This window comes from Necator americanus, chromosome IV, assembly GCF_031761385.1.
Source record: "Necator americanus strain Aroian chromosome IV, whole genome shotgun sequence".
Lineage (NCBI taxonomy): Eukaryota > Metazoa > Nematoda > Chromadorea > Rhabditida > Ancylostomatidae > Necator > Necator americanus.
Window position 1 is genome coordinate 11,472,070 of NC_087374.1, and position 114,570 is coordinate 11,586,639.

At 39.6% G+C, this 114,570-nt stretch overlaps 12 protein-coding genes across 16 annotated transcripts; 4 read left to right on the forward strand and 8 right to left on the reverse strand.

The window, feature by feature from the left end:
* Positions 1–76: 76 nt before the first annotated feature.
* RB195_000959 (uncharacterized protein) lies at positions 77–292 on the forward strand (the record flags this gene model as incomplete). Its single annotated transcript, XM_064197525.1, has 1 exon — positions 77–292. One exon carries the CDS (start codon positions 77–79, stop codon positions 290–292), a length of 216 nt encoding a protein of 71 aa, XP_064053406.1.
* A 5,112-nt stretch (positions 293–5,404) lies between these two features.
* Positions 5,405–5,795, forward strand: RB195_000960 (uncharacterized protein; the record flags this gene model as incomplete). The annotated part of the gene is made up of 2 exons (XM_013443548.2): positions 5,405–5,500; positions 5,607–5,795. 2 exons carry the CDS (start codon positions 5,405–5,407, stop codon positions 5,793–5,795), a joined length of 285 nt encoding a protein of 94 aa, XP_013299002.2.
* Positions 5,796–24,893: 19,098 nt separating this feature from the next.
* Positions 24,894–25,526, reverse strand: RB195_000961 (uncharacterized protein; the record flags this gene model as incomplete). Its single annotated transcript, XM_013443549.2, has 3 exons — positions 24,894–24,985; positions 25,186–25,371; positions 25,460–25,526. The coding sequence occupies 3 exons, from the start codon at positions 25,524–25,526 to the stop codon at positions 24,894–24,896; spliced, it is 345 nt and encodes a 114-aa protein (XP_013299003.2).
* Positions 25,527–26,965: 1,439 nt separating this feature from the next.
* RB195_000962 (uncharacterized protein) lies at positions 26,966–27,325 on the reverse strand (the record flags this gene model as incomplete). Its single annotated transcript, XM_064197526.1, has 2 exons — positions 26,966–27,117; positions 27,172–27,325. 2 exons carry the CDS (start codon positions 27,323–27,325, stop codon positions 26,966–26,968), a joined length of 306 nt encoding a protein of 101 aa, XP_064053407.1.
* Positions 27,326–38,684: 11,359 nt separating this feature from the next.
* RB195_000963 (uncharacterized protein) lies at positions 38,685–45,294 on the reverse strand (the record flags this gene model as incomplete). Of its 2 annotated transcripts, none has more annotated exons than XM_064197527.1 (14): positions 38,685–38,799; positions 38,901–38,972; positions 39,894–40,003; positions 40,071–40,205; positions 40,256–40,352; positions 40,406–40,492; positions 42,009–42,187; positions 42,482–42,606; positions 43,140–43,301; positions 43,413–43,553; positions 43,609–43,744; positions 43,816–43,883; positions 44,058–44,181; positions 45,274–45,294. In XM_064197527.1, the coding sequence occupies 14 exons, from the start codon at positions 45,292–45,294 to the stop codon at positions 38,685–38,687; spliced, it is 1,572 nt and encodes a 523-aa protein (XP_064053408.1). The 2 variants fall into 2 exon arrangements, with proteins under 2 accessions (XP_064053408.1, XP_064053409.1); XM_064197528.1 differs by having other exon boundaries at positions 42,425–42,606.
* A 9-nt stretch (positions 45,295–45,303) lies between these two features.
* On the reverse strand, positions 45,304–50,580 carry RB195_000964 (uncharacterized protein; the record flags this gene model as incomplete). Of its 2 annotated transcripts, XM_064197529.1 has the most annotated exons (16): positions 45,304–45,327; positions 47,538–47,579; positions 47,803–47,954; positions 48,016–48,131; positions 48,272–48,379; positions 48,441–48,529; positions 48,676–48,801; positions 48,926–49,071; positions 49,195–49,267; positions 49,397–49,502; positions 49,554–49,601; positions 49,674–49,797; positions 49,878–49,943; positions 50,000–50,147; positions 50,205–50,318; positions 50,524–50,580. In XM_064197529.1, the coding sequence occupies 16 exons, from the start codon at positions 50,578–50,580 to the stop codon at positions 45,304–45,306; spliced, it is 1,539 nt and encodes a 512-aa protein (XP_064053410.1). The 2 variants fall into 2 exon arrangements, with proteins under 2 accessions (XP_064053410.1, XP_013299005.2); XM_013443551.2 differs by lacking the exon at positions 45,304–45,327 and having other exon boundaries at positions 47,478–47,579.
* Positions 50,581–53,316: 2,736 nt separating this feature from the next.
* Positions 53,317–55,354, reverse strand: RB195_000965 (uncharacterized protein; the record flags this gene model as incomplete). Its single annotated transcript, XM_064197530.1, has 4 exons — positions 53,317–53,343; positions 54,203–54,271; positions 54,329–54,443; positions 55,227–55,354. The coding sequence occupies 4 exons, from the start codon at positions 55,352–55,354 to the stop codon at positions 53,317–53,319; spliced, it is 339 nt and encodes a 112-aa protein (XP_064053411.1).
* A 499-nt stretch (positions 55,355–55,853) lies between these two features.
* On the forward strand, positions 55,854–58,739 carry RB195_000966 (uncharacterized protein; the record flags this gene model as incomplete). Of its 2 annotated transcripts, XM_064197532.1 has the most annotated exons (9): positions 55,854–55,929; positions 56,097–56,118; positions 56,196–56,309; positions 56,980–57,118; positions 57,512–57,626; positions 57,741–57,828; positions 57,950–58,037; positions 58,166–58,283; positions 58,627–58,739. In XM_064197532.1, the coding sequence occupies 9 exons, from the start codon at positions 55,854–55,856 to the stop codon at positions 58,737–58,739; spliced, it is 873 nt and encodes a 290-aa protein (XP_064053412.1). The 2 variants fall into 2 exon arrangements, with proteins under 2 accessions (XP_064053412.1, XP_064053413.1); XM_064197531.1 differs by lacking the exon at positions 55,854–55,929 and having other exon boundaries at positions 55,997–56,118.
* A 106-nt stretch (positions 58,740–58,845) lies between these two features.
* Positions 58,846–71,297, reverse strand: RB195_000967 (uncharacterized protein; the record flags this gene model as incomplete). 2 transcript variants are annotated; one of them, XM_064197533.1, is made up of 12 exons in its annotated part: positions 58,846–58,861; positions 58,944–59,142; positions 59,285–59,408; positions 61,086–61,223; positions 61,457–61,582; positions 62,203–62,268; positions 63,144–63,249; positions 63,304–63,447; positions 63,506–63,604; positions 63,891–64,069; positions 67,015–67,212; positions 67,944–68,069. In XM_064197533.1, the coding sequence occupies 12 exons, from the start codon at positions 68,067–68,069 to the stop codon at positions 58,846–58,848; spliced, it is 1,521 nt and encodes a 506-aa protein (XP_064053415.1). The 2 variants fall into 2 exon arrangements, with proteins under 2 accessions (XP_064053415.1, XP_064053414.1); XM_064197534.1 differs by lacking the exons at positions 67,015–67,212; positions 67,944–68,069 and adding an exon at positions 71,283–71,297.
* Positions 71,298–72,937: 1,640 nt separating this feature from the next.
* RB195_000968 (uncharacterized protein) lies at positions 72,938–85,759 on the reverse strand (the record flags this gene model as incomplete). Its single annotated transcript, XM_064197535.1, has 36 exons — positions 72,938–73,022; positions 73,082–73,184; positions 73,353–73,446; positions 73,514–73,702; positions 73,762–73,908; positions 73,981–74,076; positions 74,151–74,228; positions 75,333–75,419; positions 75,502–75,645; positions 75,943–76,110; positions 77,016–77,144; positions 77,212–77,314; positions 77,497–77,652; positions 78,111–78,243; positions 78,307–78,514; positions 79,098–79,292; positions 79,354–79,490; positions 79,569–79,722; positions 79,785–79,922; positions 79,973–80,081; positions 80,195–80,314; positions 80,373–80,542; positions 80,692–80,812; positions 80,873–80,985; positions 81,044–81,182; positions 81,243–81,442; positions 81,600–81,701; positions 83,363–83,437; positions 83,510–83,629; positions 83,692–83,783; positions 83,884–83,983; positions 84,067–84,207; positions 84,307–84,489; positions 85,181–85,288; positions 85,345–85,495; positions 85,578–85,759. 36 exons carry the CDS (start codon positions 85,757–85,759, stop codon positions 72,938–72,940), a joined length of 4,770 nt encoding a protein of 1,589 aa, XP_064053416.1.
* A 1,039-nt stretch (positions 85,760–86,798) lies between these two features.
* RB195_000969 (uncharacterized protein) lies at positions 86,799–87,106 on the forward strand (the record flags this gene model as incomplete). Its single annotated transcript, XM_013443559.2, has 2 exons — positions 86,799–86,905; positions 86,962–87,106. The coding sequence occupies 2 exons, from the start codon at positions 86,799–86,801 to the stop codon at positions 87,104–87,106; spliced, it is 252 nt and encodes an 83-aa protein (XP_013299013.1).
* Positions 87,107–87,499: 393 nt separating this feature from the next.
* Positions 87,500–87,739, reverse strand: RB195_000970 (uncharacterized protein; the record flags this gene model as incomplete). The annotated part of the gene is made up of 1 exon (XM_064197536.1): positions 87,500–87,739. The coding sequence occupies one exon, from the start codon at positions 87,737–87,739 to the stop codon at positions 87,500–87,502; it is 240 nt and encodes a 79-aa protein (XP_064053417.1).
* Between the last annotated feature and the right edge of the window lie 26,831 nt (positions 87,740–114,570).

The window sequence follows — 114,570 nt, forward strand, 5'->3', positions numbered from 1 at the left end:
CGTTGAGCAGCAGGTGCGCTGGGCCCCTTTGACTGCCGATACGAGCCACGATGCATATGGCATGAAGTGGTGCTGCATGCCGACACTTCAGCACACAGATGGTCTACAAACCATCCGGCACTCATACAGAGCACGTCAAAAACTTGTGCTCCCTACAATTAAAGCTCATCTTGTTCAAATATGGCCCGCCGTAGCGCGGGACGCGGAAGACGATCCACCACCACCGCCCGCCATCGCCACCGCCACCACTTCTGTTCCACCACCACCACCATCTGGACATTTCCATGATTAAGCTTCTTCTCGAACTACGCATCGCATGATGTCTCGAGTTGAGTTATGTCGTAGAGCGGACATCTGCCACTAAGTCTTCCCGCAGGGGAACGGCTGAAGGAATTAGGAGAACACTAAAATGCGTACGAGAAAGACACACAATGATATATGAAAAATTTCACATTATCGATGATAGTCTCGGTTAAATCTTGACCTCTTTTGGGATGGACGCTAAAAAAACATTTAAAAAAAGAAATTCTTATTTCTCCTCATGTTCTTCCTTTCTGTTCTTACGTTCCTTATGTTAAATTAAAATTCTTCATATAATTCTTCTACGTTCTTCCTCTTTCGTCGTTCAACAGAGAATATCGATGGAGATTTCATTTTCTTAAAAAAAAGGAAATTTTGGAAAGGAAGCAAATGATAGATTCATATGTTTTTAGCAGGTTGAACAGCCCAAACTTCACTCGAAATTGCTCACGGATGGAATCCTTACTGGAAATCTAATACTTGCAACAACAACAACAACAACGTTTTGATTGCAATTTTTATTTGTGTTCTGTATTTAGATAATAGCATTGTAACATACAAATACTATAAGATACTAGTACTGTATTAGTTAATGTTAATGTTAGTTAATGTATTAGGTAATGTTTTGTAGAGAATTGTCCAATTGAACTATAGTACTGGTATTGAATACGGCTAAACACTGAAAATATCCAAAAATTATACGAAGTTAAATAGCAGAAAATAGTTAACAAACGTGAAAAACTCATCGACTAGATTAGGTACAGTATGATATGATTACATATGATTTGTTTTTTGTTCTCTTTGCCGTGCTACGCTCACTTTTCTCTACGAAGCTCCATGATTTCATATAATTCAAAAAAAAAAACAACCTCGAGTTCTTTTCCTAGTGTGGAGTTGGAGCCAACTATGCTTAGGAGATTTTTAGATGGAATTCTTCTTTTTATTATTTTTCCTATTTCTGTTATCTTTCTTATTTTTATTTCTATTTATTCTATTATTTTTCATCTATGTATGCTATATTTTTTTTGCGGTCTGGCGTTTCGACCCTTGAAAGTGTTGTTCCATCTGAACCACTGAATATCTTATCCTTTTCTAGTTCGTTTTCTGGCAAAAGACCAAGTTGAATAATATAAAATTTCTTTTCATTTCCTTTGTAATTTTAATATATTATTAATTATTAAAGTAATTCCTCTAATGGTAAATGTAAATTCCATTGTTGTTTTCCTTGTGAAGATTATCCGCACGGTTGTTGACAGTGACAACTTTTTCCTTCCTTCTTTTCCACGTTTTCGTGGATTTTAGCGAGATGAAGGCAGAGCTGAGTTTTATATCGTTGCCAGTGATACGGCTACGTAGATTTCCTCATCGGCTCCGAGTGTTAACCGAGCTCGGATTCGCGTGTTCCCGAACGAGGCACGCCACTTTGCTGGCCGATAACCAGCTGGCATGGTTATGCATTCGTGAAGCACGAAAGCTGAACCCGAAGTGCACGGATCTGGTGAGGACAGCCATTTATGGAAATAAACAGGAGTTCAGTGGTATACTTACGTACTACAAATAGTCCTTTAATAGTACGCTGTTTGATAGTGTAAATATTGCTCGAAAGTAAATATGCACGTGCTGATAAAAAGAAAACAACAGAAACGGCCGTTATTACAAATATGCACCCATAGAAATTTAGAAGTAACTTTTGTATGCACCAATTTCATCCTGAAAAAAACCTCGTGATTCATCGTAGATCAAAAATAGGAGGAAAATGCTATATGTGATCCAATAAACACAATTTTAGCATTTCCAAGAAGAGCAATTTCTTCTGACCATAAAGGCATTTTCCAGGATCAAGCACTCGGTCAGACAGCTCAATTTGACAGAGAAAATCAATTTTCTCCCTAAAACATAAAGAACATCAAATGAAGCCGAACTCAACTATTCCTCCTCATCCAAGCTAGTTTTTTTTTCAATTTTTGGGAGATAAATTTTTGCGTTTAGTGGTGGCTTTGTGAACAGTTTTCAATTTGTTTTCCTCGATGCCAGCAATAACGAGGCTTTCCTTAAAAAGACAAGGTTCTTTCCCTAAAAAAGAGAAAGCTTGAAGATAGAGAGAACTTCAATGTTTGCCAAGACTTTATAGAAGAAACTTTTTTCAAAACGTTTATAAGTGAAATTATCAGGATGGATTCAAATTTTTCCTTTTCGTTTCGCTTATTTTTTTTTAAATGAATATTAGTGTTCTTTTCTATTTAATATTATTGAACACGTAGTTTTAACTTATATATAGTCATTTATTCGCAACTGTATTCCTATTTTTTGTTTTTAATTTAATTTTATCTATTTTACTGGTCGCATCTTGACATTGAGACACCTTATAATCCTTTACAGCTGGTGCAAGCCGAAATCCTCTGAATGCAGCCGATTCCGACTCGCTACCTCCCTCCCACAACCCTTCTACATCCGTACAAATGATTTTAAAGTAATCAGGTAGCTAAGAGGGCATGATTCCGGAATCTGTAACGTGTGCATTTGCCCTGAGGGCTTGCCGACAGCGCAATTAGTGGCTCAGTGCCAGCTGTCCCCACTTTTCCTCTCTCGTTTCTATTCCTCTCCATTTACCCGCATATGGCACCTCATATAGGAATCCGATTCCAGAAGGCAAAAGGATCCGCCGACCATCCGTTTGCATGGCCCTTCTGAAATTAAAATGCGTCCGTCATCTGCTTATGCTGCTGTTTTACACGACGATATAGCATATATCCGACTATGTTCCAGGGAGATTCTGGAAGATTCCGAGATTTCGTTGCAAAGATGCAGGAGAGCACTATTCAAACTACATATGCACATATGTAGACATGTTGTTTAATAGAATCGCTACACACATACGGTGCTTCAAAGAGAGTGCCATATATTGGACACCTGGGCAGCGCACCTGCGTACTCAAATCGAAAATGATCACCAACCACCAGCACCAGCACCGACAGCAGCAGCAGCAGCTCTCCATCACCCAATAACAAAGACCCTAACACATACGGAGATTAGGCGGAAAAGGTGCACATGTCCAATTTCATCCATCCGTGCACGTGCACATCTAATCCTCGCCGTAACTGACAGTAATCGCCAGGAAATCGTTGTTGTTCGGGGGATCTTGTTGCGACAAAGTCATTTCCGTTGCTATTCGCTTTCGAATCGCTCTCCTCAACACCTGTCCTCGGCGCGTAGGAATTCCAGTTATGCGCACTGCAAACTGTCACTTTCCTTCAGGTAATCACAGTTCAAAAACATTTTCCCGCACTCGACATAGGGCTGCTCTGGACGATGGGGGCAAAATTTAGGATTTTTATTGGGCGGAAAGAAAGTCGAGAATTTTCTACTGAATGAAGTTAAATTTGTCTAATTTATAGAAAGTTATCATGAACCGTTTATGTATAATAATTTTAGGAAAACAGTAAAGCGTTCAAGCAAATAAAGCTACAATAGGATAAAGTTTGGTTTTTAAAAAGGTTATGGTAAGAAAGTACCTGTCTAAAATGCATCGTTACTAAAATTTTTAGTAACGATGAATTTTTTAGTAACATTGAAATAAACTGCGTAATTTTTCAGCAAGAACTGAAAAAAATGAATTTAAAAATCGAAAATTTGAAATGAACTGCGTAGTTTTTCAGCAAGAATTGCTGGTCCATCCTCTTTTTTTCCTGAACAAAGTCATAAAAGACCACTAACAAGAAGCTGCGGTAGTGGTTCTTTTGTTACTTATGAGAATATCTTTTCAGTGATGAACTTCATTGCTTCCTTACTAAGGCAGCTGTAAGGCTCATATTGCATTTTACCCTTCCAGGTCATTGTTACTATATCCTGCAAAGGAATACCTACAGTATACATATTTGCGTCTTTTTTACTCAGGGGTACAAAGTAGTTTTTCAAAGCCAATATCTCTTTTTTTTGCTGCGGCGACTATGCGAAGTTTTTTTTCACTTCTCCATTTTATTTTCAGTCGTTGCTTCAAATAAAAATAAGAACTATGCAGCATTTACTGTTAAAACAGAGAACCAGAAGTATTTAATTGGGACGAAAATGCATCTCCATCACTTGCAATAGACGAATGAATATAAATAAATGTAAATGATAAAATTATGAAAAGAACGATAAAAAGAAAAACACAGTTCTTTAAAGAAATGGAAAATAAAATAATAATTACTGGAGATAAAATACTCTGCCTTTTTTCGAAAGGATAATTTTTCGAAAGGCACAAAACTCTATTGCTGCTCATTCTTTAACTTTAGGAAATGTTTTTTTTAGTTTTTTACCTACTCTAAGGCACATTGCATCGCATTTGTATTGAAATAATTGCTCACGGACCCCACAATTACGGGATGCAGTCGCTAAAAGAACACAACTAGTCGAAAGTGAGTGAATAACTGCGTAATAGTGGGACCTCAAATTGTTAATTTAATAGATTTTCCTGATTTCGGATAGCTTTATTCGACTATATCTGAATCAGAAGAATGTTTAAGTCGAAATATTCAGAAAAAATTTATTGGTTCACCTATATTGGTTGAGAATTGTGTACTTCGATCAATCGATTCTACAAAAGGGCATGAGAATAGCATTATTTTTTAGAAACAGGAGAAAAATTTGGTGGGAAACAGTGCCATGTAAAACAGTTAAAATTAGGAAATAAATTTTTTTGGAATTTTTACTATATATGCTGACTTATTGTTACATTATTAATTGTTAATATTGTTATTAGCAATTTCTGGATTTCAAGACACTTCAGTTGACCGCACTCGAAGATGCACATATCGCCGTATATTTGCAATGATTTTCTGTAGTAGCTGAAAGATTTCTGTTCGCTAAGTGCACAAAGCCAATAGATCGTCTGACAGATGACCAGCCGTCGTCTTTTGTCTATTGTCCTGGGTTTCGTTGTCCATCCCGCGTTCACATAGGGTCTGCGCACCTGTGAGTGGGCGGGATCGTTGGAAGGGCGTGACCGACGTCGCCTCACCCTGTGTGTGCGAGTGTGCCATTCGGAATTCCAGCGGTCCTTTGGAACGCTACTATCCATCTACTTGTCACTTTTTTGACATATACTACAATTTCTACTGTCAACATGAAAGCTATGCACAGAGAAGCTCGTCCTTCTGCACCTGTCACGTCTACAGGACGAATTCGCAAATCTTCTGCTGAGAGGAAGGAGAAGTTAAAGGTTGGTTTTGCAAATTCAGACTTTCATCTTCGGTTTTTCCGATCCTTGTTATTCTTTTTTCTTCGAACTCCTTATTTTCCAAGCCTTTATCGGTTATTTTATTCAGGTCGAGTCCACTCTTCGTCGCCTTGTCGGCTCCGAAGAAGGCACGTCACAACTCGAACTCGTACTCTCCGCCATACGATATATCCGGGAACTGCAGTCCCAACTGGAGAACGACAAGGAGAACAACGTTCCCGATGGACTGCAGGATTTCTTAACTCAGTGTGCAGTGAGCAAAGCAGCCACCGCTTGAATCCCCCGTGAATTCTCCTCATCTTACTAGAATTGCGTGTGTGTGTGATATGAGCCTCCTCAGTTGGCGGCCGACCTCTCTGCGATATTCGGGTATTCGCTTGACTCTGTGCAGTTTCTTTTGTCATCATTGTCAGCGTTATGCGTGGTTTACTGCGCGATTGTAAATACGTGTGTGAGACTTTAACAAGAGAGCAATAAAACTATAAACGAATCAGTTTATTGTTACACAGACAATTGTCAACATCTATTGGGCTTTTTCCTTGGAAACGGTAGCATTAGGTGTCTAATAAATATTAGGTGAACATTTGGCAATGGAATATTTCTGGCTGACAGCTGTGTGCAGTCGAAGCAGATGCCGCCTTAGGCACGAACAGTTGGCAAGCAGCTGAGGCCGAATCCAGGCAAATGGCATCGCGCATCTGAAGCCAGCAGACAGACGCGCAGGACAGCTGAAACAGGAATGGATTAAGGACATACAGGGATTCTTAGTGGGATTAGTTCATTATTTTATTCAGTGCTTCGACAGCATCTTCACCTGGCAATCCCTTAGTGGTAATGTTTTACCGCAAAATAAGCTGGAAAACCTTAATAGTGGCCAGACCAAGAGTTCAAAATAATTCCTCTTCAAAATTTCACCGACAACAAGAACATTCAATTTTCGGATTCATAGCATGTTGGCTAAAAGATGAAGCAGCGACAACATCGTTGAATCGTTAGCTTATCCACGGATATAAGCTGCGGCTCATCCTGCTAATTTGACGAATGGAAATCCAAATTAAAGGGAATAAACTCTGGGAAAGTATATAAAATACAGAGATTATGAAGTGGAATGAATTAGCATTCAGAAATTTCTTGAATCGATATTTTTATTGCTTCTAACGCTAATAAGAAATACAAAAATAAATCAATTCACGAATAAACAATTGAGGGTTTTGGATAAGTTCTGAAAATTTTTCCGCTGATTTAGAGGACTATGATGCTAGTTTATTTATTTTTGCAGAAATTAATGTAAAGATGTAATGATATTTCATATTTATGTGAGTTTTATTTACACATATGTCGATGTTGATAGTTGATATTATCGATAATGTTATCCTCGCTACGAAGAAGTTAACCATTCTGTGACGAAGTCGAGGTTAGGGTTGTTTTCCGTTGTATTCTGAAGAGAAGTCAAGGTCCGTGTCAAAGTAGGGGTGGCATCCAGAAACTACGAGTTATAAAAATTTTAGATTTAGTGAGGAATTATGACATATGCATCTAGAAATAAGTATTTTTTTTGTGAGTGTCAACAAGGTAAAGAATTCTTCCTGGCAGTTATCTGTGGATGCAGTACATATTTAAGACTGCACAATAATTCCTGCAGATTCCCAAAATTCATTCAAACTATCAAAACGACCGACCTCGATAGTGCTTTGAGGGCCTGTTCACTCTCTTTTTTTCTGACGGACCTCAACATCTTTTGGAAGTTGTCGAAAGATGCAACCTAAGTGAAAATCCCAGGGGAAATTACGCTTTCCTATGAAAATCCGTAAGAGACAACCGGTGGAAAAATATCCGCTATCGCTGGCGGTTCATATTTTCAACTTCTTAGAAAATTCTCACACGTGCTTGTAATGGTCAACAGATTGGAGAGCAGCTGTGAACTGAATGTGTGGCAAGGTGCAATTGCAGATGGCATAGGATATTTCCGTGAAAAAAAATGGCATTCACTTCACATGTGCTTCACATATTCCCTCTAACTTCATCGTTTCCCATCTGATTTTCGCTTAATCTTTGACGTATGCTGAGCGCCATTTCGATATTAGCCGTAGTATTTTTCGCGTGGTCCGGCAATTTCTCCTCTTCAGCGTTTCCAGTTTTGCATTTGATACGCACTCTTGCCATGTGTATTCAGAGTGGCTTGCAGGTGTATCGTTCACCTGCATTCGTTGCGCTGTCAGTTCATCTGTCAGTCTTCAGCTGTCCGTTTCATGATCGACAGAACATTAGTGGAGTTTGGTGGAACATATTTCCACCTTTAGACTTTTATTGACAAGGAATTTTTGTAACGGACATAAATTTCAAGGACTGTCTCACTCGAAAAACAGATCCGACCCAACTTTTTTTAGTTGAGAAAGACCAGACGTGGAATAAAATACGGTAGGAATACGCAGTCCGATATAAATATGTATTTACTCGTAGATGCCCATCAAGGCATATCTCTTTTATATAAGAGAATTTGATTTGCAGAAAAACTCATCTGACCGTATATAAAATTCTGAAAAAAAAAGCAGGAATTCCAGATGAAAAAGGTGAAAATCTATAGAAGCGAGTGTGATTCTGAAGAAACGGAAAGAGATGGGTTACCGTAAAATTTCGACTTAGCTGCTGAGGGTTCAGTTTCGTACGCTTTCAATTTTATGCTTGTATGTGTCAAATTTTCTCCTATCATGTTATTTTCTTCCTTTAATTTCATGTAGTGAGGAAATTAGTTTTCCCGCTATGCTTTCATGGCCAGAAATAGAAAATTGGACAGTGGTCGAAATAATTTAAGGAGCAGTTGAAAAGTCGATGGCCCCTTCAAACCAGTGTGAGTCTTATGTATGACTGCCCATATCGACTTGAATAATTCATCACATTTTTAACTCAAAAGCAATGGAGTGACTGCTCAGAGCAACAAAAAAAAGAGTTAGAGAGATGTATGCTTTGATGGAAATGAGAAAAAGTAGATTTTTACTGGGTAGAAAAATAGGCAAAGGATCTTATGTAGGATCTCTAGGCGAGAATTTTTTTTTCTTAAATTGGGATCAATTATTGGTACAAGTCTGGCGAATCGATATTTATAACCTAACTAAGTTAAATTTATTTTATCTTTTACGTTCAACTTTACTTTTACTTTTACCAAACTTTAACGACCTAGATCAAAGTTCCTTTTTTTGGAAACAATCCGGCATTTAACCCATTTTCGGCACTTTATCACAAACCTTTTATGTTGTGTATGCTTGCGATGATCCTTTATTTTAAGGAATTAGAAGTGGATGATTGTAGCGACATAAGGGAAACGAGGATGGAGCAAATCAAATTGGACTTCTGTCCACATATTGCGGTGACAGATTGCGTGCACAGAGGGCTAACAGCACTGATTTGGACTTCGTTAGGATTTTCCGGAAGAAGCAATAGAAATCCATTTGGTTGCTTGGGATCCCACATCGAAAAATCACAGTAGCGTCCTCTATTTTCCATATGTTCATTCCCGAGCTCCTCCAGAGGGGAGTCGAACACATCCGAACAGTGTCAATAAGGCCGCGCCTTAGTAGCATCTGTGTCACAGACGGTTCTCGTTCGAAATTGCGCAAGATGGTGCTGGAGCAGATGAAAAGCAGAAGGTAGAAGCAAGCCATTAACATACACACCCATCCACACCCACGAGCACAACATGTGCCTATGCCATCCACATATGTGACACTGATCCGGAGATATCGTTCCGAAGAGGAAACATCAAATACTCGGAATTAGATGGAAGGACTGAAGACGGGTTCTGGGGTTTGACCCAACCCACGACATCCAGTGGATTTCGCTAACACTTTCCACCTTCCACTTGCAAATTCTCCAAGAAATCCTCGAAAGTTGCGAAAATCTTATTTTCTCATCAAGAAATGAAAGAAAACTTTTTCTGACTTCAAAGAAAAACTTTGTATACTGTGGTCGATTGCTGTCCTGTATCTTCGAGATACTGTAGCTCTTTCATCCGAGAAGGTTAGCAGATTTTTATTTTTCCCCTTAATTTTAACTTTTCAACCATTCTAATTCTTTGTTTCCGGCTATGTTTTATGCATTTAAAATGTGTTTTCAATCTTTCGGGCTGTTATTTTGTTTCCCCTGCGCTAAAAGGCATTTTTAAATAATAGAAAATGTAAATGTTAAAATTCCTACTCAGAACAAAAACGCTGGAATTTACGAGAAGTCTGGACAGGCATCCAACTTAGTGGTTAAGGAATAAACGAATATATTAAACACAACACATTAGTGATCAACATTCCAGATATAGTATCTTTCTTCCGCTAAAATATCTCCCATCCGTACAAATATGTGTACGTAACTTTTTTTGAAGCAAATCGTCTGAATCAACCAGTTGTTTCAATGGAGGAGGAATATACGAATATACTGCAGCTGACGTATCTTTTACTAAGGGAATATTTTCCTTTATCATTAACGCTGAAAAATTCCTTAATTTTAAACCTACATTTTAACTAAGGAGTGATCCAAAAAGTTCAAGTTTGAAAATAAACGAGCTGAAATAATGACCGAGCTGAAATAGTATTTTTTTTAGTATTTTTATTATTATTTTTTTCAGTATTTTTATCCTCCCAGAAAAATGCGGTACCAATTTATCGTTCCCTCAAAGATGAAAGGCTTCATTGGCGCAAGGGCGGATTCGAACTATCGACCGCGCAGTCGCAGCAGAACCTCTCACCGACTGCGCTACAACCGCCCACACTTACTCTCAATATTTTAAAAAGTACAGTGCTTAGTACTCACAATACTTTTCTTTATTTAGTCATCCAACACTTACGTTATTAAAATTAAACAAATGTTTTTTTTTTTGTAATTGTTATTTGATGACATCGTATGCTCAGAAAAGTGGTACAGCTTGAAGGTTTTTTCTGTTCTTATCCCCAATAATCGCGGTATTTCTATACGCACTCCTGAATTGTTCATTTTTTAGAATGAAAATGAATATAATATAATATAAATAAAATATAATATAGAATATAGAATATAAATTAATATTTTCGCATGGGAAGTGAAAAAATTGGATCTCTCCAAATTTCGTTCCGCTCCATTAAAAGAATGTGCTACATAGGGACAGAATACACCAATAATATTGACCGCTCAGCTAATTCCCGAATGCTAGAGGATTCTTTTTATAATAAGCAATGTACCAAAATACCAAGTCCTGAGAAACTCATTTTGAACACATTTCTGGCAAATGAGGCTTCTCTCCGGACTATTAATGACCTCCAACATGGAATGTATGCATATCTGATTTATATTTTCCATAGTGAGATAAACGACTTAGCTTCAAACGGTTTATTCGATACTTTGGAACTTTTTAACGGAAATTTAGTTCTATGAATTGTTCATCAGCGGTAATTTAAAATGGTTTTACTCGAAAGACTCGATATTTTTGGGGAAAAAACATCGTCTTTTTTTAAAGGTTTTCCTCATTATCGGAGGGAATAAATTGAACAGTCGATATTATTGGACTTGATAGGAGCGAAGCGGTTTTAAGGTGGTAAGGGACGAACACTTTAAATATTGATAATTTTTAACCTATTCGGTATGCGTATTTCAAATTTATTGCTCTCGTTCACTATGGATAAAACGTCTATTTCTGAGAAGAATGGAATCAAATTTAAAGGCATCACTCCACGAATTTGAGGTGGTACGAATTTCAGGTGAAGTATTCGAATACCGGATCGTAGATTATGGAGAAAAGGGTGATCCCGTCCATTTCTTCCTAAAAAAAAAACGAAAATACGGCTTCGGGCGTTCCGACGCGCTATTTTCTATAAAGAGTTCGATTGGAGCGCGCCAGCCTTGTGCACGCGCCGCATATTCCGAGCCGTTTTTTACGGCATTTAGGAAGAAATGGACGGAATCACCCACCTCTCCATAATCTACGATCCCGTATACGAATACATCACCTGAAATCCGCATAACTTCAGATTCATGGGGTGATGCCTTTAAACGACAGCTGCGCAAATTTGACTAATATCACGACAAAAAAAAACTGAATAAAATACCCAGCTGATGCGATATTTATCTATATAGTGGGAGAATGGATCAGTTTTTTGAAATTTTAAATCCGCAGATTTTAGAACTCTTTTGATGGTTTGATTTCTAGTGTTTTCTAGTGATTTCTAGTGTAGAAGTGCTCCTATGCAGAAGTAGTTTTTATTTTGTGGTTCAGAAATTTATCGAAAAAAAAATAAAAAAGAATAAATACTTGTTCGATTCTTAACTCGACGCTGTTGCTAGCTGGTTTTCTCTGCATCAAGTCTCCGAATCATAAAGTTTGATTCAATGTTCGGACAACCATTCGGAAGCATTGTTTATTATTCTTTTTTTATTGTTTGCTGCTAATCCCTTTCTCTATGCATCGACAATGAAATCTGTAGAATTTTTTCTACTATATTCTCTTTTTTTGTCAGAAAAACGGTGCTGCTATGCGAGTCGGCTTGCCCTCAACAATTAACAAGACGTAGATGCCGGAGATAACGTCGTTTGGCTCAGACAAAAAGACCGTCCGAGGTCATGTTTTATGCAGAGAAATAACCTTCGTTTCATTTCGTTTTTGTCGTACTTTCTGAGGTTCTGAGGGTGTTTGATAAGATTCCGCCTCCATTGGGATTGCTCTGGAGCACCATCTGAACGTAGGAAGAGTTTCTACAGCTGCACCACGTGGTGCGATTATCGCAAGTAGCATTTTTCGGCTGAGGACCAGCAGAATTTGCATAGAGATTCTTCTCGATGAGGTTGAATGGCCGCGGATAATCCACTGAAAAGCGTATATGCAAATATTGCTGAGACAGTGCTCCTACCGTAGATTGAGAGCAACTGAAGAGGTCAGGTATCCGATTTGTGCGCTAGCAAACAGGTCTTCCACTCTGTTTCTGCACGTCTCAGAGACCTTCGAGTAGGAGAATAGCCGAGAAATCCTTCAAAAATGTAAACCGTTGTAAATTCTAGAGGGAATCGCGAAAATTCCCTACAGTCATAGCGCGGGAGAGAAGGAAGCAAGAATGGGATGGTGTCTAGATAAATTTTAAAATTAACCTATATTTGAAAAAGGAATTTTTTCAATGGCGTTACTTTGTATCAGCCTTTTTTCTCAAAAAAAAATTCTCACCAATAATTAGCTTTACAAACTGCAAAGTTTCCAACTTTAACGATTGTCGATATCTCCTTTTTATCTTCCACAAAATTTCAAATATACTGTTGAAAAAGGAATTACATGTATGTGTTAAAGTCTCAGAGCTATGTACGTATCTAAGACGAATTGGACTTTACTTTTGTAAAGGTTTCACGTTCTTTGTACTTCTTCTCTTCATGCTTCGTCGTACAAGTTCTTGTTTAAAGGAAGTTTTTTTTTTGAAATCCAAGATCTCTTATCTCTAGGTTTTTATCCGCTCTTTTTGTCTACTTCTTTATTTTCTTTCTTTCTTTCTCTCTTTTCTCTCATAGCTTTTGAGGTGAAGTAAACTTTTACTAAAATCGAAAACTTTTCCCCATTCTGAAGTTCTTGTGAGCTCTTCTAGGACTATTTTGATTTCGCCGATTATTTTACTCTCACTACTGTAATTATCTCCAACGAATATCTTACGGTTGTATAAATCAACAAGTTAGCCATAAATTTATACGAGAGTCACATGAGTTAATTTCTGATAACGATCTGACCGTTAGCTGTGTGTGGATCGTTGTTGGTGACCTTCTCACGCGATCCTATATTTGTGACTCAGCACCGCAATCCTCTCCTCACTCTCATTATCATGCTAATATTCAGTGCTCTCGAAGAATTTACGACCACCAGTGAGCTGAGCTGAGTAGGAGCATGTGGAGCGATTTTGCTCGAATATGCTCGAATATTGTAGATTCTCTTCCAGAAAGAAGATATAGAAAATTTCAATTCAGTTTTCTGAAAGCTATTTTTTTAAGGGAAGAAACTTGAGTAAGACGGGGATTTTTAGGGGTAGAAATAAGCAGAAAAACAACTAGATCAACGCAAAACAATTGTCGAATCCCCTTTTATCTTCCATACCGCAATCACTGTGACGACATGATGCGTTCGAAGTGATTGCTTTTCTACCTGACCTCACCTCACATTCAACAAATTCCTTCATCCCAGCCGGCAATGGCCGTCATTTCAAATCGCAATTCGTCGAACCTTTCGACACACCTGTCTGTCTTCAGACCATCGCGCGAAACCCCCGTCGTTCTTTAATGGCTTTTGAGTGGGCTCATTTCCGGATGAGACGACTGCATTGTTGCGATCGTCTACCATACGTTAAGCTGTGATGGTATGTCGCGTTTCTCTCCCATGAAAGGGGTTGGGCAAAGAATTTTCGCCTACGACTTCTGTTTCGTGCATGGACGTTTTCTTAGAATTTGTCTGAGAATTTAAGGAAAATGGAAAGGAAGGAAGAATTCAAGGTGATTGCATCTCTCTCGAAACCTCATCAAATGTCACTAGTTTTCCGTGTTTTGGTTTATTTAACTAAATAATATAAGGCGAAATAGATGCAGTTTTGAAATAAAACACAAATATGCTTCTTTGGAGCTTTTAAAGTGTGGGAGTTCAGTTTCACTTTTCCGAAAAATGTAGCACGTATATCACCTCTTTTCCATACGAAAACCGAACGGAAACGAAACGAAACCTCTATCCTTAAGGCAAAGTTTCAAGGATTTCCGCAAAATGCATTGCCAAAAATCCCAGTTTTCTTTTAAAGATCTGTTGCAGAAGAATCCAACATTTGGTGGATTCTTCTGCAAGAAGAAGTCAACAGTACTCTTTGTTTACTTTTCTAGTGTTTGCGAGAAATGAAATTTGAGAAAGTGGGAAAAAGAAGGAAAAGATGAAAAATCGCCAAGAAAAGTGTTTCGATAAGGCGAATTTTATATGTTATTTGTGATCCTGAGAAAAATAGTGTTAGAGAAAGTTGTAGCTACCATGGCGGAAAATAAGAAGGTTCTGCGGTAGGAAAGTTCTGGGAAAAGAAAACATTGAATAAAATAGTTACCACGGTGGTCGATAATATATTTATAGCTTTTTACTACATTGATTGGTATTTCTGCCCAGTAGTGATTATTCCCGAGGATCGTAGTGAGATTTTGATAAGTGCGATCCAATTTGGAATAAAACGAAGAGGATAAAAGAGGGGAAGAAGAAAAAGAAAGAAGAATAGAACGGTACTCACAAGCATTACTTCTTGAACAAATAGAAAAAAAAGAGAAAAAAAATTCTAGAATTGCCTTATAAAGCTTAAAGGACAAGTACGTCATTTTTTTTAAGCAAAAATTTTATGAAGAGAAGGAGTAAAAATAGTACTTTTGTTTGTTTAATTCTTACTTCCATCTCTGTTCTCTTCATCTCTAACGCAAAATTCCGTAGAAGAACACTTTTACGTCCATAGCACTAGCTACTTGATAGATAATTAAGTATCAGAGAATAGCAGTACTTCAGTACGGTGCGAGTCAACCACTCCACACCTTCAAATTAAGTGCGAAAAATGACCTCGATCATAGCCTGAGCACGTATTTCATGATCCTCAACCGACGATGGTCACCTTCGAACGATGTTTACGTTACTTAACCACGCTCAAGTACCTACGGGGGGAGCAGTGTGTCCTTGTGGATTGCATCACTGCACGTGTAATGGAAACATTGCGTGCACAATGTTTGCACAGATGCGGAGAAATGGATCTACACCTGTGGCGACTAGTGGAATGTGACGGCTGTATTCGAAAAATTCTCCGCCTGCCAGGGGTTTCCCTGGTAATTTTTGCCATTCGAAGGATTTCCTTCACGGATGTCGGATCGGGTTCATCACTTGGGGCTCCGAATTCGCTGCAACGACGGGCGAGTTCGGATAGACTGACCTTCCACGCTATAATAGCGGAATTCGATCCATCCTTTCTAACCTCATATGATCCAGCTGTCTCATGTTTCGACTACACTAATCTACAGGCACAGTAATCCTTGTTGCGCAGTCTGCAGTCTGGCGCAACTAAGCAGCTGATCGTTTAAGGCTGAGATGCTGAGAGAGAGTGCATGAGCACTTTAGCAGCTGCGAAAAGGAATCGTGTCCAGAGATTGAGCAAAACGTTGTTGTACAGGTCGTAATTGCACAAACAGTTCTTAGATACGTGGTACGCGTTGGTCTGAGGGGACTAAAATCATCGATTCGATTTTCGAGGAATCCTTAGCGCATTTGCCCCTTTTGGCTGCAACATGCCGTAAAAATACTCCCACTTCTTTCAAAAAAAAGTTGGGTAAGGAGAAACAAGAAAAACTCCCCAAATTTAAAAATAAAAATAATTAAAACAAAATTCGTAGAAATTCTCCTTGTTTGAAACAACCAGACTGATGACAGGACCACAAAATAAAATTTCGAGTTAAATTACAGGAATAAAAGTGTAGAAACAAGAAGCAAGATGACACTGTAATGGAGACTGGACTCTCGGAAATTTTCTAAACTTTATCCATATCAACGGAACGCAATATATATTATTATGTCCAGCACAGTGTGAACTCTAAAAACATTAGCTTTAGCTTTAGAACATTTTTCCTCGTTTTTGAGAAAAATCCAGAGGAATATCAAAGCAGTATTCGTGAATCAGGTAAATATAGCATCTAGTGTAATCAAGGAAAGAGCCTCAGTAGCATCAAGCTTTTTGAAAAAGAAAAAGAAATCGTTCCAACAACAAGTTCCACTGTGGATTTCTTGCAATTAAACTAACTTTCACAGAAAAAAATCTGCAAATCTTGATATTTATAAAAAAAAGGAAACTTAGTCTCAGAAGTATGAATGACTGTGTCTATAGGAAGGCTATATATAGGCTTCATTCACGAACCGCGTTCTGTGGTTAGAACTTAGTCTGAAGTTTATGTGGATTTTTCCTGAAAATATTCTGTTAATGGGATTTAAATTTCCCTAAAGAACTACAACAGCATCGAAAGCAACCGAAAAAAAATTTAAAAATTTAGAACGGGATCGATGGGGAATTAATGCTGTGCCAAATACATAGTGCACAGTAAATATACAGGACGACATGTACCGTAAGATGCAGCAACGTACAGGTAACAGTTAGGAGGCGATATCCTCATTAGAGCCAGCGCATAAATTTTCAAAGCTCTTCTAAAAGCATAAAATGTGATTTCTAGCAGATGATTTCATCCAGAAAATAACATTTTTGGTGAAACCAAAACGATTTAAATCAAACGGCCTTAAAAACTTACCAGGCAACACCGAATTTTAATTATTTACATTTCTTGTTTTACTCAGAGCAACGGTCTTCATTTATTTGCGGTAAAATAAATTAAAATTTGAAATAATGTAGCCAAGAATTAGTGGTATAGTCCGTGTACATATGTTTGTAATAATGGTTGTTACTTAAATTACTATATATAATGTCTGCAAATTTTTCCATTTTTAATTTTTGCAACTTCATAGTCCCTCAAATTCGACCAGTGGCTTACTTAAAATCAAAATCCCCGAGCCTTTCAATCCTCATTCAGGCTCTCAATGCTCGATCGCTTCGTTGCTGATCCCCTCGCCCTTTTCATGAGGCATTCCAATCACGGACAATTTACAGTACAACCCCGCTAATCCGACCAGCCGACTGTGTCCGGATGAGCGCTTCGTCGTTTGTCGGAATCTCATCAATTTTCGGCAGCCGTCAGTCGTCCTAGATTCGCTGGCACCCACATGAACGCCGACAAAGACGTTTTTCATTTTCGGCGTCAAGTGCATCGTCATAAATGGTTGGGTTGAGGTGGACTTGAAGAACATACTCGGATGACCGCTGAAACCAGATATGTGATGTTGTTGGCTTTTCCCAAACGTCCACTTGATCGCCCGCCAACAAAGACGTTAAAAAGGCGGACAATGGGTCAACAGCAGAGCACAGAACAAACACGCCCAGAGGTTAAGACCGCGGCTTCCGACGCATGTTTGTCCGATCGTCTTTCCGTTTCCGCGGTCCACAGACACGACAAACAGGAAGCGACGTGCTCACAACCTCTACGTTTCTTATCTCTCAGAAGACTCAGGATTAGTCGCTAATGGGTTTCTGTTTTCCGAGATTTCCTTCCCAGGATCATTTGTTGAATTTTTAAATATGTATATGATCCACTTTTGGATGACTTGTATTGAAATGGATTTTCTGCAAATATCCCTTCAAATCACTAAGAATAGGTGGAACGATTTTCCAGCTGATTGTCAGGATGTCCCCGTAATCAATCGATCTTTTCCGAACATAGTTAACTTAAAACATATTAATACGGATGAATACTTCCCAACGTAGATATTGAATATAGATAAATTAGGTAAAGATATTAAGTGACATATTAACAAATACCTCCTCGAAAAAACGTAGGAACTTTTTTACTTGGAAGCTCCTAACAATTCCACTTCCTAACTCACTAATTCCGAGCAAGGTTCCGTGCAATTGCAGATCCACTAAATACTAAAATACTAGGAAATGTGCAGCTACAGCTACAGTAATGAAATCCTTATGTGTTATGCGCGAAATACGAACGTACGGACGTGTTTGGAAAAAAATGGATGTACCCATGCGTTATGCTTTCATATGTTTTCTCTAGAAACCAGCGGATTACGAATTCTTTGAACCGTTCCAGAGAAGTGCCAGATATAAGCATAAGCCCGAGTCTTTCCTGTTTTTTGTTGGTTGTTCTACTTTCATGTGTTCCATAAGTCTCACATAGCGGGGGAGATCCCGAGAAAAAAAGTTGAAGAATAAAAAAGAGAGAATTTTGGAGTGAAGTGTACTAGGAAAGGCAGTTATCAACACCTTTGCAGAGTTGATGAAAATAATTGATTCAATTGATTCCATCAAAATTTCTTTAAAGTCGGTCCTATAACTACCACCACTTGCCCTTAAAATCAACACCTCTAGTAAATTTACGGTTTTAGGAGTTTCAGTCGGAATTAGGGATCATAAAAGTTAGTTTTTAGGCGCAAATGAGAAAAAAACCTAGATTCTCCTTCACTAACTTGTTTTCTTTTTTGCTTTAAAACTAAAACATCCAGAAATTCCCATCCACAGACACTTTCACTACGGATGATTCCCAAATTCTCAAATGTCCTTCTTCCTATCCGGGTGAATCACTCGTATCCCGCAGAGTACTGACCTTTATGGCGGCTAATCCCTTCACCTAGTGGTTTGCCAACAATTCCCGGCCATGGAGAGGGATTACGTATTCCGTACCATTCAACTAGTGTTACTATCAAAGAGTACGTGCCGCTCGGTAATTAAATGGCTTCAGGTGCTCTAATCCTGGCCTTTGTTGGCACTATGTGGATATCATGCCGGGTCGGCAGCTCTTTCACACACCTCCGCAGCCAGAGTAACCCAGTACAAAACCACAATCTCCCTGGATTTGATTCGCGGGAGGACGGGAACACGAACTATAGGCAATTTTCGCGTTATAATGCCTTCCAATCTACATCGTTCCTCATTTAACAATCCATATTGTCTTCTTGTCGAGTCAAGGACACAAAACGAGGCTGAGTGCTGGTCGATAGGTCTACGAACGATCATCTTCTAACTCGCAACATGTAATTACAGTCAGAAATGGTCGTGCATTTGTTGGGAATCGCGTGGATTTACGGTCGACACTTGAGATCGTCCATAATTGGTAGGCAACGACGAAGAAGTTGCGCATACAAAGACCTTGGAAATGGGAGAACTTCTTCGCACCAAGGCGTCGTAGCGTCACCACAGGGGTGCTTCAGAACCGTATTTACTTTAGCGCAACAGATTTTATAGAGACCACATAGCGTTCCGGTGTGAATCTCATCGCTTGGCGACCATATTCAGGATTCGCTCGATAAAGTCGGCTGGGAAGGCAGGTGCACATGGGAAACCGCGCACTGACTCGCTTATCAACGAGGCGAATCAAGGGTATACGACTACGTCGATTAGATATACAGCCTTCTCGAGGCAAGTTTCTCACGAAAGGACGTTTTCAGAACCGTTACCGCCATGGGAAAGTTCGTTATCAAGGTCGTCTCTGGTGTTTTTACCCTGAAAAGAAAGGAGGACACACTCGGTACGAAGAAACTGAAAAAAAAGAACAGCGGAGATTTATTTTCATTCGATTAGAGAAAAGAATATGGAAAATTCCAAAAAAAATTCATGAGTGGAAATGAATAAACACGCACGTCCTATGTTGAGTAAATAAGATAATAATTGACTATGTAAACAAGTAACATTTCCGCGATCTGTATTTCTGACGCGAGGAAATACTTCAATTTCTTTTCCAGGACAAAATCCACAATCTATCCAACTGAATGTAAAGAAAAGAGTAAGATCTTCAGGCATTTCATATATCTAACTTCATATTTCTAAGGAATGAATCAAATTAATGGAAATCTAAAAGAAAGGAAATTTTGGGACAGAATTACGAGTACTACAAATTTTTTGGTAATTTTTTGAGTTTTCTTAGCTTATTTTATTATTTGGACTTCATAAAAACGTAATGCATCCACACGTCCACATGTTTCTGGAGTTTGCTGTCCAGTTCGTCTCCCATTACCGCAGTCATTTGTCTCTGTTTAGTAGCTGAACAGTTGCCCAGTGATGGAAGTTGAATGTGAGGTCACGTCACGATGGTTTATGTATGGTGCAACTGTTGTTGGTAACTGATATCCGGGTTGGTATTCGTTGGAATAAATCGTGGTCCGTCGTCGAAATGGGAAACGATCACCTTCGGAGCTGTCAATCAAGTCCGCATTCATCGCTCGTCGCCTACTGCTGCTCGCATACAGTAGTCCAGAGAGTAGCTGTGGAATTTTCTGGATTTACGTAATGGTAATATCCATCTGAAAATCGTTCCTCCGCTCAAGAATCAACGCTTCAACGATAACGCAGCGGTCCGTTCACGCTGGTGTGTATGTGTGTCCCATAAACGTAACAGCAAAACGCGTGACGCTCACGCTTGCGCTCCTTTCAGGCCGACGGACGACACCTGGCGGCTGCCAGCTGTTGCGTAATGTTTTCGCATGTACCCGCTACGCAATATTTTATGCAGCTCGTACGCTCTGTCCTTGCCGCTTCGCTGACATCGGCAAAACGTCGCCGGCACATACATACACAACGTTTGCATGAATTAATTGCCAATTAGACGCATTGCGTATCACTTCAACGTTATCGGATCACCTCGCACCGATCACATAAACGCCGCAAGCACCGTAAACGGCGCAACAAACCGCTTGCGCCAGCGCAGCGATGCACATTTGCATAGATAACGATATAAGTAAAGGAGAGGTGAGAAAGAAAGGAGATCAAGTTCTCGATCCAGAGACAAAAAAGAAAAATTAGGTTTTTTTACACAGAAAACTCTACTAAAGCTGTAATCCGCCACTTTTTCCAAAACAATTGTTCTATCCTAAACTTTGTGGAGGTCCCACTGTTGTCAACTCCTTACAGTACTACGAAATACAGAACAATTTGTTAGATTTTTATTCCTATTCCTATCCATACAATCAATAAGTTGTAAAGATTCCGCAAAAATAAGGAAAAAAATTCATGTGAATGTTTATATGCACGTTATTTGTCAAATATACTAATAACAGGCCTTTCTGCATAGCGTTTGCAAATAATTTTCAATTTTATTTTTGTGCAATATTATACCAATCTTTGCATAGCATACCAAAATATTTTGTAACATGTTTCCAAGAAAATTTTCGGCCCATCAACAGTAAAAGTCATAGAGAAATTCATCAAATCCACTAATCTTTCAGGTGTTCTAGCGAATTCCCGAAATTAGCATATATTTGGTATATTATAGTATATTGTAGCATATTTTGTACATATTGAGGCCTCAACGAGATAGAATGAGGGATTTTCTTATGTTATTCTGATTTGATGAGAACACCGTTTAATTTGGACATGCTTGACTTTTAGAGGCTTAAGACTTTTAGAGGTATGGTCTTAGAGGATCTATATCGGAGAACGAAGTGATTTCAGCAGCGAAAGTTGCTTTTAAAGTAAATTTTACTGGATTTTCTAAGAAAATGCTTCGAATGTTCTCGAGAAGAACACATTGACAGCAAAAAATTTGCAAATTTTCTGGAAAAAAGTTTCTCTGTAACGCGAAAATCGTCATTTTCACCTTTCAAGGAATGACTTTGATCGATAAACCTTAAATAAAATGAAAGTTTTTGAGGTGTTTAACCGAAAACGAGACCTCCAGAGAATGTTTCTCCTGTTCAAGCAAGACACAACTGAAAGTAACGTTTTTCGTTCAACCCTGGAATGTTTTTCTTCTGCGTTTTCCATAACTGAAGGTCTCTGCTCCCATCGGCGATCTTTTCCTCCTCAATTATAACACCTCATCTTCTATGTGATCCACACCGCACCGCGTCTATTCTCCATGAGATAATAGTCAGTCGGAAAATAACCGCCTCTAAACGAATACCGCCATCATCTTCGCCCCCGAAACTGAACTGAACTGTCACGCTGCAATTATGGTATTGTATAGGTTACGGTAAGGTGGAATGACCAAAGAGTATGTGGATACACTACCGCCACAGCTGAACATGCGGTATTTTTCGATAGAAATCGACATTTGGGAGTGATGAAGGCTGGTGCGCCATCTGTGAAGCAGATTGAGTATAGCGAAATAACACATGTCTGGACGGTCTGCTGTTGCTGCTTAGCTGGCTGACGCAAAGAAAACTTGTCGTTCGTTTTCGCCAAGTGTTGGGGAGGTCTCGCCGTTCTTCGGGGAGAATCCGCTCAAGACGTAATTCGATGTGAAGACCGTTCGTCAGGTCGTGTTTTTCTAATCGGACAAACTAGTTGGCGAGTTACGACTTAAGGAGTGAAAAAGTGAGAAATCGACGACAACGACAGGGAAGGTCACACATCGAGGCACACACCTCAGTGATTACGGTGATGGAAAATTTGTTCGAATCACCTTGAATCCGTCGCGACGGCGAATCCGGCAAAATCTTCCTGAGCCCTTCCAAATATTCCTTAGCGAGGGCACGTCTAAGCTGGACCTTCCAAGACCCGTCAACGCACCTTTGTATGTACCGAAGTGCTTATCGTCAAAGGATGAGTGCGCCAGCTGCACATATATAATCTAGCATTTACCGCGCCAAACATGCCCGCACACTCGACAAGCCTCATTGATGGATCGTATTCGATGTTCTTCCTTTGAAGAGAAAGTGTTTGGGGAGGACTACGTGTTCCTGACGGGATCCTTCTTCACGACATTTTTGAGGAATACACTTAGAACCATCACATCTGCAATTTCTGAACTCTTGCAAAGGGGAATTTCGAATCTTAAGCTATGTGCTTTGTAACAGTTTCTGGAATATTCCATCTATATCAAAATTTCTACATCATTATTATTTTTTTTATTCATGAAAAGTCCTATATTTACATGAAAACCATGTATAACCGAGTTCAGCAGCGGTAAAGTTAAAAACAATCATGTTTTCTCACGGTAAATATTCTCCGATCACTAAATCGATTCAATTTTTTGACTAGCGGAAACAAATTGAAATTCATCAAAAGGCATCCTAGAAAAACCAATGAAACTCAGGGAAGCTACATAGAAACAGCGTTTTTTTTTTGCTATATACCCTCGAAATAAAACTAGGATAATAAAATAAAACCAACCTTTTCGAAAAAAATTTGCTACTCTTAAACTTTATAGATTTAATTAATAGTACTACTTCAGCACAAATTCCAAAAATAAGACTCCTTAGTTTTTAAAAATGCTCAAAAAAAAAAACAAATGAGAGGAATAGGAAAGGTTGATAAAAGAGCAGCAGTTTGTCAAAAATGCACGATTTCTATCGAAATCTCCTCTATTTACCTTAGAAAATTGTAAATGTCTTTATCAAGTAAAGACTTTTTTCTTCAAAAAAACTGCTCCCTTTTTTTGTTCTTACAAAGTAGCTTGCGTCTTCACCTTGAGCAGATTTACTCGATTTTACTTATCCTTAAAAAATACTCTTAAAAACTAAAACTATTCTCTCACCTCAATGAAACAGGTGCTCCAAACCGCAGTCTATCGACAATAAATAAGGATTTAGTAACTCTAACCGCTTTGAGTGAATACGCATACAGGTGCGAGCGGTTACGCAACTGTGGCGCTAACGTTTTCTCATATTTCTGGGCTACGCTGCATAATCAAGGTTAATCTGGAACTCAGAAACTCTTCTGGGGTTAGATGACTTGTTATTAGCTCATAATAGGATCCATGAAGGAGACCAGCATGAGAGCACATGGTGAACATGGATATATCGTACCTCTGTATAACTTTTTTCAGGCAATTCTCAGGTGAACTGGATAGAATTTTCACCGGGAAGAGTTCACATTGTCTTTCAAGAACTTCTTTGAAGTCTCCTGCCTCCCTTGTTAGCCACAAATTAGTCTCTACTCGGCTAGTTTTCGCGAGTCCACGAATCCTAGAAATGCGCCCCGGATCCGCAAAGCATGAACAGGCCTGAGCAGTAGGTGCTGCACGGCAACTGACGACTAGAAACAGTTGCGGTAGCATTTGCCGGAAGAAGAAGGTGGAACACCTGGTCACCCTCGATCATAAGTTTAGAATGTACAGACCAACAAAACTACGCAATAGTTCAATAGATCTTAGTTTCTGTGTGTCTCTAAATATTAGAGGTTTTCTGGATGAGGGGCGTGTAGGGGTCGGTGGTAAAAAAATATTTAAAAAAAAAGTACTTTTCAGTTACTATATCGATCATCCGACGGTTTATTAGCGCAGAGTGGGATCTCACAATTCCCTCGGACCATAAGTATACTCCATAAACCTGATGAGATAAAGGACAAATGGAAATTTCTCTCAATTACTGGAGAACAGAAAGGTTTCAAAGCCCAGGATTATTGATTTACATGGGCTACAAGTGGTTTAACAAAGGAAATCCCGGAGGATATCCGGAGGGACCATCCGATAATGAGAGGCTTGTGAAAAATGAGTCGTAAAAGTTGGAATTCGGCATAGTAACGAGCCCGTTCGCGTTCAAACAGAGACCCGGTTGGAGCGCCTTTACGTTCGAATACAGCAGACATTAGAATAGATATTAAAAACATTAGGAACTTCATAAAAAAAAGCCAATACAAAAGGACAAAAGTGTGTTTTATACACGTGTTCCGTCTTTTTTTTTTTCTTGTTATATCGAAAAACAACTACAATAATATGGAATACTTTATAAAGCAGATAGAAACCATTGAAAACATAAAAACCCGCTGTGACATCACAGATCACATTCAAAAAGGAGCATAAGTAGTTAAGGCAACTAGTGCGAATATAAGAAATAATGATGACATCCGACGATTTAGTGTTGTTTTTCGATTGACCGCCTTTTCTTTTTCTGTCCAGGCACTCTGGTAGGTCGTGCGGAACCAGGCGGTAGAGCCGCAAGCGCTTCTGAAACAAAGAAATTCAAATCTTGATGACATTTTCTACGCAAATCGAGGGAAGTTTTGCTGTGAACGACCTCGACACGCAATCAATTCGTGGCGAGCGCCGCGAGATAACGATATAATTGCGGGTGTCGTCGAGCTACACGTACAGTGGCGGTACGGTAGATTGGCCGAGTTACAGTAATCGATGAGATCGACACGTACCGATTGGAAGTGTTCCGTTGTGAACTCGTGCTTCTACGGTTGCGACGAGTTGTTGGATGTAGTTGGCGGCGTTCAGCACAAGTTGAGCAGGATCTTGCTCCTTCGCTGCACGAGGTGGAAGCATTGAACTGAGCCGTTTCAGTTCCGCTATCTCATCTCGGGTGAATTGAGGTTCTTTCGGTGATTCTAAAAAAACGAAAAAAATTGATTTCATATTTTGCTGCAACGTACATTAAATAAGTGGAAAATCGTTAAGAACAGTGCAATCACGAACCTCTCTTTCTGATCGACGGACCCTGAACTCCAATCTTACGTGGACCGAGTTTCAATTTAGGTTGCATGTCGAGTAATAAGTAATGGATGACGACGAGATGTCAGCGAGTATTGTGGAATGACCGCTGGAGGTGGGCGGGCGCTGTGAAGACGTCAGTGGGCGTGGCCCGGCGGGTCTGAACGAGTCGCAGGTGCGCGGCTGGTAGCAGCTGGATACTTGGAGCACGAACGTGAGCAGCACCACATGGGCTTGTGTACAAAATGAGGCTACGATGAGCTGGAAACTAACCAGAGCCAACCGATAAAAAAAACTGAACTCTCTCAAACATCCATTCGTCAAAAAGTAGTTTTTTTATTCTTTGAGAAAAAGAAGGAAATGTCTCTAGAAACCTCCGAAGAAAAACTATCCTTTTTTTTGTTTGTCAAGATATCTCTTTGAATAGATTTAGAAACACAATGTTCTTCTTTTTCTGCAAAGACACCGTTTTACCAAAAATCATTTTCGTTATTTTTTGAGACATAAAGAAAAAGTAAATACCGGTCGGATCCAAGATCGCTTTTTTCTGTCCAAACGGCATCCATTTCCTTTTCTTCTCATATTTTCGGACACCTTTTGTGGTTTTATACAGATCTACTCACTTTTTCACACAAAAAAGAATGTTATGTGTGCGCAAATATTTTGTGGATAACAAATTTCTGCATAATATTCCAATCTAATGTCAGAATTATTCAAAAATAAAAGATTAACAGCGCAGAAATGAGAGCAGTATGCTCTTTTTTCCAATACTTGCTTCAAAACCACATTTGGTCCGTCCAAGGTAACTAATGATGAAGATGTTAAAATATTCATGAACAGCTTTGAAATCGCAATAAGGGCGCCGTCAATGTCTTTGAAAATAAAAAAAAAACAAATAGTCGCTGTGTATTGTCAATGTTCATTTTTTTCTAGATATGTGCTAGAAGGACTACTAGCTTTAAAAACAAAAACTTCAAAAAAGCGGACCAGGCGTTTCCATTTTATACGTTTCCATTCCATTTTATACAAAATTACTTTTCAACTACATATACTTCGAGCTTAATGCTCTTTAATATATCAAGAGGTCCAGAACTCAAAGCAAAGAAGAGCGACCATTTTAGAGTTCTGAACTTCCTATGAGAACTTTTTTTTAATTTAAAACCAAATAATTCAGGAGCATGAATGATTGTATGAAAATAAGACTGTTTCTAGAAATCACTTCATTACTTCAAAGTTTAAAAACAAAAAAAAATGAAGGAAATTAGATAATACAGTATGAGTGTTCTATTCAGTTTTTCCAGACTTTCATAGATCAGCTTTAGCTGGAGTAAGTAGAAAACGAAAACTACTAAAAAATTACAAATAACCATGAGAGCCTTTTTAGTTGGAAGAAAGTTACAGTTATCACATTTGAAAATTTGAAAGATGCGGCCGCTCCATTCAGGAAGTCGAGAGTCGAAATAGCTATTTTTGCAAACATTCCCAGAGAGTTTAGTTCGAACGTAAGAAATCTCTTTCGTCGTGTCTCATAAAAATCACAGAAACATCTGTTGGGAGGCTGACAGCAACGAATCCGTGACTCTTTTCGAGGACAAACAGTAACAGTACGGTAATCTCAAAAATAGGTATTGCAGAACTATCACCTGGAAGGAAACATCTTCTCAGAAACTGAGAAGAAAATCACAAGCTGGAATCACCTGAGGATAAGTGAGGAAGCAGTTGTAGCCTGAGGAGAGCGACATCTGGTCGAGAGTCTAACCGCACAGTTGCTGGCCGTGAAGTTGGCGGTGGCGTCCAACTGCTGTGCGTCCCACACCTACTGCTCGTCGATGGCGCTATGGGATGTAGCATTAGGAGCGTAAGCGCAAAAAAAGGAGTTTAGGCTAGGGAGTTTAAAGCTCTTTGAATTGAATCCTTGAAAATAAGCTAGAGCTCTTCAGATTAGCCATTCTTCACCCAAGAGAGGTGCAAGTTCCGGAACAGCAGAGTAGCACCGAAGATGTGTATTACGTACATTAGAATAACACTAACAACATATGTGTTGGATTAGTGGCGTTAGTTTTTTTCTGGCCTGGCGGGACTTTTCATAGAAAATCAGCTGCTATATCATATGTCGTGCCAAATGCGGGCCAGCCGCGTTTTCGATCTCGTTCCACACTTCTGTCCTCGCAGTTGGTGACAAAAAGAAGCGAATGGCTGGTTGATTGGGGCTACGTAGCGGACTAACAAGTAGATCATAGAGAGGATACAGCAATAGGAGCTTATTGTTTTTGGATCATATCTTTGGAAGTTTTTTTTTCCGAAACAGAGGAACATTTTCATATAAAAAATAATTAGAAGGTTCCAGAAGCACAACTAAGTAGAGCTTCGTTGTCCTCTGCCCCCACCAGCTATTTTATGAACACTTCTGCTTCAGGATTGCAAAAAGAAAACTTCAATCCAACCCAATTATTAGCGAAAAAAAGGCGAAATGTTGGGAATTTTAAGAGAGATCTTAGAGAACGAAAGGGTCTCAGTCACAAATCTCATTTTTTTAAAAGACGCTTTCGACCACTTGTTCCTCATATACAGTTGTGACGAACTCTAAAGCAGACAACTGCTTGTTCGCGCAACTGTCATCGGCTTTCAAATAAACATTTGCCAGAGAAATTCCAGCATAAGTTGTTCGTTCTACTAAGCTGAGAAGATTCCGTTGGAATACATTTTAAATGTCTCTTCTGTGAGATGAACTATCACAAATATTTTATGCAAAACTTCGAATATATTTGAAAAAATATTGGTGAAGAAATCTGCAACATTCTTTGCAGCTTTTCAGATATATGCGTTAAAAAAATTTTTAAAAATTGTGTAACATCTTATTGTTTGAAAACAGTGGAGTTCTCTACACTTTCCAGTTAGGATCTATCACCACATTTTCAGTGACAAAAAAAAATAATGTATATGCTTTATGAATTGCCTTTGTGAAATGTTCCTCACGACCGAAATGTGGACATTCTGAGGAAAAAATGGAGAGGAATGATCTAAGTAAAACAAGAAAACTTGCGAAGTGTCAAGAATTTCCAAAACGATAGTTGAATATGGAAAGTTCCAAAAGTTTTAGGCAGTCGAATTAATCCTTCCTGGAACAAGCATTTCTAGACTTTTTTAAATCTAAGAATAATATAATAATATAAGGAAAAATAATAATATAAGGAAAAAACAGCTCATTTAACGAATAACGTGCTTTAAAATTCCGCAGCAAGTCTACTTTAGAACGCATGGATAAAAAGGAGCAGTGCAAACGCCAGAAGCGATCTCATGTGGATGGTCAACGTTTAAAGACAATTTTAAAAAATACTCCAAAAATTTTCTAACATCCTTATAGTCCTCCTATAATCCTAGTACATGCTAGTTGTCGCCTGGAATTCTTTTTGGTAATCTCAAGTGCTCTATCGAGAATTCTTGGTAGCTTCAAAATTATCTTCTGCCTGGACGAATTTTATTCACGAATTTGTGAATTTACAAATGAGGCTGCGTGGAAGTCTTGGGAAAAGTGTTTTTTCTAAGTTTGCATTTGCACGTGGTGTTTCCAAGTCTTCCATATAACACGCGTTTGAACGCAGTTATATATTTATTTTAAAATTTTTTTTTTAAAATTTTAAAAAATTAATGTTTTATTTTAAATTTAATTTTTTAAAATTAAATTTAAAATAAAAATTTATTTTAATTTTATTTTATTTTAAAAAATTTTTAAGCGGATTTTAAAAAAGCTGCTGCTGGGATAAAAAGCGGGATTATAAAAATAAAATAATGAAAAATATAACAGCGTAATGATAAATAAAAAATATAAGAATTAGAATCAGAAAGATACGCTCAGCATAAAAAAAATCCAGGAATCGAACTTGATTTTTTCTTCTTCTCCGGGCGAACATTTTTCGTTGTATTAATTAATTAATTTATTTGTTTATATTTGAATCCAGCTAAAGTACTTAATATTAATATTAGTAATAGTAGCTTGAACAATAATAGTCAATATATTAGGTAGCAATAGTTGTAATTAATAATTTTTATCAGAAATAGCAGTAACTGGCTATGGATCCAATGATCATCCTTTATGTTCTTTTCTACCATGAAATGCTAATAGTAAACTAATATTTTCTTCCGGTAATAATTTTCCCACGGGCAAATGCTGCGCTCGTTACTTGTAGAACATGCTTTTGGCAGTATTTATGAGCAGATGAGGCGATAATTGTTGAAATAACAATGAGGTCAAATCAAAACTGACAGTTCTCACCTCATATAATGGGGAACATTGTAAATTCCCTTGTAGCGCTTGTAAATGCTCAAAATAAAGCCGATTTACAGCTCATTCAATCTCTCTAGGATAAGATGTGTTGACATTTTCCGCACGGTGGGCTTAGGACTTGGATGGAACGGTCGCGCGGTATCATGCCGTGTAAGGTGTCGTCAAGAGGTGTCGGCTATTCTCCGGAACAAAAGGACCATTATTGGTTCAACCAACGAAAATGACAAAGTGTTTGCATTGCGGTAAGATGCTAGCTCACTTCACAACCTAGAACAAATGACGGAAACAAAGCGTTGTTCCATGTAGGTGAGAATGGATCCGGAAGAAGCATGGGAATAACCTTAGATCGACGAAAGGACAACGACAACGATCGAACCCGAACCCTGCCCCTGATGCAGACGGTAACATTCCGTTTGATATTTCACATGCTGACAAAAACTCGTCCACAGCTGTCACAGAGGGACAACAACATGCGTTCCCGCGCGTCGATCGAATAAGGCTTATGAGAACGAGACGCGTTGCGTAAAAGTACACTACGGAACCGCATGGGAACGTATCGGTTTTCAAATAGGACGGTATCTTCAGAAGTGCAGCAGCGCCTGTATTGTTACGTCAGTGAAGTATAAACTACCGCATAAACATTAGCTTATATTATATGTGTTAGTTTGTTAGGTGTAATATGATCGGAAAGAACAACGACGCCTCAAATAAACTGTCCACTCACTACCGTGTGAACACATCAAAGCATTTGCTGTTTTTTTTCTCTTGCAACAAAACAGAGATCACTTTCTATCCTAATCCTTACATATACATAGCATCGTTATTACTTAAATGACATATACAAACCAATAAAACTTCTATGTAGCTATATATGTCTATGTGTTCCCAAGATATAGTGGTTGAATTTATTTCTTTGTTTATTTGTAAGCTCGATGGTTGCCAAAAGGGATGTAGCAAGGACATACGTAAACAAATGTGTATTTTCAATAAATTGTACATAAATAGTGAAAACACAGAAAAAGAGAAAAGAATGCAGCGAATGGGGATCAGTTCCGTCTAAAATTTCTAATTAACATGGAAAGCATCACGTATTTACTATCGTGAGCTATATTTCAAAGATTGATCTTAGATGATATGGTTAGTTATCCTGACTAGTGTTCGCATAACACATTTTCGGAAAAACCTCCTCAGGAATTATGCGTATTAGGGTTTCAAAGATAATAAAAAATTAATTCTTCGATAATTCTACAACGATACACGAACCCTTCCATACCGTGGACCAAGAAAGGTTTTCACAAATATTTAAACAAGTTAATTATATTAAGAAGTACTTTTGAGAAATAAAACTGTGCAACAGAGCAAATCACCGGGAAAAATTGGAGAAATTCATCATTAAAGCTGAAATGGCTTCAACCAGTTCATGGCGAACAACAGAACAGGAATATGTTGGTTTAACGCTCACACTCAGGCAACAGAACGATAGTGACTTCAGATGGAAGAATGCCGGCGTGGTGAAAACGTCGATTATGCCACCAACTATGTATTTACATACATACATAGGGTACGGTAATTTTAATAGTTTTATCCATTCATTCTTTTTTTTTGTTTTCACGATAATTTTCCTATAGAAAACAAAAAAACTGTTTTCTTCTCCTGTTTTTTTTTTCTTTATAGCTCGCTTCATTTTAATTTTCATACAGTACAGGTAGTTCCAGGCACTCGATTTATGAAGAGGGCTTTCAAGCAAAGATATACGTTATTAAATAAATTGAAACGATTAATGCAATGTCTCTCTGCTCTTGAAACATGACTCTAATATAATTACTTGAAATTTTATAGACTTTCACACATACTCAATGAAAACTACTTGCAGAACATATCGGAGAAGTAACCACAATGGTTCAAATATTAAAAATAAGGTAGCGTTACATGAAAACAAGAGTATGGGAAGAAAGCAGCTCGAAAAAGAAAGCACTCATCCTACTTCAGAAATTTAACAGCTATGATTCTGCCTTGTTTACAAACACGGAGCTACTGAAAAATTGATATTTGTTTCGTGAAAAAAAAAACTAGTGCATTCAATTTCTATGATATTTTTTTATCATAATTACGTGATTGAGTGATTAATAAAGAAGGAAAGAAATATACAACGAAAAGCATGGTTTATGGATAACGGAAGGTTTTTTGCCCACTGTCCAGTGATCTATGCGAATTTTTAAATAGCACTAATATTAAGGGTGTCATTAAGTCAGAACTAGTAGTTGGTTATTTGGTTGCTTTTAGAGTTTCTTCCATGATTTCTTGGTTTAGAAACGACTCAATGAATCATTTCAGGCGCAAAAATGTCATCCTTCCGCTTCCGACTGGGAATACGTCATTCTTCTAGGTGATAAATCGCTAACGGGAGGATTGGCGTTTAATAAATACGGTCGAGAATCGCTGCGGGATACACTTCCTGCATGCTGATTAGCTCATTTCGCGGAATTAATTGACAGGTCACTCTCGTCCGAACGAGCAACGATGAATCTTCACCTCATCTCATTGCATAATTCGTGACGACAATATGACAGATTGTCTCAATAACGAGAAATCACTGCGAGACTGTTTGGCTGGGATCCAGAGACTAACGCAAAGCAGAGGCATACTGTGGTTAGGTTCCAACGATAGTCGATTTCCCGCAAACAAAGTAATTTACCGCACAAATTACGGTAGTAAAGTACGCGCAGTTCCTCGTCGAATACAGTATCCGCTATGTAATTTGTCTGTATAATTACACGGCGGCGTTGTATTCAGCCGTATATCCACACGCTGAAAACCTCTCATCAACGACACAATGAATGTCATTCACAGCAAATTCGCCTGATTCCTTCACCCGGAAAGGGACCGTTCCGTTACGTTCTTTTCCGGAAGTGGCGCTGCTGCTGACGGCGGCTATGATCTTATCTTATTTGTGATTCGGATAGGTAATGTCGGCATTGCTAAAGGTGCACTACGCTTACATAATCCGCAAATTGCCGTACTTTTATTGACACTTATTCTTTGCTGGGGTGTTCGCTACTTTGTACGAGGGTCACCGAGAAAGGCGTGACGCAACCTATAACATACTTGTAACGCCGAACAAGTGGCCGCTAAGAAATGATACATCACTGAGGTGATGAAAAGAACACTAGGAGATTTTTCTGATTTCCTTTTTGGATTTTTCCCGAAGAAAATGGTTCGGATGACCTTTTCCATGCTCAATGCCGCTAGTACATACAGAAAGAATGCTCTATGCATTACATATGAATTGATCCGATAGGTTTACGTAGATGTTGAATAAATATAATATAAAGTTAAAGGAAAATTTTACCCCTTGGGAAAATAATTTTTTTTTTTAAAATTTAAAAAGGTCCCCCCCAATCCCGGGAAGGGAAAAAAAGGGGGGAAATATAATATAAAAATAATAAATTGAAAGGGGAGGGTGTAGTGTAGCGGTTAGAGGTTCCGCTTCTTGCACGATCGATCGGAGGTTCGAATCCGCCCTAGTGCTCACCAAGCCTTTCATCCCTTCGGGGTCGATAAATTGGTACCAGACTTGTCTGGGAGGATGAAAACACTGACTTGACACCCCCGCCAGAGCCCCTGCAAGTCACTCTGCATAGGCCAGTTACACGTTCGTGAACCTCAAACGATTCTGAACTGAAGTGAACGTGGGGTGGCATCCCAAGCGGATTGGTTAACGTCAGACACTTTATCCTTTATCCCTTAATAAACTGAACGTTTTAAAATTGAAATTTTTAAAATTTTAATTTCAAATTGGACGTTTTGCGGATGTGGTACTATTGTACTTTTAACAGAGGGAATAACTTCACTGCTTCTAATGCAGATTAAAAATCTTTTTTCTTGTGCAGAAAAAATAGGGTAGATCATAAATGGTTTAGTAATTTTTTCATCGGTCACTCTCCTTTCTCGTTCTAGTTTCTCAGAAATAAGAAGTCATATGGTAAGAGCTTTTGTATAATAACGCAGACGTAGCCATCAATCTACAATTTCAGGAATATGGATTAATCCAAGGTTACGAAGACAATGTCTGTGCTCTTTTGAGTGGGCTCTATCCAATGAAAAATCCTATTCATGCTTTCGAGAATTCCCTTCTGTTGCTCCAATGATGCAGCGCTAATCATAGACTTAGCCGACCAATTATGCCTGTCCCTAATGAGCAACAACGCACATCCTTGTCAGTTTGATTGGCAGCTTGCGCAACCCATTCGCGGTACGCTTTCAAGTGACAATTGACCGTCCAAACATACACATCCGTAGAGGTACTGTAACTGAAGAGACGTTCCGGCAGCTTTGATCTCAATCAGCAGATGGCTCCTACTCTCCTTGCCGGACAAATTCCGATCGTATTTGTGCATCAGCGCACAAGATATTTGACCGAAATGGATTAAGGATAGGATCAAATTACGTACTCACCTGGCGGTCAAAAGGCCACGCGGGTGTCGGTATCCTTCAGAATCATGAAAACAAGGAATATGAGTCATTTGATTAGATGAGGTGGTTTCATTACCTCCTCACCCGCATTCGTTGTTACATGGGGAATTATAATTGCTATGGTTGGTAGACAAATAAATTTTCAGAAGTAATATTTACGTCGGAGGAGTTATCCAACTCTAACAAATGTAAAATAAATCCCTTCATCTCCAAACTCGGGCCAATAATTATGTAGTCCTAGAAAGAATTCAATAAATAGAGTAGCTCCAACTGAAAGATGCTCACACAACTTCTGTGGTCACCTTTTTTTCTCAGCTAACCAGCTTTTAAGTACATATGTATAACCACTGCATATAGCTCATAAGCCTAAAAAGGGCAGATATGAAAGTTTCTTTCTTTTGAACTCTGCACCTCGGTCACAGTTTCGATAAAAGGCAGCATACCACGAATCTGAGGTGGTGCGGATTTCAGGTGAAGTATTCTTATAAGGGATAGTAGATTATGGAGAGGGGGGGTGATTCCGTCCATTTCTTCCTAATTGCCGTAAAAAACGGCTCGGAAAATACGGCTTCATTCGTTCTGGCGCACTATTTTCTACAAGGAGTTCGACTGGAGCCCTGTGCGGCGCCGCATCTTCCGGACCGTTTTTTTACGGCAATTAGGAAGAAATGGACGGAATCGCACCCCTCTCCATAATCTACTATCCCGTATACGAATACACCTGAAATCCGTACCACCTCAGATTCGTGGTATGCTGCCTTTAAGGTAAAAGCGAAGGTCCCTTGATATAATTTTCTCGAATGTACGGAAGGGAAGTAACGGTAAGTTTCCTGGACAAAAATCCTGTTTGTGTGAGCTTATCCTCTTTTTCTGAAATACTTCACTCACATAATCTTTGTTCTTTAAATTGTTCCACGAGCACCACTATTCTTAGATATTTCTAGAGTTTTCTTTGAACAAATTTGCTCCGCTACACAAATTTATCATTCCCTAAGCGTTTACTAAGTTGATCTGAGCTAGCCTTGATGGAAAAAGTAGTCGAAACTGTGACATAAAATTTAGTTAGACTGACTAGAACACGTCGTTAAGTACATAAATAATACCATTAGACAGTGATCATCGACAGGCTAATGTGTATTTTTGTACGAAATTTAGAGGTTCCGCTTCCTGCACGATCGATTTCGAAGGAGGTTCGAATCCGCCCTGGTGCTCACCAAGTCTTTCATCCCTCCGGGGTCGATAAATTGGTACCAGACCTGTCTAAGAGGATAAAAACACTGACTTGACACATCGGCCAGCCACCGCAAGTCATTGTATAGGCCAGATACACGTTCGTAAACCTCAAACGACTCTGAATTGAAGGGAACGTGGGGGCGCATCCCAACCGGATTGATTAACGCCAGACACTTGGTCCTTTATCTCTATCTTTGGATATGGGAACAGTTTTGTGCAGTTTCTTCTATACTGTTAAGTATTTTAGAATTTACCAAGGTATTAAATTTATTGAGAAACACTAAAGCAAATCCTCTCTCCCTCCCTAGTCTCTAATTCACAGATCGGCACAGCGTAATCATTGGTTGCGACAGACAGTTTATGACACTAATATTGAAGCAAAAACTCCAACTCATGATCCATCCAGCGCCCCGGAAATCAAGGACGCAGAACTTTCTTATAACATATCGCCCAGTTCAAAGGAGGAAAGAAAATGTTTCACAAAAATCGAACAATGTCTTACTCAACACATGTAGGACAAGCTGGAACAAATAATTAAAATGACATTTCAAAGGCGAGTTGTGGTTATAAAGCCCTCGAATCACGTCATCTTCTCCTCCTCTGTATGTAACATTTTAAACCTCCTATGAGTTCATGAGATTACTTGGGGATCGTTCGCTCACTATTTATTTCTCTAATACAGGGGAGCCAAGATTTGTCCCGAAATATTCCGGTACCTATCTTTTCAAGACTTCATTGGTTTGTAAAGTCCTCGTTCTTTAACCCATGCTCATTTTTTGCCCAACGATTCAGCATCTCCATTAGGAACAGCGCAGAAGTTGACCGTAAATTAATGAGACACGAGCAAGCGCTAGCGATAACAATGACGAATGCCGCGATACTGATGATTGCAGTTCTGAGTGGAAGGGTCGAAGAGTCACGAACAATCGAAGCCCCGCAGCGTATCGCACGCATATTAGCAGTGCCCGATTCTGTTGCGTCACCGCTGCAGAATAATGCGTTCGACCTGGACAAATCTAGCGACCAACTCAACTACTCACTTTTCTTCAAGGGAACGATGCGAACAGTGGATACACAATTCTTTGCATTACTCTTTAAAAATTAAATGTTCCGGTTCACGTAAATAGGTAGAAGGCAATTTTCTAATTTTATTTTCCTTTCTGAAGGAATCTGAATGTATTCCCAGAAGTTTTCAAATTGATTGGGATGACTGAGTTTGGATTTTCAAACAAATTAATGATTTTTCTTAAAAAAACAGTTGTTGCTTAAAAAAGTTCCTTGCTAGAAAAAAACATTGCCATTTTAACATTGCTATTTTCTTCCAATCATTCATAACATTATTACTGTTGATCAAAACAAATTAGTCGTACATCAAATGTCTAAAAACCAAGAACCATACCACACTATCATTAATATTTATGACTGAGGATATCCAGGTTAGTAGGAATAACACTATCAAAAATAAATTGATTTTTTTTTAAAAAAAGGAAGCCTACGAGCTTCTTAGACCCACGAGAGAAATCGAGAAGGAGAAACGTAGAAAAGTACCAGCCGTGGAAGTAAGCCGTCCACTGACCTAGTTATGGATCACCGAACCATGTCGGAATGAGTAGGCAGGCCCTCCTAAAGGCAGCTGTGCTCAAACGTTGCTCAACAACTATAACCGAGTGACTAATTATCCGAGGATAATTAAGGTGATTAGCATTGTTAATCAGTGTGGAGTGCAACGATGCGAGAGCGACGAGAAATCCGTACAGATTGTCGTGTACATGACGCAACTATGAAGTAATTAGAAAATTAGTCACAGGTGCAATAAGCTGGATATTACGCGTGAATCCACTAGAGCTTGACGCAGGTGACAAGATGGGAGACAAATTCGGTCAGCTGGAAGTATACTGTAGCATCAGCTGTTCCACCACCGGATAGACAAAGCATCTTCTGAAAAGTCCGATAAAACTTGCCAAGACAAAGAGTTACAAAAGTAACCTATAAACGACGAATTTCAAAGAACTTGGCGTAAATCAATTTCCCACTAGGAAGAAATTGCCGAAGAATTCGACTTCAGTGACTAGCTGCCGAAAAATTCGACTTCAGTGCGGAATTCCAGACGTTCATGAACACATATGCTACATATGATTTTGTCTGCAGAATCCAGTAGGTATCAAGTCCATATTCTCCTAGTGGAAACTAGACAGAAGCGCCCGTCTGGACTATGCGGTGTCGAGCTATCGACCTTCTAACATTACACTACATCCATTTGGAGCAATCTACAAGTGCAAAAATTTTAGTTTTTAATTCCAAAAGCATGGAGCACAGCTGCTGAAAAAAAAAAGAAAGAAGAAAAAAAAAGAAGAGGAAGAAAATAACCGACTATTTACGAGGAAAACGTACCACATTTGTGTCGGGTCACTCCTTTCTAACTTACAAGTTCACCAGCGGGGAGGTTGACGCATCCTTAGCCCAACCTAGATCATTTCAGCGTAAGAGATAGTCAATAACGGGAAGGATAAAGTCACTCGGTTTCTTGGATTACTTCCTCAACTTCTTTTTCCTTGACTCGGCTTAAAGCTTTATAGAAAGGAAATAAGCAATTTTTCGGAAAATTGTGTTGTTTCTTAAAATAATCAAGGCAAGAAGCGTGACAAATTCATATCGTATTGGTGTGAAGAAAAATCTTCATGAGCTAAGCATCTTCATAATTTATCAGGATTCAAATGCATAGAATATAGTATACATGCAGCACAATCTCTGGAGGTCCACCCGAAGAGAATCGTCTAAGGTTACTTGAGAAATATGTGAAAATGATAAGAAGGCGTTTGTTGCAGGCTGAATGCGCTAACCTCGCTTTTGTACTAGGTGAGTGTATGGGTTGGAGAATCACACAAAAGATCTCGTATTCTATTCCTAACACTGAATGAATATGTCACCGATTATACTGTAGTTAGAAATTATTCCGTATAAAAAGTACAGTCACAAGCATCGCTGAGATTTTAGCCAACTTATATGCAGGAAAGACGAGGGAAGAGTAAAAAATACGTGTTTTACAAGTGGGACCAGTGGGAAATTATGTACTAGGGTGAAGAATTGAAGCAGGCACACAGAAGAAATTGGAATGCACTGGTGGTCACGTGGGAATCGGGAAGCTCGTTGCACATGGCGGAGGCAGACTCGTCGCCAGTTGTTTTGGTCCACAACTTCGTAGAACACGGACAAGACCTGTCATGTCGGAGATATCAAACCCATTTTAAGCATTTCGTCTTCAAGATCTCGCAGATTTCGCTCGAGCATCTCCACTTCTTCGAGGCGACCTGCCGTGGCTGCTTGAGCCAGATATCTGTAATAAGCATGAGTGAATGTGGCTTGTTGTAGGATAGATTTTTCCTTCACGCAAACTTTTTTTTGAAGACTTTTCAAAAGCTTCACATACTCACTTACCCTTTAATAATATCTCTCTGCTCGAACATCGGATGAAGCCTGTCTTCTTCTTCCATGAACGGATTATAAGCTCTGAATAAGGTTCGATTTGACGTACAAGTGGTTTTTCACATGTTACAGGAATTGCAGCCGAATTTATTTCCAATTATCCTGTCTGGCCCCTAAGTGTTCATATGGAACTCGAAGTCTTACCTTAAAGTGACCAGTGGGTATGAACTAGTTTTTTCCAACTACTGCTAATCCCAGAATATTTAGGAGATATGTCGGAAATGAATTAAATCTTAAAAACATAAGAAGTGGGGTACCATTCCAATACTTACATGTATAAAATCAGTGCACTTTTTCTCCGTTCACATTAACTAATCAATAATTGAATAGGGAAATTGCATTTAACCCCATTTTCTCGTCATTTTCTGGGATCCCTTACTTAACTGCCCGAAACGCCGCTACCAGTAATTGAAAACAGAATTAGATACTGAACGACTACTTTAAAAAAAACTAAAACAGATGACTACTGATTAATAGCCCCTTTATTAACCAAATTAAGGGAAAAACTATGCCGTCCTTTTCCCTGAGCCCGACTCAGTAGTTGGAAACACGAAATGCTAGCGTTCTATGGTCTGCAAGAGATTAAAAAAAATGAAATAGTGAATTTATTAATATGCAATATGTGCACTAAATTAAGCAGATAAGCACTACTATTTAAGTTAATGAGAGTTCTCGATTAGTAAGACAATAAAAAATTAAGAAACGTTGCAGCCGTATTCCGTATAAAATAAAAGGGTACTGCTAAAAGCAGTAAGCAGATTTTGATTTAGATATTATTCAGTCCAAGACTCAAAAAATGCAGTAAACTACAGTTCGTGGATTCTGGAATGAGAATTCCCTCCCTGGTGAGCTAGACGCCTTTTTTTCATCATAGGACTTACTGGAATAAACACTCAACCTAAACTCTAGCAGAGTATATTAATATCAATGGTGCAAAAAAATTACTTGGTTTGTTGTGGTGTCCAACCGTCGTCGGTTTGTTTTCGTGGGCGTTCATGTACTGCACTCAATAAAGGCTTATCTCTGGAAACAATGGACGGAAAAGAGGAGCATGCCTGAAAAGTAACGTAAACAAGGGTTGTTTAATTAATAAAAGGTTGCCCAAAGAAAACTGAAACGCACTCGAACGCCAACATTCTCACTTGCTATACGCATCCTGGATTCCTCTATTTGCTTAGCAACTTCCTTTTTGTGAGCTTCCACGAGTTTCTCGTACTGCTGTTCTGTCGGCAACGAAACCATTGACAAAACCATACCCTAGAAAAAGCACTTCCAATTCAACAAAACAAAAGTAGGTGGTAGGATACCTGTAGAGTTTGAAGACAAGTAAATCGAATATTTTTTCTTAGCTGTGCTTCTCTCACACCACATCGTTCATTTTCTGCTTCAGCGGCTATGGTCTGACTGTAAAAGCCACACTTATTAATGTGACAAAATTAGGCTCAACGACTGCTAACCTGAGGGAGTCAATGTCGCGTTGCTTCTGAAGAAGGCGACCACGAACCTGCTCCGCAGCCGCCAGTGTATACATAGTCTCACCGTTACTAAAATCATAGCATTGTGGATCATTACTGCTAACAAAACAAAAAGAAATAGAAGAACAACTGTGACTTCGTTTTGAACAATTTTAGGAGCACGTGCTTTGATTTGCACATCCCCCATCATGCCCACATAATAACGCGCTTAGTCCGTGTGTGTGTTTTTTTTTTTTCTTTTGTCTGTCTGCCACGAAAATACTCCATAATGATGCAAAACTCTGCACCGGTGGGGTGCCAAACCATCGTCATGCACCTGATAGGAGAACACTCTACCCTTCCATCATTGTCCAGAAATACGCTGCTATGCATGTTGGCTTTGATGGCCCTAATTAGTTTCTGTCATATGTCAGCGAGCGTAAATAAACTTTTACGCGAATGTACACTTCTAAATTTGCAAACTATCAGGCTATATATTAACGGGCCTCTTCTGTCACGTCCGTTCTTCAACGTGTATGCGTCGGTGTGTGTCTCAGCCACGAAGTTCCAAAAAGAGAGGGAGACGGGTAACATGGCGTCGGATAGGTGCGCGGATGTCCCAACGATAGAATGAGTTTCTATGACTCATTCGCATACCTGTTTCCAAGCATAGTTCCCTGATGCTGCTAACATCCTTTCCTCAAAAAGTAGAAGCACCCATGCAAACGGCTGCTTAGATACAATACTAGCCAACACACGTTCACGTGGTCTGACGTAGAGTTTTATCTTCATCACTACGATGATTCATTTCATTTCATGTTAGCACATCATTCTGTACTAATTGCTGAGAGTCGAGAAAACTCATACTTCGAATAATGTTTCCAAATTGTGGAGGTTTCAGAGAAACATAGATGTAAAATTAAGTTTGATTGCTCTCCAAATATAGTACTGACGCGTTTGAGAAGAAAATCATGAAATCTCTCATCTATACTTAGATTTTTGAGTTTAAAAAAATGGAAAAAAAGTGTTGATAGAAGAAAAAAACAATTGTAACTTCACGAAAAAAGTCACTACTGCTATTTCTTATTGATCGGTGAAGGCGAGCGAAGCGAACACTACAAAAAGTCTGGAGTCCGGCTTTAGCCAGACGTTCAGACTGGTAATAAGGATAAAGGATGAAGTAAAGTGACCGAAACAATGACTTGCGGCGGCTAGAAGATGTGTCAAGTCAGTGCTTTTATTTTCCCGGACAAGTTTGGCACCAATTTATAGACCCCGGAGGGATGAAAGACTTGGTGAGCACTAGCGCAGAATCGAACCTTCGTTCGATTGTGGAGAAAGCGAAACCTCTTACCGACTGCGCTACACCCGCCTCTCCTCACATAATCATTGCTAAAAATCTAATTAAGAAGGTCAAAACGGCTCGGTGGAAATGGCGGTTGGAATCGACGAGGGATAATCGCGAGCTGCAGTGGTAGATGGTGATAATAAGAGTCTCCCTGGATTCTAACCGCTACGCTCCATCGTGCCGCTGCGAGCGCAGCCGCTCACGCGACTACATCTTCCTTTGCGTCATTTTGACTCTACCGTACTAGGGTGAACTCACTTGATACTATCAGCCATACGTGAGTAGCTGGGTACCATGGCTGAAGCTTCTGCAATCATCCGATCGAGTGTTTCATACTGTTCAGCGAGTATTGGTGGATTTCGCTGCTCCATCATCAGTTCCCTCCTACTAAGATCTGCCATGCATGATCCGCACACTCGCAGACATTCGTTAGCATCCTTTAAAACGAGTATACGAGGTATCGACTTATTTAATAGATGGTGGAGACGACGAAGCCACAAAGTGTGTGTCAGTCCGTATTAACCAAGGATAGATTCAACACCCGGAACAACCACTAACGTTAAGGTGAAAAGGTGCAATAAGAGTACCAGCCACCAACACGTCACAACCACATCCCGTGCACGGGGTTTGAGGCGACGTTGGTCTACCTGCTGGAGTAGTGAGCCGAGACTGACTTCACTGCCATCCGTCGTCTGCATCTTTGAAACGGCGCCTTCAATGAACGAGATCACCTTTCCAGTAGTTTTCTGCGTCATTTCCAAAAGACGGCGACTATGAGATGGAGATACTTGTACAGTAGTAGATGCTTTGTCGCCGCTCAACATTTCTGCCGCCAAAGCAGGATTCGTCAGCTTTCCTAAAGAAACAGCTCCAGCATTCTTCCAATAAGTCAGTAGTTCAATGAACAGATATGTACATATCAGTAATGAGAAAGTCTGAGAATGTAGTGTATTGAAAAATTAGGTAAAAAGTGAAAGTAAATACTGCTTCTCTGATACCAAAAACAAGGCAATTCTATTAAAGTTATTGGCAATGTTATTAGGAATGGGATCAAAACTCATGCAAGACTAATTCTCTTTTTATCCTTAATCTTTACTGCTTTTCTATCTTAAGATCATAATAATGATGAATTATCAGAAACAAATTGTCGCGAAATCATATTCCAATATAAAACTCCAAAAAAAAAGCCCATTAGAACTGCTGATTACTAACAAAGTACAAAGTTTTCTCGGGTTAACCATTCTTTTTTCGTGATGTTTCAGTGCTAACCAAATGCTGGTGAGAACGAAAGAAAAAAATTTTTTTAACCACAATTACTGTGGAAAAAAACACGTAAAATGAATAATGAATAAATATCTACTGGTAGTAGTAGGATCGAAATGCACTTACTAGCAGATAAAAAAGACAAGAATTTGCTACACTGATGGCACATCACGCGACCACAAAGGCGGCAATGGTGGCGACGTCTCGCTATACTGAATTTCGTTGCGCACCGTGTGCAGTGCAACGATTCCGAATCAGCTGACCATGGTACTACTTCCCGTTCAAACTCTGAATTACCAAAATGAGGTAATCTAATACATGAAAAGGATAGGAGGGAATGAAGCCCAAGAACAACACATGTATTACACAAGGTTCCCACAGCTACGTTCAAGAACTCACCCTTTCTTTTCGCTGGATCAACAGGGCACTCATTGATGAGACGATCAAGTCGAATTATCAGCATATTGGTCCTTACAGCGCTTTCATTAACCGAAGAATCCCTAACCTTGTGAAAGTACTCTGTGTTGGACCGCGTTACTCCTGCATCAACACCACGATTTTACCACCGCAAACATTATAGGCATCACGATCATACCAATCTCTGCCCTAACAGGAGGTGGTCGAATAACCGCTGGAGGGCGTGTGACTCTAGCCTTCTCATTCACCCTTTCTTGAACTGCTGATGCCATGCTGGCTAGATCAGCAACACTGTTCGAAACACCAATATTCACCTAGAAAAGAATCAGTTCAAATGCTGATTGATTTATTTGACCTCCGAATATGATTTTGTGACTTTGACTACCTGTGACAATTCCGCGGTCATTTTTGCATCGAGGATCCTCATACCTCTTTTCGCTTTGTCGAAAAATCCTAGATGAAATTTATCGTGTTGGAAGAAGTATATGTCATAATTAAGCGCCCCTTACATAAATACAGAAACAAATTTATTGGTGTAATCAGCACCAAATGAAACAGTACACCAAACTATAGCTTTTAAGTGAAAAATTTCAGTGACCGTTCCTAGAGGTTCTAAAAAAGCCTCACCTTTCACATTATCGATGACAGTCTCGGTTAAATCTTGACCTCTTTCGGGATGGACGGTATCGACATGACTTTGCAATCGAGGAAAATCGCCAAGATCAGTCATACAAAAAGGACAGATGAACCCCTAAATAGACTTTCCATTAAGCGGATTCAGAAAGCACCTTTTTGATCTAGTTGCTCTTGTAGTTGCTGCTTCTCCCTCTTACAACAGACAAATCTTTCTAATATCTAATAATATCTAATAGTATACAATAATTTCACACTAAGACCACTTCGCATTGCACTTCTACATCAACAGAATCAGTAGCAGCTCTTTGCATCGCACATATTCTACAATACTTAAACGGAGGTCGTAACAATACGTGCGTTATTCGGAGCCGGTTCTCCCTATAGGACGTTTTCTAAACGCATTTGCTATAGAAAATCTAAAAACGTGATGGATACCATAACAACATAAAAGCATTTCAATTCAACTGAGTCTGTATAGAAGCAATAACACAGCAGAGGAATAGTAATCGGACTGCAAAGGAAAACATAGGTTCATTAAAGGCATCACTCCACGAATCTGAGATGGTACGGATTTCAGGTGGAGTATTCGTATACGGGATGGGAGACTATGGAGAGGGGGGGTGATTCCGTCCATTTCTTCCTAATTGCCGTAAAAAACGGGCCGGACGATACTTCTTCAGTTTCTTCTGGCGCACTATTTTCTACAGGGAGTTCGACTGGAGCGCGCCAGCCTTGTGCGGCTCCGCATCTTCCGGACCGTTTTTTGTGGCAATTAGGAAGAAATGGACGGAATCACCTCCCTCTCCGTAGTCTCCCATCCCGTATACGAATACTCCACCTGAAATCTGCACCACCTCAGATTCGTGGGGTGATGCCTTTTACGGGCGAGGTAAATTGTATACCACCTCTGTATAGTACGCGTAAACAAAAACGTGCGAAAAAGTACTGAAAAAGAGATTTAGTGCAAACTAACATTACCGCACTGACTTTGAATTCATGGAGCTACAAGCAAATGTACTGCTACTTAATATATGAAAAGTTGCGGATGAGTTACTTCAAGCCCGTCTTTTAAACCAAATTCCGATTTAAAAAAACTCGAAAGTCATCAGAAAACAGCAATATTCCAACAATAACTTCTCTTAAAATTGCAAATCTTGCACGTTATTTAGATTAAAAAAAAAGAAAAAAAACACGAAATCCTACGTACCTGTCTAACAGCGTCTGCCATTTTGATTCTCTACCCCATTATGTAAGCAGTAACCTAAACCACAATATTTCTCTTGATATCGTTAGGTAACTAAACCTATTACATTGAATTTGAGGGGGTGAAAGCTATAGTTGGATCAATACAATATGAAGCACGGACAATTCCGTAAGTGGCTGCGCTCGAAGCGGCGCGGTGGAGTGTAGCGGTTGGGATCGTGTAGGGATCCGCGCTACCGCTACGCATCTCTGCGGTTCGCGATGGTCCCACCTCGATTCCAACCTCGCCGCTTCGAGCGCAGCCACTTACACAACTGCTTCATATCGTTTTGACCCGACTATACATGTACCTAATTGCCATCACAAAAAAATCTATACAACGCATATGATAAAAATAACAATTTAACAGTAGTGTAATGCAGGAATGCAGTTGTAATTCCACCACATTATTTTGCTCCAGCGTCTCTTAAGGATGTTACATTTTTTTTTCGAAAAGGTTGTTTCTCATTTTATCGGTGTAAAAACAATTCCAACAACTCGATGCCCGCGTATTTCGAAGCTGCGCGGTTGTAATCAAGCTGGGACCCTCGCTCGCTTACCCCTGCAGTTCGAGTCGCTCGCAATCGTCAGCTCAACAGCGCCGAACCACTTACACAACTGCACCGGTGCTTCGGACCGTTAGATTATAGACAGTACCTCTTGGACCTATGAACACCTCATCTTCAATTACTAGCCGTTCAAGCACAACATCTTACTGCGTAACTGACAACCATTTTTTGTGACATATTGGATGGTAAACTGATGGTAAGAATTTGCTCAATGAAACTGATACGCTCTCAGCTGTGAAATCAAAGCATTCTTGCACCCATACGAAAAAGTGGCACTATAACCCACAGAGATTGCTTCGGTACTGGGAACAGATAACGAAGACGAAAAAAAAAACTAAGGAAATCGATTGGTTACTAACACAGATAATGCCAGAAAAAAGGTGAGTACTCGTCAGGAAAAGACCCGAGGAAAAAAGAGCACTGGATGTGAGTTCATATTTATCTTATATTCAACTTCTGCATAAAGTGGACATGCTCATTTGAACCAATTGGAAATAATCATGGAAATAAGAATCTACATATGCATGGAAAAACGACAATACTGCCATAAAGTGCACTCACATGAGTGACCCGATTTTGAATTAAACACATTGCAGAATCATTTACAGTATGAAATGTGAAACAGAAAAAAAAGAAAATGGATACAGGCTCTCAATAAAATGAAGAAAATGGGAACAAAAACAGAGATTCAACGACAAATAGACACGAATAAAGTTAATAAAGTAAGTATGTGAAAATTAAAACCTTTCACGTGCGGGATCATACTATAATGTACTAGAAACCATTTGAAAGCAACTCTTCAGAACTTAGAAGAAACTTGTACATTAATGATGCCCCTATTCAAAACAATTGTTTTGGGTGAAGTCAATCGACAGAAAATGGGATTTTTTTTTAGCTCTTGCAGTTCTGAACTTGCTGCACTCCAATGTTTTGGAAAAGATCCATGAAACAATACATGAGGGAAAAAGGAAACTCTCGCCCAATCCGCTCTTAAAGGAGAATGAAAACTTCCACCAATTGAAAAGCTCTATTCTCTTGGGAGAATAAAAAATTCTGCATGTGAGTATAGCTAAGGAGTGGCTTTAAGTTCTATAGTGCAAAACGATCGAAATTCGTGATCAGAACACAAACAAAAGGAAAAAGGTTGTATAAACAAAGTTCCCCGTAAGAGCCTAAAATAAAAAAAAACAGTAGGAAAATGCGAAATTTGGAAAGCAGTATTTGTGTTGTTAGATGTTAAGGGTCACCTTGGAAAAGCTACGATGTTATGTGGCCTCACAATTCACCTGACAAACTTAAGCTGGGCATTGATATAGCGGTCGAATCTCTCATAACCTTTATTTGCACCAATAGAACCTCCATTGTGTTCGGTGCTGATGTAATGAGCTGCACAATTGTGTAGGAGCTCTTCGAATAATTATTGAGGAGCAAATATTTGCCCACTTATAGCACGTACGAGTTCACACTTTGGCTTTCCGCAGCGCAAAAAATTAATCTTTTGATAGAGACTATAACAAATTATGAAGAAATAGAGGAATAATCAAGAGGAGCAGCAAATTGAAGGTATAAAAATTAGGAAAACGAGAGAAAAACAGTGAAGCTAATCATCCAAATACATAAGCTCATCTAGAATTTTGTCATAACGAAAGAGATCAAAAACCTGTATGAGACGAAAGTTCTCCTGCGCAGTCTCCACGATTGTCTGAAGAAAGAACATAACCTTTAGTGAGGGCACTTCTCGGCAAATTTTTGTGTGATACGTCCACATGCTACAACTACATCGTGATTCTCAAAAAAATAAATAAATAAAGCCATGCTTCTATAGTGAGGAGACTTGCATTGATGGGATTCCATTTGAAACGAGAAATCACGGTAGTGTTTCGGACGTCATGAATGTTACGAAGTAATAATAGAAAACTACTGACTTTGACAGCAGGAATGAGAAGCATAGTGTTGCCTACACGTTGTCCAATATCGCAAACTCCGGTTCTATCATAAAAACCAAACCAATCATTGTAGACCCTATCACGAGCCTCTCGCACAATCTGGCTACCCAGTTCGGATAGACTAGTAGCTCCTGAAAACTACTGAAAAGTTAAAAAAAAATAGGTCGAGTGGACTAACTAGAAAAGACTCACCTGGATCAAACAACAAGATAGCTGTCAAGGCACAAAATTCCACGTCAGTCATGTTGTTGTGGTACATTGGACCAGACAGCTCGAGTAGAAAGTCTTTCAGAGGTTGTATGAAGAGCCTGTAAGGGAATAACATACCCAAACAAGTAGTCAACGCAGAAAAAAAAAACAAAGGCTCAGAGAAAACGCATGCAATATCTTAGTAGTGAAGAAAGGCCATATTATAGTGACTTCAAAGAATTTCGAAAGTTCGTCTCACTTGTTCAATGTTTCACGATCCGTGCCTTTTCCTGTAACTTTATTAGCTTCCTCAGTTATAGAATCGGGATCCTCAAGATCTGTATATGTTCCATCATTATGGAATATCCTAAAGTGAAGGGAACTTTCTATAGACAACTGAGACGCATGGATGAGCTTTAAAAAACGACCTGCTCGTTTGTAGTCCTCCAGCACGCATGGTTATGTAGTATTTCTCAAGAATTGAAAAGCATATAGAAAAGTTCTTCACAAGTGCTACCTTAACAGTAAGCTAGAATCTTCTCAATCACGTATCCCTATTCTCATGTCACAACAGCTTTCCGTTTCGCGGTAGAACGCGTGCAGAGTGGTCACGATACAAAATGGATGGAACATTCAAATATGTATGAAATGCTCGAAAAATACCTTGTCGTCCACTTTTAGCATTGGAAATGGTGGAACGCTGTTCAAAAATTCGATGAGAAGTGCGATATCAAGACGCACACGATCATGTCTTACTCGCTCTCCGTAGTAGCATGCTGGCCTCATTGTCTAAATGAGCAAGTGAGCAAAACAGAACAAAAAAAAAACAAAAAGTAACAGGAGACTTCAGCATAGTTCAGCAGTTCACGTAATACGTTAACGAAAGATTCAAGATGGAGATCTAAAAACAAACAGGCATTGTTCCACCGAGGATGTCACGTATGGAGTCGGGACAGTACACAAGACGCCTCCGTTCCAACATTTGCCGATAGGAGTCCACCATACCATCGATTAGATTTTTTGAACTCATGTCACTCATTTCACTTGAAGGACATGATACTGAAAAAAAAACGCGTACGACATAACAATATTATTCAATATTTGCAAATTGAGCATTGTTGCGTGAAAACAGAACAGCAGAGGAGTTCGTGACACTGAATTAAGCACTATGAAAATACTAACCTAGATGTGTACCAATTTGAGTGGGCAGCTCTTCAGTCACTACTGATATTGAAGAGTGCTGCAACCGAGCGACCTCAAATAATAAACAGATAGATAAAAAGTTGGAAGAGACAATTCGGAGGGAAATAAAAGGGCGTTCACAAATGCAATAAGAGAGCTCTTTTCGTATGTAATGCAAGAATGTACGTAGGTTAAACCACACTTCGCCACCAGCTGATGCATCTTCGTGACTTGTCGAGTAGTCATCGAAAGACTTCTTAGATATCGGTGTTTGGGAGAAAATGAGTAACTGCTCCGCAAGATGTGCACTGCAAAAGTCAGAAGTAGAAGAAAAGACAAAACATGAAAAAGAGACTAACGTTGAATGAGGAGAAATGTGTTGTGAACTGTCTCCATTTACATTATCCCTGAAAGTGACAAGATCCTCCAACTTTCAAAAGAAGGGACCAGGATATTTAGTGCAAATCATAATCACTGACCTAAAAACTGACAGTGAGGAAGAGGAAATGTTCGGATGAATATTTTGTGATTGGTGATGAATGGAATTCTGCTCCAGTGCACGTCTAATTTTGGAGCCGTACGTATCCCGGTGCAATTGTACACCTAGAGCAAAAGTTTGGTTGGGCTAGTAGTTAAGATTACTAAACATGTGGTTTGTTATTTCTAAAATTAGAAATACCTACTTCCTGGATCCATTCCCATTAGAAGGCACTTTTGAAGACGACATGCCCGACAGTAGCATCGATGCTCTGTATTTTACGAAACAGTAGTGACAACTATCAATTCATACGGTAGACTATCTTACTATGATCAATCGGACAGTTGAAGCGGCCATCAGAGCTTCGCCGACAGGAATATTTGCGGTTTTCAGAGATCGTGCGACGGAAAAACGCCGAACAAGCAGCGCACGATACAGCTCCGAAATGAACAGTCCCTCTTGGATCGTCACAGACCTACAGCTGTCATGAACTGACAAGTCATGGGGTCTTAAATGGTGGCTGATTACTCACAACACAGGGCGAAAAAATTGGCCCATCACGGCATCGCTTCGAGGATTTTATTTCAGCCACTTCAGGTTTTTCTGTCTCATCTCCTAATTTTTGATTTGGTGCATGAAGTTCTCCCTGAAACACAAGTCTGGGTCGTAGGTAGTAGAACGCTTTTAATATGAAAATGATTGAACAAAATAATCATTTCATTGCAACACAATCTTGAAGAAGAATTAAATGTGAATAGTGAAGTTTTCGTCTTTTAGTAGAACTAATAAGAAATCTCCCCAACTCACTGTTAACCTTTAACTAATATTTCTCTTATGATGAAAACACAAACCGCGTAATTTTTCCTTAGGAATGCAAGGAGATCAACATCTCCACTGTCATCACCCATTGATTTTGACCCGCAAGCAATCAATACACAGAGTTTGTACAAGGGCAGCAAATAAAACACTGTCTTTGGTCGCTAGGTGTCGTCTCTGGTCGCTGAAGATACGGCAGCTGAGCGATAAATATTCGCCCCCTCGCATCGAGTTATCTAAAAACTCGGTGAAACACTGCGAACACAGTTAACCATCACTAGAAGTGAGAATTGGTGGGACGTTCAGCGCAACGACAGATAAGAGAACCAAGAACTCCTTCATGCAAATAAACTAACTTGTACGGTTAGTGAAGTCGAGATGTTTTGATATCGATTGGAAACGATGAAATATCACATGGATGAATCCTCCAACAAATACTCACTGTTTCAGACCAGACTCTTTCAGAGTTGATCACTCGAGAAATAATGAACCCACTGACAAAATGATAGAACTAGTTGCACAACAAATAACAGTCAGTCGTTAGATTGCATGTTGAGGCCGTGACTTCACAGTTACAAATCGAAGAAAAAACAAAAAAGTGGTTTTTGAAGAAATTCTCCTTGGCTTGATTTCTTGTTGGGATTCTGCTGGCTTGAGCGTTGACATTATATACGCATATGAAATTTGTATAATCTAGAATAAGCGGGGATTCCGATATCGATGCGTGGGAGTAGTCGACGATGCGTAAAAAGGAGTTCCAAAGCAGAGGATAGAAGCCCAGCTGAGGTTCACGGGAAACTTATTCAGTCCCTGTATTCAGTATCTTTTATTCAGGGAGATTAATGCACTCTGGAAGATAAAAATGCACGGGTTGGGCGCACATCCCTATCACATAAAAAGTTGGATAAATGCTATAAAATGCATCATGTAGTTCATGTGCTTTTTGAAATGACTAAATTGTCCCCTGCTTTACTGTTCGCGTGACTTATCCCTGCTTATTATCATTCTACTCTTCTCGTTGCTGGATTTTCTATTGTTCCTTGCTTCTTACTCTGGGCACGCCTTTGAGCGTAATAAATAAATAAATAAATATAGTGGAAATACATATCCACTCCTTCTACCATTGGAAGCGTTTGTCCAACACATAGCTAGGTCCTGCAAAGAAGTGGAATTGCATTAAATTTGTGTCAGCTAGTGAACGAGATAACATTGGACAGTACAGTGGTGAAAAGTCGCTATTGGTTTCATTTCCATGAAATCTATCCTCTTAAGAACAAACACATTGAATAGAGGCTCAGATCTTGGATGTTAGTTATCCGAATGACTACATATGTATGTATAAATAAATCATATGTGCATAGGATCAGATTGTTGAGGCGGCGGGAACTTGATACTTGTTGTGCTACAATTCCTCGGTGGAGTTTTGAATTTCGTATGGTATTGATTAGCATGTACAGGCTGTCATATGGCAGCCTTAGGTTATTTGAGTGTTCTTTGGCGTATATGCGGGTATATCATAGGTCAGTGGGGCATAGGGTGATTTCGTAATAGTGTCCTCTGGGTGTTCTCTGTTCGGGGCGGGACACTATTACGAAATAAAAGGCGTGATCAAGGATCACAGGTACCAATAGCCATTCCGGCTTATCGACGGCAAAGTGCCCCACCAACCCTCCCAATTTTTTACGAGGGAAATTATAAGAAAAAGGGTATAATACTTGCTAAGATGAAAGGTCATAGATTTTTCTTTTTCAATCTTTCTTCTTGATCACCGAAGGAGAAGAGCAGAAGATACAAGGAGTATGCCCTCACGTTTAGGCTTGGAATCAACGGCCAGAGTAATCGATTCTTGTATCGATCGATCAGTAGCGCCAGGAACGCTTCGTATTTATAGAAGGGTCAAGGAAAACTTCCTGAAGTTCGTCGGCCGATTCAAAGTCCCGCTTTCAGCGCTTCAGAAGCTCAGGAGCGTTTTCATAGCGAATCTCATCGACAAAGAAAGGACTAGATCAATAGGATATCATGTAGTTGCACTAACGCACTTCTTCGGTCCCGTTACTGGGGTGGGCATGGAGATTCAACGGGCACTACTACGCACAGCAAAAAGGACGGGACCTCCCACTCGCCACCGGACAAAGGCTACGGAAAGGGACGTCGAACAAATCATAAAATGGGCTTTACGGGATGGTTCGATGGCGGCATTAAAGGCTGCAACATTAATCTTGTTGGCGTTTTCTGCCTTTCTTCGGATTAGTGAGCTCGGTCCCTTACGTTTCTCGGATCTGGCTTATCACGGAGACTCAGTTTAGTGGCTATTCATCAAAAAAATCCAAAACCGATCAAATCGGACACGGTACAACGGTGGCATTCCGGTGGAATTACAGCTCGCAAGAACTATGGAACTCATACTGCGATGCATGCTCACCTTTCAAAGCGTCCGACTTTATTTTCAGAAACAAGAATGGAAGACCTCCGTCAAAGGACAACGTGGCCCGACAAATTCAGAAAGCGCTATCGGAAGCGGGTTTGGATCATCGGCGACTCACACCCCATTCTTTTCGCGGTGGAGCGGCCACATCTGCGGTTCGGCGTGGAATCGACTCAGGAAGAGTTATGCTAGCTGGCAGATGGAAATCCTTCACAGCCTTTCAAGCGTATGTCGATCCATCTCCTGTATAGAGTAGTCATTTCGTTAGGTGAATGAGAATGAATTAATGTAATAGTATCTCGTCCACAATCTTAGGTGGCTGTACATTTTTGACATTGTTTTTATGTTATTCACGTTGTTATCATTGTCAACTTTACCTCATCATTATCTCCTGTCCGGATTCTCAATTACTTGACCTCCATTTCCGGATCTGCAATTAAGTATGTATAATATTTACAATAGCCTCTGTTGTTCTCGAAAGAAAAATTGTATTCAATTTCCTTGGATCTGTTAACTGATTAATTGTTATCAACTGCGTGATTGTTTTCTGGAGTATATAATACTGATATGTGACTCCTACGTTGTTTAACGTCGATGAAGCCTTCCTTCTTCGCTGTGTCACTATGAAATTCAAAAAGGGTGTTTCACCGTAAAATATTGCAAGTGAAACCTCGCACTTTTACCAACCATTTTTCGACGTTTCGCACGCGGCAGCGAGATATTGTACCTCAAATGCAACTTCCACTTTCACTATCTTACGGTGAAACATCCATTTTGAATTTCATAGTGACATTGTGGAAGCGGTAAGCTCTATCGACGTTCTACAACGTAGGAGGTACATAAGTAGTATATACTCCAGAAACTAACACACCTAGTAGTGACTAATCAGTTATCACATCAAGGGGAAATTGAACACAATTTTTCTTTCGAGAAACTACGATCAGTACATGCTCAATTGCCGATACGGGAATGGAGATCGAGTAATTGAAAATCCGCATAAGAGATAATGACGAGATAAAAGGTTGGCAATTATAACAACGTGAATAAGATCGAAACATTGTCCAAGCTGTGCAGCCATCTAATGGCCATCTAGTGGACGGAATACTATTCACGTAACGAAACAGCCAAAATGACAAATATAGACAGGAGATGGGCCAAATCAAACGCTTGAAAGGCTCTGGAGGATTTCCATTTGCCAGCCACCATAACTTTTCTTGACTCGATATCACGCCGTATAACAGGAGTGGCAGATCCACCGCGAAAAGAATGAGGTTTGAGTCGACGCTGACCCAAACCCGGTTTCTTTCTGAATTTGTCATGTCGCATTGTCCCTTGATGAGGCTTTCCCACTCTTGGTTCTGAAAATAAAGTCGGACGCTTCAAAAGGTGAGCAAGCATCGCAGTATGAGTCCCACAATTCTTGTGATCTGTAATTCCATCAAAATGCAACGTTGTTCCGTGTCCGATTTGATCGCTTTTGGACTTTTTAATGAACAGCCACCAAACCGAGTCTCCGTGATAAAACAGGTCCTAGAAACATAAGGAAACGAGTTCGGTAATCTTTAGAAAGTCTGGAAATGCCAACAGAATTAATGTTGTAGCCTTCAAAGACGCCATCGAGCCATCTCGTAGAGCTCATTTTATAATTTGTTCGACGTCTCATTCTGTAGACTTTTCCTGTGGCGAGTGGTAGGTCCCATCCTGTTCGCTGTTCTCTGAGTGCTCCAGTGAATCTCCATGTCCACTCCTGAAGCGGGACCGAAGTGCGCTAGTGCCATAGGTGCGATAAGGAGGAACAGGCCCCCTCCCAGGTGAAGGGGGTCATGAGATATATACCTATGTCAACTTTAAAGAAATTGTCGACCGGGGGGGGGGGGGTGTAGTGACACGATTCGAATATACGTTAATATATAAGTTAATTTGTTAATTTCCCTGTTTTCACTGTCCTCTACACTTGCTACGCACGAAATTACGACAACGAAAATAAAATTCTCTTGTTTTAATTTTTTCCAAATTCCTTTTTCTTTGCTTCTGCTTTGCCTTATTTCTTTAGCTTACTTCGGTACGCACCTTTCATTTTGAGTTTTTCTCTGTTTCCTGTTTTTTGGATTTTCCGCCTTTCTTCCTTACTGACGAGTTCCGGGGAAGGCGCTTCTTATTTTCTATAATTATGTTATGCTGCAGGTGGGATAGACATCCATTCTGCTGCTATCGAGTCTTAGTTGGTTGTATTGCTGGTGCCATTGATTAGTCTTCAATTTTCGATAGAAATGAACTATATATGCTAAGTAAGTATACGATTAAATTACAAACCTATGTGAAGTCATCGACGAACATATTATTTCACATCGAAGTACGTTCTCCGTTGACGTGGTATCTCGTTTGGCACCATAATTAACAAGGAGCCGGCAGGTCTCTCGAAGCCCTTTTCCCTTGTACATTGTGAGGTACCAATTTAATTCCTTCTAGCTCCTTCAATGCAACATGCAACAGAATTGACAATGTTGGGATCTTTCCAGAAAAAAAAGCGTTGTTGTCACGAGTATGGTCACTCTCAATTCCGCCTAATCATCCTGAAAAACGACGTAAGAGACGGCGGTTATTGGTCTTTTTTTCCTACGAAGCACTTTAGAACACCACCCCTGTATACACGCTGGGTCTGCGAGCGAGTCACGGCATTGAATGAGATTTCCTTAGCAGTCTATTCCAGTAAAAGTAATGGATAGCTTTCAACAGGGAAAAAAGGAAGGGGAAAAAACAAAAATAATGCGGCTGCCGCTTCCTAATGACATCGAGGTTCTTCAGATGACATGTCATTTACTTGGCGAAAATGTGAATCGATGTGGTCAGACGTTTTCACTGCCTTCGACTCAATCCAGCACTATGGTTTTAATGATGGTTAGGCGTTCAATTTGTGCATAGTTTTCTGGCAAATTGTTCATGAAGCAATGCGGCTGCTCTCCAACGTTCCTTCCATCTTTTGGTCACCTCGCTCTTATGTTTACAGTGCACAAGTGTAAGTCACCCCTATCTTATCAATATATTTCTGATTGCGACTGAAAATGTCGTCTTGACGTGACGTGATGTTCTTTCTATGCACGCTGCTATTAGTTTCTCTGAAATCAATCATCTGTTTACGTTTTTGTGATTCTTCACCTAATTCTTCACTTTTTCGGGTTATAGGTGGTACTGTAACTGGCACAAGGTAAGCTTATACAGTAAAATACTTAAATCCTTTCTTCTTATTATAAACTCGTCATCACTGAGGTTGTATTTTCGCAGTGAATATCCATGGCAGGGCGCTCTCGTCTCCTACGACTCTGAAGGAAGCGGACTAATATGTGGTGCAACTATCTTGGACGAGTACTGGATTCTCACGGCGGGCCATTGCATAGTGTGAGCGTGTACACTGGAGTCAAAACGACATGAAGCACGGTGCAGTTGCGCAAGCGATTACGCTCGAAGCGGTGCGGTTAAAGGCATCACCCCACGAATCTGAGGTGGTACGGATTTCAGGTGGAGCATTCGTATACGAGATCGTAGATTATTGAGAAAAGGGTGATTCTGTCCATTTCTTCCTAATTGCCGTAAAAAACGGCCCGGAAGATACGGCTTCTAGCGTTCCGGCGCACTATTTTCTACAAGGAGTTTGATTGGAGCCTTCTGTACGCGCTGCATCTTCCGGACCGTTTTTTGGACATCCTCAGATTCGTGGGGCGATGCCTTTAAGATCGAGAAGGGACCCTTTCTACAACCGCTCCAACCTCGATTCCAGCTATTTCCACTGCACCGCTTCGAGCGCAGCCGCTTACGTGACTGCACCGTGCTTCATGTCGTTTTGACCATGACCTTACTATAAAAGGATAAAGTCACCGGCGTATCAATCCACTCTGGATGCGCCAACGCGTTTTACTGGAATTCGTAATCGTTGAGGTTTTGGAACCCCTGTTGGCCTATACAATTACTAAACAGTGCTTGCAAAGACCCTACTATACTTCCAGATATATTTACCAAAACATTGCTGCATTGTTATCGCAATTTCGGTGATCACTAAGAGTTTATTCAGAGCTTCGCCTAAAAAGACATATATACTCACTGGAGTCAATTCGCTCAGTAATCCGAATCACATTCATACTGTTGAACGTGCTTTTGTACATCCAGACTACGATGCTGATCGAATGTTCAACGACATCGCCGTCGTTAAGGTTACAAAAGATTTGGAAGACATCACTTTTCGATTATTTTTTCACTAATTATTATTACTTCCTTTGTCCTATTTATCTGTTCAATTATTATTTTATCATTTGATTTACTTATATTTCGCTGGCCTCCGACGACAGCACGTAGAGGGTAAATATGGATTTTTCGTGGTATCCGATTATGACGACGGTTCTTTCACTTTGAATTTTTATTCGAGAATAAAAGAAGGAGAATGTTCCTACAATTGCTCATCGGAGTCCAACGTCGCACTGCTTTATGGATATTAAAGTCGTTTGAATTACTTCTTTTTTACAATCATGACTCAAGATCAAGATAAACACCTAAAGAAAAGCTGGGCTTCAAGAAATATAAGGAGCATCAAGCAGCAAACATTACAGAGCAAACATTCGTTATTCGATGATGGCATATCGAGCGTTTGCCTCCTCAAAAACGATTCAGAAGTTCTCTCATCAACTAATAAGGGAATCGTCACAGGTTTCGGGCTTCATATAGGTCCGTGAAGTCTTTTCTTCAGAACTGAAAACCTAGTGTACTGCATGAGCTTACAGTTTGCGGTTATATAACTTCAGTATAGCCATACTCCTGCTCAAATACTGTATTATTCAGTTAGTGAATCGATATTCGGGGTGACTCTGAGTGTTAGCGATGTCATGCTTCAAACATCTTTGCCAATTATTCCACTTCGCAAATGTCAGTAAGTTTTCTGCTATTTTTTCCAACATGTTTAACTTCTTTGTTATCTTTAAATTAAATGTTCCGAAAAGTTTGCATAGTCATCTAACATACTGTGACAAGACGTTCTCTGACCACTTCAGAAAAGAATGGCAATTCGTGTCCCGAGGAGCTATAACTATAACTCAGAAACAATTGTGTGCTGGATCGAAAATGCGTGGAACTGGACCGGTACTAATTCAAAAATCTATTATTAATTGATTGCTCTTAATCTATATGGTTAGGTTCATATTTCCACACCTTTGGAAATCGATATGGATTGATATGGAGATAGTCAGGAATATTTTTTTCTATTTCAGGGCGACAGCGGTGGACCGCTGCTCGCAAAAGACAGGCATGGAAGACTGGTACAGCTTGGAATCACCTCGTTTGGAGCAGCAGGGCTCCAAGGGCTTGTGGATCAATCTACATATCCCGGTGAACTTTCTCTCGTTGTAACGGCTACAAATTTAGGCAACGTGCCTTAACGTTCACCTTTTTCCAAGTGAAACCATAAGGTTGCGACAAAAAATTTCAACTCATTTGTTCGTGTGCCCTGTTTTAATCAAGGACTACCTCCGGCAAAAATTACTATGAAAATATTTCGAAATCATTTCCCAGCATAAAAAAATCACTTTAAAACCATAGCTGCTGCCAGATGTGTTCATCCGGGTGTGCGCGACGCGTTGCCGCAACTCACGCATCTTTTATACGTCTGACGTTCTTCCTCTTTGACTTTATTCGGCTGCACGCTATGTAATGATTATATAAACCTTTCCAGGTGTCTACACTCGTGTCTCTTCGTACGTTCCATGGATCGAGTCAGTAATCAATGCTGGCGCAACATCCGTTGCTTCCTTGTTTTTGTTTACACTAATACTTGAGATCATCTGACATGAACTGAGTACGAGAATAGTGAAAGCATCGCATATTCATACTTTATTTATGGATGTCTACTTATACCCGAATGGTTCTGGTCATCTCGCATTGGTTGGAAGTTTCACCACGCAATGTACCTAGATATCCATTATGAAAACCCAATGTCGAACATAAGCATAAATAACTAGAACTCAAAATGTGTTGATAAAAGCATCCCACCGTTGGCGATCTTTATCTGGAAACTCGTCCGGATTTATCGCTTTCTCGTCTCTTCGCACTTGCACGTATGTGTGCAGCTTTGGCGGATGTTTATGTGCAGTACGCGATAAATCAATGCGACCAAATTTCAATGTTGTAGGATTTTTGTAGGAACCGAGATCCTCCAGATGTTGCCAGTATGCATCAGGCTCGAATTCTGCTAAAATGTCTCTGATTACAACTATATCGCATGCAAAACAAAAGCAGCAGTTATAAGCTGAAGCAAGATTTTTGTTTAAGGCGGGAAATCAAATTAAAAGAAAAAAGACTGAGGAGAGAACTCGAGCCAAATGGTAACGAACGCGGTTGATCCGATTGCAGGCAGTTAACGATTGCGAACGAAATCACCAGGTTCCGATCAAGTATGTAGCTCAGTTCGATGTCGTCGTCATCCAGACCAAACGGTCGCATGAGATCTTGACCCACCTGTAAACAACCGCAGTGCTGATCTCATTCGTCAACAAATGGGGATCACACTCTTCAATATGGCAGATAGAAGGAGTTTCAAGTTTCTTTTTGAGATATCGATGAGTTTCATGTTCCAAGCGAATTAGTGATGCTATGCAAAGAGGAAGGTTGTGCTAATTGTTTATTGTTTGTTAGGTTGCAAGTCATGATACATTTCTCGATTAGTCGCCGATCGTTCAGTATCATTAATTAAGATCTAGAGTCACTTGGATCAATATTATTCAATTTTGTTTGGCTTCCATGAGTTAAAGCTCCATTCTTCAAACGAAGTTAATTTTTTGAGTTATTCATTTATTTTCCAGGATTTTTCACGGAATTTTGGAAATTTGAAGATGTAAGGTCCGACACATTTAACCCTTTTGCATTATAATCTAGTCAGGCACGTGGTACACCAGCAGCTGCAGAAACGAACTAATTTTATTTTTCATCCGGAAATGCTGAATTAAGCTAAACAAGCGTGTCGCTATTATGGAGACACTGGATTTAAAGCACCTTCAATGTCGCACGTACGGCGACAACGTAGTGCAGAGGGTTAATTTTTTGCTCCTTCAGTTCCGTAGGGTAAGACTTGCGTCAAGTCATGTTAAAATTTGCGGAAAGTTTACCGGAAAAAATGCCACCCAAGATGTGAAGACAAATTTCCAAGAAGTCTTAGCTGCACGACCGAAGAACGGTGTTGCCAAATATAGTCAAATATAGTTCACAAAAGTCCACTTTGGTCCATTTTTTGTTTCAAAGGTGTCACGTGTTCATGTATATCAAGGAATGGAACAAACAATTCGGATGTGGAATTTCGGCGGTTGAACAGCCAGAGCTAATCATTAAGAACTTCCGTTCTATCACAATATAGCGCAACTACACACTGATTTGGTCAGCTGACGAAAATTATCGATTCAAAAAAAAAAGATTATTCCTTGGATGGGATGTAGTGTCATACTCGGCGCAATCCCCTCCAACTTGGGGCCTCAAATATTCACTTTTCCCGCATTCTTCAAAACTCCTTGCGAGGTGTATTGCCTAGTTCAAAAGAGGCTGTAAATCAGCATCGTGTTCAGTCTTTCGACGATTAAGACAAATCCTTTCATGGACGAGGATTAAAGAAACCTACTGGACCATGTCAAAAAATATTGAAGAAAAAACAGGCAAAACAGATGGCAAATCATTGATTGGCTTCTCTTGTTTCTCTTCTCTTTCCTCAAATTAGTAAAATTTGAGACACATAGAAGATGCGTTCATAACTTCCCCGACATCCAAGCCTGGTGTAGATCAGACCTTTTAAAAAGTTTTGCTTTATGATGCAATATTTCTTTGTTAGCTTAAGCGGTTGCGTACTGTAGTCCTCAACAGCACCTATTTGAATACGAGTGTATCATCATTGCACGATCGGTGGCTTCCTAAGAAAGGGCATTACCGACCTGACCTTTACTTTGGATTCGTCGGAAGCACAACGGAACGCAGTTTGAAAATCGAAGATTTTTTTAAGCTGTTTTCTCTTTCAAGAGGTTATTAGTTTGAACGAAATCGTAGCAGGAATCATTGTGCTTCCATTTCTACATTTTACATCTCTTTCTTTCCATTTATTCTTCCCATATTTTCACTTCTTTTTTTACGTTTTTACAGGGATTAAAAACGTACCTTAAACCAACCAACGTAGAACAGGAACTGCACAACTGTAAACACAGGAAATACAATGTCGAACTCCTCATCAGAATCAAATTCCTGTCGGCCGAGAAGACAAAAAACGAAGAATGCGTAGGTTGCCAGTGATGCGACCTGCAAAAGAAATAATTTCGGAGCGAAATTACGTAATCCAAATCTGGGACTGAAATCTGAGCTCCGAGAAAATCTGATGTGTAATGATGGTGCTATGGTCGGCGTCGGATATGTTCAACCGGTTGAGCGCGACGCGTTCGCTGCAACTCAGCCTTTATCCGCCTGACACCCACGCCTTGCGATGAATGAAGCAAAAGCGCTAAGTTGAATGAACATAGTGCTAATTCACAAACCTGTGTGTACACCAGTGGTACGCAAACCCAATCGTGACAGAACAACTTGCGAAAAGACGTCCGATACTGCTTCAATTCGTTTGTGAACACGGAGAGATAATGAGTTGGGACACGTCCAGCTTCTATCTATACGGAAATTGTTAGCATAAAATAGTGCTTTTTCCAGCGGTCTTGCATAATTATGTGTGGCAATTAAAAATAATTGAGGACAACAGGAGCTATGCGAGGTTTTTTTTTGTTAGAAAATGAACCCATTATCGCTTTCTTTTTTTTTTGCAAAAAACAGTGCAAATTCACCGAAGCAAGCAGGTACGGAAAATGTTATTGCTTTTAAGATTTGGGCACGAGAAAAGGTTCCATACAAGAAACTGAGCAAGAAAATAGCAAAATATTACTAATAGATATTACTGTAAGCGTTATCAATGGGCTAAATTAAATTATTATAATACTACTAATATAATTAATACAAACAATTCTTGCCTTTTGTACACATAGAGTTGATTCATTTGACGAGAACTGTACAAAATCAAAAAATGTGCTATTTCTTGACAGTTCATAGCTCTATTGCATAACAAGTCGTGCATTATTCGAATACTCGAAACCTTAAAACTCCACAGATCTACAAGAACATTGATGTGGTCAAAGAACAGTTTGACGTTGTAAAAAATGCATGTTTATGTGCGAAATTCCACTTGTATTGTTGAAAACCCGACAGAAAAATCCCATTTAAAATTTTAAGTGCGAACCTCAGTGACAACTATTTGTTGAACCCAGTGAAGAGGTGCCATCCATCGAACACCTGGAGCTGGATCCTAAAATAAGTCCGAGACGTAGCTAAGTAGCTCTATTAGAAAGTTTCTGAATCTCTGAATGGTTAAAAACATTTTAAGTTTTGCCTATATTTTTTTCTAAAGAATTTGTGAAAGAACCTGCTACCAAAAATGAATGGCATTCAAATTATTCATCGTGTGATGCAACAGTAACACTGCACACGAACTTTGTTGACTACCGACACATGGATTACCTGATCCGTTCGAAGATGCTTAAAATCGTTTAGAAAAAACCATTTATCTGAATTAGGATCTTGTCACAGAACAGATTTTTCGTTCAGTAAGATTTGTTGTGAAAAGTTGCAGAAAGCTGTTGCTGTGACTTGAACCCCAAACCGCATGGCTAATAAACGATCATTTATTTTAATTTTTGGTGTTCTAATTAACTTTTTTCGGTAGACGTGAGTGTAGCAGCAGAGGTTTGAAATGATATAGTTACAAAATTCCTCTCAAAAATTAAAAAAAAGAAATATAGATGTGTAAAGCTCATTTCGATTCCTCTGCAAAAATTACTTTACTTCAATGCTTACGGAGTGATGAATCACGACAGATAAAGAAAAGAAACTGCAGGGGAAACACAGTTCCAGATTATTTTCGTCGAAATTTGAACGAGTGTGGAAGGGAGTTCATTCTGGTAAAATTAGCTGAATAGTTTTGTCGCTTTTATCCCCATCCTTCCTCGTTTTTTTTCTGTCAATAATCTCAAGGACTTCTTAAATTTGATTTTTCTTCTTAAATCACATATTTACGTCGGTTCATCGTTCCTTTGTGCAGATATTGTTCTAAATCCTCAATCATCATGATTGGTTATCATGGCTACGAGTTTTTGAAAGTGGAAAAAGAAATCGCTACTCCACCTGCATTTTCTCCAGTCTCGCAAATTCCCCCTCAGTCATGAGCCTGGCATCTATCAGATTGCGAATGCTTGGAAACCGAAGACGAATTTTGTCGGAAATATCACGCCTTAAAGCAAATAATACCAATTTTGAAAGCAATTGCTTGCAGAATGAAGAATACCAGGCGAGAGCTGATACAAGATTTAGATATCTGGCGATTTGATGTCGTTTCTTCTTCGAATTCTCAGTGTTCTCGTGAAAAATCATACAAACAATAGATAATAGATCTTCCGGCCAACTGAGGCATTCGAATTGTCGCCACCATCTTAACATTCATTCTAAGTTTTTATGTTAAGCAATTTTCGTGGATAAGCGCGAGTTACCTGGAAACAACGTTCGAAACATAAAAACCGAGGAGGAATGTGAGCGGTATAAACTTAGTGTACTCGTTGAACTCTTTGCACAATAAATAGAATTTCTTCCTGAAACTTTACGGCAGTATGATCAATTTCAAATCTGATCGAAATTCAAGACACAGCTTTCTCAACAACTGGGGACTTAAAAATTGAGAAAGAGATGGAAAAAATGTGTGAGAGAGAGAGGAAAAGAGAGAGGAACAGGGAACAGGGAGATTATAAGAAGAATAAGAGATGGAGAGAATTTACATGTGCGGGAGATGTAACATCATCCCTTAATAATAAAGATCTAACAGAAAGAATCAAAACTAAGCCAAATGAAATGGAGTTCATAGAATTCATTAATCCTTACTTATATCCTAACTCTCCTTTCTCGTCCATAGCAGGAATCCCATATAGATAGAATATTCTGACTGCGTAATACAGTAGTAGAAATACAACCAGTTCAATCCAGACCGATCTCCAAATGGATCCCTTCCATCGTAGAAGAAGGCGCATAAAGTTACCGGAGTACGACACCGTCATGGTCTCCTGAACATTTCCGAAACGAAATGCAATAGAATAGAGGAACCTTTGACGTTTTTTGTCGTTCAGCAACGTATATTTCGAAAAAGTACCAGGAGAAGTAAGTGTTGCAAAAGTTGACGAATTCTTAGATTTCCACGTATTTATCAGAGAATATCGCGAATCTTCAAGAAACTGACATACACAATTACAGTTGCATTGTTAAAACTTTCGTTCTGATTACTGTGTCACCTCAGTTGGAATAGGAAGGATTGGGGATTTTAGAAGACTCAGTAAAACCAACTGAGGTTGAAGGAAACAGTTAATCTTATGCGACACTTCTAAACGCTGTCCAATAGAAAATGCCGAAAATGGGGGGGGGGGGGGAATTCCCTCTGAAACGTGGGCACAGATTTCCAACGAAAAGGCTCAGAAAGAAAAGATAAAACAGCTCCTTCACTTGTTTACTTTTTCATGCTTTGCTCCACCTCTTAGTCAGGAGCTCGTTGTTTTTTGATCCATCTACATCCAATTTCAGAAAACATTTCCTATTCTCTTTCCTGCTAGCGAATATTCAAGAAGAAATTCTTTTTTTATGGAGGAAAGAAAGCAGTTAATTGAGGAATGCGGCGAAAATAATGGTGCGATCGAAGTGGCAAAAATAACACGCAAAATATCAAATGTGTCGCCAGTGCACTTAGTAAATATAGAAGAATATGGAGAAGGAGGAGCTTGATGTCGTCTTACGTCTTCAAAAGATTTAACAATTCTGTGCATTCCCATATTTCACCTGTATCACCGGTGCTCCCGCTGTTCAGTGATTCGCCCGAGTGGACACCAGTAATACTTCCATTTGTTTCGCCCGCACGGGGGTTGTTCAGAGGTTCCTGTCCTCGCGAGGGACTGAAGGAGCATCGTATGTTCCTTTAAAGGAATTTGTAAAGAGGTTTGAGAATCGGGTCGGCGGTCTTCATTCAGTGCGTTTGATGTCGCATGTTATACAGTTGTTCACGGCTCTGGTCCAACGATTGTCGTTAAAAAAAAAGAAATCATGTGTACGGCCATCCTAATTTCACTTTTCCTTGCATATTCGGCAGCGTCTCTGATCTTTGATCGGTGACGTAGGAGTGAATTTCGGATCCTTCCTTTGGGATGCGTAAAGCGGAATACTCCTAGCATCACATTTTCAACCTATCATGTGTACAGCCTTTCGAGTGCGCGCTCTATGACCCTATGCTGATCGCATTTGCTGCTTGCCACACATCCAGGTTTCTGAAGCGTAGGTCAAAACAGGAGGAACGGTGGTTATAAATTATAGTTTCGCATTTATTCTTCTCAATATTGATCATATACAAGGGGTTGCCTTGACTTTCGTGACCTAAACGACTTAATGTTATGGCCTAACGCGGCTTATCCGTATCTCCGCTGAGATGAGTTGTTCTTAAACATATTTGAGCCCATTCTGTTCAATCTTCAGCTAGAGTTCGCATAGAATCTATCCGTACGTCGCTGTTCCATATTCTGAGAAACTTCACGTCTCGCCTGATTTCCCCGTCGATGCTAAGTTCCTTCATGTCTTACTTCACCAATTCATACAGGGGCTTTCATTTACGTCCGGCTGGCTTTCTTTACTTTGGGTCTGGGAGCAAATTCGGACAAGGCGATACGATAGCCTCTTTCTAGTGTGACCATCAAAACAAAGACGGTTTCCTGCAGCTACTTTAGATGTTCGGGGAAGATGTTGACGTCTTCCACGTGTCATCCGGCAGAACAGTAGAACATCACCCATTTGTGAGTAAAGCTCTTCGTTATTGCACACCAATGGCCAAAGGTAGCCAAGCATCCGTTAAACAGCTTCCTTTCCATGCAGTCGAGCTTCTCCATCACCGCTGACATACCCAAGTGTCCGACCTACACATCAGGAATGGGTGAATTGCGAAAGGGAATACACGCAGCCTGATCTCGTTCGCATGGAGGTCGACCACGAGCATTTTTCAAGGAGTCAAATGCAGAACTGACCTTAGCGCATCTTCGCTGGACATTTCACTCGTGGCTGCCATCCTTTTTCAGCACACACCCCGAATAGCAGAAAACAATGCGCGAGGTTTTTTCATTACGTTGTCCGTCCTTCAGGATCCCCATTGAGGGTTTCGAAGAGAACCACATCTGCTTGGATTTATCAGGGCGGAGTCGCAATCCGTAAGCTGCAGCTAAATTCGATACACGTTTAACAACATGCTACAACTTTGTGCTGCTTGAAGCGAATATTACTACATCGTCGGCGTACTCGAGATCCACTAACGGAGGTGTGGACGGTGCTAAAACGAAATCGGCGTGAAACTGCTCAACTGTTCTTCGCATTATGTCATCGACATAATAGCATAATAGAACAGAAAAGGTCCTGCCACAGCCCCTCCACTACAATTTTCACTTCGAACACGTAGCTGGTGCTCGAACCGCTGCAGTTGTTCTTCTATTCATGTTGTTTATTTTCCTGGAACTCCACCTGTGCAAAGCTCATTGAGAAAACGGTCTGGGTGAGGAGAGTCGCAAGTGGCCTCGAAGAAAAGCTACCTGCAGGTGCTTCGAATACCGCTGCCACACTAAAATCACTCTCCTTACAGAAAACACCTTAACATTAGTCGATCGAACAGAACGAAAGTCGGTTTGTTTGTTGCTATTGGTTTTTTTTGCGACGTTCGATTTGGCATTCCATGACGAACCGCATCACAACCTTGTTCATTGCGTGCGGCAGTAACATTCCTCGGTAATTCCTGGTTTCCGTGACGGAAATCTTCTTGCTGACGGGAACTATGGCAACGAATCCGGTTTTCTTTGCTCAATCCATATTGAATGAATGATCTTTGACATCTCACGAATTCCAAAACAAGAAGGAAACTTGGGCATTTCTGCGCCTATTCCATTGTCTCGCCAGATTTTCCCCCCTTTATTTTTTAGATATAGACCCGAACCTTCGACACCGTCGGTGGTGCCTCGCTCACAGCTATGTACGTTGGTCGTTGGACATGCTCGAGTTGAGGGGCTGATGGCGTTTTTCGGTTCACCAAGATGTTGAAATGTTCCTTCTGTTGGGAGTGTTGAGGACAGGCGAACACTTCTTCATTTTGTGGTTGTACTGCCTTAGTAGAGCGTAGGCCTTTTTCGGGTTCCTGTACTCCCACGTCCTTTTAAACTAATTCGTTTCGTCGCCCTTTCGTTCTCTAGCAATCACGTCTTAGCTGAGGACGCAACTTTCTCCTCAGACGCTTCTGCTGTCCCAGGTAGTGCGGACAACACATACATTCTTGTACGTGGATCTAGAAAACCAGGTGCATTCTCTTTGCAGCGTCCTGAGTACAAATGCTGAGAGAGTCGGCGTCCTCAAGCCTCTTCTTATTACTACTTATCGACACATGTTGGCTGAACTTCCTTCTGCATTCATCGTCCTACGACCTGCCGTGGCGGTCGAAAGCTGAACTCCTCGACTTCCTTTTTGGAATCCTACCTTCACGCTTAGAAGAATTGATCGGTGGTCTAAATCGAATGCGACGTTCCACACAGCTCTAAATTTTCGAAAATCTGACAAAGCGAAGTTCTTGTCAAGGTGTAGTCGAGCTGTAGCCTAGGAGTTCTCATTTTCCGCTGGCATTGATGATTTTTTATTGCCTCCAGAGAATTCTACTGAGATGTGCTACCGCAATGGTCGATGACATTCACTGTCATTTGCAATACTTCGTGAAGAGAAGAAGAACTACATGGTCATACTAGAGGTTTATAGGCATTTTAACTTTAGGTTAGTATCACGGAGAGTCAACGAAGATCAGTTCGATCGTATAGTATAGTGAGAAATTCCCAACGATCTATTTTGTCTTTTTCTTTGCCGTCGCAAGTGCACACTCACGTTCCGAGGAGCCAATCCGCTCAGCGGAATTAGTCCGGAAATGGTTGATTTCAATAGAGAACCATGACCACACTGAGCATTCGGCGGAGATGCGTTTGGACGCGAAAATCGGTACAGTGCGGACATATTTCTAGAGCTTTCATGTCATAGTGTGACCTCTATGCTCTTTGTCGAGAATCTTCTCATGCGGTAACTACGTTTTACTGAAGATATCGCTATTTAATGCTCGATCGTGGCCGTAAATTGAACTACTGACTGTCGCTACTATAATCATTAGAGGGGTGTATTGAAGTTGGTAAGAGGTTCGGCTGCGACTGCCCTGTCGAAGGCTTGAAACCGTTCTGGAGTCAACAAAATCTTTCATCCCTTCGGGGTCTAAAATACATCGGGTAGCCACTACAAGTCATTCTAAAGCTGCACACGCGTTCATAAAACTTCGAACGATTCTGAATTCAGGTTGAACGTGCCGACATCAGAAATAGGCGCATCCTAAAATGATTGATAAGCACCGTTTACTTTATCCTTGCTTATTATTCTATTCTTATTCTCTATTAAAGTCATCGCCAACAGCAGTCGAGGAAAATGTAGTTGGGGGGAGGGGAGGGAGGAACACTCAGTGGCTCCCTTATTTCTCGACGCTTTAACTTACTTTTTCTCTTAGTAACTTTAGCTTACATGTCATAAATTTTCTTATACTAATGCTTAGGTCTTAGGGCCCGATTGATTTAGTTAGTTACTTCGAGAAATAAGAGCGCCACCGAGTCCTCCCCTTTCCCTCCCCTTCCCCCTACAACTACATTTTACCGCAGCAAGCTTAAGAACAATCAAGAAAAATGGATACAAACAACTTCTTCATTCGAAACGCACCAAATATTCTTAGTATCAATACGGTCTATTTTGCAGTGGGAACAGCAGTGTACTGCAGTGGGAAAGGACCACAAAGTACCGAATGTGAATAAAGCTATCCATAAACTGGAAGCGACAGCAACTAAACCAGTTCCTTTGATTCCATGTATCCATTTCTTGAAACGATTCAACATGAATGTCTTCAAACCGATCAAACCATTCATCACTTATCAATCAATTTTGGTTTTAAAGAAGAATCAGCGATGTACTGTAGCGACTCCGCTCAACACAAGAAACAATGGAAAATTGCAAAAACAATGAAATTCTTGTGGGAAATAATAAAATGATGTGTGGAGATGGGATGGCAACAATCAATTTGACCGCCTCGCTTCATTGCTTTTCTTGTCGGAGAAAACTACAACAACATTCGAAGAATTTTCGCGTTTCTGATGAATCAACCCGAACGACATTTGCATTGCGGAGTGAATGACTGTTCCCTGGCACGGATACTATTACTGGTGTCTGATGATGCACGAGGAATGAGGGGAAAGAGAACTCTGAGGATAAGCAGAAAGCAAAATTTGTGCAGTTTGCAGAATATTCAAATCTCAACTGTTCACAAAAATATCATTACAAAATGTAAAATTATGATGAAAAAAACGGGTCATTTGGATTCCAATGATTTGTGCAAAAAGAGTTTCAGCCGAGATGGTCTCACAACAGATCTCATGTTGATTGAGTTTGAGCGCAACATACGAGCGCAAACACTTCAACCGATACTAACCGGGATCAATTTAAATTTTAGTTGAGCGGAAACCATGTGATCTCGTAGAGGAAAAATCCGAAATTCCTAATGATAAAAATCAGCGTCCAATCCTATGTTTATTAGGAGATTAATGTTCAGAAGTGCGTGATCGACCTTTCTACTCCTTTTTGTGACATTTTGAGCCATTCAGCATAGTTTGTGAGAGAAGCACCAGACCATTCCCTGTGAGAGAACGCACCGCAGATCTTTAGCATATATAATTGTGAGTAGAACTGAGGTAGCGCCAAATGTGATGAAGAAAATAAATTACGCTTCCTACAGTTAGGAAGAAATTTAAAAAATTAAACTCAATAAAGTAAAGACAAAATGCACATATCAACGCTTCCATCCCAGCTGTATCCTTTCACAAATTACACGGTGAAAAGTTGTTAGTTGTTTGCTTAAAGGCAGTACACTGAGTGGCACGAGAGTGAGGGTGTTAGGATTTCTCCATGGCTAGATAGGATTAGGGGTGTGGTTCACGATTGTGCGCGCCATCGCGCTCAATTCCCCCTAATTATCCAGAAAAATGGCATAGGAAACGATCTGGTAGTCTTCCATTGAAAAGCTGGCATGCACGCATCTCCGCCAGCGGGCGAACAATCGACCGCAAACTGCTTGACCATGTTGTCGCTTCTGCTCGATGGTAAACGTGGTGGATGTCCCTGCGCTTGCAGACTAGATGTGTTGTTAAAGGCTCCCCCAGAATCTCAGATTTAGGTGGAGTTTTGTATAAGTGCTTTGATGAACTTTGTGGAAATGGTGGGATCCGATGCGACAAGGTTTTTGCGACAAGGTTGTTTCCCACGCCTTCTCTTCTGGACAGTTAGATGGAACTGAGCGCAGTGGCGCTCATATTCGTGAACTACACTCTTAACCCTATATTTTCCTGGTGACATCCCAACACCGTCAATTTCCTCGTATGCTGCCTTTAAATTTTCAAGCAATCACGGAACATGGGAGTGAGAATCGCAATTCCTCAAGTGTGTAGAAGAAAAGCATTTGCATAGTTGAATATCAACCATTTACGTTAATTCTACACTGATTTTCCCTTCAAAAAGATATTCAGTCTACCAAAAATGAGATTATATATATACATATTATCGGTGAAGGATGAGCTGCAACTCCCCCCATATTGAAGATGCCACCTACTTGATTGACAAAATAACTGAGTTTTCTATAAATACTCCTGCGTGTGAGCACTTACGTCGCATTTTGAAATGATAGATGTCCGATAATCGTGTTCTGCAGCGGAATATATAGAAATAAATGAGATTAGCACTTCTCTAGGGAATAACACTTTGTGGTCTATGTGCCCAGTTTTAGGAAGCAAGAACTCTGGGGCCGCAGATGTTTCGGAAGCATGTTTTTTGTACTATGGTAAGTTGCACCTCCTTTCGTTCCCATGGGAACCTAGAAGTACAGTAGGATCAAAACGACATGAAGCACGGTGCAATTGCGTACACGGATTCTCTCGAGGCACTGCGGTGGAACGCAGCGTTTAGGAGCGTACTGGAACACTTGTTGGCACCAGCCATCGCTGTAGTTTGCGATGATCCCACCTCGGTTCCAACTGCTGCCTCCACCGCGCCTTTTCGAGCGCGTGCGCAAATGCACCGTGCTTCATGTCGTTTTAACCCGACTATACCAAGGACAAGACTGTAAACGTGCAAATGTGTGCAGCATACCATGACATTGGCCATTTTTAGAAGTATTCGGCTGGGGAAATCTAACTCTGAATGCACAGGCGCGAGCACATCGTTCGCATCCACGGACGTCTTGAAAACTTCGCTTTAGCTGCTGTAATGAATCGTAATAATTAATTGAGGATAAATTGGTGAATAAGCAGATTAAGATCACTTCAACCGGATTTTTTTTGGTAGATCGGTTATGAGTTCTTAACACACTGTGAGGACCGTTTTAGTGCATACTGTATGGATTTTTTAAAATCTCCTCTCGAACAACCTTATTACAAGACTTCTCTTTTTTGTTAAGCCGTGTTTTGGGTATAGAAGGTTTACAGAAGGACCTCAAACCTTCCCATTTTAATTAATATTGAACTTTCAGCCAGGTTCCAGAACTTTGCATCCACCCACGCGACACAAACTGATGAAGAGCAGCCGATGACAAACGCGTTACGCCGTATACAATCTTGCCCCGCTTGCCTGTCAGCATGACCGTACCTCCTTTTTCAAATGGCTTCAAATGTGCAAATGTGTACACGTGTATACTGTAACCCCTTTAACTTTAAAACAATGTCTCTCGGCAATAGTATTCAAAAGGAAAACTCAATTTTTCAACTAGCGAACGAGGTCGCTGTCGTGAGAAAGATCAAGTCAGACAAATATGAGTTAATCGATAACTTATCAAAGACACCACGTGTAAATAGATCAATCCATGTTGCGAGTAGGTTGAGTTGCTCTACGGCTATGATCTTTGCCTCCTACCGAAAACGGAGAGAAGGGGTCACAAACATTCGAATAATTTGTCGATATCGGTTCTGCTGCACCTTCTTCATTTTCTTCTATCTGATTCCTCGCATAGTCATTAATTTGCTCGAGATTCATTCCACTAATCAAAACAAGCTCCGATCGGGATTCAAAAAGGGGTTTTTCAATTTGACGTGGTTTCATTGAAGTATAAAAATGCAAATCTGAGTTCCCGTGTTCACTTGCATACTATAGTATACGACACAGTCCAAACAGAAGATAGAATTTACTGTTCAAATGAGAACAAGAAATAGAAGTACCTGAAAGCGCCCGCAAAGGCAAACAAGACCAACAAGTGTCAAGTATTACACAGATTTTACATCACAACAAGTAGTAATCGCAATCTATACAAGTCCAACTCACTACAACCCGGTACTTCTCCAAAATACATGACAACTCGCACCACTCAAAAATTTCGATTTTACTATTTAAATTTTTAGAACGAAGATTACCGAGAAAATGTCAACTAGCAGAGACATCACAATACAATTAACATGATTTTTTTTTACAAAGTACTTCTTTGACAGAAAAGTACAACAACAATAACGAAAACAATAAGGAGAGCTCATGAGTGCGATAACAAACCAATTCCCGACTCCGAAAACGATCAAACATAGGAAGATAAACGCTTGAAGGTAACAACAAAGAAAGACCACTAAATCTCAACATCACCTCTACTGACAATTCAACTCTGGCATTTGCTGCTTTACTGGTCAACTTTAAAAGAGTGCAACAAAAAGTGTAAACGCACATCAATGTGAACACTAAGTGTGGAATGGTTTCACTCGGTTGCAGTTATAAATTTTACACTCACTGTGAGAAGAACTTGTCCGTTTCAGATTTCCCACAAATGTTTATCCTCCCCGTCTTCGTTGTCGACGAATATGGGGATTTACAGCCGTAGAACTGCTGGTAGGATGTTCTTCCCTGGGAGATCGCCTAAAAAGTAGGAGTTAAGTGATGATGAACTCTTCCTCAGGAGTAAGGGCTAAACATACATGAAGACTTGAAATCGTCCTCCATTGTCACTACCATTTTCATCGCTGTTGCGAGGAGAGTTCATCTGTTCATCCTCTTGCTCATCAGCTCCATCCTCTCCATCTAACAAAAATAATGGTTAGGGATAAGTTTTTGAAGGCACTGACGTTAAGAACTTGATCGCGGGATTGAAAAATTGCCAGTAAGTCATTTTAAAGACTTTTAGCGAATCACAGGAACCGAAGATTAACGAGGCTGAACAGCATAATAAAAAGAACGGTAGAAACAAACTTCCTTGATCGTTGTCTTGGTTCGATGCAGTCTCCCATGAGCTACTTTCACTCTCGTTATCGTCAGAACCTTCGGAGTCAGTACCTGCTTCGAGCTACAAAGAAATAAATAAAAAAAGCAGCGTGAGTCAGATTTATGGAACACAAAAGAGAAACACCAACTCTTCCTATCGCTTCAAATACACCAGTTTCATCGTCATCATCATCGTCATCGTCTTCGCTATCGCCTTCATCGTCATCACCGTCTTCGAGACCTTCGGCTAACGAATCAGTATCATGAGCACTGTCTGAACCTTCTTCGTCCTCCACCTCATCAACGTCATCGTCTTCAGCATCACGACGTTTCCCGACCTGCAAACAACTGATTTATGCAAAATCACAATTTGTAATGGATTCTCGAAGAAAACGACCTCGTAAGCCCGAACTACAGTTTCTTCGTTGTTTAGCATGTATTCAACTTCCCCTTCGCCCATTCGTTCAACAACAGCAACATAATGGTCCGAATGATCACTTGCTATATCAAGAAGAAGTCGCTTTGTGTCTACGGTAGCGATTACCTAAGACGATAAACAGCTTAGTATATTTATCTACAATAAGGAAAAGATATAGAACGTGTGTAAGAAACTTACGGAATAATCTGAAGTGTCAAATGTGCGGAACGATGCACAGTACGTGTTCCTGAAGACGTCTGCGCAGTCAGAATACATAGCAGCATAAACAATGTTCTGAAACCAGCACTGATCACATACACCAAAACCTACAAGACACATACTATCGACGTTAAGATAAACTTACATACCCCCGTGCTGTTGAAGACGAGTTTGCAGTGCTCAAGATTAGGAACAAGATGCAGCAAACGGAAGGTGCGTGTATCCCACTGAAAATCGGGAAAGTAAGAAGAAAACAGCAAGAAAACTCAACCCAGATAAGGAATTCGTTATCTGTTTTCTGGGACATTGTCCAACAATGAAGGCGGACATTCGGCGCGCAAAAAAAAACTCAAAAAAAAAACGCGTCAGATACGCAAGAAAAGCTTTGTCGTCAATGCGTCAACAAAAGAAACAGTCAGGTTAAAACGAGATGCCTTGCAGTGCAGTTGCTTCAGCGGATGCTCTCAAAGTGAAACGATGGGAACCGCTGCCCGATTGGAGATGAGCGAGGGTCCCATCGCCTCACTTTGAGCACAGCAGCTTAAGGGTAGCATACGACTAATCTGACGTAGTGAAGGAATCTGCGAGAAAAGATATAGATGGGTTTGTAGATTGCGGGATTCGGAGTGGTTCTCTCCCTAATCGTCGCAAGAAAACGGCTTTCTTTCTAACGTTTTCAGTTGCAACGGTCCACCCTTGTGCACGTGTGAGCGGTCAAAGATTATTGAGGTCCCCTCACCAGCTTATTCAAGTAAAACCAATGAATAGGCTACTGACGTGCACATAGAGGAGAGCTCTAACGTACGCCTTGGAAGTAAGGCGGTTTCCACGCTGTTTTTTACGGCTATTACAGAGAAATGAGCAGAAATACCCGGATTCCGACATCTAGAACCTTATCTTTATCTTCTCCCGGGGATTCCTTCACCATGTCAGACTCGTGCCATGTTGCCTTTAAGCAGGAGAGGAGTAGTTTCCGATATAGCAAGAATAGAATAAAAGATTATCAGATGGTAAAATAATAATAATACAGACAGAGGTTTGAGGAAAAGTCGAATGCCACTTTCTAAAGGATAACTGAAAATCTCCGAACTGAAAAACCAAATCGCTTAACGTTCCTTTCAGTGCAATTTACCCTACTCCTCGTTTGATCAAGAACCATGGAAGAGGAAGTCATTCTAAGAAACCAAAAATTTCTGAGTTTCACCAACGGGGGCTTTCGATAGCACAAATCGACCCAGGATTTCGCCAAAGAAGAAAGAAAAGACAATAAAACAAACCAAGAGATTTCATGGGGAAGATGGCTCATAAATAAATTTTCTATGAATGCTTACCACTTCCGTGTTGATGATAATCTCATTTCCTTGTGGGTGGAAAACACTGCATCCGGTTGTGTTAAGTTGGTCAAACATATGCACAACCTAAAGGAACGTTTGTCAAAATGAATTATCAAAAACAAGATCTATGTAAAAAATTAATATCTTCAAATGTGCAGCAACTTACAGGTCCGCGAACATCGTAGAGTACACCATCATTGAGAATCATAGTGTCACAAGGTGAGAAGGATGCCCGATTATGCGTATATCCGGTGGGGACAGAGTCACGACGATATTTCCTCAGAAGCCTTCCAGTTTCTGTATCGTAGAGCTGAAGAAGAATTGAGTCATTTGCATAACATTTTCTAATATAACTTTGTTATTCTCTTTTGCAGGAACCTCTCATGGAAACATTGACTTTGAAGAAATGAGAGCTTTTTCTAAACACCATCTCATAATCAAACGTAAAAGCCGCAAGTGATGATGAAGTGAAGGTTGCAGTAACACTTGGAATAACACTCTTAGGACGAAGCCAAAACTGCTCGCAGAATGTAATAGAGATATCCAGATAAAAGATCTTTAATAAAGTTTGAGAAAAGGAAAAAAGAAGAGAAAAATAACAACTTACAGATCCTGTAACATCACATGTTCCAATTATCCTTTCACTTGAGAGATTTGAAAAATGGACGAAGTATTCTTCTGGTAGATCGAAGGCGTGTTCTTGCTGATCGCCTAGTCGCCATAAAGCAGAAAGAGGTGAGATGTACGCAGATGATGTCAACAAAAAGTTTCCATCCTGAAGAAAGAACAATTGAAAACCATGAAAAAAGGAAACGATAGGAAGCATCGAAAAACTATTGAACAATGGAATGGAGTAAGTGGAAACGGTTGGAAGAACAAAAACAGGGAGAATAGTACTAATTTGCAGTAGTTTTTTTTCGAAAACCTGTTTTGAAGCATTCCTCCTTTATGTATGGTACCAGGCTCAGCTTCAGCTCTACAACGGCCTTATAATCTCGATTGAATTCGAAAAACATTTGCTGTCAAAAATGCTATCATTCAACAGTATCTGAAATTTTATCACCTTCACATTACTCTTTCATTATATGAAAAAGAACAAGACAAGATGAAACTAAAGAATAGGGATAGGAGCGTCTTGTAAAATGAGAAATTCACTTTCGATTGATGTATCACGTCTCGAAAACACATTTTATTCTTATGTGCATTTTTTATTTTGAGAGAAAAAACACGCTCAGACCTAATCGTCAACCCAAAATTATGGATAAAAATGAGTAACTTCGAAACGGTCTGCCGGACGAAAAAAACTGTTCATCACTGTATTGTTGAATCTCGAAGAGAAATCTTCTTAATCAAACTACTTTGGTGCTTGGAGCTTTCTGAAGGACTAACCACAAATGTAATATTTATGCTGCATAGTAAGTTTATCGTTGTTCTGTTAAGGTACAGGTGTACATGCGATAGTCGGACAAAGAAACAAAAGGACATGACACAGGGATCCTCATCTCTTGAGCTGCACCTCATGAGCCAACCCCCCTCATGAGCCAACCTATCGAATGGCGGACGCAGAAATTAGAAAGGAAAAAACGACAATAAACTGATCTTATCATTTGTCTAAAATTTAAATGGAGCAATCCCGAAAAAATAAGAGTAGACGTAAACTGTCTTCCAGAAGAAACTAACCTTGCTGGGAACTATTGAAGTGATTCCACTCGAATGACACATCGTGTGTGATTCTTCAATACCTGAGTCCATGTTTAACCAGTGCACTTCACCAGTAAACATTCCAACAATGAGGTGTTCATCATCAATCTGAGAGAATAACGATAGCGGGAAGTACCTGGTGCTTTGAAGAAAACTGAATTTATGTAAAGCGAACCGAAAAGGCGCAGCTAGTGTACATTTCATCGTGTTCACTTATCGTTCGAGAAGGTCGAAACCGACTGAATACATAGCTCTCATCCTTTGAATGTATCATAGCCCTATAAACCACTAAATTTAAAAAATGAAGTGTTAAGAAGTAGAAGGGTGAGAACAAAACAAACTCCATGTATACATAAAGCTAGATGTCCCAAAAGAGCTTGTCAAAGAACGTATAACATTTAGTATGAATATTTTCAGTTTCAATAAACTTGACACCACAACTAGATACAACAAAATTTACCGGGTGTTGTATGGTAAGATGTCCTTTGTAGAGAATCGTTTCACAATGTTCACCGGAACAGATCCCATAGTCCGCGGCTCAGGGCATCGATGAGGATAAAAAAGAGAAAAAGGAGGGCATGTCGTAACTGGATGAGAGCATTTTGAATGTTGTACTCTGAAATGTAATTCTGTTCCACCACAAGTCGAGGATTTGCAATACTGAGTAGATTTTCTTTCCTAGCTGTTCTACAAAAGTAGTTTATTTAGCCATTGTCTATTGACTGAAGGCCATCTGCATGGTCTTCTAAATCATAAACCAGGGTAATATCATCGTACCGATAAAGTGTCTCGAGGAATTTCATATAACCCAAAAAAAAACTGAGTTAGCTTTCGTTTTCTTTTCAATTACTACCCTTCAAAACCGGGAAAGTGCTGCATGAGGCTCATGACCAATTCTCAATCCAAATGATTGAACAGCAGAAGGTAAGAAAATGTTTTCCCTTCTCTTCTCCGAGAAGAATAGTTATCAAAGCGTCGACTGAAAATTTAGTGCCGACTTTCCATTGAAAAATGCAGAATAATGTGGCTAATTAAAAATATTTCCTTACTGGGACTAAATGAAGAAGTGCCCACCTAAAGTATTCAGTAACAATGTCATCGAGACCTTTGTACGGACGCAATCCTGTTTTCTCTAACGCCCCCACTCGATTTCCAGAACATGCTGGACTTCTTAATTGTAGCCGCTGGGGAAAAGTAATGGAGGACTCTGTAAGCAACAGGAATAATGAGATATGTGAAACTTCCTATCGAAATGAGATTGGAGACAAACTCGTCTTGCGCACTCGTCCAGGTGTTGGCTCTAAAAAACCTTGCTCGCGTTGCGATGTGCTTCCATTCGTAGTGAAGAGCCGTTGTTTAACAGAATTTATAGGTGTAGAGGCATCAGAGGTAGCGGTAGTAGACGTCAAACCCGATGCTCCAGGAAGAACGAGTGATCGAGGTTGCGAAGGTGGTAAAGCCAGGCTATGAGTTCGCGGCTGAAATATGAAATAAATCTGATTCAAGCATGGATCGGCAATACATAGGTTTTCTTATGGTAATGAAACCTAGTACAAAACAGTGAAAGTTGAAAGTCAAGAAAGCAAAATTGGTTATCTTGACAGTGTTCATTCAATGACAATGTTCACTGTCGGATCAACGCGATTTGATCTGTGGCGCAATTGCGTAGGTGTCCCGAATGAAACGGCACGGGCTTTAATCGCCGGGAGATTGCTGCGAACGATTAAAAACAGAACTGCTGTAGGGAAGGTAGGAGTTCGCCACCAGACTGAGGGCGCAGTTAAGCGCGTACGAGTCGCACTGCCCCAGCTGGTGCGCATCCACTTACACAATTGCACCAAAAATCAGATTCTTTCGACCCGTTGAAAAAAGCAGAAATGTTATGAACTGGCAAAACTTAATACTACATCAATAGAACTGCAACTGCCCTATTCGTATTACTTTGGTATTTTTGATCGAGAACTCTTCAATAGCTTTTTTTTGAATTAAAAATTAATGCCTGAAATGGATGAATTCTACTACGGCTTAAGTTTTTAATTTCACAAATTTCATTGAGCTCACCATAGGAGGAAGTCGAGCTGGTGTAGTCGGAGCTCTACTGGCAGGGACATCGGGCAAATCGGCTTCGCTCACTAACTGGGACGCCGTAGCATGTAGCCCTTTCCTTACAAGATGATCATGAATCAACTGCAACAGTTCTTTCTCGTTATATGATACACGAGTGTTTGCTATAACATGGGATTTCCAGAGACGATCCTGAAAAAAAATCAGGTTACACAGAAGTTATGAGCATCGAAGAATGTAACAATCTACTCACTTGCGTAAGATCTTTAGGGTTTGTTAGCTGATCAATCATCGGTCGCTGAGTGACAGTTTCTATTAGTTTTCTCGCTTCCTCGCAGAATTTTAAATGTTCCGAACGCTTTTCTAACATCACTGGTTGCCGCATCAAACCTGAAGAAGTTAAAGAACTTAATCGAACATCGATGTTAGAATATCCGGTGTTGTCAGATCTCGTACTGAAGCACTAACCTTGCAACTCGTTTCCGGTGATGAAGGGTAGTTTCGATAAAATCTGTCGTATGGGCTCCCATTTGGAGAACTCACGCAATGCGCGACAAGCCAAAGCACGAGTTTGATCAGCGTCGGCTATGGGACTATTGACACGGATGGCAGTGAGCAGTACCTAGAAGATCTAGCAACATCAGATAAATGTAAACAAATCAAGTATGAAGCCGAAGTGCTGACATTTATCCCATTGTACTTGCGTGTAGCCGCCCACATTTTCTCACAATGATCTTTAGTTTGAAGGCTGCTAAATGCACTTCTACTACGCCGCCCATCCTTGTCCTTCTCCTTCTTCTCAGTGGAATCCAGTCGAGAAATCTAGATATATAAAAGTTGAAAAGAAAAAAAAAGAAGTAATATCCAACAACCTTCGATATCTCTTCTGGTACTGATATGCAGTTGATTAGCACGTTAAGAGCCGCTATTCTAATTTCGGAGTCATTCAAAATAACACTGCCGATAATCTCCATCAAAATCCTGAAACTCAAGAACTAGTTCTAATTGCATAAGAAATCATAACACGTTTTCCGAAGCAATGTATACATGATTCTAAACACTGGGAGAGTGAAAGTAACAGGAAACAAACTCACTGGAACCCATCCGAGTCGTTACCGTTTGGTAGACGCATTGACTCGCAAAACTCATGATGTACCTTGGGAAGGCAAGAACAGAGCCACAAAGTTTTCAACGCGTTGAGAGCAGTGTCAAATCTGAGGAAAACAAAGGAAATAACAAAGCGAAAGTCATAACTACAATTCCGAACCATACCTTCCAGTGTGGCCAAGTTCGTGAGTAAGTACAATTACCCCGAAGAGAGTTTTGATAAGACCAAGTTTTCTAGCATCATCAACCGGTTTCCAACCCGAATTTGAAGCACGAAGAGCTGTTGTAAGTAGCCAAACACCATCTCTCACAGACTCCTCATCCATTTCCATTGACTAGAAATTGAATGAAAAATTATTACTCTAAACTAATGGATGAACAGAAATAAAAAAAAACAATGCAATAGAAAAAACGAGCATCAAAAACAAAACAAAAAACATGAAAAAATACGAAGAGTATATTTTTCAATACATGCAATGATCACCTTGTATGAAGGGTGATTATTGTGAAGACCAGTAGGGTAATTGCAGCCAGCCTGGAGGATGCGATTGCCAACTGTCCGACGAATTTGCTCCAATTTCAAGAAAAGATGGGAACACAAATAACTGCAAAGGAAAAATGATTCTTTCGCATTATATTATGAATATATATTAAATGAAACTAACTTTCTAAATGCTGTACAGGCATTTCGAATAGCTTGAGAACTTGTTAGGTGTTGTTCCTCGGTAAGGTCAACTTTATCCTTGTTAGCTTCTTGTAGCAGAGTTAACGTTGATATCTAAAATGTAAGAACAGTATTCTATCACTTAGAAAAAGAAAGCACGTAAAATCCTCACATAATTGTAAAGTCGGCGAAGACCGTCTCGTTGATCAAATCGTTCGAGTATGGGCTTGTAGTAAAATCCGTGAGTGAAAAACATTGCAGCGCTTCCCATTCCACTTTCATAACTATGTTCCAGACACCATAAAGCATAACTAAATATGTGAATATAAAGTGAGACTCCAGAAGAAAAGAAAAAAAAAACTAGAGCTCACTCCACGACATCATCAAGAATCTTGTCATTTAACTGGCATACTTTCTCCATAACTTCCTCGTTATAGGAGAGGTAATAGAGAGCGGTGATGGAAGCCGCGGAAGCCATAGATGCACGAGGTACACGTATAAGTGCAGCAACTCCGCCTCGAATAATGAACTCAAGTGCAAACTTCCGGTGAACCAGAAGGGAGGTCAAGTACTGAACATACAGTTTTGGGAAAAAAGGAATGAAACAAATTTAGGCGATAGAATTAGATGAACTACTCATCTGAACAAAACCAATACAAACAAATGGATGGAGAAGGAAAAAAAAAACTAAAAAAAGAAAGAAAAATAAAATAAAAAAGAAGACTAACTCTAAGCGCGTCAAACGTTAACCGAACGTCGTTCATTCTTTCCAGATCAATGTACTCGAGTATGAGATCCATAGCATGTCCATCAACAGCGAGATTTAACAACTGAAAAAGATCAAGGTTTTCCACATGAACTACAAAGAGATAGTTGCTAGAAAGTGAATCTTGGTGCCACTAACGAAGAAAACTCCCCTGATTGCGAAGATGAGAAACCACATGGCTTCTACACATTCGAGTTTGTGGGAAAAACTTCAACTTTAGGAATAAAAGCTAGAATGAAACCTAGATATATTCTTCAACATTTAAATAAAAAAAAAGGATAAAGGATAAAGTCACTGGCGTATCAATCCACTTGGGATGCGCCAAAGCGTTTTACTGGAATTCGTAATCGTTGAGGTTTTGCAACGCATGTTGGCCTATACAATGACTTGAGGGGGCCAGCCGATGATCAAGTCAGTGTTTTTATCCTCCCAGACATAGGTGCGATAGTTAGAAGCCGGACCTTCCTCAGGTGAAGGGGGTTTAGCTCATGGGGTGCAGCTCAAGTGAAGGGGGTCTTTTCGTCAATCACCTAAAAGTGAAGGGGAGTAATTTCGCCAACCGTTCAAAAGTGAAGGAGGTCCCTTCCCCAACCGTTCAAAAGTGAAGGGGATCAGAGCACCGGCTCCGATTATCGCATCTATGCTCCCAGACAAGTCTGGTACCAATTTATCGACCGCGGAGGGATGAAAGGCTTGGTGAGTACTAGGGCGGATTCGAACCCTCGACCGCGTGGCTACAACGGACCTCTAACCGACTGCGCCACACCCGCCCCTCAACATTTAAATAGAAGTTGAAAATGTGGTGCAAAAAAAAACCACAAAATTGGAAAGCATCGATGAGTGTATTGGATGCAATATGGATCAGCGTACAGATATGCGATTTAGATGAACAGTACCAGAATTGGGTATTTTGTATGAACTCACACTAGTGGACACTCATAAACTTTTATAATCTTGCCCACAACACGACATAACAGAACTGCTTTACGTTCTCTTCCATAGGTGCGACAAGGAGAAGCCGGACCCTTCTCAGGTGAAGGGGGTTTAGCTCATGGGATGCAGCTCAAGTGAAGGAGGTCCTTTCACCAACCGCCCAAAAGTGAAGGGGTAATTTCGCCAACCGTTCAAAAGTGAAGGGGGTCAGAGCACTGGCTCCGACTATCGAATCTATGTTCTCTTCGTTCTACTGTAGCTTTCTAACGATCCCATCGCACCTCAGCGGTCAAGAATTTTTCGTTTTTTTTTCAGAATGCTTTTCACTCTGTCCATCTGTTAATTCTGAGTTCAAGGGATGCATGTTTTGAGAATTTATAATTCACTGTACCCGTTACCAACCAAAACAACTATTGTATTCGATGGGAGGCTCCCACTCACTTTCTCATATGAATTTTTGTTCGGTTTAAATAAGTGATAAAGCAGTCTCCTCGGTGTGTATCATGCATCAAAATGTGACTTGATCATTACAATCGAACCAACTATACATCCATGGATGCAATAGTCGGAGTCAATAGTATCGCATCTATGTATACATGCATACGAGTTCTACACAAGGAAAATTGAAAACTGGGAGGAAAAGTACGTATATGGCAGAGTGCTACAGAATCCCCTCTTACGTGAGAGCTAAAGATTCGAAATCAAGTTTAGCTTGGTGGCAGTATTCTACGGAAATTGAAATTTAAAGTTGCACAGGTGACTTAACCCTGCCAAGACAAAAAAAAAACTTACATCTTGATATTCCCCGGTTGGAATCAAATATTGCAGAACTAGTCTCTGGTGCATTGTGACGGACAAAGGATAAATCTGAACATTAAAATACGAAACGACTGAGAGCAAGCAGCAACCTCAAGTATTAGGTCTCATCTCAGAACGGACCTTGTGAGTTCCAATAACGTACGGCTGTACCACGTTCCAAGTGCTATTGCTGTTTTCCCAGTTATGGAGTGACGCAAGTGAAGGTACCTTGGCCATGTCAACAGGACTCTTTCTCTCATTCTGAGGGAATTGGAAAATAATAAATTCAAAAACAGTAAAAAAAGGAGGAGAAAGTTATGTACCTTAGACATCTTCTTCTTCTTCTTTGGAGGAGGAGATCCATCAGGACTGACTTTTGTGGGCGCTGCCGGTACTTGCACACGTAGTGAAGGAGCTATATGGACAGATTTGAAAAATAAGAAGCTAATAGAATTATTCTATTCTATTCACAATGAAAATCCACAATGGTGCAGTCAATATGTGAAGTTCATTACCTTTTGGCCTATTCATATTAATCGGACCAGATTCTCCAGCCTTCTTTCCGCTCAATCTCGAGTTTTCGTTGCTCGAATTTCCACAACCAGCTTGACCATCCTAACATGCATAAAAACTGTTGTATTCATATGTGCGATATAGTTTAAAAGTAGTAGCATTAGTTATACCGCCAAATTACCCACAGAGCTCGTCTCTTCCATATCAAAGCCATTTACATTGGAAAAAGGACCAGGAGAATCGCTACGGTGTTCATCCTTCCGTCCAGTGTTTTGAGTGCCCTGCTGGACTAGCTCCGCTAAAGCTCTTTCTTCAAACATTCTAGCCTGAAAGACATGGACATAAACGTAGTAGGAAAACAAAATGTTTGATATCATGATGTAATTATTTTAGAATGGTAAAAGAAAATAAGAAACAAAAATGACTTTCAATTCTGCGAGCCGTCGAAGAGCAACTGGTAATAGGTCGATATTGTTAGGGCGATACTTGTGTGCATTTCCTTGCACTTCAAGTGCAGACGCTAGTAGTCCCAAAGAATAGGCCCGTAAGAGCTCATTTGAGCTATCCTTTGCCCATATGTACAGCTGCGGTACAAAATCGCTTGGCTCCTGAAAGAAGGTAGCTATGAGTAGGGCGGGGGTAACAGATTCATCCCACTCTTAAGAATTACCATAAACTATGGCTACGAAAAAGAGGATTTCTGCCTTTAAAGCGTCTTCTATCTGGAACTATCTATAATAGGAATCTCAATAGGTGGTGCAAGAACTATCAGCAACAATCAAGCTTCCGCATAAAAGATACGCTGTGGATTCGCGTACTACTTATAGCTAAGATTCAACGCGCACCCGCATTATAACGTGTAAACCACAATAAAGCAAACCATTAACAATCCTTAGCTTTTGAAGTTGTTTTCAATGTTCTAATTCGCGTGAAAAGAAGATGTCCTGTGTGGTGGTTACCTCAGCAGTCATTTCGCTATTTTATTTGCATAAGCTGCTGATAAGAACCTAATTGTTATTGTTGCAGACGCGGTACATATAGAGTTGGCGCTTCATAATGTGCCTCGTAGGTAAATTCGATCAACAGGGTCGTTTCTCACGCCATTTCTCTGGATAATTTGGAGGAATTAAGCGTCGTGACACTCATAGTGGTGATCTAGACCTCTAATCTTATCTTTTCGTGGAGAGATCTGCCAACATCGTCAATTTCGTGGTATGAAACCACACTCATAATTGAAAACCATCTTCTTTACTACGGCAATAGGAATAAAGAAAATGATGTAGATTATATGCAACCCACAGAGAACACAACTGCAGCATCTAAGCCTGGCACACAGTCAAGAAGTAAACGTGCAGCAGCAGCACTTAAATCTGGTTGATCGCGGCCCAATAAGTAGGAAATGACGAGCTGAAAGGAAAGACGTCGAAGTCACTTTGCAGACTATAGTTAAAGAAACCCCATACTTTGTTCATGAAATCATCATTACGAAATAGCAATTTTAAAAGATTTCCGAACTCAGCATGTGGATGAGTTCGAGCAGGATGCCTATCGTCCAAAGGATCAGGGTCAAGTTTGAGGAACTCATCAATTGCTTGCTCAATAATCTCAGCAGTGCTGAAATGAACAATCTCAGTAAAAGAAAATGTTGCGTTACGAATGAGCAAAGGAGAGCATAATGAGCATGAAAAAAGCGTGCCTGACTAATGTAGGAATTGGGTCAAAACCCTCAGTCCGATGACAATCATCCCATGTTTTTAGTATAGCTCTCAAGTTTTCAATTGAGGGACTGTCAGGAACATCATGAAACGCTGGCTCTAGAGCTGCCGTAGTACGTGGTCCAAATTGATAGTCTTCAGGATCAAATCTCGCGTCATTCATCTATAAATGCATTAAATAATCAGAACCTCAGAATCTCAAGTACACACAAACATTCAAAGAGACAAGGTAGAAGCTTTGGGACAACTATGAAAGAAAGGTGACAAGTAGGACTACGTTGATAACCGCCTATATTTAACGAAAGAGAAGAAAGAAGCTAAAGAAGGAGCGTTTTCATAGAAAAGACTCAAACGAACCAATGACGGTTAGGAATATACTCATACACAAAAACACAGAGCTAATTGCTAATTTCACTCAATAAAGTCTATTCAGAAGTGATGTTATAGAAGCTCTTCCAAGAAGGCGCACACACATTCCAACTTGGGAAAGCAGCAAATACTCGCTTTGGCCCAGAAACATTGGTGACAAGGAAAACGCCACATAACAGCTTTTTTCAAACTCAACCAACACTTAAACTTCTCGGAAAATTACCGCCGAAACCCAACCCCTCCTACATGAGATGAATTCCAGACGAGCAGATTTCAAGCGATTTGTCAAAATCTGACTTGGTCTACTGTACGTGGGGCACTTGTGTGAGTAGAACAGCAAACACGTCGAATTACGCCGCAAAGACAACCGGTAACTGCATATAGACAGAATTGTTTACTTTACTCTTCGGGAGTTGACATGAAGAAAAAATGGTATAATCAAGGAAGTACATCACCTATATCTGGACCAAGACTTACCTAGCTTGGTCAAGATACAGGTGACCAAGGTAAGTCTTGGTCACTTATATCTTTGCTTTTGCTAGACGAAAAACCAACTCCAGACGTACAGATGCCAATCGTCCGCGATTGCGTAAGGTTCTAGATTTTACGTCTACGATCTCGTTTATTTCGTATGTATGCGCCGTTGCACAATATCAGCACAATGTTGGGACGGTGCTTTGTCCTTCCTGTCACTCATTAGTTAGTCTTCCACGGCAATACCTTGCTCAGTGGATTTATTCCGTAAATTTTACTGAGTTACCGCCATCCAGTCTTTTTCCCCGTGGAATGATGCTCTCAATACTGCTATTGCTCTATTTTGCAGTTCAGGTACAATGGCAGTGTTCCATGATGAGGTGGAGATTGAAGACTTCACATATGACGAAGAGAAGGAGCTGTATCATTATCCTTGCCCTTGTGGAGATCGATTCGAAATCACAAAGTAATTTTTGTCGTATTACCTAGTCTGTTCGAAGTGTAATCCTTGCTCCATTTTAGAGAAATGCTTGAAATGGGGGAAGACGTTGCTACATGTCCGAGTTGTTCCTTGATAGTCCGTGTTATCTACGATCCGGATGAGTTTATTAAGATGGAAACATTGACGATATCATCACAGCAGGCTGTGCTCACTAATTCTAATTGATTGCATAAGATGCTATACTTTGTGAGTGCTACGATGTGCAACTTGGTCTTAAGGATATAGATTATATAAGAATGCAGTCATGGTACTAATACATTCATTACATCCGTTTTTGTACTAATATTTGTTGAGAGTTTAGTTCAGTTCGGACTTGGAAATGTTTATGTTGTTGTTGTCGATCGATACACGGGTAAACGATTATGACGTTGATTTATTTATTTTGTTATTCCAGCTTAGTACAAGTAACAGTTAAAGGCGTATGTTTGTATCAGTTCCGGATGTGACTGCCTACGGTGGTCCGTACGCCTCATCGTTCAAGATTAAAAAAAGAAAGAAAGAATCTTTCGCTTAGGGCATTAATTGTGGACGTAACCTCCAATACATCATAGCAACACGTCATCTTATCATCTTAGTCATAAAACCGTCTACAAAATTCATTTTCTCCTCCTGTCTTCTCAATGAAGCTATTGATTTGTGACTGCTATCAGCTGATGCGCCCATACCGTCACCGCCCTCGGCGTAGGGCGAGTACAGTGCTTCATTGTTACGGTCTAGACTGAACTCCGGGACATTCTCGAAACTCGATAAATCGAATTGATTCGATTTCGAATACCGGACAGGTATCAGTGCTCGCATACAACACTTAGTATAGCAGCTTTGATGCTTGAACTAATATATGAACAATCGACGGTCAATCAATGAACCCTGACTTAAAGCGTTCGGTTTATCTTTCAGTTCTCACCAGACTCCAGTTTATGTCTCAAACCTGTGGCAAAACCACAAAGCCACCTTCTTGACCCGTGCAGAATGAAAAAAGTTGAAGTTTGCTTTGCGCCGCGTCGTGTCAGGGGAGTGTGGAGCGCGTCATCCGGCAGCCCAGCAATTTTTGGATCGAGGAAAGATTTAGGTGGAATGCAACGTAGTCGATCGAGGAGTGCGACTGAAGGACCTTCAACTTTCACTTCATCTTCTCAACCAATATTATAGTCGGGTGCGAGCGACCTAAAGCTTGGTGCATTTGCGTAAGCGACTGCGTTCGATGCTAATCGCTACGCTCCACTGCGCCGCTTGAGCGCAACCGCTTACGCAATTGTACTGTGCATCATGTCGTCTTGATCTTAGTATATGTCTTTGCCTATGATGCAAAAGCTAGGATTTCCAACACTAATTTTTGTGCTGAATAGGAGGGAAAATATCAGTGAAATCGATCCAAAGTAAACATGTGGCGTTCATAAATGGCTGCCTCTTCTGTCATGCAGAACATTATAAGATCGAATTAACGACTGCGGAAGCACTTTACGTCCCCGCACGAAGTCGTCGTCTGTTTGAATTTTGACATTGCTGCATGTTCTGGACATTTTCTGCTCCAGAAGTCCTGCAGCAATCAAATAAATTTGAATTAGGAATTTTAGATTTGGAAGAAGATTTGGAAGTGTGGATGCGAAGTAGTGAAGGTGGTGACATCCCAACTCGATTTTTCGCTCTTTAACTACACCTTTGCTGTGCAATTGCACTCGCTGCTTAAAACTCGAGAAAAAGGTTCTCTAGATTCCTCAAGATCAGAGTTATGAGTGATGAGAAATGCTTGGCGCATGTCGCTTCAGTCACTTAAACACAACGAATAACAGATGGTCGTGGGAGTTGTCGCATTCGTACTGGTGCGATTCGAAGTGTTTTCACATGCTGGATCCATGGAGATCAGCAGTTTGGCTACTACGTCTACGCGCACAGGCGATGCCTGTAAACCTTCCATTCTTCTGAACATCGAGTTCTTGGGTCCTATTTCCTACTTATTGACTTCCTGAGATTTATTAAAAAAAAACCTTCCATACGATCTTCTCTTTCTCTTTTTTCTTCCTTTCTCTCTACATATGCATTCTTGTATGTCTATGGGCGTTGCGGGTGTAGCGCAGTAAGAGGTAAGAGGTTCTGTTGTGTCTACACGATTGATCGGAAGTACGAATCCGCTCCCGTGGTCACGAAGCCCTTCATCCCTCCGGAATCGATAAAAATCGGTACCACATCTGTCTGGGCTCGCAAGTCATAGTTGAGGCCAACACGCGTTCATAAACCTGAAACGATTTTGAGTTGAAGTGAACACGGTGATGCGTCCCAAACGGATTTTGTCCTTCATGCCTAAAGGGAGGTGTACATGAATATGCGCGTACAGTAGGAATTGCTCTTCTTTTCGCCCGGTAGGCCACGATACGCGTTCGATCGGAGCGAGATGGAGGAAAGGGAACAGCCTAAGGGTAGAAAGTGCCTTTATCGGGAAAAAACGCTTCGCGATCACTTAGGAATAGCTCTACTAAAGCCCGTCTATTTGTTTTCGTTTCTTTTGCTTCTAGGATAGCTCTAAGATCTTACATTTTGTAGGGATTCAATCACTGCCCCACTTTTTTTTGTGCGAAATTTTTATCTTTCATAGTAGTCATGCGTGAAAGTACCGTTTTAATAGGTACAGTAGTTACTCCTGATTCTTTTCAAAGACTGCAGTTCGCAGGGATTGGATTTCTGCCCTCCCCACCCCCCCCCCTTTTTTTTAGTGCAATTGTGCATAGTTATCCATTCTCTAGTAAGGATTTTGGAATTCTACTATGGCGTTGGTTATAAAAAATATAATCGTGCGCAATTACACAGAGAAATGGGAGAGAAACTGAACCAGTACAGCCTCAGATCTTAGACACATCTCAGGATAAAAAAAAAGAAAACTAATGGGAAAGGACTTTGTTAAGACTGGGTAAACCTATTCACGCACTAGTATACAAAAAATACTGTAAACATAGAAAGCGAGACGAAATTGTTTCCAGGGAGTTCAGAGGGTACTGTAGAGCACGCACGCGTCCACCGAGGAGGCACCTGTTACAGCACTTTTTGCGCCAACTGTATATGTGTAAGTATAGAGTAGTCGAAACGACATGAAGCACGGTGCAGTTGCGTAAGCGGCTGCGCTCGAAGTGGTGCGGAGGAGCGTAGCGGTTGGGATCGAGTGGGAACCCTTAGTTCATCGATGCATTTCGCGACGGTCCCATTTCGATTCCAACCACCATCTCCACCTATGGATGCGTCTATATATATATATATATATATATATATATATATATATATATTTATATATGTATGTATAGGTACGTGTTTATGTTTATATCCCCTTTTCTGACAAGTTTTCCGAAGGATGTTTCAAACGAAGAGGTTCAAGTAGAGGAGCAGTGCATTAGCTTCAAAAGTTGAGTCTTGTGAATTCCACGTATTTGAAATTCGAATTGCTGTTGGCTGTTACCTAAATTGCTGTCATTTCCACGTTGTATTTTTAAATATAGTAGTGAATTTTCAACGATTTGTTAATTGATTTTTAATTTAATTCTCCAAATTTAATTTTTAATAATGGATCCCTCAAAATTCCATGATGGATGGAATCTGAGTTCTTCAAGTTCAATAGACTTATTTATTCCGTGGTTTTTAGTTAGTTGTGTATTTTGGAAATAGAAAGTCCTGTATTTCATTATAATTAATTATCTCCTCAAATTTTATGCTCACTATTTTCTAGGGTGATCGTTCCGTTGTTAACGCTAAAGTACTAATAATTAGTTCAAGGATCAATCAATTACATGGTATTTTCGTTTGAAACAACACTTACTTTTGCATTTGAAGCGAACGGAATTACATGAATCATAAATGGTTTTGGTGCGTTTTGGTGGTGATGAGTGCGCTCTCTCCGGGGAGGAGGCAATCAGGCCTAATCAGCCGTCTCCGTTTTCACTCGGCCTGTTTGGACCTGCAGCTGTTGCTTGCGCATTATGTTGTGACCCTCCGTCTCTCGTTGACTTCGTTCGTCCCATACACGGGAAATAACGAGACAGCGTTCCTTGGCTTTCATTGCCATCCGAGGAACAGTGATTGAGCCATTGTTGCTTCTTTTTTTCCTGTGAATTTAATCCTGCCTTTTGAATGAAAGCAACACATTCCCACAATTTATATCTATGTCACCATTCATCTATTTTATTGAAGACGTTGAAGTCAAAGAAAATATTGTTGAGACATTAATAAATCATAATAAAATCGTAAAATACAACATAAACAATAGTGATACGTTTCTACGTGAAAGCTTTTCGCTTCCTATAGGAATACAGTTGTTCTTTTCCCGGTATTTTTTGCATGAGGAACAAACAAAAATCTACCAAGAAGGTTACTTTTACGTTTTGACCTGGACTTTGGACCCGAAGATATTACATTCAGAGAAATTATGCTATGTGAATGAGCTTGCATCGTTCTGATAGAACTGGTGCCGGGCAGAGGTGTCGTGTTTGTCAGTAGGCGGAGAAATACTGTCGGTATCAAATGTGTTCAACCGGATGAGCGCGTCACGTCCGCCGCAAAGTACACTCTTTTTCTGCTTTACCCACGCTCCCTCTCCTCTTTATCCTGCCCAATCGAGGGCACATTCCAGTCACCGAATTCGATCTAATCAACGTTCAAAAAACCCGGATAAAATGTGCTTACGTATTTTACAGTTGCCTCCTATCAGAATTTTATGTAGGCAACTTTTTCATTGATTCGTGTTCACCGCAGAATTTCTCTGATATATCAAGATATAGTTCCTGCAGTGTTGCAGTGTCAGTAGTTCGAAACCGCTTAACTAAATTCCTTCGACTCTGTAACGTCGATGAATTGGTATTAGATCTCTAGAAGGATAAAAAGTGACTTGATACATCGGCTAGCCCTCGCAAGCCAATCTATAAACCACGTTCGTTACCCGCTACTGTTCTGAACCTAAGTCAAATGCGTTGGCTCAGCCGTGGTCTGATTCGTTAACGTCGAATCTACATCCTCTTTTATTTGGATGTATTTCCTTTGTTTCCGCTCAAATTCGATAGATTCGCACCGTTAGCTGCGGTTTCTATAGGATTTCGTAGTGCATATGATTAGAGTTTGTGTTCTATTTCTGAGTTAATTTATTTTTTCGTTTTATTTCTAATTTGTATTTTAATTCTAATTTATGAAGATTTAATTCCTTATTCCCATGACAGGGTCGCTGCGAGCAGGTAGCAATCATACTTGTACGCGCCCAGCTCCAGTTTGGAATGAGAAAAATTATTTAACTCAACTGGATTGTCGTTCAGCTGTTGAGAACCCAAAACAGCAGTGAGGAGCACTTTTTTGACTCCACCGGAGATCTATCCTTATTTAGTGATGCTTTCTCTCTCTCACCGACCACGTGTACTACCTATGTTTAAATATAAACGGCATAAAACGAAGTAGACGATGTTCGGGTCTCATCATGAATAGATAAGAGTAGGATGTACTTCACGAAATAGAAATGTGATCACGGTCAATTCCTGTAGTTATCCAGGAAAAGGCATCTAAAACATTCTTGCAAACACCGCTACCTCCAACAATGCAGCTAATTACGGATATTAGAACGAAGACAATCCGTCAATTCTGCTTCGATTGAGCAGTCGAGCAGTTTGAGTTGCTTTTCAAGTTATTTCAGTTAAATCCCCATCCTTCCCTTAAAAATTTTATTTTATTTTATATCTCAATATTTAATTTCCTACGAAAAAGTTGCAAAAATATCGATTTGTCAACTCATGCGCATCTTGTAGGACCTAACTCTATTAGGAGTAATGTGCGTTGGGTTCGATATTTTTTTTTGTTGCGATATGGATTACTTTTGATCTAAAAACAAGTGCAAATGTCGTGCACGGCTCCCCACATCTCATAAGGCTTATTTCTATTGCTCAATCTATATGCGCATCGCGAATAAAAAAACGTTAACGATCTACTATTAGCCAATTCGCTTTGGCTGCCTAGTCATTCAGTGGATAAGGCCACTGAGCAGTTGAAGCCGCTGTTGTTAGTTCAGTATTATTACTCAAAGGCAGCATAGCACGAGACTGACGTTGTTGGAATCTTTCTAGGAAAATGTAGAGCTAGAAGCTTAGATCACGAGTAAGAGTGCGATCACAGCTAATTCGCTCTAGCTTTCCCGAAAGACGGTGTGAGAAGAGGCCTCGTCAAACAAATTTTCCTACGAAGCACCTTATAACGCGCCACCAATGCATACGCGCCGGTTCACTCTGCAGTCTATTCATTAGTTTTACTTGAGTAATCTGCGAGGAGAATCTCATGATTTTCATCCACTCGCTTCCGGATGTGGCACGTTATAGGGTCTAGTAGAGTTCGATAGCAAAGTCAGTTCTCCACGTTGTTTCCAGGGCGAGGAGGGAGAGATGAGCGTGATCGCGTTCATAGCCGTAATCTACATCTATAACAGTATCCTTTCGTTGAGAGATCCAAACATCATCATTTTCGTCGTTTTCGTTATGTCGCCTTTAAATGTCATTTTAATTGAGAATAATACTCCCATGTTTGTACAATTGACGCCATACCGATATTGCACTGTGGACGCTTTTAAATTGTTCAGAAAATTCTTTTTTATTTCAAAAAATTATAATTTTCCACTATAACATAAATTTAATCAGTGTTATGGTTGCTAACAACATTCGCTGGGAACACGCTGGGTTCACGCGAATGTGCACACAGTATGGAACTGAAATCTAAAGTTTCTGAAAAAGTTCCGTGAAACGACGATTACGCTGCACACACGTATGGTATGGAACTGACGCCTTCAATTTGCCAAAGCATGAAGTGCGCAGAAAACAAAAATTTGGAAACAGTGATCAACTGAAAAGTGATCTCGCTGATTTTTCCATTAATTAGCTTCTTTCTGGACTTTCCGTTTAGATTTATGACGTTGATGCTTTCCCAGCAGCAAACAAATACTTAGTAATGTTCATGATGACGGTAAGAGAATAATTGATCAATTCCGTGTTTTAATAGAAGAAAGAAATCATTTTTTTTTGTTCTAGACAGGGTCGTATCGAAACCTGACGAAAGTTTCAACTTGAGTACTAGTGATTCGTTGCTCCGAACTGTATCTGTTCCTCTCTAGCTTTGGGCCGTTTCCACTTTTTTCTCATTTTATGCCCTGACTGGATGGGGTCGATAAGCTCCTTGCAATTCTTTTTTTTTCTTTCTTAATATCTTGCCTATAGTATTATAGTATGCGCACAATTATTTCATGGTTGAACCCAAAGGAATTCCCTGCCCTGTGCAAAGCTCCCATCGCCCTATCGGACTATCGCCCTCTTAATCTGGCCGAAATAAAAGCAGACTATTGCTAGATTATGAATACTGCGTTTTCGATGAAAGCACAGAGATTGTTTTCACTGTGCCAGTACGGTAGGAAGATGGAGGAATTTGTACAAGATAATCCTTCTAGCGGACAGTCTTTTTCCTTTCCTCTTTTGCTCCAAAAATGGTGATTCTCCCGCAACGCAAAAGACATTGTTATAGGGAGCTTTTGGTTGTAATCGGTAGGGAGAAGGAGCGGGCGAAATACAGAGTTTATACTCAACATTCGATTCGTACAAATCTTCGGTTAGGGAAACTCATGTCGTACGATTTGCGCTTTGAAGAAATATCGATTGGACAAGATTAGCTATGAGAACATTCCTCTCTGTAGAAAAAGAAAAAAATTCCGCCTCTTCCGAAATCATAGCCAGGAATTTTGAGATTTCAGTTCAATTAAATAAAATCCTAATATTTTGGAGTAAGACATCTACAATTATGTTTAGAGTTGGATCTCAGCTAGCTATTATGTTCGAGGACGAGCTAAGAACTAATTTTTCTAGAAAAAAATTTCGGGAGATGAAGTTGTATTCGGCTTTTGCCTTAAATTAGCTAAAGCACTCTGCGAAACTGAAGACTCACTTAGTGAATTTCCTTTTTACTGCCCACTTTTCTCTGCAGCAGTCTTTCTCAGTCCACATTGAAGGATCCCTTTCCAAGCCAATCTTCAAAAATCGCACATTTTCGAATGGGATTCGTAACATTTGTGATGAGACAGATTTTCTTCTGATCAAAACTCCCAGTGCTCTTGTATATGTCTTAAGGGATCCACCTTTGTATAAAGAATTACGACAATTTTGTATAAAGAATTGATTGCTTACGGAAAGATATTAGCTTTCTTAGAATTTCGAGACGTTTCCTTTCTTCGCAACCACTTCAACTTCTGCATGATATTTGCACTTCACTGGTCCCTGAAATGTTACAAAATTGATATTTCGATGCTCATTAGTGTTTCTTTTTGCGAACTTTCAGGAAGCATTCGAAGTGAGAGAGCATGCGCATATGTTGGTGACGAATCATAATCTGATTTAGGCGGCGGATTAACGCTTCTCCAGATTTTGCGCATCGCTCGCTATCTTCTAGACTATGGATTCGGCGCTCATTTCCCTCTCAATTACCTCTACATTTTATTTAAAATAATTGAATACTACTAATCGAGTCATTTTATCACTAGAACTCCTCACCTTTAACCTTTTTGCCAATTTTACCCAAAACAATAAAGAAGAGAAATGCGTTTAAGGAGAACTTGTGTCGAATGGTTTTTTCAATATTTAAATGGCCTGTTGAATATTTCTTAACAAAAAATGAAAACATTCTGGGCAAGTCAGCCGCGACACCCTTTGAATTATAGCTGACTCGAAATACTCTAGTGATTTCTACCACATGTTTCAATCCACAACATTCGCAGAGGATTTTTTTAAAATCGTTTCTAAATATTCTAAAATCATTATGGATTATTCTGACTCTCACAAATCTTCGTAGCTCTCATAAGACATATTCGCATCGTTTTGTGTCGGGTAGAATGAAAAATAGATTGTTTCTGCTCGAATTGTTCCAGAACATCCATAAAATCGTTATAAGCTTCTGCATCCTTAAAATTCGTTGTGACTTCATGCTCCAGATATTTCAGCTTGGGGCGTTTTCTAATGTTATGTGTGCAGAAGTCATCTCCTTAACGCGACAAAAAAATCACGAAAATTTTTTTTTACTCAGTGTTTGTTGCTTTTGCGACCTTGTTACTCTGAAAAAGAATGGTTTTACAAATTTCTTTCCCTAAAGAATTTGTTTAGTTTGCTCAAGTTTCTGATTACTGCTACTTTAACTAACTCAAATTCAAGTAAAATTTCCTAGGACCACCCTAATATTCGTGCGAATTTATTAGATTTCTCTCCATGGATTCCATTTCCATTCAGTGATAAATTTAAAGTCGTGAGCGTTATATTTGACGGATCTACACTTTATTTGTTACTTCATTGTATGGCGCACCATTCAAAAGAATTCAAATTAACAAATATATGGATATATTTAGATGAAAAATAGACGAATTGAAATAGATTTGCGAGTGAGATGACATGATACAATGCATTGTGACCGTGACCATCGCTATTTCAATGCTTAAATAGCAAATATAATTGCAGTAAATAGTAAATAAATAGTAATGCAATGAATACTTTCTCTTATTTCATCATCGTTTATGGAACGTAACGTGATGCTTACAAGACTATGTAACAATGCAGAAATCTCATTGTACTTTAGTGACACGGTGGCCAGAATGTCACTTAATGAAATTTGTAGAGCCTCCTTCTAATGTAACCTTCAACTCTCATCTAAGCTTGAGGATTCGTATTTCATTCCGTCAACATTCGAAGAACTTTCAAGTGAAATCATTCTAACCGAATTTATATGTCCGTCACAGCATCTTTTCAACAGTTGTCCTCTGATGTAATTCTGCTCTCAATGGCTGTAAATTCACATTTCAATGCTTCTCCTGAATTGCGCTTTTGCGTCCGTTGAATGTTATTGGCTCGCATGTGAAGCAACTGCTGAACACAACAGAACACAGCTCTCTTTGTTAGGCTATTCGATTTCTGAAATAGTAACGACTAGTAATAACAATGCTTCTTTTTTTTAAAAACACATTTTTGGAGTTAAAAATACTGCTTTGGTAGCATTACGCTGTAAAATAATGCGTCCTGTCGCTTTCGCAGATACTGCCAGCTTATGCTAAGCTTAGCTTTATGGGCTTTTTTTCTATTCTTCAGAAGTGCCGAAAATAGATTATCGGCTAAGAGATTGACCATAAAAATGATGTGGGATCAGGCGATCAGGGAATTGTTTGTTGAATGGAAGAGTCGATGAGCTCAGCCTTTCGCTACTTTTATTCATATACAACATATTCATAGTAAATATGTTCTAATTTTCACTTAAAGGCATCACTCCACGAATCTGAGGTGGTACGGATTTTACGTGGAGTGTTCGTACACGAGATAGTAGATTATGGAGAGGGGGTGATTCCGTCCATTTCTTCCTAATTGCCGTAAAAAAGCGGCCCGGAAGATACGGCTACGGGCGTTCTGGCGCACCATTTTCTACAAGGAGTTCGACTAGAGCGCGCCAGACTTGTGCGGCACCGCGTCTTCCGGGCCGTTTTTTACGGCAATTAAGAAGAAATGGAAGGAATCACCTCTCTCTCCATAATCTACTATCCCTTATAAGAATATTCCACCTGAAATCTGCACCACCTCAGATTCGTGGGGTGATGCCTTTAACCGGTGAGCTGGCATTATTTCCTGGCGTGTTTGCCTGCATCTTCGTCGAGGCGTGTCGTCCTTTAACATTGCTCTGCCAAACTTTCTGGATCTACAGCAAGAGCTCGCACAGAACTCACCCATTCCAGTCACTGCTCCATACCCTATGGGAATTATGTCTCGCATGAACTGCCTATCGACGCCGAGTGATCCGATCACTCTTGGTTGACAATGTCCGGCAGTTCAGCGCAACGAAACGGAGAGTAGTTATCGAAGATTCCATACTCCCTCTAGGTATTTGACCTATTTGGATTGGGCATTCGCGATGTGCTGGGCAACAGCACCCTTCTGCAATGTCTGGGTAACTTTCGCCATATAACTGTGGATGTTATTATAGCTCGTATGTGTCCAGAACGGATTCTCAAATGCCAGGATTACATTTTTTATGAGCAGGGCAGAGCTACCGCAAACAGGAACCAAAACATGTACACATGAAAATAACAATATTACGATATAAATAGTATTTTGTGAGTGACACCGCTGTAAACTCGTACACTGGATGTGTCTGCTTTCCATTTCTTGAGCAAATTCAACCATATTGAAAAATTTTGAAAAGAAAAACTCCAACTTGCGGTTACATCGGAGTGCACCTTTGACCACTGGTTTCAGCTCTTCACTGGGTAGTCGTCTGGTTCACCGAACAGTATTTGAACCTCTCACATCTCGGAAGCTGCTGCTGTTGGTCCTGACGGCGCTGGTTCACGTAATTCGTTACGCTACTAATTGCTCAACCTTTTTGTCGTTGATACGATGCTAGAACTTTGCCAATCAATCGTTCAGTATTTGCATTTGTTCCCACAATTATTCTTTGCACTGGACGGAAAACATGACATCATCGCCATAAAGTGGCGTGCAAGGCGCAAAGCGGAGAGGTGTCGGACGTGATGGCAGCCATAACGAGGGAAATGTGCAGGGGAAAGTTGGCCTGAGGTTATTGAAGGTTGACGAAGAAAATGAATTCTGTTGCGACCATTTTCACTCGACCTAATCGGTGAGCAGAGGGAATTTGGAACCAATCTTCCCATTCTCGGAGATGGATTCTTCCCGAGGTCGAATTTTGTGGTGGAGCCCACCGGATAACTTTGTGCGGTCGAAAACTTTATTCCTGTCGAAGAAGTAGAAATGCAGAGATTTTTGTTTTTCACACAACTTTTTTCCTCACAAAATTTTCCGTCTTTGTACAGAAAGGACCTTCCCGTTCAAGAGGTTCCTGCATCGCAGCTTCTAAAGATCTACTGATCTGCTGAGCACGTCTGTCCGCAGCAGGCATTTTGTCTGCTATCTTTCTCCGAGAAAAGGTTAAAGGAACATTTCAAAGCATTTCTAGACGGTTGAGAACGTAGAGTAAGGAGATCCAGAGTTATTTTTTGCTTCGAGAACGAAAAAGAACTTTGGTGGACTCACAAACTCAGCAAGTAGAAATCCATTGTAAACCATCCAACTGCTTCCGAAGGAATGGCATTTTTGAAATGGACACATGTTTGTGGAAGAATTTGTCGGCTTTCGAGAAAAGAGAAACAGTATGGCAATTATCACCAAGGAGACCTTTGTTCAGACATCTTCCTTTCCGCATCAACAGTTATCGAATTCACTACAAAATTACGCGGGGACTATATTTTCAACATACTTTGCGTTGCGTTCAGTTCAGTCAAAACGGTGTCTTTAACAGTCTTTTAGTTTTAGTTTTAATTTATTTTTTGACGTAGTATTCTTCCACTGTTTGTAACAGTTATAGTCGTTCCTCGCAAAATTTCACCCACAAACAATATCATTTTTAGGGGTTATTTTAAGTATTTTAAATCTTTATATTGTAAAGTTTGCTGCGACACATTTTTCTCTCTAAACTCATGGCGAAAATGACCTACGTCTAAATCTTTAGACGAATTTTATTGGAAGATGAGCCAAAATGAGAACTCTCCGTCTGTCCGTCTATCAAATTCATCTGAGAGCGGTCACCAACCGAGTGCCGAGGTCCATTTACTGCTTTCGGCGAAAGAAATATTTTGGCTCATTTCAAATGACGTTAAATCTATCCATTTCCATTAATCGTTCACCGATGGTGATTCATGACGATTTAACTGCTCACTGATCCTAAAGATTATCGAGATAAGTCTCAGAGTTCTAAAAGCTGCTCACAAAAGCACCATATTATTTTAGCTTAAACAAAGAAATATCTATCCATCCATCTGTTCCTTCCTGTCTCTTTCAGAATACGATAAAGAATATTTCGCGATTAAACAAAAACATTTTTTCTCTACTGTACCGGGATTTTTTTACCAACTTTACACTTCCATATATGACGAGAAATAAATGAAATATGCGTGGTTACTGTGCAGTTGGTTAGTTGATTAGTCTTTCCTTAATGTTTTTCTGGCTCACTTCTTCTGAAGAAATGTTGTTTGGCTTGAAAAGCAACGACCTCGCCACTAATAAATCACTCTGGCCTTGCTGTTTCAGAATGTTCAAAGTCAAAAAAATGCTGAAAACTGCCCTCTGAGAAAACTTTTTTTGTTTGGCAGAGTATAATTAGGACGAAAATGAACATATGGAATGGAAAATGGGAATCTGTTCTTTCTCTGTTGTTATTTTTGAAGGAAATCCACGTGCAAGCACAGATTCGGATTTGAAAAAATTTGGCTTGTACAGATGAATCTCGATTTGCAGGTTGGTTAATGATCCACATTTATTCCAAGCAAAAAGAGAGAGCTTCTTACCTAATTTGATTTGACTCGCTTTTGGGAGATCGTGAGTATCAGTGTCGTATAACGCATGTATCGTTCTTCTGAATGTGTACGTCATGGTGTCTTTTGGATTTTCGTTTTTTTTCTTTGATTTCTTCAATATGTTCTACTCACTTCGACTCAATGACATCACACGATTTTTTATTTGCGAAAGCGCAACCCGGAAAAGAGACGAAGAAAGGACATTGGAGAAGTGGGAAACAAAATGTAAGAAAAAAAAACATAGGCAACTGAGGAGAAATGAGAATACTGATAAGGAGCCAAAGTAAAGACGTTTGCTATAGTTTTTGTCTCGAAAATCCATGATTCCTTTAATGGTCGAATATCTGCTATTACATTGGATACCATTCTTTTATGTGAATTTTGATGTTTATTTCACTTTGCTTTCTTTTTTACCCTGATTGATTTGATCCGATTAAAAATTAGCTTGAAGTATTTAAATGCAGCTCTTAAACTGCAGTTGGAATTAAATAGTAAAATACCAGGATGCTGGGTGCACGACGTGGGAGGAGGTTGATGAAAGGAAGTAACTCTCTAAAGTTAGTTTTTGTGTTAGTTAAAGGTGGAATTTCTTCGATTCCGTAATTTTTTGAGTTAGAGGTTATTCTGTCTTATACGCCAATTCGTTGTGAATTTAGTCAGATATCATTTCACACCGTACAACCACTAACTTTTCTACAGCATTTCATGATTCGTGAACGGGAATGATGTGACAAATAATATAATAACAAGTAAAATACACTAGTATTATACATTGTTAATATACCTACCTAACTGCTCTAATAACAATGTCGAAAATTTCCGAGAAAGCTTGATGAAATGTTGATTTTCAAACGCAATTCATCAGCATTTCAGGTCATTCATCATCATTTAAAAAACCTCGTAAGATTTTTTGAACTTCGATGAAATCCGCCAAAGCAAAATTATGGATAAATTAAAGTTCAAGGAAATGTTGTGCATTAAGAAAAATAAAGCGAAATTTCCGGAAGTAATACATGCGGAAAAACAGCGGAATCGGTAGATCGTTTGTAGCGTTGGCAAAACTCGCTGTCTGGCTCATAAGGGAGATTTAAAGTGAGATATCACCAATATTCCACATCAGCCTGGTTTGTTTGAACTTCTATGAGTCGTACATACCGTAACCTAGACGGATGCATGAATAGAACATAGTAGGATTCATTCGTTCATGTTTCCTATAGTGTCTCCTGGGGGCGGTGAATTAATGGTACAGTGGGGGTAAAAACGACGTAAAGGACCGTGTAGTAGCGTAGGCGGTACGGCGGTAGAGCGCAGCGGTTAGGATCGAGAGAGCCGTTGTTAGCACCATCCTTTACTGCAGTTCGCGATGGTCCCACACGTTAGGTTCCGACGCAGGCTCGACTGCACGCTTCGAGCGCAGCCTCTTACGCAACTGCACCGTGCTTCATGTGACTTTGACCCTGCTGTAAGTACACAGAAACGAGTAGCTTTGATTTGATCTTTCATTTGAGGACTTGCTTAAAAATTGGGAGTCTTTCATTAAAGTGTAGCAGGAAGCGTCAACGTAACGTCCGGGAAAGCCACCCAACCGGGCTCAGCGGAAAAGCACGGAGGTACGTATTTGGTAAACGTGCGTTCAACTGACCTCGTCCAATAAAATGTGAGCAAGGCAAAGTGACACGAAACGTCGCAAGTTCCTACCCACGATTAATCGGATTTTGAGCAGTTCGAAATCCTTTACAGAATTTCATGTATTCGTCGATTACGACTAAGAGATGGATGGGAATAAAAAAATCACGTTAATATGTCAAGTCGTCTTCTTACATACACGAACAACTCTCTTCTTCAGGGTTACGGTATGGCTTATGTTCAATTTATTCTCTCCTGGGTACATTCAGTTAACAACTGTGAAGGCAATTGATCTTCTTTTTTCGGGAAAGGTCATTCTTTTTCTCTCTGAGGACTGATAGCTAAGCGCACCCAAGCAGCCACCACGCATTCCTGAAACGAACGGCAAGGTTATGACGATGTCATCCAGTAGTCTTTCGATGACAACGATTATGACACCTCCCAGGGTGCTTTGCGAACGACAACAACCTTACAATGCATGAGCTCGGCGAGATTTGCTAGGTTTTACTCTCGGAGAATTGTTATCTTTCGCAGGGGAATGTGTTCGGTTTAATGTGACAAGCATCCTGCATTTGCACGAAAAAAAGATTGTTCTGGTTATGGCGGACATATTTCACTGACCGCCCATAGACAGCAATTCTCTGGAGACATATGTCACTTCTATTAAAAATGTTTTCCCAAGCCTTTATTTCAAACTGAACTTCGGATATGTATGCTCTGCTTTGCGTTCAGCTTTTGTTTTTGCTTACACTTCAGATTCATTGCCTATAGATATGCAACAAGGATTGGATTCAGACAAGTAGTTCTTCCAAATCCTCTGAAATCCGTTTGTACGAGTTCTTATAGAATCTATATTTCTTGAAAACGCGTGAAGACGCAACTTCATGATCCTACCATTTATTACTAGAGAAATAAAGAAATATGTAAGATTAGACAAAGGCAAACCCGAAAGAGATCCCCGATTTGTGAGATCATCTTAGAGGAAACTCCTTTTGATTCTGTTGATAGAATCATTATTAATTATTTCGAATTATTGTTTTATTTTAAATCATCATCTTATATATTGCTCTTTTATTGACAGGGGAAATGGTACAAAAATGCATGAATATCTTTTTTCATCATAACAAAATGCTCACCTTTTTTAAAATAAGCATTTTGGTAGTATATGATAGTATATCCATGTTTTTTGGGTATGCAGATTCCTGCCATATTGATTGTTGTACTGTGAGAGCAGATTCTCTCCATAACGATTCTTAAAACGTAATCGCTTAAGTTTTCAAAGCCTGCCATAGCACAATCTCGTAGAATGCTCTAGAAACCGCCGAAAATCGCACTCTCGAAAGGGACAGTTTTCTTAACTCCTTTTCGAATAGAAGCTTCTATCAACGTTCGGCTACAACAATGTGAATATGTTTTGAAGATTTTGTCAATAACACATCAGGTCCTCAGTTCCAGCAAACGCAGTTTGTGTGTAAGTCAATAAAAAAAATAAACTAAACGCAAACATAAAATCTTATAGATCAGCGATCCACTTCTCGTCTGAGAAGGAAAAATCCTACAATATAATCAATTGGTATGTTGAGTCTGATTGAATAATACCTTTACAGTATCGTCTATTCCCACTTCGGTTAATGGGACAAATGAAAAGTTTCCTGAATTTAACTTGACAGAGGACATTTCGCACTTGTACGTCCATCGCTACTTTTTACAGTGGTTGAGAACGGAGTCGTTATTCGAATATTATGCGGATGCAATTGAATTTGAAAAAAGTAAAAAAAATAGCGATAATGTACTTCTCTTTTAGATTTTTCAGCTGGAATTTTTTAAAGAAAGAAGAACTTATAATCTATCAAGTTTCATTAATATAGCAGAGCGAAAATTTGAACTTGTGGAAATTTTCTATTTCGCCGATGAAATAACTAGGCAGTAGGGGACGTGGGCTCGTTGTTTTTCAGCGGTTCTGAGAGGATGAGTGGTGCATTCTTTTCTGGATACTGTGATATGTTTTACCTCATTTAGCAGAAGTAGGAGTTTGTGAACGCGTATCATAGCACCTTGTGTATGCAGTGACCTTCGGGAGACGGCTGATGTCTCAAGGCACGGTACTTATCCTTTCGGATAAATCCGCTACTACTGTATCCACGCCAGGGTGGATGAAAGGTTTTGGTTCAAACGGGTATAGACGAAAAGGAAGAATAACTTAGAGCTCATCACTGTGTCGTGGGTTACGGTGCTTGTGGTAACTGTTGAGTGTTCTTTGGTGCTTAGAACACCTAGATTAGTTAACATCTATGGAAATGTCGTGAGAAATCTCTTTCCCAGCATTTCAAACGTCTCCACAAAATTGCTCAGAATAATAACAACAACAATAGCTACCAGGTACGAAAGTGGAGACACTAATTACTTTTGCATTACTATTTAGTTACTTTTTATTTTAGTTTGTTATTTATTAGTTAAGGGCGGGTGTGGTGTAGCGGTTAGAGGTTCCGCTTCCTGCACGGTCGATCGGAGGTTCGAATCCGCCCTAGTGCTCACCAAGCCTTTCATCCCTCTGGGATCGATAAATTGGTACCAGACGTGTCTGGGAGGATAAAAACACTGACTTGACACATCGGCTAGCCACCGCAAGTCATTGTATAGGCCAGATACACGTTCGTAAACCTCAAACGACTCTGAATTGAAGGGAACGTGGGGGCGCATCCCAAGCGGATTGATTAACGCCAGAAACTTTATCCTTTATCCTTTTATTTATTAGTTAGTTATTCATTACGTTAGTTGCTAGTTATTTATTACATTATGACACTTTATAGATGAAAAAAGCTTTGTGAGACACTGTTGTCAAAAATTTGAGAGTTTTCGAGTTTGGAAATATGTGAACTACTTTCTTCGTGCATCAAATCTTCTAGAGTTGCATTAGAATAAGCAATATGTTATATAAAAATAAATAAATATAATAAATATTAAAATGAGGGTCATTCTTCCTCAGATACGATATATTTATAAATAACGAACGCATCGTGAAAAAGGAATGGCGAGAAATTCAAATTCGTCACTTTTTTCGTTGCGAACCTCAATACGAATTCAAAATGGCGTTGCATAAATATATGTTTATAATCTTGGATTCAGAAGAGAAAAGCTCTAAGTAATTGATTGACATTTGGTACGAGTTCGGATAAGGAACATTCACAGATGATGAAAGAGATTCGAGAAACGATAAAAATTGTACTGAAAAACAGGAAAGGTTATATTGTATGATGTCTCTGAAATCAGTTTTTAAGGACGGTTTCCTTAAGATTTTCAAAGAAATACTGACGTAAAAGGCCGATTATTTTGATGAAAGATTTCGAGAAACTGGTGAAATAGTACGCGTAAATTGCAGGGAAATTTGTGCAATTTTCTGAAGGTATCGGTAGAAAATATCTGTAGAATGTACGTATCTGGAGAAAAATCGGCGATTAATTTTGTTATGAATAATGTTTGGCGGTTCAGTGGATTCCTCTGAATATTATGTACTCTTATATCAATGTTCACGCATAGTGATGACCCTGAGCGCAAACAAAATCTTGGTTGGTTTTTGGTTTTCTTATGGGAATAAAGTATATGCAAGAAAAAAATGCATGCTTCGTTGAATGCGGAAGAGCGATATGAGGAAGAGGTCGTCCGGCGACTCCTCTGCTCCCGCCAAAAATTCTGCCTTGTGTCGCCCACTTCCTGTTTTTGCGAGTGGAAAAATCTCGCAACTATGAAGTGATTCTTAGCAAATAACAAGTGAAAACTTAAAAAGAGCTTAAAAAGAGCTGAAGCTTCAGTTGAACTTCACGTATTTTTTTCAGGTTCGACTGCTATTGTTCGCCTATTTTTGTTTCTAAGGTTACTATTTGTCAGTTACTTACGTATTCGTTAGTTTTCTGAACCAAATTTTAAGCCTTTATCATTTTTCATTCTTTTTCCTTTTATTTTTATTTTCAATAGAAACTTCAGTTGTAAGCTTTTTTCAATGCTTTCTGTTAAGCTCTTAAAGAGGGAGGTTTACGTAGGTATTGTTCCTTCACTAAATAACCACAAGAGATTTTTGTGGGACTCGATTCTTTCGACCATTTATTCCGAATCATGCGCTATCGCCTCAAAAATTTTTCAATCTTGAACAGATAGCTCGTAAAAAAATTGCTGATGATCTGGAAGAGCAAAATGCAAATTAATATGTTGCATTTATTTTTGTTTGGTAGTTTTGTGTTGAATTCAATTCACAAGACTTAGTTTAAAAAAGTTGTGTGAGGTCTAGTGGGATTTGTGTACTAAGACCTAGGTCAAACCAATCCTTCCTTCAATCATTTGACCTTCAATTTTGACTAATGGCCATAATTTTCGCCAGTTTTCTCATTATCTTCATCCCCTTTTTAAAACATCAATTTCATGCAACTGAGAACTCGTTATGCCTGTCAGGATGAGAATTAGCTGGGTTTTTTTGTTTTCGATGACATTCTTCTTCTCAGAAGTTAGGTGTTCTTTTCTCAATTTGCTGTTGATTCAAGTCAATGCGATATGTAGTAGTCAGTATGTCAACATTTAGAATAGCAATTGTGTTTCCTGTGTGCAAACAGTAGTAGTTTTCGAAGAAAAAAATCATGGAAGCAGGTTTCATTATGTTTTTTCGTGATAGTTGCGATCAAAAACTATTTAAGGATAAGGTCAAAGTTTTTGGCGTTAATCAATCCGCTTGGGATGCGCCCCTACGTTCACTTCAATTCAGAATCGTTTGGGGTTTATCTTAACTGGTCTGAATGACTTGGGTTCCCATGTTCAGTGCTTCAATCCTCCCAGAATCGTTTGGAGTTTACGAACGTGTATCTGGCCAAAAGACTTGATGAGCACTAGGACGGATTCGAACCTCCGATCGATCGAGCACGAAGCGGAACCTCTAACCGCTACACTACACTCGCCCCTAAAAAACTATTTAATAGGTTTTTATCTATATATGATTCAGAGGTTGAAAAGTAGTTGTATGCGAAAAAAATCTAGCTAAATATCTAACCAGATACATAATAACCATAATAACAAAACAACTGAACAGTATCAAATAAATAGAAAATCAAATATATAATAACTCTTAATTTGCCCTATATTTAAATATAGGCAAGCATCAATGCAATATTCTCTTGGTTTCGAGTTGTTGTTAATCAATAAGGAAGAAATTTATCTGTTTATTCGATGTTCAATAAGTACTGGAACCTCCTTCTGAAAGTGCAACTTCGAATTAGGTTATGGGTTTTCCCATAAAAGCCTCAGCGTTGGGGAAGAATTTCTGCTGCATATGTTGCCGGGGAGTTGAACGTCAACAGTTATTTTGCCGATATTCAAGATACCGGAATTCAGTTTCGTTATTGCGCCAACTTAAAACATAATTATCTTTTATGTGTGTTTTTTCATCAACGACTCTTATTATCAATGACCTTTTGCCATGTAATGGACAAATTCTCAACTTAAGAACTATAGAATTGCTTTAGTTTTGATGAACGGTTGTGAAATGTGTGAAGCAATTTATTTCTCAGTATACTGTCAAAAATTTTATTAAAAAATAGTATTTCCTATACGCCTAATACGATCAGAGCGTAAAAACATTCTGATTCTTTCCAAAGAATGCTTTCGTTAATCATTAATCATCATCCTCCTGATATTTTCCTCTAATTGCGTTTCCTGGCTGTTTTCTACAATACTGTGATGTTGTTCGGTGTAGTTATGGACCGTAACAATTTTGAATACATTGTTCATAGCCGAAGATTAGACTTCAAAACGATGGATTATAACGTTTTATGTTGCCAAAAGTGAATATTAATTTGAAAATGTTGTAAAATTTCATTGGAAATGGTCCTATCGTTTTTTCTTGAATTCTTTCCTTTTCCTCTAATGGTTGCTGTAGATTAAAAAATAGAAATTTTTACCAAAAATCTCACAAAGTCTTGTTATCAATTAGAAACAAAGTTGTACGAACCAAGGAGACATATTTTTTGATGGTATGAATTTTTACAGGGATTTGAAAAGAGTCCTGTGTTCTGAGCTGTTCCAACCAACACAGTTCTTCAGTCCGGTGACGTAAAAACACATCAGTTGTTTGGTGAAGAAAGAACGCCAGAATTTTCGTCCATTCCCAGGGGAAAAACTATAGTTATGGGATGTTCCGCTGTAATACAGATTTTTCCGTTTGTTAAATCATCCTCTGGGGTTCTATAGGTATGCAATAAACTTTCATTCATTGGAATTTTATTCCGGTCCCATGTCTGTTTACATTTTGATCTCATACTTCAACAATTAAAAAAAAGTCTTGAAACATAAATGTTAATATTGTATTTTTTGAAAATCTCTAAGGAAATATCGATTTCAAGCATATAGAAATAAACGTATAAGAATAATTAGATACAAAAATATCTGTTGGTCGCAGTTTCGAGGTTTTTCTCGTTCTGGAAGTACTAGCATTGCTTTTACAATTAGTATTGCTTGCAACCACGAATATCAACATATTCTCAGTAATTTCATCAAGGTTAGTAAAGGTTAGTTTTCTATAGGTGTATATGTGTCGGGACCTTCTAGCTCTGAGGTTTCCAAGGAAAAACCAGATCAATTATAATGTACTTCGGAAACTTGCTGGAACTACTAAACTAAAAACTCAAACTAATAAACTAAAATAACTTAAAAAGTTTTGAGTTTTGAAGTGGGCGTTAAACTTGAGAGGGCGACCGCAGATGTAAGGAAGTACCCCAGAAGAATAAAAAACTGGTTTAAGTGTGTGAAAAATAATTTTTGTACAAAGATTTCAAAATATAAATGGTAGACGTTCGAATACTCTTTCCGCTGAGCTCATTAACAGCTGTAAAGCAGGCTGTTGCTCGTGGAGCGTTTCTTGATATTGCTTGCTAGGGTTTTGAATATTTTCGTCAAAAAAAGTCGACAATCTACTTTCAAGGAACGTTGTCGATGAGTTTATCGACGTGACGCTCGCGGACGACAAAAGTTTCCTGGATTTGTATGAGTGGGACGAAATTTCATTTCGATCTGAGAGTGTCATCTCACAATCAGTGGTTGTCCAATTGAATTTCTCTTAAATTCTCTGCAACTTGAGTCAACGATGAGCCAATTCTTTTTCTAATGATCTGCTTTTTGATTTATTTGCATCTACTGCATAAAAACAACAAAAGTGCTTTTTTTTGTCCGAAGCTGGGTTGAACCAAGATACATGTATGTATGCAGATATGTATAGATGAACATGCGCGATCTTCTTATTTTTTTGAAATTATTCACTTAGTCTTCAAGTCCTGAATTTATTTTGGGCGCAAATCTAGGTACCCTAGGGATACAATTAGCTCCGATTGCACATATAAATGTGTTTCATGATGTTGAATGTGGTTTTTTTTTTCTTTTTTCTTTTTGAGTTCTAAGCATGTGCACGGATTGAGCATATGAAAATATATGTCGAGTACAAATTCAGTAACAACTCTATAAGTGCTGTTGGGTAGTGCGCTTTCTTTTCAGAGAGCTATCGTTCAAAAAACTTCAAAAGTTCAAAGAAAAGTGAAGGTGACCGACGGACCGTCTGCCGTACCGTCGTTTCTACGAACTATTATACGTAGAGTTCCTTTCTCTTCAGTGGGCTGAGGTTTCCAAAAATTTTTCGAAAACGCAGATACATTGTTTTAATATCCTTTCAAATGATAAGCAGTTAGTCTTGTGAACAGCTAAATTGATATTCTGTTGAATTAACAATTTTTTTAATGAGAGAATATGTCCTGGATAACATAACGTATAACGTGAAATTAAACAGCCTTGATTAATTTTATTCCCGAGAATTTTCATTTCATGGTTTTATATTCATTTTCAATTCTTGACAGTCTTCCATAAATATAAAACGGTTTTCTTCTTTTCTTCCAATGCGATGAATTGCTACTTTTCCTGAAAAAACCTTTAAAAAGACATGAAGACGTCTTTTGCCAAAAGGAATGCATATTTTAATTTTCAAACGTTTTGTTCTCGAGAATCCATTCTGAGCTCCTATATGTTTTATGGGAACAGTACTTTTATTCTCAATTATTTTAATTTAATTATGTTCTGATTCGTTCGATTTTGTCTTTTTATTACAACACATTCTTTCTTGAGTTGTCCTCCCCGCAAGTGATTTCCAGTAATCTCTCAATTTCTCACTCCTAACTTCCAGTAATCTTGATCCATATTGTCTAATTACAAGCTTTTCTGAAATGAAGGTTAGTTCGCCAGCTGCTTTTTTGCAAGACATACAGTTTCTGGTTTTTTTTTCAACCATCGAACTGAGCGAAATTCGCTTTAATTTTCTGCAATCTGTAGAATTTTTAGCGCTGATGACTTTACCGGAGCTGGATTACAGTAATCACACAACTAATAATAAGTACACAATTATAATTAATAGATAATCTTCGACTGAATTCGGTTTCGTCCAAGTTATGGAGCGCAGTGACATGCAATGTTACTGTATCTTAATGATCCTGGAGATTTTCAAGGACGAAGTGCACGGCGTGGATCAGTCTCAGTGGGAATGCTGCTACGCGTTCGACTTCTCTCAGGATACATAGTTCGAAGCTTGTGTAAGCTGCGGATCCTCTTACTATGATGACTTGCGAGGGTCGGTCGTTGGGCCAAGTCAGTTTTCCATCCATCCAGACAAGTCTGGAAGCCAAATTCATTTAGTGCGATTTCGAACCATCGATCGTGCAGTCACATCCAGAACCAGAACCAAATTCCTACCGACTGTATTATATCTGCAGCACTTGGGTTTAATTGAGGGTAAGTTGGGGATAGATTTGCCTGGGGCGATAAAAAGAAAGTTGTAAAATCTCTATCGATTTGAACGCGTTGACGGATTCTAAGCGGTTGACGCTAGAGACTTTACTTCTCTTCTTTATGCATGGTCTTTAGCGTTCAATAAAAGAGATACGGTATATTTTAGCTTACTTTACATTGATATTATTAAACATTTTCTGAACAGCTGCACTAACACGTGTACCGTCTTATTGCATTTCGCGGTTTCTCGCAAAAATTCATAAATAAGATTAAAAAAAAACAATCTGTAGCTTCGGTTTTGCGTTTTCGAATTGAAAACTCAATTGGTTGTTGGAATTCATTTAAAGTTTTGTTTTTGAATATTTTTTTCCGCCTACATAACTTTTAGAGTAGACTAAAGCAAAAAAAAACAGTAAAAAACATAACATTTAATCTTCATGTTTAGTTCAAACGTAAAATTGTGCACATTCGTTTGGCTTTTTTGCACTTCACATCTTCATTTCATGAAGTGCACGTCAAAATTTGAGGCTATTCTCCGAAATGTGACATGTCAGAGGTAACTGATCGTTTTTCAAGCGGACACGTTCGTTCCTCTTCTGTTTCGTCGCGTGAAGGAACTAAAAGTCTGTCGCAACTCGCTCTCAAACTCATTTCCAGTTTTCTCGGCTTACTTGTTTTGTTTATTGGAGTGTAAGATGTAGCAAATGCTGAGACGTTTCCCCAAAAGATGATCTACTAATTCAATGACAACTTCATGTAACCGGTCTTTCGCGGTGATAGAGAAACCTATGGTAGATCTCTTTGAAACAAATGCACATTTCTGCAGGGGAAAAACAAAGGTTGGAAGGAAAACGTAGCAGTGCGTGCATTCGGTTGAAGCTAGTTTACTAGAGGTTCCTTCAGCTCTTATGCAACAAGAGTAACGTAACAGTAAGGCGTGCACCATCTCTACGTAGTCGATGGTTCTACATCGTCAAAAGACAATCAATCCTTGTATTTTTCTTCTATGAACAGCTTTATACTATACTTTTATAACTACTTTCATGAATCTGATTTTAATTGAAGAATAAACACACTGACTCCATACATCGACTGGCTCCCGGAGCTTACTGTATGGGAAACACACGCGTTCACAAACCTCTACGATTCTGAATGGAAGTTGGACGCGTGGTCGGATCTCAAGGGAAATGATCAACGCAAACCATTTTATTTTTTGTTGTTTGATTAAATACCAACTAGAAACTGCTCATCGTAAACATCGAGAGATGTTTTCTTGTACTAAAAAAAGCTTCTGTAGAAGTTCACAGGAGATTCCCACAGCTCCTGATACGTATGTCGTATTTAAGAAGAGATTTAAAACTCCGACATAGCACTGTCCCTTCTTACCGAAGATTAAGTGCGTAGTCGAGAGTAATAAGAATAAATACTGTCCGTTATCTTCCCTGTTTTCCTTCTACTATTGCATATTTCCAGAATCAACCTTATCGCTTCTATTTCTCGCTTTTCTCTGAGACACTTTAGTCAATGGTTTCGTTTCCAGTGAATTCGCCCAATTGTTTGTGGAATTTAAGAACGCGAATGATTTGCCGAAGTCAATTTCTACCTTCATGCGACATGTGAATAAGCAAAATTTCAGTATCCGTTCTCCGGTCATCTAATGCCCGCACTTCCGTTCGCTTAGCTATGGAATGAAAGGTGAGCTCTTTCTTTATAAGGATGCCGTCGTATATGATTCTTTCTAGAGAGTAATCGAAAAGTGCAATCGAAGGTGAGATTCTTGGAACACCAAAGAGTTCATCGTCGGAGTGACCTCTTCATCAGCTTTCATGTGCCTGCTCTCAAGCAGTGTTTGATTACTCGCTTTCGATGACTTCAGCGGCTCTCTGTCGTAGTTGTCTTGGGACGCAAATTCAATTCGTTGACGTCTGCCCCTTCTCTGTTATGAAGTGTTCGACAGCGTAACGAAATCGAGGATTTGGCCGCGATGTAGCGACTTACTCTCCGGCCTTCCCTCACTCCGCCTTCCTTTTTGACCTCACTTTTCAACTCGGTTCACTATTTCTTGTGTGCGACGAAGCTATACACCAATATTCCTTGTATGAACCACACAATTTGCCGATTAAGCACAAAAAAATGGTAATAGCAGCAGTATTTGCTGCTACCACCAAATATTGACCGCTTTGCACCTTTTCATTCACTTTAGTGAGAGATGATGGGTTTATTTACAAAAAGGCTCTATTTACTCTCTATTTATTTACTTGTTTGTTAGCATGCGAAGTAATTTTTTTAAAATTTTTTAGTGCTGGTGAATTTCTCCACCTAACAGGCTCCACTACAGTTTCAATATGAATATATGCGTAGTGTTCGACAAAATATGTCACAACATGAAGCCATAAAAGTAGATGTGGATTTTTCTTTCAAAACATTTAGCCTAAAAAATAGAGAGAAAGAGCATAAAAAACTTTCTGTTTCTGTGTTAATAATTTTTTTGGATAATGCTGGTACTATAACGAATAACAGTTTCTTTTCAAGAAGTCTCTCCTTATTCTGAACAGAACTACCACAATATTGATTCTCTCAAAATTTGTGACTAGTGAAATTTAGTGAGCGAAAGCCGTTATCGTAGTTGTTTCTCATGGAAAGAAACTAACTGAAAAAATCCTCGAATTTCTATTACTAAAAAAGTGAGGCCGAACGAAGTTGCGAACGCAGCTCATTCTATGAATATCAGATGGTAGCGGAGGATGTGCCGTGGAGTTTCAGCAGTCTCTCTCTTTTTCTCTCAATATCCCCGGGCACATTCCACTTGAGCTGAACTTTTTTTTCTCGTTGATTGCACTGCCACAACTAAGTTACCAATCTAGGAAATGAAAAAAGAAAGAAAAAAATGCGGCTGCGCTACCATCAAGTAGATTAAATAGAACAGCTACTCGATTTCTAAATTATATTCTTTTTTTTCCTCTTTGTTAAACTGCCAATCTGTCAATGTTTGTAGTTAAATTGTTTATTTTAATCAAAGCAGCTTCTTTTTCAAATTCTTTGCCTTTATCACTTTTATGTACTTAAAGGCATCACCCCACGAATCTGAGGTGGTACGGATTTCAGGTGGAGTATTCGTACACGGGATAGTAGATTATGGAGAGGGGTGTGATTCCGTCCATATCTTCCTAATTGCCGTAAAGAGATGCGGCGCGTGCACAGGGCTGGCGCGCTCCAATCGAACTCGTTGTAGAACGTAGTGCGCCGGATCGCTCGAAGCCGTATCGTCCGGGCCGTTTTCTACTGCAATTAGGAAGAAATGAACGGAATCACCCCACTCTCCACAATCTACTGTGCCGTATACGAATACTCCACCGGAAATCCGTACCACTCCAGATTCGTGGGGTGATGCTTTAAGTTTTCTGGAGGGAAACACTTGCAACCGTCTATTATTTGATCTATCAGCTGTGCCTTGAATTGCTTGCGCTTTGTTCCCACAGTTAATGCAGTATTTTCTAAGAAATTAAAGCCGCTTCGATTTGCGAAACAAAACGAAGCAGCTTTGATTTTAATGTATAGAACTATTAGATATAGTATTTCCTACAAAAATACTAAATCTTTTAGTTCTATACATTAATATTTAACTGATTCAATTGTTTTATTAGGATTGAATACCTGGAAAAACTGATTAAGAACTTTTTAGTACATTCGTTGTCGTCTTAGCAACGATAGTACAGCTTGAACTTGTTGATATGCAGCTCACCCCTTCCTACTGTTCGTTATTATTGTTACTCAACATACGTACCATCACATTTTACATTTTAAATGTTTTTTCAGT